Genomic DNA, 144,179 nt, shown 5'->3' with positions numbered 1-144,179 from the left:
GTATCTGCTGCCTGGCTGTCTATTAAACATGAAACGAACAAAATGTCTCAGTAGTTAGCCCTTTTTCCACATGCGACTACTTTGGGTTGAGAAGTGAAGGGAATTATGTTCAAAGTTCCATTAGATTGATAACTTCAGCAGACAGCAGAATTGCGTTTTAAAAAATGTAGCACGTATTCGAACTCGCGACATCTTAGCTACGCTACTAGCTGACACGTAGCTACAATAGCTCCAGAGCTCAACAACAATTCGTCCAGAACTTTTGGATTCCACAGCACTGTGAGATAATGCATATGGCCAGGTCTTGACTACTGAGAGACAAACAGTTACAGCTTTTCTTTTGCACTGAACGACGTTTTCTACAAACAGATAGCGCAATAGAATAGCTCATGTGGGAAGGAACACTGCCTATTTAAACTTCTGCATACTACACTGTTGGCAGTTCTGTGTAGGTGGCAGTTACGTGATTTTATTTCGGTGATTACAAAATAGAGTCGAATGTATGAACTGGGTAATCGAGGCAGCTAGTTCATCGTGATTCGGTCAACCGAGTAAATGAATTTACTGAAAATTTTGCAAATTACTACAGGGAGCCTGTGTGTCTGAATTCTCATCCAGTGTGGCGCAACGGCGTTACGATAGAAAAATGAGTCACAGGGAAGAGGATTTGGTGGTCTGTTGGACAGATGGTGGGTTCTTATACCTATGGCTTGGGTTCGATTCCCACTTCTGTTAATGATTTTAGACAGGGAGAGACAGATTCCATTCTCTTCTGGCTACACCAAGTGAGGAAGATATAATGGCATTGTGGTCTGAAAATTCACATTAAAGATGATATTCCTTCTCTAACAAGTAGACGTTAGGTTGATCCACAATAAAGTCTGGAGTGGTGACATGTAGAATCTCTATCACCAGTAACCTTTCTCATACTAGTTATTTATTTCTAGTGGCGAAACAAACGCTATGTATGGTCACAGGACACTTATTCATCTTTTGTCTGAGCTTCTGTATGTCGATAAAATTGGTTCTGAACTGGGAATGCAACTCAGACCGCCCTTAACGCGGAATTTGATCCATCCGTGACAATACAGCTCGGCTACAATTTGTTGTTTGTTCAAAACTGCAGATTCAAAAAATCGCTGTGAGTGCTATGGGACTTAACTGCTGTGGTCATTAGTCCGCTAGAACTTAGAACTACTTAAACCTAACTAACTTAAGGACATCACACACATCCATGCCCGAGGCAGGATTCGAACCTGCAACTGTAGCGGTCACGCGGTTCCAGACTGTAGCGCCTAGAGCCACACGGCCACTCCGGCCGGCAAAACTGCAAATTCCTCAACATATCCACATATTACGCGTGAATGGGATCGAATCCTTGCCCGGCACTAAAGATTTCATTATGTATTATCGTGCTCTAGCATGAGAACACCTATCTTTTGGTGGATAATAATTTTGATTTTCAATGTATTTTCATTCGTTGTCAACACTAACGATATCTGACGTTTTTGACTCCCAGTGAGACACACAACTATTTGCGAGATGACTGTAAGTTCAAGACGTTATTCCTAGCAGCTGGTGGAGGAAAATTCGGTAGCTGACGTCTCTTTGTGTGTAGTCAACAACGATATGAGTGGGGCTCTGTTCCCAGTAAGTACTGAACTCTTCGTCATATTATTTCTGGTTCAAACATGCTCACATGTCGCTGCTGGTGCAACAAACCCATATTTAACGTTCGTTTTCTCTAGAATATAACAGCGATAGGTGCCGGGTTGGAGTCCACGGAAGGAAAAAATTAATGTTTCGTCTCGTCATTTCAGTTAAAACATCTAGCTACTGCCGCGAAAGTCCGATATGTCACAGTTGACTGTGCTTCGATATCAAGCCGATTAGGTTCTGGGTTCGAATCCCTGTCCAACACAAAGCTTTACCTCACGGCATTTCAAGTAAGTTACTTGTGTAGAAGCAATATTTAACATCTCTCGTAGTTCGTTAACACCGACAATAGATGCTGGGTAGGAATTCGCGTCTTTTAAGAATGTTTGTGTGATGTAATTTAAAGTTGATATTTGCTAACTGATACTGTCTAAAATCGAGGTATATCACTCTCTGTATGTCTAATCAGGAATGACTGTTAGTTTCCGTCAGTCACGAAATCTTTGCTTTGTCTGCATGACCTGGGTTTGAATCCATATGCAGAACATGACGGTTCGTGGTGTTATTTGAAGTTCATACATATTCTCAACTAGCTGCTCGTGAATAACTTAAATTCTTATTGTCATTTTGTGTTAAATAATAAGTACAGTATGTTACTTTGAAAAGGAAATCATGAATACGACGAACTTACTACGTGCATTACCTATCTGACGTAATGATGAGAGTGGTAACATTTCAGGTATGTCATTTATTGTAATAAAGGTGAACTTACAAGCCTTAAGGACAGTCTTATCTGTGATAAGGTGTTCCCTGATATCTGTAGCATCGTGGTATTACTTTACATCTTGAGTTCCGGCGATACAGAGCAGTGTTTTCTAGTGGTGACTTGTTGGAAGCATTTTCAATAGTCAAACGACTGTACCAAGGAGCGATTACAGGACCTGCTAGACAGCTGCGTTATGCCGGTTGCATGCGAATCAGGCGAAATGCAATTCAGGTCGTTCGGATACTTTTGAGCATGACTGTTCAAACAAAGTTTAAAGACAGAAAGTATGATCGCAAATTTGATTTGTGGAATTCTGAAATAACACACCCGAAAAACATGTACACTGTACTTTAGTCCCTGAGACGTCAACTTCAGAAGAAAAATGTACCATCTTTTAATGTCTTTGTTTGGAAAACTTTTTACAACTTCTGAAATACCGATTGTGTTTATATCATCAACTATAAGCCATATAAAATGGTACTTATTTCTACAAGGGAATGTAACATCTATGTGTCCTTGGCATTTGACAAAAACTTTCCCCACATAGTGTTTTACTGTATTCTGGGAGGTGGAAAGCAGAGGAATGCCTTGGCTATGTATCGAAGATCCGTGACGGAAAGCGGAAATCCCCAGTCTGCCCAATCAAGAATTACCATCACTAGAGCCTCTATTTTATAGCGCTAAAAGCTGACTGACCACCTTGTGTTTTACCATACAGAGCAAAAATTCTGTTAATCAGGGTACCATCCGACAGGGAATATATTACCAAGTTCTAAAACATCCACACTATAGTTCTTCAATTCAAAATGTTCACGTTTGTACACAGGCGGAGATTTGGCACTCATTAGGCTTCAGACCTCGCCTGTATGATGAAACAAACAGAACTGCATCCTATATGACAAATCCGTGAGGTAACATATGGAAATTGGCAACAATAACCTCCTTACCTGAGCAGTAGCCTGCTATAGGCAATTGTTGCTGCATCCACCGTGAAATATTGTTGTTGCATTGACTAGGTCGCATTGTTGCCGCAGGCACGTGTGTTTGTTGATAAAACAACCACTCGACAAAACACAATGAACTCAACCCCAGTTCTCTGAGGTGGTCGACTTCATCCTAGTTCCACCAAGAATTTGCAAAGTGTTAAATAGGTAAGGGTAATTAACATTTGCTAATGCTCTAGGTGTCGTTATGAATGGTCAACGGAAGACATGTGTGAGACCAAAATGCATGATTCGTTCTACATCAGTGACAGGAATAAAAGTTTTAACTCATTTAAAAAGTTAGTAAAATCAGTCCATTTGAAAACGATTGGTATTCAGATAGAGGTTCACAATACTATAAAATCAACTACTGTCACGAATTAGAGTAAAAATAATATAATATAACATAATTACCACAACCAAAGTGAAGTTATTTCAATTAAAAGTGTTTTGATCACGACGGTCAACTTCACCATATTTGACGGTAACCCATAAATTTCCGTGCATCATATTACTTATTAATCAAGAAACTCAAAGCACAGTTTATATTCTGCAACATGCACTCTTTTGGATCACTTAAGCACGAAGATGCAACCGACCGCTACCAAAAACCAGTAGGTAACGTTCCTCTTTGGAAGCAGAAGCCACTTTCTCCGCTTCTACAGGAATCAGCAACCTCTGCTCCGGGAAAGTGCGAGGGACATTCGAGAAGTAAGATCCGACAAGTAGCGAAATGGAAACCACAGTGAAAATAAAAAGAAAGTTTTATTTACAACAGTTATCTTCATCTTACAGCTACTTCTATACATAGTCACCACTCACATGTTAGCGTTGTATCAGTTTTCTAATACCCTCGTCGTAGAAGGCTGCCGCCTCTGCTTTCTGCTAATTCTCTAAGTTGGTCTACAGCTCGTTGCCTGTGCCGAAATGTTGTCTTCACAGCCAGCGTTTCATACGAGCAGAGATGAAACTTATGAGAGCCAATTACGGGCTGTATTGTGAGTGGTCAGACATTTCCCATTGTAAACTCTGCGTGAGCATCTTCGCTGCTCTCGCAGAGTGCAGCTGAGATTGTCATGAAGAAGGGAAATGCATGGCAGTTATGTTGTGTGAGATGCATGAAATCAGACGAAATGTCTTACGGGCAGTCGTAATTGGCTGGAGGCAAAGCTGAAAAAAGCGACGTGATGGGATCGATAGGCAGACTAGGTACACTGCCCGACATACAAAGCTTCATCGGATTTTCACTGTGGTTTCCATTTCGCGACTGATCGGACGTTACTTTCAGGATAGCTCTCGTATAGTAACTGCTCCACAAGTTTGTCTGTGACGACACTGCAGCCATGCCCCGCGCTGACCATTTTGCGATGCTCTGTAGACAGTTCCTTCTCGTACCAGCACGTTGTTCTTAGTCAAGCAGCAACACTCTTCCACCTCAATACCTTCAGACCATTTCCCGCCGTTGTGAGCAACTTAGTCACCGCGCCAGGACGGCCCATAGCGGTGCACCAAAGGCTTGCCCAACGCTTCCAGTGTAGTGACAGAGCTGTCCAGTAGAAGACGCTGTTGTTCCTTGCGTCCATCCTGCTCCACCGCAGTCTCAGTGGTGCTAGCGGCATACACCGGCTCATGTGGCCCGCCCTCTCGCTACACCAGAACGAACGTCGCGGAAATGGCGCCCTGGCAGGAGCCGAGACGAACTTGGCGCTCGACGTGGCCCACCCGTATTATACACTGCTTGACGAAAATGTGAATCACCAAGAACGGAGGGAGGAAGCGATACGAAACTTCACCTGTTGAGAGGGTATTTGATGTTATATCAGTGATTCCAATATCGTGTCATATTTACGAAGAACTTAGAAGTAAGAGCCTACTTATCACTAAGACGTTGCACTATCTACGGCGTGGATGCATCCACTGAATCTGTATGAAAGGATATCATAAAACCATTGTATCCTCCTCTGGAGCATGCAGGCCCACAGCTGTAGAAACTGTTCTTTGATATCATGGGTTCTAGCACTGAGACGATGAGTTGATCCAAATTCTATCAGGAGCGGACCTGCGGGCTTTGCTGACCCCAAGAGTACCTCTGCATTACTCAGATAGTCCAGAGAGGCATGAGAGGCATGTGCCATATGTAGGCGAGCATTGCCCTGCAGAGAAACGGCACCACAAGTCTGTCGCATGAGAGGTAACACATGAGAACGCAGTATGTACGTGACTTATTTTTGTGGCGTCAGAGTTCCCTCCAGGAATGAGCCGAAGCCGTACCAGTTGGCTCCCCACATTATAACTCAAGGAGTAACATTGCTGTGCCTCTACAAAACATTGGAATAATGAGACCTCTACCCAGGTCTCCCTTATGCTCTCTGAAGATGGTCATCTGGGATAGTGTAGAAACGTGATTCAGCGCTGAACAGAATGCGGTGCCATTGGTCAGCAGTCCGTGCTTCCTAATAACAGCATCACTCCTAACGCAGCCGTTTGTGTTGTGATGTTGGTCGCAGCCTACACATGGGACAATAGGTCCCTAAGCTGGCTCTTGATACTCTCCGACCAATGGTGTGGGATGACACAGTACGTTGCTTGGCGTCCTTTATCCCCGCACTAACACATAATCAAATATGGCCTCGGGAGTCAACGGCTTGCTGACAAATACCACGGTATTCACCCTGAGACATCAAGGTTGGGCAATAACGTCTATCATCCACTGAAGTCAGAATCTTCTGGGTTATTAGGCCGCGTCATGTTTCTTCTAAAATGTTCAACGTTTCGACCCCTCTGCTGGGATCTTCCTCAGGATCTTTTGGTGTTCGCTACTGCTAGAACGTTCGACGTTTCAACCCCTCTGCTGGGATCTTCCTCAGGATCTTCTGGTGTTCACTACTGCTAGAACACAGTGTTCACTGCGTTCTAGCAGTAGTGAACACCAAAAGATCCTGAGGTAGATCCCAGCAGAGGGGTTGAAACGTCGAACATTTTAGATGAAACATGACGCGGCCTAATAACCCAGAAGATTTTAACTTCAGTGACAACGGCCACGGAAGCCTGCAGACTTAGATCTATCATTCATCCCATCATCTGTTTTCTTTTAAAAGATTTACTGTCCAACTGACGAAACGTTCATTTTATTTTAAATAAGTAAAAAGCTGCCCCCAAAAAAGAGAGAAAATATAAAAGATATGGACTGTCTCCACGTGGCTGAAATGTGTTATCGTGCATGTGGCCGCAAGGATGGTGGTGGCCAACATTGACTTTTCAGGCTCGGCAGGCGGACGCAGAGGCTGAGAGGCCACACACGACCCAACCATGGGATAATAGGCGGTGGGTCTTATGCTGAGAAGCAAGTGAACCAACATTAACCTTAACTCGTTATCGGATCGCAGACGCAGATGAGAAGGGGTTACAATGTGCTTGGAGGACAATACGGTGATCCTACCTTGTGGCTGAATCTTACTGACGAGTAAATCTGCCCTCAGGTTCCCGCGTGGTATAACATTGCACCACTCTCACATCGGAACATCTCAACAAATCTGGATATTTCATGATTCGACCAGCCTACCAAATGGAGATTAACTATGAGTCCTCTTTCAAACTCTGTGAAACGATGGTAACGTTGTCACACACGATTACACGTCGTCTCCGTGGCCTTCATAGTGATCTGACACTGTATAGGTCCCTTATACATCCTGTTACGCCTAGTAATAACACTAAACACCAACAACAATAATGTATGATGATTGAAATTCTTGTGGGCGCAGTAGTGCGTCTTTGTATAAAATTAGTTAATCCTCTACCTAAAGTCTCAAATACTTCTACTTCTTTGCTTTTGGGTCCAATGTGAATTTTGTTTTGCGGGTATTAGGTAGTGTCCAAGGCAAGTCCCTGTACCTACGTGTTGTCTCGTAACACTGGAGATATCATAAGGGACTGTAAAGACTTAAACAGAAACATGCCTAAGGACACAGAGTGGCGTCGACATGTGTTATGGGGTAAGCTGTTGGTTCAAATGGCTCTGCGCACTATGGGACTTAACTTCTGAGGTCATCAGTCCCCTAGAACTAAGAACTACTTAAACCTAACTAACCTAAGGACATCACACACATCCGTGCCACGAGGCAGGATTCGAACCTGCGACCGTAGCGGTCACGCGGTTCCAGACAGTAGCGCCTACAACCGCTCGACCACCTCGTCCGGCGGGTAAGTTGTGGGGAGGAGAGGCAGTTCTGCGTTATACAGGGTGTCCCATGTATCTTGCTCACCCTAAATAACTTTTTTCTGATGCGTTAAAGGAAAAATTGTTGCAATCAGTGTTTTTTTAACGTAATTGAGTAGTTCTTGCTTAGGGTATACGATTTATGTATCCCCACAGATGTAGGAAATACGGGCTAGAGGTTAAATATTTTACACAGAACCATGTACATTTTACACAAGATTACATTTACCCTCTCGAAGAGCTATTCAATAATGTGTCACAGCCGGCCGCGTTGGTCTCGCGGTTCTAGGCGCTCAGTCCGGAACCGCGCGACTGCTACGGTCGCAGGTTCGAATCCTGCCTCGGGCATGCATGTGTGTGAAGTCCTTAGGTTAGTTCGGTTTAAGTATTTCTAAGTTCTAGGGGACTGATGACCACAGATGTTAAGTCCCATAGTGCTCAGAGCCATTTTTGAATGTGTCACACTGTACTGTTTTATTCACGAAGCTGGTAGCTGTGAAAATGATAAATAATATATAACTTCTGTAATTTAAGTATCAATTCAGTGCATTAAAAAAAATGTTCAAATGTGTGTGAAATGTCATGGGACTTAACTGCTAAGGTCATCAGTCCCTAAGCTTACACACTACTTAACCTAAATTATCCTAAGTACAAACACACACACCCATGCCCGAGGGAGGACTCGAACCTCCGCCGGGACCAGTGCATTTCATTAAGCACATCATTTATGCTCTTTTTACAAATCACCAGTAAACATTGGTACATTAATTGGAGCTTGTTATTCTACAATACCGTATTAAAATACTTAAGACACTGCAGAAGTAACATAGGCCTTTGTAATAACCTTCACTGTGATACTGCCACTATATAGAAAACAGAGCGTTATAACACCTGCTCAAAAGGTGATCATTGGCGTTCATACACTGTGTCTCTCTGTGGATGTAGGACGCCCTACATCGTGCTTCAAATTCCTCTGTAGTGACTGTAAGAGCATCAATAATGCGATGCTGCATGTCCTCTGGAGCTGTTGGAACATTTTGGAAGACAGCAACTTTGACTCCTCCGCACAGAAAAAAATATCCATGGGTGTAATGTTCGAGGATCGGGCAGGCCAACTAACTGGCCAACAACGTCCATCCCACCTACCAGGATATTTACGCTCGACAATTCATCGTCCTCGTAAGCCGTTACGTGCAGGGCATACATCACGCTGATATCACGTGACCACCCTTTGATTCAGTGGTACGGCGTCCAAGAGAACAGGAAGAGTGTGGCTTCATTGTCATATTGTCTGCCATTCTAGTTGCTATTTACAACGAAAGGTCCGATAACCGTGTCTCCAAGTATTCCGCACCAAACATTAACGTTCCGTGGACGTTGATGCTCTGTCTGTCGGAGCCAATGTGGATTGTTGCAGGACCAATAATGCATATTTATTATACTGATAACTCCCTTGTTGGGGAATGACGTATCGTAGGTGAAACGAGGTGGAGTCAGAAGTTTTCAGAATGGGATTTTCACTCTGCAGTGGAGGGTGCGCTGATACTAAACTTCCTGGTAGATTAAAACTTTGTGCAGGAACGAGACTCGAACTCGGAACCTTTGCCTTTCGGATGCAAGTGCTCTAACATCTGAGCTACCCGAGCACGACTCACGACCCGTCCTCACAGCTTCAATTCTGCCAGTACATCGTCTTCTACATTCCAAACACAGAAGCTCTTCTGCGAACCTGGCAGAACTAGCACTCCTGGAAGAAAGAATATTGCGGAGACATGGCATAGCCACAGTCTGGGGGATGTTTCCAGACTGAGATTTTCATTCTTCTTGTGAGGTCTGGAAGGTAGGAGACGAGTTACTGGCGGAATTGAAGCTGTGAGGACGGCTCGTGTGTCGTGCTTGGGTAGCTCAGATGGTAGTTTGCATTGCGGACCGCGCTCAGCTGTCCACACAGCTGCGCGCGCTGTGTGTTTGTTTACTTCCCCATCACTGCGCTTCTCGGTCGTATAAGCTATAATGGCCCACTCTTACAGGAAGAACACTCTTCACCTTCTCAAATGAATACGCACGACCCAAAGCATTGGCCGTGGAACGCTTCCTACTCGAAGATATGAAGATCCCCCGAGGAGATCTCATCGGCATACACATATCAATCATTAGTAGCGATGTTTATGTTAAGATGAGTTCCGACTCTGCCTGCAACGAGATTATTCAACGGACGCGACTTGGACTAAAATGTCGATACTCCGACGGCAACGTCGGGCCTGTGGATGTCGACCATGCAGGACTTGGCCTTCGGACGATCCATGTATTCGAACTGCCTTTCGAGGTGAATGAAGTAATAGCGGCGCTAAGCCCTTACGGAAAGTCCAGAGTCACGTAGCCGAGACATAGGCACAGTTTACGACGTATCCGGTGCTCAATGGTGTGAGGCAAGTCCGAATAGATCTCAAACGGCACGTCCCGTCGTACATTTCTATCGGCGGCCGACATGCGGTGGTCATCTACGACTGACAACCTCCAACATGTTCCGGTTGTGGCAAGGAAGGCCATGCCCGTAATGAATGCCTGCAACGGAGCAACATACAACTACGACACGACGACACGAACACCGAAGATCACAAGGACACCAGCGAGGGTTTTATGGAGACTGAAGACAGCATCATAGCACCCGTGGCTTCTATACCGGAACAACGCGAATCTCTTTCCTTCCTCAGACACCGAAACACATTGCCCGAAGCAAAAGTCTCCCAAACGACAAAAAATCGCCACAAGACATCAGAATCGACCACTGACCCCCCTCCGCAGGACAATGAGATGGAACATAACTCTGACAGAGTACACGATAACTCTTTCTCCTCTGCCACGGAGATTTGTCATCCACAAGACGGTGAGCCGTCCAACAGAGATCGTGAGCAAGCCCTTCGCCCAGAAGCATTGGAAAATTGCTCGGCCGTATTTACTGACGCAATTGAGCCAACTCGGCCAGCGCTGCCACCTCTGACGGACATATTTCATGGGCGGATACACGAAATTCCCACCTCCACCCGATGTGGGAATGAGATCTGCTCCTCCGTTGGACCAACACTAATATGGTGGATGTCTCTACGACGACTCCTTCGACTTCTATGGACTTCCAGATTCCACCACGACAATCTTCATCAGTTACGAACCTATCGACAGCACGGATCCCCGATCAGGCATACCAAATAGCCACCACCAACACTAATAATATCGGCTCCCACGTTAAACTTTAACTGCTCCGTGACAAGCTAAGAGCAGCGGACAGCGACGTCGCCCTGTTACAGGAACTGAGGACAGCAACTTGGTCCGGGTGTTATGGATTCGAGACTACGCCGCTCCGGCACCTGTGGAAGACACAGGCGCAGCCATCCTCCTCCAAGAAGGGATTGCAGTTTCCGATGTAGCATGTCTCCCAACGGTGCGAGGGGTGGCCATAACAGTTGAAGGAATCAAAATCATAAATATCTACGCCCCATCCGGCACTGATAATCGGAGGGATCACTCCCAGTTTTACGCAGAAGATTCCACGCCTTTATTCCTCGTCAGATACGATCATCTCATCGTAGGTGGAGATTTCAGCTGTGTTCTCGAGCGTACAGACTAGTACCCTCACTTCACGACATTTCCGGAACTTCGCTTCCTCGTCCGTCGCCTTCGTCTCCTCGACACTTGGAGAGTCGTACAAGGCGACCTCCCGGCGCATATACACATCACGAGCCACTGCAGCAGCCGACTCGATAGAATATATATCCCTGACGCTCTAAACTCTGTTCTCCTCGACGCGGAACGTTGTCCGTCTGCCTTTTCAGACCTTGACATGTACATCTCTACCATGAGACCTTTGTAAACCTTATAAAGGAACAAGAGTGGCAAGATGTTTATAGCGCTGAGACAGTAAACGATAAATATAATGCTTTTCTAAAGACCTTTCTCATGCTCTTTGAAAGTTGCTTTCCGTTACAACGTTTAAAACAGGGTACTAGCACAAACAGGCAGCCTGGGTGGCTGACTAGAGGGATAAGAATATCTTGTAGAACAAAGTGGCAATTATATCAAAACGTTAGAAACAGTCAAAATCTAAATGCAGCAGCCCATTACAAACAGTATTGTAAGGTGCTTAAAAATGTTATTAGGAAGGCAAAAAGTATGTGGTATGCAGATAGAATAGCTAAGTCTCAGGATAAAATTAAAACCATATGGTCAGTCGTAAAGGAAGTTGCTGGTCTGCAGAGACAGGTCGAGGATATAGAATCAGTGCGTAGTGGGAATGTCCGTGTTACTGATAAGTCGCATATATGTACAGTATTTAATAATCACTTTCTGAATATAGCAGGTGAACTAAATAGAAACCTAATTCCAACAGGGAATCATATAGCGCTCTTAGAAAAAAGTGTTCCGAGACTGTTACCTGAAATGCTCCTCCATGATACTGACAAGAGGGAGATTGAGTTAATAATTAAATCACTAAAGACCAAGAACTCTCATGGATATGACGGGGTATCTAGCAGAATACTGAAGTATTGTTCTATGTATGTTAGCCCAGTACTTAGCCATATCTGTAACTTTTCCTTTAGGAGTGGTCGGTTTCCTGATCGATTAAAATACTCGGTAGTGAAGCCACTTTATAAAAAGGGAGACATTGATAATGTTGACAATTTTAGACCTATTTCTATGCCATCGGTGTTTGCTAAAGTTATCGAGAAGGTTGTATATACAAGGTTACTGGAGCATTTAAATTCACATAATTTGCTGTCAAATGTTCAGTTTGGTTTTAGAAATGGTTTAACAACTGAAAATGCTATATTCTCTTTTCTCTGTGAGGTTTTCGACGGATTAAATAAAAGGTTGCGAACGCTAGGTGTTTTCTTTGATTTAACGAAGGCTTTTGACTGTGTTGACCACAAAATATTACTGCAGAAGTTGGACCATTATGGAGTAAGGGGAGTAGCTTACAATTGGTTCGCCTCTTACTTTAAGAACAGAAAGCAGAGGGTAATTCTCCGCAATATTGAGAGTGGTAGTGATGTTCAGTCCCAATGGGGCACTGTTAAGTGGGGCGTTCCCCAAGGGTCGGTGCTGGGGCCACTGCTGTTTCTTATTTATATAAATGATATGCCTTCTAGTATTACAGGTGATTCAAAAATATTTCTGTTTGCTGATGACACCAGCTTGATAGTGAAGGATCTTGTGTGTAATATTGAAACAGTAACAAATAATTTAGTTCATGAAATAAGTTCGTGGCTTGTGGAAAATAATTTGATGCTAAATCACAGTAAGACTCAGTTTTTACAGTTTCTAACTCACAATTCAACAAGAACTGACATTTTAATCAGACAGAATGGGCATGTTATAAGCGAGACGGAACAGTTCAAGTTCCTAGGCGTACGGATAGATAGTAAGCTGTTGTGGAAAGCCCATGTTCAGGATCTTGTTCAGAAACTAAATGCTGCTTTATTTACCATTAGAACAGTATCTGAAATAAGTGACACTTCAACACGAAAAGTAGTCTACTTCGCATATTTTCATACGCTTATGTCGTATGGTATTATTTTTTGGGGTAATTCTTCTGATTCAAAAAGGGTATTTTTGGCTCAAAAACGGGCTGTTCGAGCTATATGTGGTGTAAGTTCGAGAACCTCTTGTCGACCCCTATTCAAAAATCTGGGAATTCTGACATTGCCCTCACAGTATATATTTTCTTTAATGTCGTTTGTTGTTAGCAATATTAGCCTTTTCCCAAGAGTTAGCAGCTTTCACTCAGTTAATACTAGGCAGAAATCAAATCTGCATGTAGAATGCAGTTCCTTGACTCTTGTGCAGAAAGGAGTGCAGTATTCTGCTGCATCCATTTTCAATAAGCTACCACAAGAACTCAAAAATCTTAGCAGTAGCCCAAACTCTTTTAAGTCTAAACTGAAGAGTTTCCTCATGGCTCACTCCTTCTATTCTGTCGAGGAGCTCCTGGAAGAGCTAAAAAATTAAGCAAATTCCAGTGTTACATTGTTGATTGTCTTCATTTAAACTTATGACTTGTCACCTGAATATGTTTTTTTTCCAAAATTTCATTTTATCTGTTTCTAATATCGTGTTATAATTTCATGTATTGACTCGTTCCATGACCATGGAGATTTCTCCTTAATTTGGTCCCACGGAACAATAAATAAATAAATAAATAAATAAATAAATGAACCTACGTAAGCAATCCATATGGCGCTAGCAGGACCTTGGAAACTCAACGTCACACTACTGCGGGGCCCTGAATGTCGACAACAGATCACCGACACGTGGCACACTTGTATTCCATGCATCATTCGTTTCGAGACCACTCTGCAATGGTGGTTACTGTGGGGCAAACCGGGCATCCGACGCACCTTGACGCACTATGGCAGAGCAAAAGCCAGTTGCAATCACCGCACAACAGATTTCTACTACAGCACTCTACGCGAGCTCATGGATCATCCTCCATCCCCTGATCGTCTAAAAGATGTCCAACGCTAGGCAAATATTTTAACCTTGACCAGGTGCCGTCTAGAGGAAGCCTTTGTACGAGCACGCAGCCAAGATAGGATTAACGGTGAAGATCCTTCTGTGCATCATATTGTTCAAAATGTTCGTCGACGCCGAAAGGCTTTATTGACAACTTTAGACCTACCTGATGGGCGACGGCTGACTTCGCAAGCTACCACTGTGGAGGCCTTCACAACACACTACAGACTTTTCAGATGTTCAGATGTGTGTGACGTATTATGGGACTTAACTGCTAAGGTCATCAGTCCCTATGCTTACACACATTTGTCATCAGTCTACTGACCGGTTTGATGCGGCCCGCCACGAATTCCCTTCCTGTGCTAACCTCTTCAACTCAGAGTAGCACTTGCAACCTACGTCCTCAATTATTTGCTTGACGCATTCCAATCTCTGTCTTCCTCTACAGTTTTTGCCCTCTACAGCTCCATCTTAGCAGATGTCCTATCATCCTGTCCCTTCTCCTTATCAGTGTTGTCCACATATTCCTTTCCTCTCCGATTCTGCGAAGAACCTCAAATGGTTCAAATGGCTCTGAGCACTATGGGACTCAACTGCTGAGGTCATTAGTCCCCTAGAACTTAGAACTACTTAAACCTAACTAACCTAAGGACATCACAAACATCCATGCCCGAGGCAGGATTCGAACCTGCGACCGTAGCGGTCTTGCGGTTCCAGACCGCAGCGCCTTTAACCGCACGGCCACTTCGGCCGGCTGTAGAACCTCCTCATTCCTTTTCAACATTCGTCTATAGCACCACATCTCAAATGCTTCGATTCTCTTCTGTTCCGGTTTTCCCACAGTCCATGTTTCACTACCATACAATGCTGTACTCGAGACGTACATCCTCAGAAATTTCTTCCTCAGTTTAAGGCTGGTATTTGATATTAGTAGACTTCTCTTGGCCAGAAATGCCTTCTTTGCCATAGCGAGTCTGCTTTTGATGTCCTCTTTGCTCCGTCCGTCATTGGTTATTTTACTGCCTAGGTAGCAGAATTCCTTAACTTCATTGACTTCGTGACCATCAATCCTGATGTTAAGTTTCTCGCTGTTCTCATTTCTACTACTTCTCATTACCTTCATCTTTCTCCTATTTACTCTCAAACCATACTGTGTACTCATTAGACTGTTCATTCTGTTCAGCAGATCATTTAATTCTTCTTCACTTTCACTCAGGATAGCAATGTCATCAGCGAATCGTATCATTGATATCCTTTCACCTTGTATTTTAATTCCACTCCTGAACCTTTCTTTTATTTCCATCATTGCTTCCTCGATGTACAGATTGAAGAGTAGGGGCGAAAGGCTACAGCCTTGTCTTACACCCTTCTTAATACGAGCACTTCGTTCTTGATCGTCCACTCTTATTATTCCGTCTTGGTTGTTGTACATATTGTATATGACCCGTCTCTCCCTATAGCTTACCCCTACTTTTTTCAGAATCTCGAACAGCTTGCACCATTTTATATTGTCGAACGCTTTTTCCAGGTCGACAAATCCTATGAAAGTGTCTTGATTTTTCTTTAGCCTTGCTTCCATTATTAGCCGTAACGTCAGAATTGCCTCTCTCGTCCCTTTACTTTTCCTAAAGCCATACTGATCGTCACCTAGCGCATTCTCAATTTTCTTTCCCATTTTTCTGTATTTTATTCTTGTAAGCAGCTTCGATGCATGACCTGTTAAGCTGATTGTGCGAAAATTCTCGCACTTGTCAGCTCTTGCCGTCTTCGGAATTGTGTGAATGATGCTTTTCCGAAAGTCAGATGGTATATCGCCAGACTTATATATTCTACACACCAGCGTGAATAGTCGTTTTGTTGCCACTTCCCCCAATGATTTTAGAAATTCTGATGGAACGTTATCTATCCCTTCTGCCTTATTTGACCGCAAGTCCTCCAAAGCTCTTTTAAATTCCGATTCTAGTACTGGATCCCCTATCTCTTCTAAATCGACTCCTGTTTCTTCTTCTATCACATCAGACAAATCTTTACCCTCATAGTGGCTTTCAATGTACACTCCTGGAAATTGAAATAAGAACACCGTGAATTCATTGTCCCAGGAAGGGGAAACTTTATTGACACATTCCTGGGGTCAGATACATCACATGATCACACTGACAGAACCACAGGCACATAAACACAGGCAACAGAGCATGCACAAATTCGGCACTAGTACAGTGTATATCCACCTTTCGCAGCAATGCAGGCTGCTATTCTCCCATGGAGACGATCGTAGAGATGCTGGATGTAGTCCTGTGGAACGGCTTGCCATGCCATTTCCACCTGGCGCCTCAGTTCGACCAGCGTTCGTGCTGGACGTGCAGACCGCGTGAGACGACGCTTCATCCAGTCCCAAACATGCTCAATGGGGGACAGATCCGGAGATCTTGCTGGCCAGGGTAGTTGACTTACACCTTCTAGAGCACGTTGGGTGGCACGGGATACATGCGGACGTGCATTGTCCTGTTGGAACAGCAAGTTCCCTTGCCGGTCTAGGAATGGTAGAACGATGGGTTCGATGACGGTTTGGATGTACCGTGCACTATTCAGTGTCCCCTCGACGATCACCAGTGGTGTACGGCCAGTGTAGGAGATCGCTCCCCACACCATGATGCCGGGTGTTGGCCCTGTGTGCCTCGGTCGTATGCAGTCCTGATTGTGGCGCTCACCTGCACGGCGCCAAACACGCATACGACCATCATTGGCACCAAGGCAGAAGCGACTCTCATCGCTGAAGACGACACGTCTCCATTCGTCCCTCCATTCACGCCTGTCGCGACACCACTGGAGGCGGGCTGCACGATGTTGGGGCGTGAGCGGAAGACGGCGTAACGGTGTGCGGGACCGTAGCCCAGCTTCATGGAGACGGTTGCGAATGGCCCTCGCCGATACCCCAGGAGCAACAGTGTCCCTAATTTGCTTGGAAGTGGCGGTGCGGTCCCCTACGGCACTGCGTAGGATCCTACGGTCTTGGCGTGCATCCGTGCGTCGCTGCGGTCCGGTCCCAGGTCGACGGGCACGTGCACCTTCCGCCGACCACTGGCGACAACATCGATGTACTGTGGAGACCTCACGCCCCACGTGTTGAGCAATTCGGCGGTACGTCCACCCGGCCTCCCGCATGCCCACTATATGCCCTCGCTCAAAGTCCGTCAACTGCACATACGGTTCACGTCCACGCTGTCGCGGCATGCTACCAGTGTTAAAGACTGCGATGGAGCTCCGTATGCCACGGCAAACTGGCTGACACTGACGGCGGCGGTGCACAAATGCTGCGCAGCTAGCGCCATTCGACGGCCAACACCGCGGTTCCTGGTGTGTCCGCTGTGCCGTGCGTGTGATCATTGCTTGTACAGCCCTCTCGCAGTGTCCGGAGCAAGTATGGTGGGTCTGACACACCGGTGTCAATGTGTTCTTTTTTCCATTTCCAGGAGTGTATTTTTTCCACCTATCTGCTCTCTCCTCTGCATTTAACAGTGGAATTCCCGTTGCACTCTTAATGTTACCACCGTTGGTTTTAATGTCACCAAAGGTTGCTTTGACTTTCCTGTATGCTGAGTCTGTCCTTCCGACAATCATATCTTTTTCGATGTCTTCACATTTTTCCTGCAGCCATTTCGTCTTAGCGTCCCTGCACTTCCTATTTATTTCATTACTCAGCAACTTGTATTTCTGTATTCCTGATTTTCCCGGAACATGTTTGTTCTTCCTCCTTTCATCGATCAACTGAAGTATTTCTTCTGTTACCCATGGTTTCTTCGCAGCTACCTTCCTTGTACCTAAGTTTTCCTTCCCAACTTCTGTGATGGCCCTTTTTAGAGATGTCCATTCCTCTTCAACTGTACTGCCTACTGCGCTATTCCTCACTTCTGTGTCTATAGCGTTAGAGAACTTCAAACTTCAAACGTGCCGGCCGCGGTGGTATAGCGGTTCTAGGCGCTGAGTCCGGAACCACGCGACTGCTACGGTCGCAGGTTCGAACCCTGCATCGGGCATGGATGTGTGTGATGTCTTTAGGTTAGTTCGGTTTAAGTAGTTCTAAGTTCTAGGGGATTGATGACCACAGATGTTAAGTCCCATAGTGCTCAGAGCCCTTTGAACCATTTATGAACTTCAAACGTATCTCGTCATTCCTTTGTACTTCCGTATCCCAATTCTTTGCATATTGAGTCTTCCTGACTAATGTCTTGAACTTTAGCCTACTCTTCATCACTACTATATTGTGATCTGAGTCTATATCTGCTCCTGGGTACGCCTTACAATCTAGTATCTGATTTCGGAATCTCTGTCTGATCATGATGTAATCTAATTGAAATCTTCCCGTATCTCCCGGCCTTTTCCAAGTATACCTCCTCCTCTTGTGATTCTTGAACAGGGTATTCGCTGTTACTAGCTGAAACTTGTTACAGAACTCAATTAGTCTTTCTCCTCTTTCATTCCTTGTCCCAAGCCCATATTCTCCTGTAACCTTTTCTTCTACTCCTTCCCCTACAACTGCATTCCAGTCGCCCATGGCTATTAGAATTTCGTCCCCCTTTACATACTGCATTACCCTTTCAATATCCTCATACACTTTCTCTATCTGTTCATCTACAGCTTGCGACGTCGGCACGCATACCTGAACTATCGTTGTCTGTGTTGGTCTGCTGTCGATTCTGATTAGAACTACCCGTTCACTGAACTGTTCACGGTAACACACCCTCTGCCCTACCTTCCTATTCATAACGAATCCTACACCTGTTATACCATTTTCTGCTGCTGTTGATATTACCCGATACTCATCTGACCAGAAATCCTTGTCTTCCTTCCACTTCGCTTCACTGACCACTACTATATCTAGATTGAGCCTTTGCACTTCCCTTTTCAGATTTTCTAGTTTCCCTACCACGTTCAAGCTTCTGACATTCCACGCCCCGACTCGTAGAACGTTATCCTTTCGTTGATTATTCAATCTTTTTCTTATGGTAACCTCCCCCTTGGCAGTCCCCTCCCGGAGATCCGAATGGGGGGCTATTCCGGAATCTTTTGCCAACCAGTACCGTACTGCCAGATTCCACGTTTGTCCACGTAAATGTTTTGTAGTTTATATGCTATAACCTCAAAGCCTTTGTCTTAATTATCTATTTGTGGCGTCCAGTGTCTTCACACCTCTTTCAGGTTACAACCTTCGTTCATGACTCTTACACCAAGTATTACCAACGATTGAAGTAAGCTCTATACAAACCACTTCCTCTCATCCATTCTCCTAGTTCGTATTCTTCTACTATTGTCCCTTCTTCTCTTATACTTACTATTGAGTTCCACTCCACTATCTCAATTTAATTTTTGGTCTTCCTTACCGCTCTGTATAATTTCATTTATATCATCATACATTGTTTCAAACTCTCAGCAACTGAGGCGCTTGCAGACAATTAAACTTTTACCGCTGTGGCTGGTATTGGGTTTGTGTTTATCTAGGCTACGATAATGCGCTCGCTCAAAAAAAAAAAAAAAAAAAAAAATGGTTCAAATGGCTCTGAGCACTATGGGACTTAACATCTGAGGTCATGAGTCCCCTAGAACTTAGAACTACTTAAACCTAACTAACCTAAGGACATCACAAACATCCATGCCCGAGGCAGGATTCGAACCTGCGACCGTAGCGGTCGCGCGGTTCCAGACTGAAGCGCCTTCAACCGCGTTGCCACACTGGCCGGCAATGCGCTCGCTATGCTTTTTATAGTAGCTTACCAGTATCCGTATTTTCTTATTCTTCTTTCGTTTTTATTAGCTCTGCTCCTGCGTTACTATTATTGGATTGCGTATGGCTAACCCTTTATTCACCTAAACCAGGATACTACACTTCCTGCCAACGCGCTTCACTAAATACCATTAGATCCAAATTCAATTATTCGATTTCTCGGTTTTAAATTATTTACACAATTAAATATTCTATTATTCCACATTCCGACCTGCAGAGCGTCAATTTCGTTTTGTATGATGAGAAAATCGTCCTGAGTCTGGAGATTGGGCTGGAGGCTGTTTTACATATTTTGCTGTGATGCTAACATCATAACAAAGCTTTTCAGTAGAGCAGCATTTCCTTGGGAAATATAAGGACTGTAGTTTCCCCTTTGTTTCAGCCGATCCCAGTACCAACATAGCAAGGCCTTGATTGCTGATGTTACAAGGCCAGATCTGTTGCTCAACTAAGTTTATGCCTCTGTAAGTACTGAATAGGCTTCTGCAGGAACCACACATATGTTTGGCCTCACCGTAGGTATTCCTTCGCTACGATTGTACCTATGGTCACGTATCTGTATCACTGAGGCACTTACCGTGACATTCTCATCCATGCCGTACGAATATATAGAGTCAATGATTCTATCTCTTGAGTTACAATCACTATCGGCGCGATTTAATGTGTAGAAAGGTGTGAGGGCTTCAGACGAATAGTTATTCTGAGACGTTCCAGTTTTGAGAATAACATCATTTCCTCTAGGCATGTCATATTTGGTTTGCTTAGAATAAGCTCTGCAATTCTGCAGTGGACGAATATTAGCGCTTGTAAATCAGTGAATCCATTCCTTCACAGATTTTATGAACAGAGCTGAAGAGAACTATCTGTTGACCACATAGGGTTATCATCTGCACAATACATTTTCAACAAGTAAGGGCTAGAAACAGGTCAAGTTTAGCAACATGTCCAGACGAATGGAAAAACTGGTAGAAGCCGACCTCGGGAAAGATCAGTTTGGATTCCGTAGAAATGTTGGAACACGTGAGGCAATAATGACCCTACGACGTATCTTAGAAAATAAATTAAGGAAAGGCAAACCTACGTTTCTAGCATTTGTAGACTTAGAGAAAGCTTTTGACACTGTTGACTGGAATACCCTCTTTCAAATTCTGAAGGTGGCAGGGGTAAAATACAGGGAGCGAAAGGCTATTTACAATTTGTACAGAAACCAGCTGGCAGTTATAAGAGTCGAGGGGCATGAAAGGGAAGCAGTGGTTGGGAAGGGAGTGAGACAGGGTTTTAGCCTATCCCCGATGTTATTCAATCTTTATATTGAGCAAGCAGTAAAGGAAACAAAAGAAAAATTCGGAGTAGGAATTAAAATCCATGGAGAAGAAATAAAAACTTTGAGATATGACGATGGCACTGTAATTCTGTCAGAGACAGCAAAGGACCTGGAAGAGCAGTTGAACCGAATGGATAGTTATATTTAGATTAAAGTTCAGTCTTGATAACGTTATGTCTGTTTTAATGAGTAACCGGTTTCGGTTTTTTCTATAAAACCATCTTCAGACCTGTGAATAAATTTTAAGAAATACTAGATACCAATCTTTAAATGAATGAAAAAGTCTAATGATGTCAAAATTTTTAACAAAATAAAATAAAATTAGTTATACCCATTGGCTCCTTTGGGCTGGTAGGTGGAGCTCTCCTTGCTGCTGTGCAGTCAACTGATGGTTATGAGTGCTGAGCACGAGCTTAAATATGCAGAGGCTCCGCCTACTTCCTGTCACACTACTTCATAACTGCCAATCAGCGTTCATAATATGACGCCATCGTCAAAGTATAAAAGTAGGAAATACACTAATAACATAAAATTGATTCATTTAAATATCTGATTAACAGATAGTAGTTGTATCTACAACTTATTTATATTTTGAATAAAAACAGTGAATTACGATTACAATTGCTTTCTCTGCTAGCAGTTTATTATTGATATTTTTAAGTGTTTTATCTTCAGTTTTTCTATGTAATTTATTTTTCTCTTTTAAAATTAAGTCCTTCGTTTTTAGGGCTATCTTACATGCTTCAGGTTTATTTATTTTTGATATTTTGCTTGTTGCTATAACATCAGCAATTATGTGTTTAACGTTGGTATTATTTAGTGGGGGAGTTAAGTTATATTTTAAGCCTTTATCAAGTAGTGACATTTCGGACTTTGTGAACTGAATATCTGTAAGATTCATTGTCCTTGGATAAAATTGATGTATATGGTTGACCTTTTCTGAAAGCTTATTTTGTTGTTTAGCTACGAGTAAATCAATTTTTCTCTGATGTCTTTGGGTAATCGCTTTCCGTAAAAAGTCTATTTTCTCATCAATGCTGCTTAGTAAAATAGAAAAAAATCAAAGGTGAGAGTTCATGTATGTAAAATATGCTGCATCAGCAGTCTCATCAGTTAATCAGATATACATAATGTGGAACATACTATTGGCTGCTAACTTAATGTTGTATGTAAAATATGCTGCATCAGCAGTCTCATCAGTTAATCAGATATACATAATGTGGAACATACTATTGGCTGCTAACTTAATGCTATAAAGAACATTGCCATAAAAAAAACTACAGTTAAAACAAGACGATTCTGCAGCATCCAACAAAGATGCAATTGTGATGTAGGCGACTTGGTATAATCGATATATACCACAACGCCAAGGATTTTACATCTTTGATGTAACTGGCACTGTAATAGTATTAAGGTCGTCCATAGAGGGCACAGCTATCACACATCGTAATTCACTGTTTTTATTCAAAATATAAATAAGTTGTAGATACAACTACTATCTGTTAATCAGATATTTAAATGAATCAATTTTATGTTATTAGTGTATTTCCTACTTTTATACTTTGACGATGGCGTCATATTATGAACGCTGATTGGCAGTTATGAAGTAGTGTGACAGGAAGTAGGCGGAGCCTCTGCATATTTAAGCTCGTGCTCAGCACTCATAACCATCAGTTGACTGCACAGCAGCAAGGAGAGCTCCACCTACCAGCCCAAAGGAGCCAATGGGTATAACTAATTTTATTTTATTTTGTTAAAAATTTTGACATCATTAGACTTTTTCATTCATTTAAAGATTGGTATCTAGTATTTCTTAAAATTTATTCACAGGTCTGAAGATGGTTTTATAGAAAAAACCGAAACCGGTTACTCATTAAAACAGACATAACGTGATCAAGACTGAACTTTAATCTAAATATAACAATTAATTGATCACTGTATTCCAGAAATGTTTACCAAAATTGTGCGAATGGATAGTGTCTTGAAAGGAGGATATAAGATGAACATCAACAAAAGCAAAACAAGCATAATGGAATCCAGTGGGAATTATATTAGGAAATGAGGCGCTTAAAGTAGTAAATGATTTTGCTATTTGGGGAGCAAAATAACTGATGATGGTGAAGTAGAGAGGATATAAAATGTAGACTGTCAATGCAAGGAAAGCGTTTCTGAAGAAGAGAAATTTGTTAACATCGAGTATAGATTTAAGTGTTAGGAAGTCGTTTCTGAAAGTATTTTTATGGAGTGTAGCCATGTATGGAAGTGAAGCATGGACAGTAAATAGTATGGACAAGAAGAGAATAGAAGCTTTCGAAATGTGGTGCTACAGAAGAATGCATAAGATTAGATGGATAAATCACATAACTAATGAAGAGCTATTGAATAGAATTGGAGAGGAGTTTGTGGCACAACTTGACTAGAAGAAGGGATCGTTTGGTAGGACATGTTCTGAGGCATCAAGGGATCACCAATTTAGTATTGGAGGGCAGCGTGGAGGGTAAAAATCATAGAGGGAGACCATGAGATGAATACACTAAACAGATTCAGAAGGATGTAGGTTGCAGCAGGTACAGGAAGATGAAGAAACTTGCACAGGATAGAGTATCATGGAGAGCTGCATCAAACAAGTCTCTGGACTGAAGACCACAACAACAACATAGCAGAATATCAGTTCAACCAAAAAATCTTTTGCAGTCTACATAGTCTCAATCGTGTTTCAATAATGGGCGTACTTTTAGCAATATCTTTCTACTGTGAGAGTGCAAGTGGCCGAGTCGGCCGTGCTCGTGATTTTGTGTGTGTGTGTGTGTGCGTTTTGGTTGGTGGGATGTGGGGGGGTATTGCTGTGATAGCAAAATTATCACTTACAAATATATTTTTAAATGCCGAATTTGTCATCGTAGCTTTCTCCCTGTTGCCTCCAGTTTATGCGCCCATCCAGCCCACAAGAGACAGTATGAAATGTTTGGTTCATTTTACATAGGACAAGAACTTTCCACGACATTGAGATTGTTCGATGGTGTAGATCATTCCGGAAACAGCATCACATCCCAGCATTAGAGAATATTCGCATAAATATTCTTTTGCAGTCAGGAGTATTAAAATAATTATTTTGCTTATGAGTTTTGTTACTAGTTATTCCATATAATGTAAGCTGTATAATGATGTGTCCAGTACCACTTTTCAATGTGTTTTTTTTTCCTTATAATTCATACACAGTTTTCCCTGTCGCTGCTGGGAAACTTCTAGTTGCCCCCTATTCCGAACGTAAAGTCGATGTATTTCATTTTTATTGAACTGAGGCTAACTTTTACCATAGCTGACAACCGTTACCAGTAGAATTTCACAGTCTTATTCAGTTTCGACCTAGCCAGACCTAATGTTTTTATTATTTGCTGCAAAACTCCATTGGTGTCCGATGGTGTTTTCAACAGTGAGTGAGGACAATCCCTACGCCACCTACATCGGTTGTCACCATCAACGATTGTCTGTCAGCGTACGGACGGGCATTGTCCAATAACATCTAATAGGATTTTCTTTGCCGCCTCGTCGTTTGGCTGACCTACACAAACTAGTTTTCTTGCGAGATGTGTGGTCACTGTTCTTGGAAACTGTACCCCTTATTGTCTGCGAAAGGATATGGTTTTAACATGACGGTGCACCAGCCCTTTTCGATGTTACTGTCCGCAAGCACCTGAACAACACGTACCCTTGTAAGTAGGCTGTTTAGGTTTTTTTATTGGTAACGCCACCTCTGTATGAAAATCACTGGCTGTGCTGTGTGCAGTCTGTGGCTGTTTTGCATTGTTGTAATACTCGCCATTGTAGTGTTAGGCAGCTGGATGTGAACAGCGCGTAGCGTTGCGCAGTTGGAGGTGAGCCGCCAGCAGTGGTGGATGTGGGGAGAGAGATGGCGGAGTTTTGAAATTTGTCATGAACTGCTACATTTATATATGATGATATCAAGGTAAATACATTGTTTGTTCTCTATTAATATCTTTCATTTGCTAACTATCCCTATCAGTAGTTAGTGCCTTCCATAGTTTGAATCTTTTATTTAGCTGGCAGTAGTGGCGCTTGCTGTATTGCAGTAGTGGGAGAAACGAAGATTATTGTGAGGTAAGTGATTTAGTGATTTGTGAAAGGTATAGTTTAATGTTATTCAGGGCCATTCTCTTGTAGAGATTATTGAAAGTCAGATTGCGTTGCGCTAAAAATACTGTGTGTCAGTATAAGCACAGTCGTATGTATAAATTGATAAAAGGGGACGTTTCACCCTCATCGTTGGGTCGGAAGGGGAAGGGTCCCGTGGCCAGCGAAATCGCCGGATCTTGCATCTCTAGACTTTCTCCCCTCTGGTTAAATCAAGACGTTGATATATGAAAACTCATAGGGCCCATGCTACAAGGGTAGATGCTGCCTTTCTCATGGTACAACAGACACCTGGGCTTTTTAAGAGAGAGCGGCAGAACTTGAAACTGCTGTGAATGCATTGAAACTGACGGTCGTTACTCCCAACAGTTACTTGATGTTCCGTTATAGTTAAGCGATGCGTCTGTATCAACGTTCAGACGAGTCATTACCGTTGCTGACCTACCATGAAAGAGTGCAAATTTAGCAATGCGTGAAGATTCATAGCAAAATTCAGTGAAAAATCATTCAGTGCCACACTTAAGTCAATTCAATTATTGACAGAAGCGGAAAAAGTAGGCAGTAACAAGTATGAAATTCTACTAGAGTTTCATACTGAAATCCACAGGGCGCCAGTACAGAATAAAGGTAGCAATAAAACGTATTGGGGACGCGAGAATCTACCTCCATCAAGATTAGAACCGAAAACAAACCAGACCTCCCTTGCAGGAGCAACACCTTTCACTACGCTAGCAGACAACACAGGAAGACAGCCCTCCGTAATTACCCCAGACATGAATAAGCCGGCAATGACAACTGCAAAATGATCTGCAGTTTCTGTTGCATAGAGCTTTCTGGACTCAAAGACATGAATTTTCTACCATTATGTCACCGCTCATGTGACAATCATTCTGCATGTTTATCGAAATAACAAAATACTGTTATTAGCGAGTAAATTTAGAAGGATAATTCTACACCACCACAAGAAATAAACGGCGACAATAGCTGCCAAACGTATTCTCCAATGTTTCGAATTCTCCATTAGACTCGCCACAGCCATAAAAGGTTCAAAAATAGCCGAAATGTTTCTCAAGCTAGCTAGCAATGGGAATGCTCGTACTTCTAAAACGCGGTCGCGTTAATACTGGGATCTGAATTACCATTTGTATAGGCAAATGGATTTTATTTGCATTCCTGTAAAAATGATTTGGATCGAAAGCGTAGCTATGATTAAAATGCTGATGTATCGACTGCAACTAGAACACTTGGAACAATGAGTAGGAGGAATTATTTATGCAGCCCTCATCTTCAGCAACTGTCGTAGGTATTTTCGTTGTTAGGATTTCGTCACCTAAAAATGGAACCCTACTAGTTGCACTTTCTTGACCATCTATCTGTCTACCCAACCCTTAAAACCCTTTTACCTCGAGTACGGATAGAAATAATAAGAGGAAATGTATCGCATTTCCTGCAGTATACGGTCACTTGGTGGTGTAAAAGGTGAGGTTTTATTTCAACGTAATCTAAAGATACGGACATATATATAAATAAAATTTACGCGAAAGGTCAAAAAATGGGTGGTAAAGAATTATCCTACTAAATTTGCTCGTTAACAACAGTATTTTGTTATTTCGCTAAACATGCCGAGTGATTGTCACATATGCGGTGACATAAGGGTAGAAAATTCATGTTTTTGACTCCAGAAAGCTCTATGAAACGGAAACTGGAGATCATTTTGTCATTTACATTGTGAAATTGCCGGCTTATTCATGTCTGGGGTAATAACAGAGGGCTGTTTGCCTGGGTTGTCTGCTAGCGTAGTGAAAGGTGTTTTGCTACTGCACTGGAGGTCTGGTTTGTTTTCGGTTGTAATCTCGATGGAGGCATATAGACTATCAGTAAAGCAATTTTAAGAAATTCTCGCGTCCCCAATACGTTTTATTGCTACCTTTATTCTGTACTGGCGCCCTGTGGATGTCAATATGAAAATCTTGTAGAGTTTCATACTTGTTACTGCCTACTTTTTCCGCTTCTGTCTATAACTGAATTGACTTAAGTGTGGCACTGAATGATTTTTCACTGAATTTAGTTATGAATCTTCACGCATTGCTAAATTTGCACACTTTCATGGTAGGTCAGCAACGGTAATGACTCGTCTGAACGTTGATACAGACCGTTTCGCGGCCGAATGCGCAAAATATTTTGCTAAAACAGTTATGTTATCTCGATAAGCTGAAATTGATTTTTATTACTACAGTTCATACTAATTAGCATTTCTTCTTTCAGTTATGTCTTATATTTACGTGTTGTGTTTAACACACTAATCAGTCATTAATGTAGTGTTACACATGACTGAAAACAGTCTGACAAAGTTCCGATAGTTTTTCAATTTCACACCTATGCATAGTATGTTGAAAGCACTTCGTCGCCTTTCCTGTTATGCTGTGTACCAGACTTTAAAGATGGGCGGATCAGCATAACGAAAAGGCGGGATCTCGCTCGTCTTCTCCACGACTGTACACTGTATATGTTCATAACGCAATGAATATGCATTTACGACCATTGGTTACCTATCTTAATATAATGAAATGGTTCAAATGGCTCTGAGCACTACGGGACTTAACATCTGAGGTCATCAGTCCCTTGAACCACAGCAGTCTTGCGGTTCCGGACTGAAGCGCCTAGAACCGCACTGCCACCGAGGCCGGCTTAATGTAATGGTTGTCGACTCACTATCAGCGGTTTTGATTTGACCCAAAATGTTTGAGACACCCAGTGCAACTATATTTGAGTATATCTGATAAAATACTTTGAAACCAACTGAAGTGAAATCTTTACGATCTCACATACACTAATGGCCATTAAAATTGCTACACCAAGAAGAAATGCAGATGATAAACGGGTATTCATTGGACAAATATATTATACTAGAACTGCCATGTGATTAGATTTTCACGCAATTTGGGTGCATAGATCCTGAGAAATCAGTACCCGCAACAACCACCTCTTGCCGTAATAACGGCCTTGATATGCCTGGGCATTGAGTCAAACAGAGCTTGGATGGCATGTACAGGTACAGCTGCCCATGCAGCTTCACCACGATACCACAGTTCATAAAGAGTAGTGACTGGCGTATTATGACGAGCCAGTTGCTCGGCCACCACTGACCAGACTTTTCAATTGGTGAAAGATCTGGAGAATGTGCTGGCCAGGGAATCAGTCGAACATTTTCTGTATCCAGAAAGGCCCGTACAGGACCTGCAACATGCGGTCGTGCATTATCCTGCTGAAATGTAGGTTTTCGCACGGATCGAATGAAGGGTAGAACCACGGGTCGAAACACATCTGAAATGCAACGTCCACTGGTCAAAGTGCCATCAATGCGAACTAGAAGTGACCGAGACGTCTAACCAATGGCACCCCATACCATCACGCCGGGTGATACGCAAGTATGGCGATGACGAATACACACTTCCAATGCGCGTTCACCGCGATGTCGCCAAACACGGATGCGACCATCACGATGCTGTAAACATAACCTGCATTCATCCGAAAAAGTGACTTTTTACCATTCGTGCACCCAGGTTCATCGTTGAGTACACCATTGCAGGCGTTCCGGTCTGTGATGCAGCGTCAAGGGTAACCGCAGCCAGGGTCTCCGAGCTGATAGTCCAAGCTGCTGCAAACGTCGTCGAACTGTTCATGTAGATGGTTGTTGTCTTGCAAACGTCCCCATCTGTTGACTCAGGGATCGAGACGTGGCTGCACGCTCCGTTACAGCCAAGCGGATAAGATGCCTGTCATCTCGACTGCTAGTGATACGAGGCCGTTGGGAACCAGCACGGGGTTCCGTATTACCCTCCTGAAAACAGCGATTCTATATTCTGCTAACCATCATTGGATCTGGACCAACGCGAGCAGCAATGTCACGATACGATAAACTGCAATCGCGATAGGCTGCAATCCGACCTTTATCGAAGTCGGAAACGTGATGGAACACATTTCTCCTCGTTACAAGAGGCATCGCAACAACGTTTCACCAGGCAACGCCGGTCAACTGCTGTTTGTGTATGAGGAATCGGTTGGAAACTTTTCTCATGTCAGCACGTTGTAGGTGCTGCCACCGGCGCCAACCTTGTGTGAGTGCTCTGAAAAGCTAATCATTTGCATATCACAGCATGTTCTACATTAAATTTCTCGTCTGTAGCACGTTATCTTCGTGGTGTAGCAATTTTTATGGCCAGTAGTGCATCATTACGGCTCTACTTATATGAAAGGTTTATGTGCCAATGGTTTAAGTAACGACAATGTGGACCATAAATTGCATGTTACCTTTGTGATTGATTACTTAACGCTGCAACACTACCTCTGAACACTAATATGGAGAAATGGATAGCCCAGTTATCAAAATAATAAAATCTACTATTTATAATCATGTTTAATTGATAAGGAATTGTTGTTAACAATCCAGTCAATAGTGAAATCAGGTTTCACGTGATAACGTATGTACAATCAGGCATAAAGGCACCTTATCTGTGCTGCAAATACATCTGTTATATGCTTACGACAAAAATTGCAACATCAAGGATTAGTTTTGCCACATAAACGAAAGTTGGTAGGCGCGTTAATAAATGATAACGATTAAAATTTCGCGCCAGTCGCATAAGAGTGGCGCAAGTAGCGCCATCACGAGAATAAAAACCAGTTTTACTTTAAATACACGCTGTAGCGGTCGTGAGAGTTAGTTAACTTTGTGAATGGACGTGGTGAGTTCTTGTTACCGAAGAATGCCTTTAAGGTGACAAAGATGCCACTGTCAACACCTCACTGGGTTTGAACGAGGTCGTGCAATAGGGCTACTAGAAGCTGGATGTTCGTTCTACGGTACTGCAGAAAGACTTGGCAGGAATGTAGCCACTGTACATGGTAGCTGGCAGGCGTGGTCACTGGAATCTACGGTCGCGAGAAGGCTGGGCTTCCTTCAAGGACAGCTCTGTGAGCCAGATGCCCTGTAGCGTAAATTCTTCTGGCACCAAATCACGGCCATTTGCAACTTCAGTGGTACCAAGCGAGACCTCATTGGAGTGCAGGGTGGAGGTATGTTGTGTTTTCTGACGAAAGCTGGTTCTGCGTCAGGGCAGATGATGACCGCGTTTCCGTTAGAAGGTGGCCGGCCAGTTGGGACCTGCAATTAATCTGTCTGTGTGCTAGACACAGTGGACCTAGTCCATGGAGCTATGGTCTGGTCGTATGGCAGTAGGAGCACTCTCGAGGTTATCCCACGCACCCTGACTGAAAATCTGTACGTCAGTCTGGTGATTTGACCTGTTGTGCTGTCATTTATGAGCAGCATTCCAGAGCGTGTTCTCCAACAAGATAAAGCTCGCCCACATACCACTGTTGTAACCCAAAATGGCTGGCCGCTGTGACCGAGCTGTTCTAGGCGAATCAGTCCGGAACCGCGCTGCTGCTATGGTCGCAGGTTCAAATCCTGCCTCGGGCATGGATGTGTGTGATATCCTTAGGCTAGTTAGGTTTAAGTAGTTCCAAGTCTAAGGGACTGATGACCTCAGATGTTAAGTCCCATCGTGCTTAGAGCTATCTGAACCATTTTTTAGCCCAACATGCTCTACAGCGAGTCAACTTGTTGCCTTAGCCTGTTCGATCATCAGACAACACCAGCGTCAACCACAAACTGCAATAACCGTATCTGTATTGACCGATCAAGTACAACAGGAACGTGACTCTATCCCACAAACAGATATCCGGCACCTGTGCAACAAACTTCATGCACGTTTGCACACTTTTATTCTCGAAATTTCATTCTTCTACATTAATTATGTTTTAGTTTTGTGATTTTTTTTTCTGTCAGTGTATTTTCAACACTTAACCCACGTCCCTCAGTCGTTCTTCGTGCGACAGACGCAAAAGCGTTTAGCTCTATCAAAGTTTTCTTTCCGGGTGGTTTGTATGGGTTTCATTTTAAGTTCTTCTCCCAAAATAATATGGTAATAATCACTGCTCAGATTTTCATCTGTTTCATTGCATCGATACGTGTCTCCTCCTTCTGCATCACTTTCATCATCACAGTAACGTATCCCGAAATGTCGTCTTCCTATAATTTTTACGTAGTTCTTTCAGCAAATCTGTCTGGCAAAATAATGAATATGTTTCTTACATCATTTTTAATTATTAGGCCCGTTATTATTATTATTATTACTAGCAATGGAATTCTCGCACAGTTTTATGTCAACATAAAAAACTTCGTAAAACTAGGAGGTAGAAAGAAACGGTTGCATAAATACTATACGTGGTGTACCAGCAATGCTATCAGTGAGAAACGCTACCATTCCAAGTTTTCGCCTGCTACTCATCAGATTTCTATCATCCAGAAGATTATCTACAATATCATATAACAATGAACTACAATGTCCTAGGAATTTATAAAAGATCAGTGAATGGGCAATACAGTACCATACGGTAGTATAATCTCCTTTAATTAATTTCTCTCACCCATCCTCTCCCTCTCTCTCTGTCTCTCTCTCTCTCTATGTATGTGTGTGTGTGTGAGCAGCCTATAGTCAAGGACTGCTTGTGAGGATTATATTGTACAGTAAAACTGTATTAATAGTCAGTAAAATCTTAAACATGGCTGCGATTCAGCAACCATATAAATTTGAAAAAGTTGAAAAACGTCAGCCAACATGTTGCCAAAGAAAACGTTTATTTAGCCCTTGATTTAGGTTTCCACATTTATAAAAATGCCATCATTGCTTCCGAAGACGATATTTTTACAAATATCGAAACCTTTGGTTTGCAACTGGTTGACTGATTTTTTTCAAGTTCTTCAATGGTCAGTAATATCTGAGCAGGGAATCTGATTTGATGTGTCACAATTAACTTAAAGGCGATTCTGAGTGTGGAATATTATTCACACTCATTGTCACAATTAATTTCAGTGTCAGTTAAATTTATACCCAATTTCTCTGTAAAGCTTTGTACAGTCTGTTAAATCAACAACTCAGTACCAAGATCAGGAGTGCCTGAAATTGTGCACACGTAGACTACGGGCTGGCAGTGCCATAAATTGTGTATATGAGTTCTGTTACTGCTGACAGTACCTCATCTCGCACTGTGTAAGTCGTTCCGGTATTGAATAACATAGCCTGACTATGGTAAAGGCGGTAACAGAACTTTCGTCGATCAGGTTCTGACACAAAATTTTTGTATCATAGTTTATGTTTTCCAACGTTTCGAGTAAATAAGTTATTGAACCTGTCAGTCCAAACTTGTAAATAATGTTCTTTCTGTCATAAGCATACGTAATGAATCGGAAATACGCTAGTTTTCTGTACGAAAGAAAGATGAAAGAGAGAAAGTGTAGGATGACTACAAGCCGGTTTTGTAAACTCCGTGAAGGAAAGTAATAGCATCTCCATCAGAACAGAATAGGAGGAAATTTTCTCATACGCGGAGAAAAGAAAGAAAAGACTCTCGAACAGTCCACGGGTGTACTGACGGTCCATAGTGTCCAACCGCCACAATATTTCGGCGACCAGACATGTCGCCATCGTCAGGTGCGCTGACGAACTGAGCTCCTGAGGGTGGGTTGCCGTCTTAATCCCCTCGCCTCTCAAGGCGTTCTCTCCGCGGTCCGCGCCGGCGCGTCAGCGGTCGGTGAGACGCTGGCGTCGGCGTCTGTGGTGACGTCGGTGTAATTACCTCGTCCGCCCTAGTTGTCCGTTCGTTTCCTTTGCTGAGCGTCTTTTAATTAGACTCAATGCTGGTTCCCATGCCCTGCTGATGTTGTAGCCGCAATCTCGGTTGATGAATCCGTCCGTGGTACGAGTTTCGATGACCTCTCTAACGACGCTGTCCCAGTATTTAGATGTCTGTACCAAGACACTGGTATGTTGGTAGCCCATTTCGTGATTTTCAGACATACAGTGCTCTGCGACCGCCGACGTTTTGGGGTACCCAAGTCGAGCGTGCCTCTGATGTTCTCGGCAACGATCTTCGATGGTGCGCACTGTCTGTCCAATATAAGTCTTCCCACATTGACTCGGAATCTGGTATATACTGGCCTTCCGCAAACCTAGATCGTCTTTGACACTTCCCAATAATGCTTGCATTTTATTTGGTGGACAAAAAGCAGTTCCTACTCAGTGTTTCCTCAATATTCGTCCTATTTTCACTGATAGTGCGCCAGTGTACGGTATACAGGCAGTGGCTATCTCTTTCTCCGTGACTTCTTACGTCTCCACACGCTGCACTGTACAGGTGGGGTGGAGAGCGCATCTGATCTGCATTCCGAGTACCTGTTTTTCCGGAATACAATTCTGAGGTGTTCCAACTCTTGGGGCAGACTCTCTGCGTCAGAGGTGGCGCGCGCCCTGTGCACCAGTGTTTTTAGCACCACATTCCTCTGTGCGGGCCGGTGGCAGCTATCCGCTCGCAAATACAGGTCGGTGTGCGTTTTCTTCCTGTATACCCCGTGGCCCAGGGTGCCATCCACTCTTCTTTTGACCATGACGTCCAGGAATGGCAATATTCCTTCTGCTTCGGTCTCCATAGTAAAGTTCGAATGTAGGAGTTTAGGTGTGTAGGAGCTTATATTTTCCACGGGGCCAGATCACGAACGTGTTATCCATAGCCTTGCGGTTCTAGCGCTTCAGTTTGGAACCGCGTGACCGCTACGGTCGCAGGTTCGAATCCTGCCTCAGGCATGGATGTGTATGATGTCCTTAGGTTGATTAGGTTTAATTAGTTCTAAGTTCTAGGCGACTGATGACCTCAGCAGTTAAGTCGCATAGTGCTCAGAGCCATTTGTTATCCACATAAGGTAGAAAACAAATAAGGTTCCGTTTGGATGATGCCAAAGCTTCCTCCTCGAACTACTCCATATAGAAATACGCGGCCACAGGCGAGAGTGGGCTCCCCATTGCGACTCCTTCTGTTTGTTCATAATATTCTCCATTAAAGAGAAAATACTCCGAGGTCAGAACGTGCTTGAAAAGGTCGGTCGTCTTCTCGTCAAATTTCTGTGCAATAAGCTCAACTGACTCTCGAAGAGGCACCGTGGTGAATAAAGAAACTACGTCAAAAGAAAAGACGGCTTGCAACAATTGAACTTCAAGGAAGATACAGGGTGACCATTATTGAACTATTTCAAATAAAATCGTCATAACTTCTGGACGGTTTGCGTTAGAACGTTCATACTGCACGGTTAGTCTCAGGGCACAATGAGAATTAGTATGTGCTGTATAGTATGGTTTAGCGACGTAGCCCACATTCATTTGGATGGGTTTGTCAATAAGTAAAATTAGCGCATTTGGGGGCTGAGAATACACATTTCACGATCGAGAAGTCTCTTTACCCTCAACGGGCTGCTATTTGGTGTGCAATGTCCAGTCACGGAATAATCGGTGCAATATTCCTTGATCGCATGGTAACTACCGAACGGTACGTGAGGATTTGGATTCATCCCCATTATCCACAGTAGCCCTGATTTCGACGGGATGTGGTTCATGCAAGACGGAGGTCGACCCCATCGTAGCAGGAGATTGCTTGTTGTCCTGGAAGAGCACTTTGGGGACCGCATTCTGGCTCTCGGGTACCTAGAGACCCGGGGTCAGGGATTTTCTCTGCCTCGTGATGACTGGGTTTTGTGTGATGTCCTTAGGTTAGTTAGGTTTAAGTAGTTCTAAGTTCTAGGGGACTGATGACCATAGATGTTAAGTCACATAGTGCTCAGAGCCATTTGAACCATTCTTTTTACCTAGGGACCGCTGGCATGGGCCTCGATTGGTCGCCATATTCTCCGGATATGAACATGGGCGATTTCTTTTTGTGGAGCTGTATTAAAGACAAGGTGTACAGCAATAACCTCAAAAACATTGCCGAGCGGGAAAGAGCCATTCAAGAGATCATCAACAGCGTCTATGTTCCGACTCTCCAGCGGGTCATATAGAGTTTCGCTATTTGTCTGCGCCACATCATCGCCAATGAAGGGAGGAATATCGAACATGTCACAACCTAAATCAGAATATCTGTGGTGACGTTTAGGTGTTGAATAAATTGTGTGCAGGCGGTAGTTTGTAAATAATTTACCTTTTTTTCATGTAGTTCAATAATTGTCACCATCGTTATCGTTCAGGAATGGAAAGTTAACATATTCTACATGGATACGAAAAGTATGTAAGTAGGTTCTTTAGGTTTTTATGTTGATAACGTCACGTAGCGCTCTGTATAAAATCACTGGTTGTGCTGTGTGCAGTCTGTGGCTGGTTGTGATTGTTGGAATATTCGCTATTGCAGTGTTGGGCAGTTGGATGTGAACAGCGCGTAGCGTTGCGCAGTTGGAGGTGAGCTACCAGCAGTGGTGGATGTGAGGAGACAGATGGCAGAATTTTGAGAGCGGACGATCTGGACGTGTGTCCATCAGAAAGAGTAAATTTGCAATATTTGATATCATGAACTGATATATATATGATGACTTTTGAACATTATTAAGGTAAATACATTGTTTGTTCTCTATCAAAATCTTTCATTTGCTAATTATGCGTAACAGTAGTTAGTGCCTTCAGTAGTTAGAATCTTTTATTCAGCTGGCAGTACTAGCGAACGCTGTATTGCAGTAGTCTGTGTAACGAAGATTTTTGTGAGGTAAGTGATTCATGAAAGGTATAGGTTATTGTTAGTCAGGACCATTCTTTTGTAGGGATTATTGAAAGTCAGACTGCGCTGCGCTAAGAAAAATATTTTGTGTCAGTTTAGTGATGATCAGAATAAGTAAAGAGAGAAATGTCTGAGTACGTTCTGTTTTGCTCAGATGCTTGAAAATCAAATAACGTAATAGGTTATCAGCACAGTAATTCAATAATTTTTCTAAGCGGAATGTTTCAAGTATTATTCAGTGAAAAAGGGCAATATTACACAAAAAAACCGTAAGTTAATTAAACTGACAACAGCCTTGCGACTGTAGCTAACGCTTAGTGCTGAGGGGTTGCTGTTCTTAAACAGCAGTCCATTTGAGCCCACCAGATCTACTTCGTCTGATATTGCTCGTACCTTAGCTAATTAGGCAATGCACTGATCTGTTTAAAAATAATAGCTCTATTTAATCGTGGACTCGTGCCACACACGTCTTATTTCAAGCCCTGCAGCTAATTCGTGCAAATAATAGCCTCTAGCTCAGATCCTGCAGTCAAATAGTCTATACATTGACTAGAGCTCAGACTTAATAAAAGACGGGGAATTACAAAATAAAACTTACATTGACCCTTGGCGGCATATTTTACATCGCTTCAGTCTTGTCTGGCGCTACTGGCTCGAGTTTGCTATCAATTTACCATTTTTTCAGTAAGCATCTTTGGTCGAAGTCGGCCTACGAGGAAGCGCTGGCTGTGTGGTGTGCCCCTGGGTGGGAACACAGTTCCTCTGAGGCAGCGGAGTTGCGCGTTACAGCTGCGTTGTTTGAGACATCGGGTTCCTATGTAAGACCTGAGTTGAGCTGTTTCAGCCATGTTGATCTGCGAAAGCTACTTCTGTCGAACACAGGGAATCACCGCTTGAACGAGTGGTGTCTGGGACTTGTCGCTCGGTTGGTGGGGTCTGCCTTCGTCGCGTCCGCCAGCTAGTTCGGGCCGCCGGTTGTGGAAAGGGACAACTTTGTGGTCGTCCTGTCGTTGGTCAGCGATAACGCAACTCATCGGGTTGTATGGACTGCCGCTTCACGTTACTCGCAGCCTGGCTCGTCTGCTTCACCCTAGACCGATCTGACGGTTACGCCATCCGACTGTTTATTTAAGAATTACCTTCTCAAAAAAGGCACCTCTTGCATAAATGCAGCATGACACATTAAGCAAGATGAGTATTAAGTGTGGCTTCGTTTGACTACAGTAGTCTGAAAATGTAACCTTGTGGTCATATTTCTCCAAACTGAAGCCTCAACATTTAAACTGCAAATTTCACCTGAACTTCTACGTCGCCGGCCGTTTTCTTGTTATTATTATTATTAACATCATGTTATATTTCCCCAGACTGTGGCCTTAAAATTTTAACTGCAGTATTTATTCATCTGATTTTAAGTTAAATTTTAACGTATCAATAAATTGTGATTTGCATGAAATAACAACCAGCGGATTTGTGGGCCCGGTCCTTCCAGTTTTTCTTAACTCCCGATTAACCGGTTAATAAATGGATAATTTAGTAAGATTTATTCTATTCCAACGTCTGTAACTAATTTAGACGACTGAGTAACGTATATTCAAGAAATAACAACTCAAGTAAACGTGAAGTGGTCCTACGATAATGGGATGTAATACAGACAGCAATACTCTTTTGAAGCGCAGTTATGTTACGTTGAGAGCGTTATGAGAATGGTAACAAAATGCCCGAACTAAACTGTTGTCAAAGATAGGCGAAAATGAGTACTTTCCGTGACCACAACACACGAAGTATTCACCAGCACGAAACAGTTCAGAGTTCAACATGATGATTTACAAATTAACACGTGCGATACAGGGAGTAGTAACTACCCGCCAGGTTAGCCGAGAGCGCTAATGCGCAGCCTCGCCGGCTGGGGTGGCCGAGCGGTTCTAGGCGCTACAGTCTGGAACCGCACGACCGCTACCGTCGCAGGTTCGAATCCTGCCTCGGGCATAGATGTGTGTGATGTCCTTAGGTTAGTTCGGTTTTAGTAGTTCTAAGTTCTAGGGGACTGATGACCACAGCAGTTGAGTCCCATAGTGCTCAGAGCCCTTTGAACCATTTGAACCTGCCTCGCGCATGGATGTGTGTGCTGTCCTTAGGTTAGTTAGGTTTAAGTAGTTCTAAGTTCTAGGGGACTGATGACCTCAGAAGTTGAGTCACATAGTGCTCAGAGCCATTTTAACCTTTTTTTTTTTTTTTTTTTGCGCTGCTTCCTGGACTCAGGTAGGCGTGCCGGCCCCGGATCGAATCCGCACGCCGGATTAACGACGAGGGCCGGTATGCCGGCCAGCCTGGATGTGGTTTTAGGCGGTTTTCCACATCCCTCTAGGTGAATACTCGCTGGTCCCCACGTCCCACCTCAGTTCTACGACTCACAGACATTTGAAACACATCCGCACTTTTCCATGATTAACACTTGACGCAGACAGATGGGGTACTCTGATTCCGTCCCGGGGGGGGGGGGGGGGGGGGTACGGGGTGGCGGCAGGAAGGGCATCCGGCCATCCCTTCAAATTAACATACCAAATCCGATTCAACCACGCCAACCCCGCGCAAAATGCGGGACAAAGGCGTAAGCGATAGATACATAGATATAGGGAATAGTAACTATGCCCTTTCTATTCTCAGTTCCGTAATATAACTAGAAAAAGCTAGAGTCCCTCTGTGGAGCACATTCAGACCTCTCGAAATTTAAAGTTTCTGTAGAAGTTGAAGTATGGTGGTGGCCATTCACCACTCAGAATCAAACATCCCCCAGATCGAATACAACTTTCTACCGCAGCCAGGTCTGTCTCCTTCCAGAATTCCTGTCAAAGTGCGCACAACCGCTCCCTTCAGCTCTTCACTCGCAAACTCCCTGTCTCCATCTGACTCCCATAGTTTTCCGCTACTATCTGCTTTTCAATTGGCTGAAGGCCATCCCCACCAGAAATACATCGTTCTTACATTCTACAGACATCATTTGACTGAACCTGACTGTTTTCCGGACTAAACTATTACGTTACAACAAAATAAAGAAATAATATAAATATCTGGTCACACTGAGACCATTCACAGTAGATATAAATGTATGTTTCTCCATGAATACATAAGCCATTGTTCTTGCGCAAGTGTACTGATGATAATTGACAACCAATTGTCATTAAATATTGTTTAAAGAATTTTTTATGCCTGCTTGTCAAAAGGGTCCCTTGGCACTCTTTTGCACAAGCAAATGACCATTTCTTTATTTACTGTGATTTTGTATTATCAATTGTAATTAATATGCAAATAAAGTTAATGGCAAATTAGCAAAACTTTTCATTAAATAAATGAAGTAGTATGACAACATGTCAGGTATTCATGTTGTGTTGACTTCCTGTGTAGTTATAAAGGATATGATGTTTAGATCAACATTTGCATAATGAAAAGATACGAAAACCAAGAAATATATATACAGATATGTAGCTTTCAGAGATGACAGCCATTGTGCAGTGCTTTCATCTGAGACATCGTATTCTGAAATCGTATGAAGCATCTAACAGTTGTTAATGCAGTGGTTCATTATGAAAATGTTTATCAACTTCTGTAGTTTTGAAGATACTAAAATATTGTTGTGTCACTTGGTTGTACCTCATTTTTTCTGACACTGTAGACGTACTCGGATTTGCTTTAATACTTGGCTGTGAGTTATTATACATTCTCAAAGAACTGTAAGAAGCCATCTTTCAGCTTGTCTGACGATTCACGATTTTAGGTGCATCTCCTGCACATAAGGCAGCCGTCCAAATTTCCAGCTTCAAGATTTACCCATTTTCTGCGACGCTGCTCGTCTTTGTACCTGCACTCGCCCGTACCGGTCGCCGAACCGAACCTGCTGTGGTGCACCCTGAGCTGCGGGTTCACTACTGTTCACTTGTACAACAATTTCATCACACTACTTCCAGGTGGACAAATCGCTGGCCTACATACACATAGTTTTACACTGTGGGAATGACAAACAGTGGTAGCGTTATAACATTAACAGACAAAATAAAATGCAACAGAATAGTTTATTCTAACGAAGAAGAAAATCAATGAAATATTGTATTTGTGGGGATTCGCAGACTCCTGTGCATTCTCCGGCAACCTCGTGAGCTGTGGATGTGCCCGGTTCCTTGGAGGGACACGTTGTTATAGTCTTGCGAAGTGATGGTCTAGCATCTTCACAAAATCGCCCCAGCATCAAGACACCCAGTTAAGTACTCAAATTACTAAGAGCGCTTAGTTAACTGTGATTGTGATCGCTCTTGGTACAGTAAGGCGTTGCCGGACGCGTGATATTATGTGTGTTCAATTTCATTTGATGACTGTTACTAAGCGTGTGCTCTGATTCCGCGTAATATTGATGTATTTTCAGAATGTTAGTTCATTAGCTATTATTAGCAAGTGTTTAATTTGCTTACGATATCGGTTAATCCATGTCAAAATGTCCTCTGCGGGTGATCTGAGTTTTTATTTCTAAAGGTTACCGTGTTGAGCTTTGCAGGCCCACATAAGGTGGCCAATACTTGTGCCATTAAGTTCTAGTGAGTGTCGGTTCTCCTGAGCCTGTTCATTTCCCAATCTTAGCGTTTATTTCAGGTACTGTTTCACTTAAAGAAAGGACTATCGAGCGAAATTAGTTGTTGTTTAGCCTTGATTTTATAGTGTTAATTACTGGTCAATCTTGAACGTTAAATTTAAGAACATTTTTTTGGCCTCCTGTTGTCGGTTGTGGTCTGTGTTTCAGCAGTGGGCAACCGAAGCGCGAAGCTTCCCTTTAGATTACAAGTTTGGCTTACGGGCGGTGGACTTTGCCTGAGCTCGTGTGTTCCTCTTCTGTAGCGTTTGCTGGGTTCACATTTCGGTGGCCTACCCGATGTGGGGTTGCAAACGGAGCCACGTCCTGGTTCGAAGTTGAGTATTACTTCTCTCAGTCGGTTCCACCGTTCGTGGTTAAACTTCGGCCTTGCAAGGTTATACATTTATGATTATAAAGTGTTGTAACTTTCTATGCCCTAAAATCCCATCTTACAATCCAATGGACATTTAAATAGTTTCATGGTTCGCTCTGCAAGGTTCTCTAGTCTAGTAATTTACAAGATTGCCCAAGTTACGTTTTAATAAATATCTTCTAAGTATTCGTATTAAAATTGAGACTGTGTGTCTACTGTTATTTTACATGTAATGTTAAAGTATTGGAATTGAAATGCTCTGAAATAAAGTGTCTTAACTAGAGTAGTATTGAAGTTATGGCCAGATTCAACCTCAGTGGCTTCTGTCAGTTTTTATATGAGATCGTTTTTGGTAGTTAATAAACACATTGGAATTGAAATGTTCACTTTATTGGGTCAGCCCTTCCACTCCTTTTAGATTTAAAGGTTAAACAAAGCAGGTGTTAAGTAAAAACGTTCCGCATGGTACATAGTGGCTGTAACGTGATGATTATTTAATAGTGTGATTAGTTAATTTCGACTAAGCATCGTTATCAAGAACCTGTTAAGCCAGCATGGCAAAGCACAACAGTGTCTACACCGCGATGAATAAATAACATCTGTAACATCTGTATATAACGTCATTTTCAAATCACTCTTAATTACAAGTAAAGAGTAGACACATTCCGTCATTTTACGAAAGGATCCACACTACAGTGGCCTTTTAAGATCGTATTCTGAACTTTGCTCTGTGTAGAACAACACGGTAACGGAAAGCAGCTGGTAATTTGTTGTCACAGATACATATTCATCCAAAGACCTTAAGACTCTCGATCGCACATATCACAGGCCCGTTACATATATCGTTGGTGTGCCAGACTTTGTTGATGTCATGCATAACTGACAGTCAGCGACCAAAGAGTACATTGAAGGCATACAAATGGACATAAAATATCGTACTCAATAAATGGTATATCATAGGACAAGCTACATTATTTTAAACATCATAATAACAAAAATATACATGAGGTACATACAAAATTCCACAAATAATTGAAACTGAATACTCCTTCAATTGCTCAATTGCTGGGTATAACGACAGCCTTATACCTTAAGTCATCGGTATGTGAAAGCTATTTCTAGTCAGACAGAAGCCAGAACTCACTATTTGCACAAAAAGATAGCCCACAGAACTTTTTATTTTAAGTAACAGCCAATAGGGTGGCAACCGAATGTAATCTGCAAATGAGCCAGTACTGAGAACATCAAGTACTTCTTAACATACAGTGCATGATAGTATCAGAATTTAAACTACATTAAAAAACCAAGGGATCGGTTCAATATAAAGAGACATAACGTGGGAAATAACTGTAAGACAGAGGAGAAAGGAAGCCTGAAAACAGGAGGGGTTTTGAGGCCAGATAAACACAACAGCGAAATATAAAATGTGTAAAAATCAATATCATTCTCCTAAAGGAAGAGCAGTTTGTTACAATATGTATTGGATATCTAGGGATTCCAAAACAAAGTTCGCACAACCACATAAATACCTCTAATACTGGGCAGTCACGTGACAAGGCATCACATCAAGTAAACAGATGAGTTAACATACGCCACTCATTAAGAATAAAAAAGTTTTCTACAGTTGTAAATTGTAGGGAGGGGCAGCAAACATAGAACACTTGAAGGATGCATACTGTTGTGACAATATGAATTTCGTTATAAAATCTTACAATCCGTACAAAAACATTTTGGTCAGTTCAATAAAAATACACTCCTGGAAATTGAAATAAGAACACCGTGAACTCATTGTCCCAGGAACGGGAAACTTTATTGACACATTCCTGGGGTCAGATACATCACATGATCACACTGACAGAACCACAGGCACATAGACACAGGCAACAGAGCATGCACAATGTCGGCACTAGTACAGTGTATATCCACCTTTCGCAGCAATGCAGGCTGCTATTCTCCCATGGAGACGATCGTGGAGATGCTGGATGTAGTCCTGTGGAACGGCTTGCCATGCCATTTCCACCTGGCGCCTCAGTTGGACCAGCGTTCGTGCTGGACGTGCAGACCGCGTGAGACGACGCTTCATCCAGTCCCAAACATGCTCAATGGGGGACAGATCCGGAGGTCTTGCTGGCCAGGGTAGTTGACTTACACCTTCTAGAGCACGTTGGGTGGCACGGGATACATGCGGACGTGCATTGTCCTGTTGGAACAGCAAGTTCCCTTGCCGGTCTAGGAATGGTAGAACGATGGGTTCGATGACGGATGTACCGTGCACTATTCAGTGTCCCCTCGACGATCACCAGTGGTGTACGGCCAGTGTAGGAGATCGCTCCCCACACCATGATGCCGGGTGTTGGCCCTGTGTGCCTCGGTCGTATGCAGTCCTGATTGTGGCACTCACCTGCACGGCGCCAAACACGCATACGACCATCATTGGCACCAAGGCAGAAGCGACTCTCATCGCTGAAGACGACATGTCTCCATTCGTCCCTCCATTCACGCCTGTCGCGACACCACTGGAGGCGGGCTGCACGATGTTGGGGCGTGAGCGGAAGACGGCCTAACGGTGTGCGGGACCGTAGCCCAGCTTCATGGAGACGGTTGCGAATGGTCCTCGCCGATACCCCAGGAGCAACAGTGTCCCTAATTTGCTGGGAAGTGGCGGTGCGGTCCCCTACGGCACTGCGTAGGATCCTACGGTCTTGGCGTGCATCCGTGCGTCGCTGCGGTCCGGTCCCAGGTCGACGGGCACGTGCACCTTCCGCCGACCACTGGCGACAACATCGATGTACTGTGGAGACCTCACGCCCCACGTGTTGAGCAATTCGGCGGTACGTCCACCCGGCCTCCCGCATGCCCACTATACGCCCTCGCTCAAAGTCCGTCAACTGCACATACGGTTCTCGTCCACGCTGTCGCGGCATGCTACCAGTGTTAAAGACTGCGATGGAACTCCGTATGCCACGGCAAAGTGGCTGACACTGACGGCGGCGGTGCACAAATGCTGCGCAGCTAGCGCCATTCGACGGCCAACACCGCGGTTCCTGGTGTGTCCGCTGTGCCGTGCGTGTGATCATTGCTTGTACAGCCCTCTCGCAGTGTCCGGAGCAAGTATGGTGGGTCTGACACACCAGTGTCAATGTGTTCTTTTTTCCATTTCCAGGAGTGTATGTCGTATTGCAAAATGATCTGGGAAATTAACGACAAAAATGAGAATTTGCCAGAACTAGAAAGGTTATGACGCCACGTAAAATTAGCAAAACGCTGAGATATAATCAATAGTCCCAAAGCAGAGCAACTTGTGAGGGTATACATTCAACATTACTACATTATACATAATTGGATACGTAAAGATCCAGAACATTGATCTAACCATCATGCACATACCTCTAATATAGAGCAAATACGTGGAAACGAATCACATACTATGAGGAGAGATATATGGTAACCAATAGGAGATCTAAGGTAAGAGTAGGTGTAAAGTATTGTACATACATCGAGTAACGGTTGAGCTAAGACAAACTATTTATTCAGGATAAACACAGTGTCAATAGATACCAATGTAGGGAGCGGTAACAAACTAAGAACACTTGCCGTACGAAGTGAAGAAGTCATTACTGTGTACATAATGTAATAGAGACAGTAATAGTACACTGCTGCCTCGATATAACAGCGTTGTAACTTATACAACAACTATAAAATCTCCTTGGGAGCCATTCAATGTAACTCCAAATTGTCATAGACGAGAACCGTTACAAATGAAACCGATTACGCACAACAAAGACACACAGCAAAGGGTAGGAGGTTGCATTAAAATGAAAAAAAAAAAAACAAAACAACGTCGAAATACAATGCACAGAGCCTAATCCAACATCCTTTTAAAATCCCGTTTGTTCGTTTAGAACACGTACTGTATGCTTATTAAAAGCGGTATAAATTTCCATTTCTTCATGGATATTTATTAATCTACTTTTACTAGTAACATGTAAAACTTCTGTGGCATTAGGGCCCTTATCAGCATGTTAGTTAGCATGTAAGTGATTGCTGAACGACGATTTGTTACCGGTACTAATATTCCTATGTTTCCTTAGTCTAGTTCCAAAATATTTCTCTGTTTGTCCCGCGTAATATTTTGCAGTCATCACACCTGACTTTATAGATGCGAGACTGCTTCATTACTTCAGCCTTGTGGGTATTACAAAGCAGAGATCTGCCAATTTGCTTTTGTGTGCGAAAACGTACCTGTATCTTCTTATTACCGAAGCCTTAGCTATCTTATTAGAAACGCTCCCATAATATAGAAAAGGAGCATACTTCACGTTTTCTTTAGGCGGCTCATTTGTTAGTGTAATACCATATACATTCTTTTCTACAGATGTATTCAGTTTTTTAATGCGCATAGTTGAGACTATTCTACCATCATAACTGTTTCTTCAGGTTATTTCCTTCAACGTTTCTACACCTTTACTAACTTCCTTAATATCAAGAGAAGTGTTTGTCATCATTGCTTGAAAAAAGGTACGTTTATGTGAATCGGGATGATATGAGCCGTTATGGTTTATAGTTTCGGTTGTCGTTGACTTACGGTGGATGCCAAACCTATGTGTGCCTCTAAACCTCATTATTTTCAAATACAAAATAAAACCTGATAGTTCAATTTTTTTTCTAATTACATTGTGAAATTCATATTGGGGTGAAAGCTATTCAGTTGAGGGAGTATCTGAGTAATGTCGTCTGCTGTACCATTAAGTAGCACCAGGGCGAGGTCAACGTAACTTTCTTAAGGAATTATCTTATTCGCTGTTTATACCTTCCAAAAAAAATTTTTGAATATGGTTGAGAAAGATGTCTTCTAGGGTGCCTGGAAGTTGGCTCCCAATTGTTAAGTGTTCGGGGTGCTTGTAACCTGAATCACCAAATGTAAGATAGTTATAAGACAGAATTAGCTGAAGTACGTCAATAATCTCATGTATCTCTCGACAATTGATTTTTTTATACTTCCGTAGACTGTTACTAGTTATTTCAATGGTTTCTGGTATTGGCACATCGATATAAAGTTAGCTATATCAAAAGAAATGAACTCTCCCTCTGCCGGTATCTGCACGTCTTTAATATGTTAACAACCTCATCAGAATATTTCACATTATGTTTAATCTCAAACGTGTAGTACTCTCTGATAATGGAATCTAATTCTTTGCTTAACTTACAAGCTGGGCTGTCAATAGAATTTACGATGGGACGAAGAGGAATGTTATTCTTATGTATCTTTGGTTGAGCTCTAAGTCTTGGAACCTTGGGGTTTATAACGATGCATTCTCTGCTGTCCTTAACAGACACTATGAAGTTGCATGGTTTAACTGCCCTTTTAATCAGAGCACTGAATTTATTATTTTGATTACAAGTGAGCTTCACGATGTTATTACTGGTAAAGAACTCCTCTACTTTCGTGCTATAATCTTCTTGGCTCATAGTTGCTAATATAGAAGTGCACTATATACAGGGTGTCCAGAAAAGGGCTCCCTGATTTCAAAATTAAGTATCTCGAAAACAAAGATCGATAGAGGAATGCAGTAAATGGTATGTTTATTGTGAAAGCTGTAAGAGGTTTATACAGCAGTTTGAAATAATAGTTACAAAAGCTGCTAACAGATGGCGCTGTACGCTGTATAGCTCATATCAGCATACATAAGTGAAATAATCGTATGAAAACAATCTTTGCTAACAATCACATCACAATGTTTTCAAAATGTTCACCATTGGCACTACAGAGGTGGCGCAACGAAGGATGAAATTCGTCATCACATTTCGTAATGTCTCAACCGAAATGAATTGATATGCCACAGAGATCGCCGATTCAAGCTCGTCCAGCGTGGCGGGATGCTTCGGCTAGACCATGTCTTTCACTGTGCCCCACAAAAAAAAGTCACAGGGAGTCAAATCCGGCGAATATGGAGGCCAATCCATGCCTGCACCAGTAAATTTGGGATATTCCAAAGCAATGATTCGATTCCCGAAGTATTCCTCAAGAAAGCTAAACAATTGTTCGGTCCGATGTGGTCGAGCTCCATCTTGCATAAGCCATTCAGTACCTGGTAGATCCTCTAACGCTTGCTGTGTGGCGACAAATTGTTCCAAAATTGCAACGTAACGTGCACCAGTGACCGTTTCTCGAACGAAAAAAGGGCCGATAATGCCTCTACTGCATACTGCAGCCCACACAGTAACTTTATGAGAATACAGGGATTTCGCTTCACACCAATATGGCTTTTCGGAACCCCAAAATCGTTAGTTCTGCTTATTCACGTATCCATTCAGGTGGAAGTGTGCTTCATCTGTAAACCAGATGCAGCCAACATCAAATCCTTCACTATCAATCATTGTGAGCATCCGATTAGCAAAGGCAACCGTTTGTTGCACAGCTCGTACGGGTATGGCCTGGGGCGTTTGAATTTTGAATGCAGACATGTGCAGGCTCTTTCTCAGTATTTTCTGCGTGCTGAAACGCTTCAAACCAGTCTCAGATGCAGTTCTACGGACGGATGACATTGGATTTCGCTGAATAATTCCACACACTGTGGCGATATTTTCAGGCGGAACTGCGGTTTGCTTGCGGCCAACATGCCCCACTAGATCATCAGTTACACTGCCTGTTGGTTGAAATTTTGCGAAGAGCGTACGAATGGTTTTCGCTGCAAGAATGTTTTAACCTGTTCAGTGTACCAGGGAGAGATCAGCACCGTCGTTTATGAATTTATGTGATGTACATCGCTCAATTCCAATCGACACAGTTACCACGTATCTCTCCTCAAAGTATGTGATTTGTTTCTATGTATTTGATCAATATTAGAGGCAGGTGTATGATAGTGAGAACAATGTTTTGACATCTGAACGTATCCAATGACGTATGATGCAGTAATGCTGGATATGTATCGTCACAAGGTGCTCCACTTTAGGACTATGGTTTATATCTAAGTGTTATGCTCATTTTTCGCGGCCTCATAACCTTTCTAGTACTGTCAATAGCTTATTTTTGCCGTTATTTTCCCAAGACATTTTACAATACGATGTATTTTTAAGAAACAGACTAAAATGGTTTTATGGGTGTTGTACAATTTTGTAACGGAGTTGGTAATATGACAAAAGTTTACCTGTTACATTGTAGGCAGCGGTGTGGGAACATTATTTTGGAAGCTCTAGATGTTCCATAATTTATGATGTAGTGAATGTTGAATTCATATTGCAACAAACTGTTCTTTCTTTAGGAGTATGTAATGATTTACACACATTTCTTATTTCAGCGTTACATGTACTTTACGCAGCCATATAATCCTTCCTGTTTTGAGGCTTCCTCTCCCCTCTTTTTGGAGCTATTTCCCACGTTATTTCCCTTTATACTGAATCGATTCTATGGTTTTCAATGTATTTTATATTATGATAGTACCATACACTGTCAGTTATGAAGTGCTTGATGTTCCCAATACTGTTTGATACGTTTTATAATACAGGTGAAGTTTGGTTGCACACCCTGTATATTGCATTGATGTTCCCAATACTGATACTTTCTATAACACAGGTGAAATTTGGTTGCACACCCTGTATATTGCATTGTATATTGGTTGTTACTTAAAATAAAAAATTCTGTTGGTTACCTTTCTATACAAACAGTCAGTTCTGGCTTGTGTGTGTATAGAAATAGCTTTCAGACACTCATATCTCACGATATAAGGCAGTCATTCTACCTGGCACGCCAGCAACTGATGGAGTATTCTGTTTCAATTGTTTGTGGAATTTTGTATGTATCTCATGTATATTTTTGTTAACATGGTGTTTAGATTGATGTAGTTTGTCCGATATATGTCTTGTATTGTATACAATATTTTATGTCCAATTGTAAGCCTTTAACATATTCTTTGGTCGCTGACTGTCAGTTATACATGACATCAATTAAGTCTGGCCACCAGCAATATCTTTAACGTGTCTATTATATGTGATACCGAGTATCTTTTGATCCATATGTACTGTGACAACCATTACCAGCTGCTGCCAGTTACCATGTTGTTGTACGCAGACCAGAGTTCAGGATACTGTCTTAAAAAGTGTCAGTGTAGTGTGGATCCTTTCGTAAAAATGACTGAATATGTACTTTTTACTTGTAATCAAGAATGATTTGAAAACGACGTGAAATACAGATGTTACAAATGTAAGTAAGAAATACGTACAGTAACGGTTTATCTTAATGTGAGATGTGTTAAGTGTTATTTATTCATCGCTGTGTCTACGGACACTGTAGTGCTTTTCCATGTTGGCTCACTATAGCCTGCTACGGACCATCTTTACGTTTATTAAAAAGCAATGAAATTGCATGTGGTGAGAGTGTTCTGTGATTTCAGTTAGGTGTTTAAAAAAACAACCGAACCTACAATAAGGATGTACACCTACATCTAATTCTACAAGATTACTTTCTAATTCACAAAAAAGTGCCTGGCAGAGGGTTTGTTGGACTACCTTCAAGTTATTTCTCTAGCATTCCAGTACCGAACAGCGCGGGAGAAACAAACACTTTATCTTTCATTGTGAGCTCTGGTTTCTCTTATGGTATGATGATGATCATTCCTCCTACGTAGACTTGCACCAACAGAATATTTTTCACTCTCTGAGGAGAAACGTGGTAGCTGATTCATCATGAGAAGTCCTGGCGCTACGAAAACCGCCTTTGGGTTAATGATTGCCATCCCAGCGCAAGTATTATATCCGTTGGATTCTCTCCCCTGTTTCGTTGTAGTATAAGACTATCTGCCCTTCTTTAAGCTTTTTGGATGTCTTCTGTCGATCCTGTCTGACATGGATCCCACACCACACAGAAATACTCCAGAAGAGGATGTAAGAGAGTAATGTAGAAACAGCTTTCCGCATTACTATAGTCTCTTACGTGTAGCCATTGATAACTTTATTTAGCATATACTTTGCAATATTTAGAATTATGAATGAAACATATTAATTACTATGACTTTATTCGTCTATGTGTGAGAATTTATAAAATTTACTGGTTACATAACACGTAGTTTGAAATTACACCATACCAACAGTTAACCACAGCCTCATTGACATAAACCTGGTAATGTTAATGTTAAAAAATATGTCGGCTCAACCACTTGTTTATAGTGTAAAACACTAAGATTGACGCATTTCGAAAGTCAAGCTTCCATCTTCAGAATAAAAAAGGAAAAGAACCTGTTAAAACTCGCAAAAATGAAACGTGCACCAGGCACAATAAAACTGATAATAAAATTAAAACATCGTGGCTACATCCCTTGTTGCAGCCGTGTCTTCCAAGGTGCATCTCCACATAGCCGTCAAAATGTAAAAAACTCTAAAATGGTGTGCGTCTTCGTTGATACCACACACCACGTAGCCAAACACGACACTGAAACGCGAATCAGCTCAAGCGCAAGTAAACAAGGAAGTCACAGAGATATCTATACAAACAGATAACGTATACATGTTCCAAGGACCTCATGAAATGATGGTATCCTGACAATTGCTAAAAATGTAGTTACGACGATAGAGGAGAGAGTCATATGGTTAGATGTTGAACACCATAGGATTAATAATAGTCCTAAGAATGTTCTAGTTCAATTTAATGAAAAATTGAAGATGTTAGTTGATGGATCAAATGTTGAGAATAAATTTGTTATCATTTTCAATTTAAGTTTTTTATCTCAATTGTTCTTTTTTCTGCTCTTTTAATAAGGTTAGGTTTAAATGAGAAAAAGTTTATTTGATTAAATAGGATTAAAGTAGCTGAAAATATTAGAGTTTTTTATATTTTGACGGCTATGTGGAGATGTACCTTCGACGACACGGCTGGAACAAGGGAAGTAGCCACGATGTTTTAATTTTATTATCAGTTTTATTGTGCCTGGTGCATGTTCCATTTTAGCGAGTTTAAACAGGTTCTTTAATTTTTTGTTATTCTGATGATGGAAGCCTGACTTCCGAAACGCGTCAATCTTAGTGTTTTACACTATAAACAAGTGGTTGAGCCGATATATTTTTTAACATTCATATTCACAACCAGTATGGATAAAATCAAAATCCTTGCAATGTTATCGCATATAACAACACGTTTAAGATATTCAGCTTGTTTTCTCATATGAAACTTTTATAGTTTCGCTCACATATTTCTTTTTTGTTATCTTGTTGATTTTTACTACTGGTACTTAAATAAAAATTGTTAAATGATTCATCAAAGGTCAAGGCAGATAAAGTAAGAAAGAACGTTAAACTGCTGCATAATTTCTCATGTACTTTTACTTAAGAACTGTGAACAAATATTAACGTTCAACGTCATTACTTCATGTAGGAAAACAAATTAAATACAAACTTGTAAATATACACTATCTTACAGTATTAAAGATTTTGTCGGTAATTTAGTTTGCGAGAATGAATAAATATTATGAAGTAGACTGTGCAAAACATTGTATGGTTACAGAATCATATGATTTCACTGATAATTGGTAGCCTGAAAATTCACAGAAAGTGAAAATTTTATTACAGCTTAGTCTGTTTTACATATTTTTTAAGTAGTAGCTTCACTACCCACTCTGTTCGGTTTCGTGCTGTTATCCGATAGGCCAAACTGGATGAGTATGACCAGATAAGTGGCGGCGGTTGTCACTGCTGTCTTCACCATCGAGAGATCCAGTGGTAAGAGTCCAGCTGCACAGTAGCCCATGGGCCAGCTAGCCAACTGCTGGATGAACTGCTGAAGTTCCTCTCTGCAGTTGCCGCCCGTTGGGGCTGCTATCAGAAGCAGTTTCTTCAACAGCTGTGTTGTATAGCTAGATTCTCTTTTGACCCGTTCACTGCTGTATATAATGTTAGCAAACCACCAGACATTAATCATAAACGTAAAAAAACATGCCCGTATAACGTTTATTTTAGCTTCTGCTGATATGAACATCTTCAGGTCCGTTATATTCATTATTAATAGGTACATGTACACTACGCCACAGACGAAAGAGCTAACCAGGTGAAGGAGGTTCTGAACGCTGTAGACGGTACTGATAATTCGGCCAACTTCGCTAAGGAGGAAATGGGCCATCTGTAATTGTTTTAGACGACTACGGCTTTTTACCATTGACATTGATGCATGAAGTGGTACGTTATTATGACAAAATCTACTTATCGATGTAACAGGCGACAAAATGTTGGTGTTGCTAAATGGAAAATTTTCATCTGTATTCAATCTGGTCCTCTGTGGGTTATGTGTATCAAAAGAAGACTGAAGTGATGTTGCGACTTTTAAATCTAGCTCTGTTTCTGAAAATAAGCTGAATACTTGTAACAACTTCCGGTTAAGTATCTCAAACCTCTCTCGCAGCATAAGGTTCAGCGTGAAAAACTGTAGAACAGAGCAGCTCTTGATAATGTCTAAGATGAAAATTGGCACCAATTGACAAATCTCTTTGCCATTTGGATTACCCCATAATACATTACTGTAAAGTACACAGACTAAAATAAAAGTTCCAGTAAAGCTGAACCTGAGAAGGTACACAGACTGTAAATGCCATGTCAAATGCCCTCCATAGAGGAAAGCATCCACTGCCAGTGCTTTGGTACACAATGAATCTATATGCTGCTGCTTCATCGTGGAACTGAAAAGCAATGGCGTATAGCCAGCAAGTAAAGAAAGCACTAAGCACCAAGCATAAGAATATTTTCCTATGTGGTCTTTCATAACATCATCCTGAAAGTTCAAAGTCGCTATAATGCCGCTGACACTCAGTAACAGCAAGGCCAAGGCAGCGCTATAGAGTCTCCCTATAACCGAAACCATTAATTTCCCACCTCTGTTATTGAATGACACTGGAGCAACACCTACAGCCTTACACAGAAGTAAAAATACCTTGAGTAAGGCACACATTTCCTATCTTGTTGCAGTTCGCAGCTTTACTTCTGAAGATGTCTCTCGCAGTTGGGGAGGAAACGTTATGAGAGAGTTTTATGCATCATCCACGGCCTGTTATCCACGGAGTTTTAGGTAATATCTCGCAGCTATGTGCACTGAAAGTATATGCGTGACTATCTTGGCGTCGAACAAGCGGATACCAAACATGACCCAGCACAAATAATGTCGACACATCGATTTTATATGCAATTATCGTTAGTGCTAGAAAAGTAAACACACGGTACGACTGTGTCACTCACTTGCAAGGAAGTAATTTAAGAAATGAGTCATGTGACGAAGGGAATCTGTCTGACAGCAACATTCAAATATCTGCCGTGCCATTCACTAACAAGCTCTTTACTGAAGAAAATTACGTCACACTTAACTAATCACAAAATAGCAACCCACTGACGGTTTCCCTGATTAAGAATCGTAATGTGGCGGTACGACTATTCGATAACGTGTTGCTAGTAATACACAGCCGCGGGCCCATATGCAAAACAATGCCACTGAACAAATAAAAATAAACTGATAACCACTAAAGTATTAACTTTCATAATGAAAACGTTGTTAAAGTAAATTTGACACTTCAAAAGATTTGCCTCTAAGCACTATGGGACTTAACTTCTTAGGTCATCAGTCCCCTAGAACTTAGAACTACTTAAACCTAACTAACCTAAGGACATCACACACATCCATGCGTCAGGCAGGATTCGAACCTGTGACCGTAGCGGTCCTGCAGTTCCAGACTGTAGCGCCTAGAACCGCAGGCCACCACTGCCGGCTTCAAAAGATTTATGACACATGAGTTGCACTGACAGTATATGAGGAATACAAAAACCTAATGACACTGCACTGAGAATATTGCTACAACGTTAACACATGACAGAATGCACAAGATACGATATAAAAACACAATGTTTGATAGCACAAACAACTTTTGCGGTGGCTTTCTGACTTGCATTAATGTTAGCCTTTTTTTCGAAAAGCATGCATTAAGTAGTAAGAGAACAACCAACAATTAAAATAACTATTGCCTGGTAATACTGTTCGTTGAACATGATGTGAATGAAAGATAAAATTATTGAAGTGTGAAACAGTAATTACGTAAGTGAATGAATAGTCACATTTGAACTAGGACCCTCCAAATACAGGCACATACAATCTCTGTTCTGAACACTTACTTGGCAATACACTTTGTCAATTTGGGATTCAGGTTCTTTAGCACATTACATTTCAACGGGCATTTGCACTACTGTTTTCTTCAATTAGCAAGACCATTTACTCTTATTTAAAACTGGGATCTTGATAATTTGTTAGGAAAAAATACAACAGCCGTTGGGCAAGGTTTCAAGTTCACTCGTCTCAGGTAAATCAAAACACACACATGTGAAATAAACTTTCGAACAGTGTGCTGTTAACAAAAGATATTTGAGACATTTAAGACGTGTCCACGGGTACAGCGAAATAATGTACCATTACGTTTCTTCAGTAGACATAGTTCGTTATCGATGACAACTAGCAGTCACGATTTACACACAAATGATATGTACTGAGAGATTCACTTTTTCCGATCACTGAAATATACTTTTGCAAATCGTGTCGTAAGATAATCTGCTGTGTTAACTGAGCATTGATCAAATCAGTTGCAGCAATCACTTCAGCAGAATGTCATTTTCGGGAATCTTTTCGCCGACACCCACTCTCAAGCACTAACACAGCCACAGTCATGTCGACAAAATCTTGCCTCTCAGTCGGTCGCTCGCTATAGTGGAATCTCTTAGGTTTTACGCTGTTATCACTATAAGTGTATGTTAAAATACAATAAGTACTAATTGAATTATTAAGAATTCTGAACATTATATCATCTTAACGTTATTTTCGTTACACGTTCGTTAACACTGCATTGCTCAGTACGCGTGGTTTTAAAATGAACGGCCACGATTGAAACTAGACACTTTTATAAATTACATTCAACTGTGAGACAAAGTTAAATAAAGAAGTTACCCTCAATAAAGTTTGTGATAATACACACACACGTGAACACAGCCTTTAACCAACGAATTTATGTACTAATATTTCATAAAACCTAGACTGAATGCAACCTAAAGTGGATATAGCTGTTTGGTGGCTATTGTATACACGCATGAGACACATCATTCGTTTAAAAGTATAACCTGTACGTGTAGAGCAAGTATATAAACATGGTACGTATATAGCAAGGTTCGGATTTACTGGATATAATGTGGTACATATTTATGTCTGGTAATCACATGAACGTCTGGTGGTTTCTACATGCCTGGAGCATAAAACTTTGTCATTAGAACTTTTATTTCATTACAACAATTTAAATCACAGGTTGCAAATATGTCACATTTGGATTCTATAAGATGGAATATATGCACTAAATATGAGTAGACTTCTTTTTGCATATGAATGCGTTATGTGGTGCACAAGCTTTTGAGAATGTGTGGCCTAACACGTAATTATGTAAACTCCGTAAGAGTCTGATAAGATGCGGTTACTATAATTTTATTTGTTTAACCGCCACCGAAGAAGTAATTAGTGCTGCATCGTGCCTGATCTTCAACTATAGCGATCGACTTCTGCAGCCTGAGAAAATAACAGATAACGTTAATTAGTGGCGTATAAAGGTTTATTATTTTCTAATTTTCATTTTAATTCATAGATGCTCATACACGCACAGGAATCGACAAATAAAAGTGCCCCAGAGAACAGAATTCCAGAGTACAAAGAAACACAGCTGAGGAATGGAAATACGAAACTAGTCTGGCTATAGCAAATGCTGAAAGTGACTACGATTTATCTCTTGTCACTTTTGGGCACGGGTCAGGAAGTTATTGAAGCTGGACTCCTGGAATTGCTGCAGTCTTATCCGAAATGCTCTGCTGCAATATTTGAAGACTCTCAGGGTTGATGCGATACATATTAGACTTGAGGGCCCCCCACACAAAGTACGAGGGCAGTTCAATAAGTAATGCAACACAATTTTTTTCTGAAACAGGGGTTGTTTTATTCAGCATTGAAATACACCAGGTTATTTCCCAATCTTTTAGCTACACAACACTATTTTTCAACGTAATCTCCATTCAATGTTACGGCCTTACGCCACCTTGAAATGAGGGCCTGTATGCCTGCACGGTACCATTCCACTGGTCGATGTCGGAGCCAACGTAGTACTGCATCAATAACTTCTCCATCATCCGCGTAGTGCCTCCCACGGATTGCGTCCTTCATTGGGCCAAACATATGGAAATCCGACGGTGCGAGATCGGGGCTGTAGGGTGCATGAGGAAGAACAGTCCACTGAAGTTTTGTGAGCTCCTCTCGGGTGCGAAGACTTGTGTGAGGTCTTGCGTTGTCATGAAGAAGGAGAAGTTCGTTCAGATTTTTGTGCCTACGAACACGCTGAAGTCGTTTCTTCAATTTCTGAAGAGTAGCACAATACACTTCAGAGTTGATCGTTTGACCATGGGGAAGGACATCGAACAGAATAACCCCTTCAGCGTCCCAGAAGACTGTAACCATGACTTTACCGGCTGAGGGTATGGCTTTAAACTTTTTCTTGGTAGGGGAGTGGGTGTGGCGCCACTCCATTGATTGCCGTTTTGTTTCAGGTTCGAAGTGATGAACCCATGTTTCATCGCCTGTAACAATCTTTGACAAGAAATTGTCACCCTCAGCCACATGACGAGCAAGCAATTCCGCACAGATGGTTCTCCTTTGCTCTTTACGGTGTTCGGTTAGACAACGAGGGACCCAGCGGGAACAAACCTTTGAATATCCCAACTGGTGAACAATTGTGACAGCACTACCAACAGGGATGTCAAGTTGAGCACTGAGTTGTTTGATGGTGATCCGTCGATCATCTCGAACGAGTGTGTTCGCACGCTCCGCCATTGCAGGAGTCACAGCTGTGCACGGCCGGCCCGCACGCGGGAGATCAGACAGTCTTGCTTGACCTTGCGGCGATGATGACACACGATTTTGCCCAACGACTCACCGTGCTTTTGTCCACTGCCAGATCACCGTAGACATTCTGCAAGCGCCTATGAATATCTGAGATGCCCTGGTTTTCCGCCAAAAGAAACTCGATCACTGCCCATTGTTTGCAACGCACATCCGTTACAGACGCCATTTTAACAGCTCCGTACAGCGCTGCCACCTGTCGAAAGTCAATGAAACTATACGAGACGAAGCGGGAATGTTTGAAAATATTCCACAAGAAATTTCCGTTTTTTTCAACCAAAATTGGCCGAGAAAAAAATGTGTTGCATTACTTATTGAACTGCCCTCGTAATAGCACAGTGATCAGGTTACCTGGGTAGATAGCTACGGCCGCGACCAGACTGACCTCTGCTAACAACTTGTTAGACGTGAAGATTGTGTAAATGTGCTCCAAAGTTTGTCCACCTGTATGGACAGTTGATCCATCCTGTTGGATGTAACTGTAGGTCCTTTCCTCCTCTGTTAATGCTGCCACAAATTGTTTCGAAATGTTGGCACTGTAACGCGCCGAAGTCAGCGTCTCATGAAGGAAGATAAACCCCAACCTTATGATCATGCAGTGGTGTTTCGTGGAAGTTATGGGGATTCTCCGCTGCCCAGAACCTGTGATTCTGTGAGTTGACATAACCACTGAGTTGCACCAGGCTTCATCAGACGTAAAGAAAAAATCGGTGTCCAAGCCATTCATTGTTATCTCAGTGAATAGCCACTCACAAAACTGGGGGCGCTGTGGAGTCTCTGCTGGCTTTAATGCAACAACAACAACACACACTCATACGGATGCATCTGCAGGTCCAGGTGGAGTAGTCTTCCACATGATCGACATGATATGCCGGTCTCTTGTGACAGGCGTCGGGTTTATTTGGTACGACTCTGAATCATTTTCTGGTGAACCACAGTCACATTTTGTGGTGGCAGGCGCTATGCAGTGTTTCTTGATTTATTCGAAACAGATGCTGTCTGACGCTATTTTCGGACTAAGCGTTGCATAGGACTCTTTGCTGGCACTTTGACACCGTTAAACTTCTCAGCAAACAAGTGACCACGCCCGTTTTCCGTTTTGTTGTCAGGTAACTTTCCAAAGCGAACACCGCCTGCTCCTCTGTGAGTGCCACACCCCTTTGCGTTGCTTCACTCACACTGACACCGCGCACGCTACACTCTGAACAGTGTAGACCACATGGCGGGCATACGTGTCATGTGCTCGACAAGGGGATAGGTCACCAGATAGGTGTCGCAGGAGTAGGTAATATACTATGAGTATCTGCGTCCACTAGGCTCAACATTTCAGTATTTACATTTTGACACAATAGTGCGATATAATTATACCTCTCAAATCAATGCTCACTCGTGTTCAATACAGAAATTTGTGTTAATTGCATAAATGTTTGTAAACATGTATCGAGTAGCACTGATATCGATTATGATGACAGTGCTATGGTAGCTTTTTTTTCTTTTTCGCTTCAGAACAAGCTAGGGAGTCACTTGGAGGTTTTTAACCATGAGCTTGGAATGAAGATGTTAAACCATCAGACTAAGAGAACAAGTAAATTTTGTGACTATAAAGGTGTTTGATGCTGTGTAATCATCCGTGTAGCTCACGAGACGTAATCCGCGGTTCGCGAAGTCAAAAACCACGAGAACAATCGCGAGAATATGATTAGATGCCTCGAGCATCGCATCCGCGCTGGTAAATAAAATCTGGATTACCTATATTGCTCCGAACGCCGCATCTGGATTGCAGTGTGGGATGATGCATTGTGGTGTAGTGTTACTGTATGTATCAACATATTTGTTACTTTGTGAAATGTGTAACAGTGCAGCCCAATGTAGTGAAAGTGTTAAAAAATACATCAATGGATTATACTAGGCTGAAACTTAAATTTCAGTAATTGACTCTCCTTTATTCCCCTTGTTAGTTATCATTTATTACAGCAATACTCAAGCTGCTGCTCCTAGACTGCAAGGGAACAAGCGAATGACGATTGGATTTACGAGGTGAGTAGGTAGGAATACCAAATACAGACGAAACATTAACCCCACCCTCCCGCATTCGCTTATATGTTGCTGCTTATGAAGAGAGGGTATATATCGACACTGTAACTAGGTTCAGTTCAATTGGAAGTTGATAAACAACGTTGTGTATCGACATTAATATTTAAAGATGGAAAATATTATTGAGTTAATAGTTGGTATTTGCTGTGACTAATTGTAAGTCCTCCATAATACGACTTAATCCCAAGAACTCCAAACATACCTTAGGGCAGGATAGCTATAGTGTTAAATTTATGAGAAATACTGTTATGTTGTATGTGTCTGGCCTATGTATCTTTGGGAAAGAAATTTTACTATGCATACAGGTACTCTGAAGATGGGAATAGAGGCCTAGAAATAAATCTTGAAATAAAAGAGTTATAAAACAACTTTGGAGCTTGAGGCTATTTTAGTGATTGTTATTAAGACAATGATGGGTTGTACGAAGTAGAGGAAATGTGTCTCGTGTGATGGAAGAAGAAATAAGTTTCGATTTGGACTAAATAGGGGAACCTGTATCTGAGTCAGATTTTGACAGAGCTTTGAAAGACTTACAGTCAAAAAATGTCAATAGACTATTGATAGAATTTGGAATCCCCAAAATCATGGGAATAAGTGGCAATAAATCAATTATTCAGGGCACTGTGTAGAATTTTTGATACCAGAGACATACAATAGACTTTCAGAGGACTATCATCCGTACGGTTTCTGATAGGTAGGGCAGATAAGTGCGAGAATTATAGTACAATAAGTTTGACGGCTATTGCACCACAGGCTGCTGAAAAGAATGCTGTATAAGAAGATGGAAATGTAAAGTGAAGAGTCAAATGATGATTAATTTGTGTTTATGGAAGATGAAGTTACTAGAGACGCAGTTATGAAAATGTGACTGACAATGGAAGCAAGACCTACACCTGCGTAGGATTTGTTGACATAAACAAAGCATTCGGAAACGTAAAAAGGAGCAATAAATTTGAAATTACCTGGGAGACAGGTATGTGCTATAGGAGAAAGCGGCTAATGTGCAGGATTTATAAGAACCAAGAGCAAACTATAACCCTGGAAGACCAAGAGATATGTTCTTGAACTGAAACGAATGTAAGGCATGGCTGTAGTTTTCATCCTCTACTGGAGAACCTGCATATTGAAGAACAATGAATAACTTAAAACAAAGATTCAGAAGTGGGTGAAATGTCGTTAGTAGTGAGATTCGCATTCCTCGCTAAAAGGAGTTATGGAGTATGAAAGATGGGCCTTAAACTGAGGAAGAAATTTATGGGAATTTACATCTTTAGCACATAACTGTATGAGAGTGAATTATGGACTGTGGAATAAACGAAAAAGGAGAAAATTAAAGCGCCTGAGCTGTGGTGTTACAGTACGACTTTGAAAATGAAGTGGACTGACAAGAAACGAGGAGCTTCGCTAAATCGTTGACGGAAGGAACATAAAGACTGCACTTGCGAGAAGAAGAGACAAGATGTGAGGTAACATCATTTGTAGATCTAAAGGGAGCTGCAGCTGTTCAATAGTGTAGGGAAGATAGGGATTGTAATACACGCAGCAAATAACTGAGTATGTTGGATGTAGGTGGTACTTCAAGACGAAGAGATTCATGCAATAGATGAAGTCATCGTGGGTCACACCACACCAGAAAATACATGCATGATGTCCCCCCTCCCTCGTCACCTTCAAAAAAGAAACATACCATCGTGGATATGTGTTATGATCTCCAGGTACGAAGACTGGTTTAGTACAACTCCTCAGGCTAAAGCATCCTGAGCAAGTGCCATCAACTTTTCTTAACTACTGCAACCTCCATCCACTTTACCTCTTAACCCTCTTACACTAGTCAACCCTACGATTTTTACCTCTCATACATTCCTCTATCAGCAAACAGAGTATTTCATGATACTTCAGGACGCTGGTTAGTCGGTTAGCTACATGTCCCATAGATCATTTTAACTATGTTTTTTTAATAAATTTGTGTTGAGCGAGTTAGTTTACGGGTTATCAGTACATATTAGTTTTGATGTAAATAAAGTTATTGTGTTTCAGTCTTGCTACTGCAGGTGCATTTAAAAACAGTTATCCAGGTTAACAGTTTCTAAGCTATAATTCGTCCACTGAATAAAATGGCTTACCCAGATGAGATAATTTTAGACAACATTTTAAGTTTGCTTTCCTTCCTCTCAGAACTTTTGTGTATTGGCCAAACGATCAAAATTTTTGTTGCTGCATATTAAACTCCTTTCTGAACCACTGATAGTTTTAATAAAGTATAATAAAAGTCTCTTTTCCTCTAGTGTTGTCGGTAAGTGCATCGCTACTCTTCTCAAATAGCTATGGATTAATTGTGGCATATTTTACTACCGAATATACACTCTAAGACAGAGAAAAGGAAAGAAAAAACGACGCTCGAGGAAGCGATTACCCGAATGAAACGGAAATCGGTAGATGTAATGTGAATGTACAGACAGACAAAGGCTTACAATTTCAGAACAATTGGATTATTTGTTATAGAGAAAGAGCTTCACAAACTGAGCGAGTCAGTAACGCGTTGGTCCACCTCTGGCCCTTATGCAAGCAGTTATTCGCCTTGTCGTTGGTTGATAGATTTGTTGGATGTACTCAGTTAAATACTGCCAGATTCTGTCCAACTGGAGCGTTAAAGCGTCACAATCCTGAGCAGGATGGTTGGCCCTGTCCATTACTCCAAACGTGCTCAGTTGCACAGAGATTCGATAAACTCTACGTCCAAGGCAGGGTTTGGCAAGCACGAAGGCAAGCCGCAGAAACTCGCTGTGTGCAGGCATACATTATGTTGTTGAAATGTAATTCCGGGATGGCTTACGATGAAGGACAACAAAACGGGCCGTAGAATATCGCCAACATACCACTGTGCTGCAAAGGTTGCGCGTATGAAACCAAAGGGCTCCTGCTATGACATTAAGTGGCGCCCCACACCATCAGTCCTGGTTGTCAGGCCGTATAGCGGGCGACATTCAGGTTGACATACCGCCACTGTCTGAGGCATCTCCAAACAAGGCTTCGGTGGCCATCGGGGCTCGGTCCTTGGCGGGACTCATCGCTGAAGACAGTCTACTCCAGGTAACGTCACTCCAAGCCGAATGTGGACAGAGCAATCGGGATTGTTGGTGTAGAGGGCAATGGTAGTCGGTGCAAACGGCGCCCTGAGCTAAACCCCTTTCTGTGGCCACCTGTTAATGGTCGTTGTGCTCATTGAAACAGCAATTGCACGTCGATTCGATGATAATGGTGAATATGGAGCTTTGAGTACCTCTCTGACTATTGCTACCTCTCTAGGTCGACCGCTTCCTTTTTGGAACTGTGTTCGTCCATAGTTCACAAATTCTTTCCAACATCGTTGCATAGAGGAATCGTTCCGACTCAAACGTCGACCGTTTCGTCGATTATTCCAACCTGATTCTTCGAGCCCATCAAGTACTCGCGCAACCGCTGGCATCTGCGTATATTGTTCATGTGCCTGACTAAGAGGCATAGTTACTGTCCAACTGAGCATACAGGGTGATATCTGCAAAGATTTTATGTAATGCTATCAACAGGTACCAACTGCACATGCCAGCTGCGCCGTGAAACTGCTCTGCAGCGTCACACATTCATTCATCGGGCGTCGACACCTGTATGAGAATAAGTTTGTGAGCAGTCTGCGTGTCTCCTTCATGATGCATAGTTTTTTTTTTTTTTGTCTTATGGCACAGGGTGTCCCAAAAACCACCGAGAAGACTCAGGGTACGCATTTAAATCCTATGTTTCCTAGGTATTTTTTTCTTGTTGTAGTGTAAGGAACCTCTCCCTACGACTTTTCGGCGTTTTACAGTTAAAATTCCCTTTAAAGGAGTAACCACCAGATGGCTATGAACGAGCACCACATATTATTCTCACTACTCGCTTTTATGCAATTACTTCCAAGTATACAGAAAATTGTTCTGTAAGTCATTATCGAGGAGAAATATGCGCATTTGTTGGGTGATTGAATCGTTTGATTCAAAGACTAGAATTTATACTAAGAGCAAAGGTAGTTTGAACACCTCAGTATATGTTTCTTCCAGTTAAAGTTTTCATCAGTATGTTTCACTCGGAAATGTTGAGCAGTTTTCCCTATTTACTATCTTCTGTTCCTCTGGTACGTAAATTGTTTATCTGATTATTTGTAGTACAGACCTGAATATTGTCTTTTTTTCTCAAAATTTAGGAAGAATAATGTTTCAGAGAAACACTTAGTAATTAATTATAAAACATTATAAAAAATTTCTTCAGTTGCTTTCTGTGTAAAGCGACTTAGTAAAGCCCTAGTTCCGTCTGTAAGAGAACCAATTTTGGTTAATGACAGTTATGTGGAATATCATTCACACATATTTAGGAAATATAAATAGGAAAAGACGCAAAACCGCAGGCTTTGCACTGTGTTCGTGAGTGCTGACGTCATACCTAGCCACCAGCAATGTTCAACCACCTCAAGATGTCAGACATTTGATCCCAGTATATATGGGGGAATTTGCACAACTTCATTCGGCAGCAAACCCGTGAAAACTATATTCAGTACAATGTTTATAAATCTGTTTGTTCACTCAGAGCAGTTGTTTGTCAAGCCATCAGTTCCACAAAACGGAAATTTTTCGAAAATAGTAATGTGACCTACATGAACAAACGCCTTGGGGCAATATCTTACTATTTAAATCATTAGGGAATGTATAAAGAGCATTCTCACTCAGACAGCCCTTCTGGTAACCAGACTTTGATGTGCTAAGTAAATGGTTTCTGCTTGGGTGTGTGACTACTCTTGAGAAAATTAGTTTTTCGGATATTTTAGAAAAAGACGTCAGTCAGAAAACTGGACTATAAGTTTGTAAGGCTTTCATTCCCCCTTTGTTATAAATAAGTTTAACAGTGCCATATTTTAATGTATCTGAGAAAAAGAGTCCTGCTCCTGTATTGTGTTATATGTAACACTGTAGCTGTTACTAATTAAATTACAACAAATCTTCATAATTCTCTTTGAAATTCCATGGGTACTATGTGAACTTTTGCTTTTTTTAACTTTTATAATTTTGTTTACTTTAGTGAAGGATGTTGGTGTAGTTGTCGCTGGCTGATGTTTTGTGGAATCATATCTTTAACACTGTATATTTTGTTGCTTCATTAGTCTTTCTTTGCTGTTAAAGTTAGAAAGTAACTGTTAAAAGTACGCCGAACACATGATTTATCAAACCAGATATACAAATTTCCAGAACTTTTAATGACGTTCCTTAAAATATTGCAGTATCTTCTGTAGAATGCAAGTGACACTGGCTTTTGGTTTCTTCTGGCTTTTATATACTACTCTTTATCTCTTACACAATACCTTAATCCCTTTAGTTATACATGACATACTTGCTTTTAACGGAATTTCTAGAACACATTTTAAGAAAGTACAAATATCGATACATATTTACTATGTAATGTATTGAATTTCACATTATCATCCCATTGTTATATACCTAATCCCATACAAAATGTGTGAACTTATTCTTTAAACACTGTATTCTTTCAGTCTGAGCACTGTGTATAAAGACGTTATTGGTTACGGTTTTGTTTTCTTGATGCACACGAATAAGAAAATTAATAACTGAAATCAGAGATGAATTTCATTTAGGTGGCAATATCCTGTGTATTGAGTGCCAATCACAACAACGTGTATAAAGACGTTATTGGTTACGGTTTTGTTTTCTTGATGCACACGAATAAGAAAATTAATAACTGAAATCAGAGGTGAATTTCATTTAGGTGGCAATATCCTGTGTATTCAGTGCCAATCACAACAACGTGTATAAAGACGTTATTGGTTACGGTTGTGTTTTCTTGATGCACACGAATAAGGAAATTAATAACTGAAATCAGAGATGAATTTCATTTAGGTGGCAATATCCTGTGTATTGAGTGCCGATCACAACTGCTGAGTTGCGTACCTCATGAGAGGATATAGTGGAAGTACGTCACAGTCTCTTTAAAAGGTCAGTGGACAGATGCTGGTCCAAAGGAGAGTGTCATGTCACATGGAGTCACAATTTTGCACATAATGATTATACATCGTTATGAAATTACTGGAATAAAACTTTGTAAGTTCTCTACATAAACTTTGTGAAGGTTAGTTATTTCCTCCACCTCTTATAAGGGCCCAATATTTTTTCAAATAATTAATTTTTGTGCTTTTATGTGAACTATTTTTTTGTAAGTTCTGAGTCTACTACCTCCGGACTTAGTACCTTGCGTTGTATGAACATGAATAATTGTCACATCACACAGAGGAGCAGTAATGTATTGATTCGCTTATTAGCATTCTGTAAAAGTCAGTGACCTTCATGGTACAGTTCCCTTAGCTACTCTCAGTTATAGAATTATCTATACTACTATATAAAGACAAGTTGTAATTTAGCATTGCTCCCAAAAATCTTAAAAAGTTCTTGACTGATTTACTTCAAATTTTTACACTATTCTAATAAATGTTCGAACAGTCACAGCCTACGCAATACATACTGTGTCAATATTTATTAGGGTATGTGTTAAAATTTGAAATGAATCAGTCAAGAACTTCTTAAGATTTTTGTTAAAAATGTCAGATTACGCCTTGTCCTTACACAGTAGTACAGCTTGCGGAACCACATACAAGAGTGCGCAGTTAAGGAATAACCGTAAATATCTGGGTTATTATCAATAAGAAAACAAAATCATTTTAGATTTCTATTTATTGACACAAAATGTACATGTTCAGAAATCTACAGCAGCAGAGGGGTAATACTTTTACCGAACTTTTGAAAAATACGAGAAAAGTGAAATGCGCACTCTTTCGTTCACCTGCCCTTAAGAGTCCGCACAACTCGCCCAAAGAGTATGCAGTTAGCAAATGTAACAAATGAACGCAACATCACCCTCAAATGAAGAGCACTGTTCGCGCCACCATCTCTCACACATAATGCACTGGATCCAGGCCTCTGGAAACACCAAGATCTATGTCCTCTTATCAGGCTCCGTACAAAGAACAGAGGGAACCTGTGTTTGCTTTCTACATTTTTAATTCGTTGTCTAGTATCGTTGAGCAACTCTTCAGTTTAGATGAGCTTCTTGTTCGATTTTCGTACTTACTTTTAAGTCATTCAGAAACAAAACCTATCCTCCGGACAGCACAACGCACTCGAGAGGTAGAAATTTGCCGTTGTCGCTCTATAGATAGATCGAGCGACGTGGCGCAGCACACAGGACTCACATTCGGGAGAACGATGCTCCTAACCCGATTGCGGCCAACCTGATTTAGATCCTCCGTGATTTCCCTAAATGGCTTCAGGTAAATACCGAGATGGTTCCTTTAAGGGGGGATGTAACGGAAAATGTAAACGTTTATTTAAAAAACCGCTACAGTCATGTTTATTAATGTACAAATATAAAATTTTGCATGTGTAAAGCAAAAGAGAAAAATATACTAAAATATGCAGGGTTAATATTTGGCTACAAATTTGAATTTTTAATTTCTTATTGTATTTTTTTTATAGAAGGCCATAACTTAGATTGTAATCTGAAAATTTTATTGTAGTGTCCTGAGAAGATTATAAGAACACTGAAGTATAGTTATTAATTTATGGTACAAATTCTATCATTAACAGAGTTTTTAATTTTGTACATCAAAAATAAACTGAGAATGTAATTGCAGGACCTCGTATTTTTGGTTCCAGGGAGACATCAAGACGTTGCGAACAGTTCCTGAAAATTTAATAGCATTAGAGCTTATATTTTTAGAGAAAATGTTTCTAATAACGTAAAAAATGTAAAACAGAGAAAATGAGGTTCAAAGATTTTCTTCTCATACTTCTACATGTAATAAATTTAACTCATTTTCAAAATCGTCTATACTGATATTCCTCATCCACCAGGTTTCTCTTCTCTTCGAATCTGCCTGGCCTGTACTTACAGATAAGACACTAATCTGTTAGGTTCTTGACCCTGCTCTCGTAGGTGGTGTAAACTGATTTTGTTGTAAACACACCAATTATACCATCTATCGTCCACACTTCAATTCTGCCATTATTTCCGTTATTGTAATATAAAACTGCATCATAGAAAACTATTTTGAGTACTTCAGATCCATAGAATGTGCTTTTTGAGTATCTAATAAAAACACGTGAGGCAATACTGACCCTACGACTTATCTAAGAAGATAGATTAAGGAAACGTAGAGAAAGCTTTTGACAATGTTGTCTGTAATACTCTTTTTCAAATTCTGAAGTTCGCAGGGTGAAATATAGGGAGTGAGAGGCTGCTTACAATTTGTACAGTAACCAGACGGCAGCTATAAGAGTCGAGGGTCACGAAAGGGAAGCACGGGTTGGGAAGGGAGTGAAACAGGGTTGTAGCCTATCGCCGATGTTATTCAATCTGTGTACTGAGCAACCGGTAAAGCAAACAAAAGAAAAAGTCCGAGTAGGAATTAAACTCAATGGTGAAGAAATAAAAGGTTTGAGGTCGCCGATGACATTTTAATTCTGTAATAGACAGCAAAGGACCTGGAAGAGTAGTTGAATGGAATGGACAGTGTCTTGGTAGGAGGGTACAAAATGAACATCAACAAAAGTAAAACGGGGATAACGGAATGTAGTAGAATTAAATCCGGTGATGCTGAGGGAATTAGATTAGGAAATGAGACAAATTAGTAGATTGATTTTGCTATTTGGGGAGAAAAATAACTGATAATGGTGGAAGTAGAGAGGATGTAAAATGTAGACTCGCAATGGCCAGGAAAGTGTTTCTGAAGAAGAGAAATTTCTTAACATCGAGTATAGATTTAAGCGTCACGAAGTCCTTTCTGAAAGTATTTGTATGGAGTGTTGCCATGTATGGAAGTGAAACACGGATGATAAATATTTTAGACTAGAAGAGAATAGAAGCTTTCGGAATGTGGTGCTACAGAAGAATGCTGAAGACTAGCTGGGTAGATCACGTAACTAAGGAGGAGGTAATGAATAGAAGGAGGAGAAGAGGAATTTGTGGCACAATTTGACAAGGAGAAGGAATCGGTTGGTAAGACATATTCTGAGGCATCAAAGGATCACCAATTTAGTATTGGAGGGCAACATGGCTGGTAAAGATCTTAGAGGGAGACCGAGAGATGAATACACTAAGCAGATTCATAAGAATGTAGGCTGCAATAGGTATTTGGAGATAAAGAAGCCTTGACAGAATAGAGTAACACGGAGAGCTGCATCAAACCAGTCTCTGGACTGAAGACCACGACCAACAATCCAAATTAAATTATTGATTCTTTCTTTTTCATTTTGTGTCTTTCTGTGAGGACACTTACTCAATCAATCGGGGTTTGCAAGAAATCTGAATGTGGGCTTCAGTGCATTCATAACAGGTTCTGGTAATGAGTGTTTACGTGAATACGTCTCATTCCTGTTGTTGAACTTACACCAATCGCCCTTCAGACACAGATTGAGCATTGGTGTTTTGCTCAGTGGCTGGTTCGTGGGAACAAACTGCCCACACAGCACGCCTCATTGCCTGTAAATTATGTGTGTTTTTCCTGATAGGTCTCTCATAAGATAACTGAAGTAAATCTCTTTCAGCGTAAGCCTGCCTTTTCCTCCTAGTGGTTTTCCATCCTTAAGTTCTTCACCTTTCTTCTCTTTTAGAAGCGACTAAGCCTACTACCAAACCTCTTTTGTATGTCGCCAACATATTCCTACTTTTCTGTTGTAGTATTGTGAGGATTTTTATTTGTTATAGCTTTGAAAAGAGTCCCCATAATCAAGGTGTTTAGTGTAGCTAATACCATACTGGTCATCAGATCTGGAGAACACCCTTACAACTGCAGCAGACTCCATGCCCCCACTTGAGCCACTATAATTTTTAAATAATGCTACTGCATTCTTTTCTTGCCACAGTTTCTCACTATCTTCATTGTTGGAAATTTTCCTTGCCTCACACTGGTGGCGTTATTTAGAGATAATTTATTACAACTGGAATTTAACTGAGTCAATACCAATAGCGAATGAAACTCCGTACAGAGATGTGTGACCCCTTTTCATCCAGGTCTCATCTACAGACACACGCAGGTCTGTAACATTTGTAGGAGATTCACTGTCATGAATAGCTACCCCAGAATCTATTTCTTTTTTGTTTATTTCTACCAACTCCTCCACTGCTTTATTCATAGAAACTTTTGCATCATCACATACAGCATCAGACATTTCTTTATTTACTTTTTCAAAAAAAAATGTTCAAAGGGGTGTGAAATCTTATGGGACTTGACTCGTAAGGTCATCAGTCCCTAAGCTTACACACTACTTAACCTAAATTAACCTACGGACAAACACACACACCCATGCCCGAGGGAGGACTCGAACCTCCGCTGGAACCAGCCGCACAGTCCACGACTACAGCGCCCTAAGACCACTCGGCTAATCCCACGCGGCTTACTTTTTCAAACCTTACACAAGGTGGAGGCATGTTAGGAAAATCACAATAAATTACCTCCTTCTCTGCCCTGTCCAAGGCATCACAGAGCATATGCTAACCTAAAATTGCTTTCATAGGTACCAGTGTCAGTTTTTTTGGAGGAGGAAAATGTAAATTCATAGCCACATCAATTACAAATTAACTTAAAATCACAAGCTATTCCCACTCTTCTTTCTTCAGCGACAATCATACATTCCATATTTTTAACAGCTAACACATAAATATGAAAGCTTTGTAGCCTGGCAGAGAAGCCCTAAATCAGTAAGTCTGAATCCAGTGGAATCCATATCGACATCATTCACGCACCTATACAATTCTTCTGTCCCAGGTTTCGATGCTGAAGCTGAGAGCTTATTTTCATTTTGAGCTTCTTTCTGTGTTCATTTGGTAAACCGACTTCCATGAAACCTCTGTTTCCTAAACATAGTTTTTTCCACCACCCATTACTCATAGATATTGACTTGCACTTACTATTATGAGTTAGTATTGTCAAAACGTAAATAAACCACATGCAACCCAAGAAAGTTTTCAGGCAAGGATATAGATGACAGCCAGAGATATAGATGCCAGCCAAAGATATCGAAAGGAAACAGTTTCCCAAAAGTCGGAAAAGATGGGAGTGGCCGCCAGTACAGAGTTAATCAGCTTAACAGTTTAAAGGAAATTCTAAATCTGCTACTACGATAAAATTCACTGGCGACATGGATTAAACTGTGTAGATCAAGAAAATAATACTTAGGAAAAATCGATTTTTTGGACCAAAATCCATTACATCCCCCCTTAAAAGGGCATGGCTGACTTCCTTCCGCATCCTTTCCTAATCCCATGGGACCGATGACCTCGGTGTTTGGTCCACAAATCAACCAACCGCCGAACTCTAAAGATAACGCACGCACTCTTTGGGGACTTTATATGCGCTCTCTTTCATACAGAAACAATGGTTGCGAGCGAAGTCAATAGATGGTAGCACACGCCACATTCACAAAACATGTGGATGCAGATTGGTAGGCTGCAAGCCAGCCTTTCAAAATATAGTCAAGAACTAAAGGCTAATGCTCGTGTATTCTGTGTGCAACTTATGCAACAGAGTACCCGAACTACATGAAGAAATCAGAAAAGTGATTCTTATCAGTTTCACTTCGTAAACGATTCCTTCACACAGCTTCTATGAGGTGTTTCTGATACCACTCCGAATACAACTTCGTCGGTGGTGAGCTGATCAGTTCAGCCAACTCCACTTTCCTTGGGGCTGCGCACTCTCTGGTACATTTTGTTGTGTCTATTTCATACAGCATAGACACAATGAGGTAGCTAGGTGCACGCTAAACTAACGCAGACGGGCTTGAAGTTCTGGAACATGAGACTTATTAATGAATAAGAGGAAAAGTACGTAGATGCTTTTAATACTTATCTTTATTCTCTTGTTGGAATACATCTCTCTTGAATATTAGTACGCTATTAGCACTGATACAAATGGCGCCTTGCTAGGTAGTAGCTATGGACTAAGCTGAAGGCTATTCTATCTGTCTCTCGGCAAATGAGAGGACGACTTGGTAGGTCTAGTCGCAAGCTATGTCGTCCGTACAACTGGGGCGAGGTCTAGTCCGTGTCTTGTGACCTGCCATGTGGTGGCGCTAGGTTTGCGATTACACAGTGGCGACACGCGGGTCCGACATGTACTACAGGACCGCGGCCGATTTAAGTTACCACCTAGCAAGTGTGGTGTCTAGCGGTGACACCACATTCCTCCCCCACAAATCGGCGAATGGACGTGAGATAAGGCTTCCGCCCGCCGTGGGGAGGACCGCATGTCGACGTATGCGATGAGGTGGGGAGCCTAACAACAGGCGAGGCTGTGCCACCCGCACCCGGCCATTCGGTCCGAGGGGAGCTAGGAAACGCCTGCAAACCTAGTCCAGGGTGCACATCAACATGAGGTGTATGCGCACGTAATGAGACAAGAGGGGCCGAAGGGTCGACCTCCATGTGGTCGGAGCACCCGACGGGCGAAGACGACATCTGGTCCGGAGCGGGCAAGAGGTCCATGGCGGAGGACGGCTGGGCACGGGAAGCGAGCGGCGGCGCGTGACCCAGGGAGGCGCCAGGCGGCTGCAGCGAAGCGTCCGCTGCGGGCGGCGCCGGCGGCGGCGGCTGCGGCGGCGGCGCGACGCCATGAGGCAAAATGGAAGGCAGCGTCGGTAACACCTGGGGATGAGGCGAGCCAGTAGATGGGTCCCCAGGGCGCTGACCTGACGGCTCCGTCGCTGAAAGCAGACGGGGAGCGGCAGAACCCAGGCGACGACAGAGGCGCAGCTGATTGAGATGCCGTCGCACCTCACCAGAGGCCCCCAAAACCAAATACATCGCGCGGCCGAGGCAGCGAAGAATGCGCCCTGCGAGCCAACGCTGTGAACTGCGATAGTTGCGATAATAGACAACGTCGCCAGGAGCAAAAGCAGGAGTCTGCCGCTGCACAGGAACCTGATGTGGCGGATGCAGCAAAGACATCAAGGTGCGATGAGAACGACCATGGAGCAATTCAGCCGGCGAGCGACCATCGCGGGGCTGAGAGCGATACGAAGACAAAAAGAGCAACAAAGCGTCCTCCCGAGAATGCCACTCTTTCAATTTCAACATCTGTGACTTGAAGGTCCGGACCAATCGTTCCGCGGCACCGTTTGACTGAGGCGAAAACGGCGCGGATGTTAGATGTTGAATACCATTGGCCTTGCAGAATGACTGAAAGTCTGCGGACATGAATTGTGGGCCATTGTCGGAAACAATAGTCTGCGGAAGACCCTCAATGCAAAAGATAGCAGACAAGGCTTGGATTGTGGCAGAAGACGTCGTGGAAGACATCCGGACAACAAAAGGAAAAGTACTGAAAGCATCGACCACAACCAACCATCGAGCATTCCAGAATGGACCAGCAAAATCGATATGCAAGCGTTGCCAAGGGGAAGTGGCTTTCGGCCATGCAAAGAAATTCCGCGGCGGTGCGGATTGGTGTTCGGCACACGCCACGCAAGAGGAGCACATATTCGTAATCGCAGCATCGATTCCGAACCAAGTACAGTGCTGACGAGCAAGTTGTTTCGTACGCACTATACCCCAATGTCCTTGGTGAAGAAGCCGTAAGACAGAGGACTGTAACGAACGTGGGACCACGACTCTGGATTGATCATTATCGGAACGCAACAACAAAACACCACGTCGTACAAAAAGTCTCTCCTTGTGAGCAAAAAAACGGCGAACCAAAGGATCTTCGATCCGTGACTTTGACAAGGGCCATTGCGTAGCAACAAAACGCAAAACAGTAGCAAGGACAGGGTCAGCAGCTGTGGCTGTAGCGACACGACGAAAATCAATCGGAAACGATTCGACCACGTCATCGGTTTCCGAATCAATGAACATGCAAGCAAGTTCGGAAGAATCGAATGCTTTATCCTCAGCAACAGGCAAACGGGACAACGCAACAGCGTTGCCGTGCTTAGCAGTGGACCGATACAAGATATCGTAGCGGTACTGCGAGAGAAAAAGCGACCAGCGAATGAATTTCTGCGCTGTACGTGGAGGTACAGGCTTGGTCGGATGAAAAAGCGATGTCAAAGGTTTGTGGTCCGTGATGATGGTAAAGTGACGACCATACAAGAAGTCATGGAACTTGGTAACACCAAACACGAGAGCTAAAGCTTCTTTCTCTATTTGTGAATAATTTCTTTGCGCAGATGAGAGCAATTTTGACGCAAAGGCAATAGGGCGATCATGCGAGCCATCTTTGTGCGCAAGCACAGCACCGATCCCGAAATCCGACGCATCTACCATCAACAAAAGGGGTTTCTGGGGATCGAATGGCGTAAGGCAAGTATTTGAAAGTAACGCCGATTTCAACTGGCGAAAGGCGCGTTCGCATTCCGTCGTCCAGACGAACGGAACACCTTTACGGCGTAAGCGATGAAGCGGAGCTGAAATGGAAGAAGCATTGCGCACAAACCTGTTTGGAATTAATGCTAAAAGAAAGCAGGTGTGGATGCACACCCGAATGGCAGTCTTTTGAAGCGATACAAGCCAAGATGCGTGTTTACCATCAAGACGCGCTGGGATTCTTCGTCCACAGGTATCTGCAAGTACGCATCTGCTAGGTCCAATTTGGAAAAATATTTTCCCGGGCACAGTTTGTCAAAAAGATCTTCCGGGCGGGGCAAAGGAAAAGTTGCAGTCACAAGTTGTGGATTCACAGTTGCGTTGAAGTCCACACAAAGTCTCAATTTTCCGGAAGGTTTTGGCAAAATTACTAAGGGTGAGGCCCAGAGAGAAGCCTGCACACGTTCAATTACACCTTGAGATTCTAAATCGGCTAATGTTCTTGCGACCTCATCACGCAATGCGTGGGAAACATTGCGCGCTCTGAAAAATTTCGGTTGCGCGTTGTCTTTCAGTTCCAAATGTGCAGCATAGTTCTTAGCGCAACCCAGGCCCGGTGCAAAAATGTCTGCAAATTCTTCACAAAGACGAGAAACACTGGCGGAAGGCACAGTCTGATTCACTGATAGGACCTGATTTACTATAGACATATTAAACAATTGAAACAAATCTAAACCAAACAAGTTCACTGCAGAAGTAGAACGAAGACCGTAAAATGACACAAGTTTTGTTTGTCCCTTGTATGTTACAAGAAGGCTGCACTGTCCTAACACAGGGATCGGCTGTCCTGAGTAACTAGTTAACTTAACATTTGCGGCACGCAATGGCGGTTTGCCCAGTTGTTTGTACGTGTCGTGATTGAGCAATGAAACTGCAGCTCCGGTATCGAGCTGGAATAGGATCACTTTGCCTTCAAAGTCTAAGTCCACAAAAAGTTTATTGTCCTGCTGACGACAAGAGCGACTGTCACGTGCAATTTGAACTGATACAGGTACAGAAGCACGTGCGACTTTACGGGATTTCCGGCGATGTCGACGCACACTTTTTGTGGGACGAACACAGTCACTGTTAGCTAAAGTGTCACTGGACGGGTGGGAATGAACTACATGAATGTCCATGGGTGAAGGTCCACGAGCCTGATTGTCCTGGGTTCGATTCCGGCGCGAAGCAAAAGGCCTGGAATTATTGTGATTGTCTGATCTAAGCTTTTTCTGGCAAACACTTTGAACATGTCCCTTCTTGTGACAGTAAAAGCAAGTAGCTTGGCGTGACGGGCAATTTTCACGCGAATGTCTAGTGGCACACCGCGGGCATGATTTCACTGCATTTGCTTGCTTACGCGGCGCACGTGTTTGCAAGCCAGGCTGCCGCTGTGCCGACAGGCGCGAGGGCCGCTTAGCGTCCCGTGCAGCGGGCCCGGCGAGCCGGTTAATGTGACACACTGCTGGCGAAGTTTCAAATGATGCCTGAGCAAAGTCAAGTGTGTCTTGCCTATCCAATATGTCGATCACTTGTTGAAGGGAGGGATTAACTAGTTTCAAAATCTGTTCCCTTATGCGAACATCAGAAACGTTCTGTGCTATTGCATCACGCACCATAGTATCTGAATAAGGAAGTCCACAGTCACATTCAAAGGCACACTCCCTAGTAAGTCCTTGCAAAGTTGCAACCCACTCCCTATTAGTCTGACCGGCCGTACGTTTTGTACGAAAGAACGTATACCGTTTTGCAACTACATTTACTGTTTCTTTGAAATAGGCATCTAAAGCAGACAAAATTTCCTCGTAGGTCAGAGTTGCTACGTCGCATCGGGGAAATAATTTCACTATCACACGGTAGGTAGACACACCGACACAAGAAAGCAAAAACGGCTGCCGCTCATGACCTTGAATTCTGTAGGCTGCTAGATGGAAGGCAAATTGTCGGGACCATTCAGTCCACGACTCTTGAGCTGCGTCAAAACTACGAAACTGAGGTGCAACAGCGTTTGGAGGCAGCGGTAGCGAAGAAGCGGCGGCTGCCGCATCGGTTTGCAGCGCACGTTGACCCTGGACGAGCTGTCCAAGGGCTTCCAATAACGCCTGCGTCTGCTGATTCTGCAAGCGAAAAAATTCGGACAGTACATCTGGAGATTGTGGCGAAGCCATGACACAAGCGAATTAATACAAACTCTTTTGCTCGTCGCCAAATAATGTTGTGTCTATTTCATACAGCATAGACACAATGAGGTAGCTAGGTGCACGCTAAACTAACGCAGACGGGCTTGAAGTTCTGGAACATGAGACTTATTAATGAATAAGAGGAAAAGTACGTAGATGCGTTTAATACTTATCTTTATTCTCTTGTTGGAATACATCTCTCTTGAATATTAGTACGCTATTAGCACTGATACAAATGGCGCCTTGCTAGGTAGTAGCTATGGACTAAGCTGAAGGCTATTCTATCTGTCTCTCGGCAAATGAGAGGAAGACTTGGTAGGTCTAGTCGCAAGCTATGTCGTCCGTACAACTGGGGCGAGGTCTAGTCCGTGTCTTGTGACCTGCCATGTGGTGGCGCTAGGTTTGCGATTACACAGTGGCGACACGCGGGTCCGACATGTACTACAGGACCGCGGCCGATTTAAGTTACCACCTAGCAAGTGTGGTGTCTAGCGGTGACACCACACATTTACCCTAATTTTGTAATTGAGGTTAACTAATGCAGTTGTAACATGAAGACTATGGACTTTTATTAACTAGTAATAAACGGAGCAGTTCATTACAGATGTCCGGCTATTGCTCCTATATGTGAGTCTGTTAATAACTATATAACGGGGAAAGACTATTAGTAAATATGTTGCAATGTTATTAACTAATTTTCTTCAAATTTCTACCCGGTTCCTAAATGATCAGTCGGACATAGGCAACAAATTTTTATAGCTATATTTCAAACGTGGATTTATTTTCAAAAATTTATTCTTGAGAATTTACTTCATTTACTAGCGATTCATCAAGGACATTAACACGTTTAATCACTCTATGTGAGCGTGGAAGTAGTTGCCAGGGAGTAACTGATGAAATCAAAATGAAATTGCTTTTAACAAATGGGAATTTTATTCCTAAAAGCCTTTTTTTTTTAGAAACAGATTTAAAATTACAAGCAGAAAACCACCCTCCAAATATCAAGTTACAATTTATTCAGTCACAGAAAGAAACAAATTTTTGAGTGTATGAGGTTTCGGGCTGAGAACCTTGCCGCTCCCTTTGACACGGCCGTAGTCACGACCGCTGACAACAACCTCTGAAAGACTACACAGGTGCAAATCTGCAACACACCAGATTACCTTAAAGTAAAAGTTTTAACAATTCACACAAAAAATGGTTCAAATGGCTCTGAGCACTATGGGACTCAACATCTTAGGTCATAAGTCCCCTAGAACTTAGAACAACTTAAACCTAACTAACCTAAGGACATCTCACACACCCATGCCCCAGGCAGGATTCGAACCTGCGACCGTAGCAGCCCCGCGGTTCCGGACTGCAGCGCCAGAACCGCACGGCCACCGCGGCCGGCAACAATTCACACAAGCACACAAACTATGCACCCCGTAGGAGGGATGGAAATGGTACAAAACAGTAAAATTAAAATATTGACTTGCCACCGAAGGTGCAACCTGACTTTAACTTTTAGGAAAAGTCTTACGGTGGAAGGGTGTTTAAGGAACCATTTGCACTCGGGCACAGACGATATTTGATTTAGTGAACTGAGAGTATATGTATCGATTTCTTAAGACAAGAGAAAGCAAAATAAAGCAATTAACACTGCTCTCTTGTCACAGCCAGTAGGAATCAACACTCTGATGTCATTCGCTGTCTTAGAAGGACATAATATTTTGTGTGGCTCCACGGTTAGCCATATTGATATTTATTAGCAGAAAAGAGGCGCAGAATTAATAAGGCGCTCTCATTTGTGAATGATCTGCCATTATTTACCTAGAATTTTATGTAAGTGTCAGTTATATCGTAATGTACATGTTAAAATGAATATATGTTTTATTTAATCGTATGCGTTTCTTTGTTTTAGTAACTTTAGTCACTCCATTTTCATGATTGAAGCTGAGGTTAGATATTAAACTTTGTCTACAAAAAATATATAATGAGCCCTGGCTACGTTACACACATCTTCAGACGTGCGAAGCTCGATGAATTCACGGCGTAAACTTTAATCTCTGAATTACTTATCCAAAACAAAATAACAAACAATTATTATTTTTATTATTATTATTATCATTATTAATATTACATATTATTATTATTTTATTTTTATTTGTTAAACTGGCGACCATGACAGGGCGCATATAGTCCATTGTTCTCTTTCATTCAATAAATAAAATTAATTAATGGTTTTGTGCATATTCAGAGATATGTGAACATATTCTCTTTAGAATGTCACTTGTTAGAAATTGTTTATAATCTGCAAAGGTCTTTGCACTTTAAAATAAATATCACGTGTCACACGTTTTGTTTATGTTGAGACGAAAGTTCTTGAAGAAATAAGTTGGAGATCAAGAAACTCGCAATGAAGCGTGCTTTGGAAGACGTAGTTAAAATGTGGTTTCGTCTTGGTAAGAATACATGGTGTCAGTGGTTCCGTACTGACCAGTCCGTGTTACGTCTACTCAATAATCTCCAATTTCGTCTTCCGAAAGGTGTATGTCGTCTCCTGTATATTGTGTCGTCCTTGCGTCGAAAGGTGTGCCGTGGTTTTGCGACTCACGTCACCTATAGTGTCCCATCATCAGCGCAGTGAACCGTTTCTTACAAAATTTCCACACAACTTTTTCATACATTGTTCGTTGCAAAACAAAATGTTCGTTCACAACAGAGAGCACAAAACATAACAAATATCACTTCACATTGAGTACAGTTTTCTGTTACATATTTACATCGATATAAAAATTTTTCTGTGGAACGTGTACCTATACATTTACATTACATTGTTTGCTTAGACATATACATATTTTACATTTTTCAATTGCATTAAACTAGATATTTGCAAATACATATGGTTCAGACATAGAAAAAAATTATCTTATAGGTTCAGTGTATTGTGATACATTCAGAAAATCCATTTTCTTTTATAGGTCTCTTCCCCTTTTTAATAAAGTTTTCCTTTGAAGTATATTTTCCTTTATATCAGTACTACGCAATAAGTGTTCTTCCTCATTAAATGTTTCCTGCAACATAAACTTTCATAGTAGGTTAGAAAACATCTTGGAGATGTCCTGAAAAGTCATAATTACAATAAGACACGACACGTCACATCCACAATCAATTCCAAATTAGCAGATGGTTAATGTATCATTTACAAACAAAATAAAGTATATAGCCTTGCTCAATTTATCTCATTTGTCATTTCCTGTAGAGTGTTTTTTGTGCATGTTGTGTTCATGTGGATTGTGGTGTGAGTGTGAATAGCAAATAAAGTGTCTATCATGCCAATTAATATATCAGGTTCAGGGCAGAAATTGTCTCCAGTCATTTAGTCTGTCAGCTTGTCTGCAGGGAATTAATAAATACAATGAGTCGCTGTGCTTTGCTTTCCTGTGTCTTATCTTCGTGCTGCTGCTGCTGCTGGTGCTGTAAAATGTAGATACTTCAGATTATAGCGTATATCTTCTTCTTCTTCCAGCTTAAAGTATGAGATGTGACTTACCTTGTTGTCTTATCAGCATACTCTGCTAAGGGCTAAGAGTTTTCAAATCATTGTGAGGGTACAAACCTAACATTATCTTATTCTTGGGGTTTTGTAGAAGATATGCTCTGGGGTGTGGTATATCAATGATTGTGTAAGGACCTTCATATAACGGACGCCACTTAACATTACGTTTTAGAGGTGATGACGATTGGCAGTGGGTCTTAAATAAAACTTGCATCCCAAGTGTAAATTTTTGCCTTCTTTTAAGATTAGCACCATAGTTCTTATTTCTAATGTAAGCTTGTTCAGTAATTACAATGAGTACTTCCCTTACCTTTACCTCGTGTGAAGGTTTGGTGAAAGAAAATTTTGGTAGTGGGTTGCTCCATTCATCAGTTTCCTTTGTGTCAAACATGATTTCTCTGGGAGTATAGGGTGTGTTGTATATATTTAAATTGTTGTGTATTTCCTCAATAAGTGCTAGGTATTGTATCCAGTTTGTGTGCTGTGTTGAGGTATAAGTTCTCATGAATCTATTTAATTCTCTAAAAATTCTCTCACAAGGGATGGCTGATGCATGAAACTTTGAATTAAAGATACTCTTAATGTTATTGTCCTTTAGAAATTTTCTCCAGGTGAAACCTACATAATACAAGGCGTTATCTGATAGAATGGCTTTAGGTTTTCCACAGTATGGCATGTAATCATTTGTGAATCTTCTGATGATGGTGTTTGCTGTGGGTGACTTAATGGCAAAAAGTTTGATGTGCTTAGAAAATATGTCATAAAATGCTAGAATGTATTTGCAACCTCCGATGCTAGCTGGATGAGGTCCGCTAACATCTGTACAAAGTATCTCTCTAGGTCCTTGGGTAACATAGAGTGCAAATCTGTTTTGGTGGATTGATTTTGTGGCTTGGATTTTTGACATATGAGACATTTGCTGATAACATCATGTATTTTTCTTCTCATGTTTGTAAAATAGCGATATGTATGTAACTTGTTTAGACATTTCTTTGTTCTGTAGGGTCCCCAAACTGTGTGAGTGTGTGCAATGAGTTTGTGCACAGAATCTTGTGGTATGCAAAGGCACCAGTTAGTAGCATTTGTGTGTCTTTTGTAGAAAAGTATGTTGTTGTGTAACATGTATCTGTCTTGTAAAGTGTCATTGTGTTGTTGTACTATGATTTGTTTTATTTTGTACCAGTGTGGATCTGAATCTTGTAGTGTTGCCATGTTCTTGCATAAGTCTTTGTAGTATTGTGTAGACTGTTTGTCTTGCATGAGTAGTATTCTGTAATCGTGTGTGTTCTCAAAGTCTGTATTGTTATGGTGTAATCCTTCCGGTAGTCTTGAAAGTGTGTCAGCTATTATGTTGTCTTTTCCCTTGATGTGCTTGATTTCAAAAGAGTAATTCTGTAATGCAAGTGCCCATGGTGTAAGTTTAGGATGAATGAGTTTACATGACAAAATGAAGGTAAGTGCTTGATGGTAAGTGTATATAACGGTGTGTCTTCCATACAGATAATAATTAAACTTTTTAAATGCCCATACAATAGATAATGTTTCCAATTCTGTGGCGGAGTAAGACCTTTTACATTCCGTTAAAGTCCGACTGGCAAAACCAATGGTCATAATATGTTCTGAAGTTTCTGTTTTAACAAGTTGGAATAAACTACATCCCAAACCAATGTTTGATGCATCACAAGCAATACAAAAGTTCAAATTGAATTCTGGATGTTCCAGCATGTTAGAACTTACTAAGGCTTCTTTGATTTTAGTATAGTCATTTTCACAGTCTTGGTTCCAAATCCATACCTGGTTCTTCTTTAATAAGTTTAGTAAGTAACTGCTATTGAGTAACTGTTTAGGTATGAATCGTCTGAAAAATGAGCATAGGCCGAGAAATGATTTTAACTGTTTCTTTGTACTGGGACTGGGGAAATGTCTGATAGCATCTAATTTTGAAGGGTCAGGTTTAATGCCTTGTGTGTTGATGATGTGTCCTAGGTATCTGATCTCAGAACAAGCAAATCTAGATTTACAAATATTGGCAGTGATACCAGCTTGTGTGAATCTGCATAGTAAAGTGTTCAGGGTATCAGTGTGTTCCTTCCAGGTTTTTGAGGCAATCAGTATGTCATCTACATAGTGTGTAACAGTTTCTAGTAAATCATCACCGAGTACAGAGTTTAGTGCAGTAATGAATACTCCTGATCTTACATTTAGCCAAAATGGTAATACACAAAATAGATAAGTTCTGCCACCAAACATAAAGGCTGTATGTTTTCTAGATTCTTTGCTTATTGCCACCTGCAAAACGAATTTTTAAGGTCTATTGTAGAGAAATATTTTGCATCCAAAAATTTCTGAAGTTGTTCGTCAAGATTTTCTGGTTGTGTCCTCACAGTTAAGGTAATTTGGTTGATAGCTTTTGCATCTAATACCAACCTGACACTTCCATTGTGTCTTTTCACTACATGCAAAGGGCTACGATACGGAGATGTTGATGGTTCTATAATATTCCATGTAATCATTTTCTTTAGTTCTTCCCAAACCGCAGGTCGCAGAGCTAGAGGTACATTGTATGACTTGTGGTAATAGATTTGGTGAGGCTTGACTTCAATCATATACATATATACCTGGCTTACCAGTGAAAACATCTGTATTCTCAAGTAAAACATGTTTGAGCTGGGATCTCCCCTCTTCATTAATACCATCACATTCTTATAACTTAGAATTAATTTGTGTAAGTACATCATTCATTACCTCACTGTGTGATAGAGCTTGTAGTGTGGAATCTACGCCAGTCTCAAGTATAATCTGTATCTTGTAGCCAGAACAGTGCTTGTTATGGTCTACTAGTTGAGTGTCCAAGTTCAAAACTATGTCTCTGCCTTCATACTTAAAATAACAAATGCCTTTGGAGAAGTCTATTGTGCAGTCCTTCTCGCAAAGAAAATCAATACCCAATATACAATTGGCAGCAAGGTTTTGGACAACTAGGAAAGGCCATTGTACGATTCCATTTCCCATATTAACAGTCACAAATACCTGCTTATTAACTCTACTTGACTTGTTACCTAATGCAGTTAATATTGAACAGTTTTGAACTGGAAACTCTGGTATCTTAGAAGTTTTCTTCATCATAGTATAAAAATTGTGAGAAATCACACTGACAGCAGCTCCTGTATCAATAATTATGTTAGTAGGTATAGCTCCTACAATACCTGAGGTGGAAGACAGTACAAATCTTTTCTTTATATTGTGACATTGTGTGTTGTCATTTGTCAGATCATCAGCTAAGTTTCCACTTTCATTATATCTTAAGAATAGTGTAGGCAACTCTGGTTGTGTAAATGTTAATTTTTCTTGTTTCACAGTTTCACTAGCAAGTGTGAATTCAAACATAGTTTCTAAATTGAAGTTGCCCCCCAAATGTTCCTCAGTCACGACCTGGGGCTCAGTAATGACTGGTTCTAGTTTACCTGGTTTGTCTGGTCATTGGCAAGTGTAGCTGTAGTTTCATTAGCTACCTCAATAATATTTACATTAGGATATTGTCCTTGCCAATCGCCTGTCTGTTTTCGGTTGGCTGAAGTCACTTGTTGGTTTGTGTTGCTTGTTTGTGCAAAATTCCCTTGTGGCATCTGAATATGATTTTGTGGTGGCGGTTGCTGTGTTTGCCACTGTCTCACATAATACTGGTTGTTGTTCCGGTTAAAGTGTGGTTTAGGTGTTCCATTTCTTGTGTAGTCTGTGTTGTTGTTTCTATGCCAGCATTTCTGTTTGGCTTTGTGTCCATTGTTGTTTCCGTTATTCCTTCTTGAATTAAAATTGTCGTTTCTTCGTTTTTTGTACAGGTTATCCCCCCCCCCATGAACCATGGACCTTGCCGTTGGTGGGGAGGCTTGCGTGCCTCAGCGATACAGATGGCCGTACCGTAGGTGCAACCACAACGGAGGGGTATCTGTTGGGAGGCCAGACAAACATGTGGTTCCTGAAGAGGGGCAGCAGCCTTTTCAGTAGTTGCAGGGGCAACAGTCTGGATGATTGACTGATCTGGCCTTGTAACATTAATCAAAACGGCCTTGCTGTGCTGGTACTGCGAACGGCTGAAAGCAAGGGGAAACTATAGCCGTAATTTTTCCCGAGGACATGCAGCTTTACTGTATGATTAAATGATGATGGCGTCCTCTTGGGTAAAATATTCCGGAGGTAAAATAGTCCCCCATTCGGATCTCCGGGCGGGGACTACTCAAGAGGACGTCGTTATCAGGAGAAAGAAAACTGGAGTTCTACGGATCGGAGCGTGGAATGTCAGATCCCTTAATCGGGCAGGTAGGTTAGAAAATTTAAAAAGGGAAATAGATAGGTTAAAGTTAGATATAGTGGGAATTAGTGAAGTTCGGTGGCAGGAGGGACAAGACTTTTGGTCAGGTGATTACAGGTTTATAAATACAAAATCAAATAGGAGTAATGCAGGAGTAGGTTTAATAATGAATAAAAAAATAGGAGTGCGGGTTAGCTACTACAAACAGCATAGTGAACGCATTATTGTGGCCAAGATAGACACAAAACCCATGCCTACTACAGTAGTACAAGTTTATATGCCAACTAGCTCTGCAGATGATGAAGAAATTGATGAAATGTATGACGAGATAAAAGAAATTATTCAGGTAGTGAAGGGAGACGAAAATTTAATAGTCATGGGTGACTGGAATTCGTCTGTAGGAAAAGGGAGAGAAGGAAACATAGTAGGTGAATATGGATTGGGGGGAAGAAATGAAAGAGGAAGCCGTCTTGTAGAATTTTGCACAGAGCATAACTTAATCATAGCTAACACTTGGTTCAAGAATCATAAAAGAAGGTTGTATACCTGGAAGAATCCTGGAGATACTAAAAGGTATCAGATAGATTATATAATGGTAAGACAGAGATTTAGGAACCAGGTTTTAAATTGTAAGACATTTCCAGGGGCAGATGTGGATTCTGACCACAATATATTGGTTATGAACTGCAGATTGAAACTGAAGAAACTGCAAAAAGGTGGGAATTTAAGGAGATGGGACCTGGATAAACTGAAAGAACCAAGGGTTGTAGAGAGTTTCAGGGAGAGCATAAGGGAACAACTGACAGGAATGGGGGAAAGAAATACAGTAGAAGAAGAATGGGTAGCTCTGAGGGATGAAGAAGTGAAGGCAGCAGAGGATCAAGAAGGTAAAAAGACGAGGGCTAATAGAAATCCTTGGGTAACAGAAGCAATATTGAATTTAATTGATGAAAGGAGAAAATAATAAAATGCAGTAAATGAAGCAGGCAAAAAGGAATACAAACGTCTCAAAAATGAGATCGACAGGAAGTGCAAAATGGCTAAGCAGGGTGGCTAGAGGACAAATGTATGGATGTAGAGGCTTGTCTCACTAGGGGTAAGATAGATACTGCCTACAGGAAAATTAAAGTGACCTTTGGAGAGAAGAGAACCACTTGTATGAAAATCAAGAGCTCAGATGGCAACCCAGTTCTAAGCAAAGAAGGGAAGGCAGAAAGGTGGAAGGAGTATATAGAGGGTTTATACAAGGGCGATGTACTTGAGGACAATATTATGGAAATGGAAGAGTATGTAGATGAAGACTAAATGGGCGATATGATACTGCGTGAAGAGTTTGTCAGAGCACTGAAAGACCTGAGTCGAAACAAGGCCCCGGGAGTAGACAACATTCCATTAGAACTACTGATGGCCTTGGGAGAGCCAGTCATGACAAAACTCTACCATCTGGTGAGCAAGATGTATGAGATAGGCGAAATACCCACAGACTTCAAGAAGAATATAATAATTCCAATCCCAAAGAAAGTAGGTGTTGACAGATGTGAAAATTACCGAACTATCAGTTTAATAAGTCACAGCTGCAAAATACTAACGCGAATTCTTTACAGACGAATGGAAAAACTGGTAGGAGCGGACCTCGGGGAAGATCAAAAATGTTGGAACACGTGAGGCAATACTAACCTTACGACTTATCTTAGAAGAAAGATTGAGAAAAGACAAACCTACGTTTCTAGCATTTGTAGACTTAGAGAAAGCTTTTGACAACGTTAACTGGAATACTCTCTTTCAAGTTCTGAAGGTGGCTGGGGTAAAATACAGTGAGCGAAAGGCTATTTACAATTTTTACAGAAACCAGATGGCAGTTATAAGAGTCGATGGGCATGAAAGGAGTGAGACAGGGTTGTAGCCTCTCCCCGATGTTATTCAATCTGTATATTGAACAAGCAGCAAAGGAAACAAAAGAAAAATTCGGAGTAGATATTAAAATTCATGGAGAAGAAGTAAAAACTTTGACGTTCGCCGATGACATTGTAATTCTGTCAGAGACAGCAAAGGACTTGGAAGAGCAGTTGAACGGAATGGACAGTGTCTTGAAAGGAGGATATAAGATGAACATCAAGAAAAGCAAAACGAGGATAATGGAATGTAGTCGAATTAAGTCGGGTGATGTTGAGGGTATTAGATTAGGAAATGAGACACTTAAAGTAGTAAAGGAATTTTGTTATTTGGGGGGCAAAACAACTGATGATGGTCGAAGTAGAAAGGATATAAAATGTAGACTGGCAATGGCAAGGAAATCGTTTCTGAAGAAGAGAAATTTGTTAACATCGAGTATAGATTTAAGTGTCAGGAAATCGTTTCTGAAAGTATTTGTATGGAGTGTAGCCATGTATGGAAGTGAAACATGGACAATAACCAGTTTGGACAAGAAGAGAATAGAAGCTTTTGAAATGTGGTGCTTCACAGAAGAATGCTGAAGATAAGGTGGGTAGATCACGTAACTAATGAGGAGGTATTGAATAGGATTGGGGAGAAGAGAAGTTTGTGGCACAACTTGACTAGAAGAAGGGATCGGTTGGTAGGACATGTTTTGAGGCATCAAGGGATCACAAATTTAGCATTGGAGGGCAGCGTGGAGGGTAAAAATCGTAGAGGGAGACCAAGAGATCAATACACTAAGCAGATTCAGAAGGATGTAGGTTGCAGTAGGTACTGGGAGATGAAGAAGCTTGCACAGGATAGAGTAGCATGGAGAGCTGCATCAAACCAGTCTCAGGACTGAAGACCACAACAACAACAACATCTCCCTGTATATAGTTACAGTTGTTGTTTGTATGCAGCTGTGAGTTTTGGTGATTGCTTTGCATGTTTACTGTGTGTTGTGAATTTTGCTGCGTGTTTGGTAATGTAGCAATGTAGACATGTTGATTCCTACTGCGTGAGTTATGAGTTGGTTCTTGTTCTTCATACAGTAAATCAACAGCATCTAACTTCTCCAAAAAATATTCATGATCGTCGTCCGGTAAGTACAGTAATTTCTCTTTAATATTAAAAGGAAGTCTTGCTTTCAGTGCCGGATCACATCTTTTGGTTTCTCTGGTTCATTAAGGAAGTGTGTCATGTTTAGGTACTTCTCGAAATATCTGCGCAGGTTGCCGTTTTTAGGATTGAAGTGTTCGGGTTCAGTGACTTGTTTGCGGATACGTTCCTGCACAGTGGGTGACCAAAACTTATTCAAGAAGGCGCGTTCAAACTGCTCGTATGTTACACATCTGTCACTTTCATGGTAAGCCCAGACAGCAGCGTCCCCTTGAATGTAATCCACAACGTACGCAATGCGTTTGTGGTCGCTCCACGAACGTGTGAATGCGTTCCTAAAAGCTTTTAAGAAGATGACAGGGTGCACAGCGTTTTTGCCTGGTATAAAAGGTTGGAATTTATGGTGCTTGAATAGACTTTCTTCTTCTTTGTTACGTGTTCGTCTGTTTCTTTCCGTGTAATCATTGAATTCTTCCCTGTGTGTACATGGTTCTTCATCAAAATGATAGTTGTATTGTATTTCAGGTAATGGGTCTCTGTTGCTATGCGTGTCTGTGTATTGAGTATCTGAGTGTTGAAATTCGTGTGTGTACATGTGTTCATTTCCGAATCGAGGTTTTCTTCTGTGTGTGTTAAAATGTGTTGTGGGTGTACTATTCTGTTGTGCTTGGCATTGAGTTGTCTTTGTTTGCATATCGTCATCGATTACTTGCCTATTGTTCATGTATTCCACTACAGAATCGTGCACAATATTTGGCAATTTGTTTTGTATACATTCTTCAAAAATTTGGTCTTTGTGTGCTGTCCATTGTTTGAATTGTGAATTAATGCGAGAGAAATGGGGTTCTGCCTCTCTCTGTATTGTTGTGTGAATCTGTCTGTGAATGTGAGCTACGTTTGTTTCTATTGTATTCACCTTTAAATCAATTTCGTCACATGCGTGCGTGTTTGATTCTAATTTGCAATTAATAGTGTCACAGGTTTTTGTCAATTCATTTATGTGATTGGCATTGTCGCTTTGTCGTAACTCTAAATTTTCAAATTTTTCCGTAAGATCGTCGACCTGTTTGGAAAGACGTGTACTAATTTCATCCACCTTTTGAGTCAGTGTGGCGAAGTCTGATTTTATGTAATTTCTGAAGGCTGCAATGTCTGTCATTAATTGTGTGAATTTTTCGTCATTATCTTGCTTAATATTGGATATGCCTTCCAAAATTGAATTCAGTATAGCGGCAAAATTTTGATTGCAAAATGAGCTTGCCGCCGCTGCGTCATTAGACGTGACGTGGTCTCTCATGTTTGGTTCTGAATTGCTCCTTTCGGCGTTTGTGTGTGTGTGTATCGGGTTATTTTGATGTGTTTGCGTGTCTGCAATAGTTTTTGTGTCTGAATGTGTCTGTGTATCCATGTTTGCATTGCTTGATTGTTGTTCCATTGTGTACTGGTGTCGAGTTTTTACCATATCGTCAATAAATTGCGTACAAGAAAAATTGTTTAAACGCGTAGTGTGAAAATGTACTGCCTATGTGTGTGTTTAAATGACTGAGAATGATTGAGAGATGACTTTAAAGATCGTAAGTAGCATACGTGTTAATGGTGACCAGCCATGTTGCTTGAATCTTGTACAATGTCAACCATATTGTGCAATGTAACTTGCGTATTGTTGGATCGGAAAGTAATCGTCTGAATAATGAGATTTCGCGGAATTTGAAAAATTACTGAATGGAAACTGAATATTGAATTTAATGCTGAGAAAATTAATTAGAAATGAAAAATGTGCTTGGAATCAATTGTGGATGCGCGAGTGCTGCGTCTTACCGTACATGTCGTCTCGATGCGAAGATTGCGTTTCCAGTCCAAATTGTCTCCAGATTTTATTCGTTTTCTTCAATATTCTCGCCACATAGGTTGTTGTCGGCCAGGATGTACATGAAAAAGAACAATTAGTTGTAGTAGAGATACAAAAATGTGTCCTGGCACATAGTCGCCAGTTTAACAAATAAAAAATAAAATAATAATAATAATAATAATAATAATAATAATAATATTGATGATAATAATAATAATTATTTGTTATTTAATTGGATAAGTAATTGAGAGATTAAAGTTTACGCCGTGAATTCATCGAGCTTCGCACGTCCGAAGATGTACGGAACGTAGCCAGGGCTCATTATATATATTTTTTGTAGACAAAGTCTGCTATCTGACCTCAGCATCAATCATGAAAATGGAGTGACTAAAACTACTAAAACAAAGCAAAGCATACGATTAAATAAACATATATTCATTTCAACATATACATTACGATATAAATTACACTCACGTAAAATTCTAGATAAATAACGGCAGATCATTCACAAATGAGAACGACTTATTAATTCTGCGCCTCTTTTGTGCTAATAAATATCAAAATGGCTAACTGTGGAGCCGCACAAAATATTAAGTCCTTCTAGGACAACGAATGTGCATGAGAGTGTGTTGATTCCTACTGGCTGTGACAAGAGAGCGGTGTTAATTGCTTTATTTTGCATTCTTTTGTCTTAAAAAATCGATACATATAATCTAAGTTAACTAAATTAAATATTGTCTGTGCTCGAGTGCAAATGGTTCCTTAAAGGTGGCAACTTTATATACTAAAATGACCATTTAAGTAAAAGCCCGTGAATGCACTCTTACATAAAATTATACAAGGTTGGCCAAACATGCTCTACAGTATACATATACCGCCTCTTAAGATGATAGGCAAGATGAAAACATATTTCAGGAATTAGGCCGTTACACTTCAAGCAATAAATTCGTTAACACACCAAATCCGACAAACAAGACAGAGACAGCTATTAACGTACGGCAGATTGATAAGGAGATTACCGAACAACCCGAACCGCAGGCTGCTATAACCCGCCCCTACTCCACAAGGGAAAAACGGACCACACAATTCATAAATAACCACCTTCCCGCAGTGCCCAAACGGAGAAGAATGGTGGGACGAACCCAAAACAAAGCGGCTGGTGACCTTATCAAGAAAACAAGTAGAATTTAACAAGTAAATGAAACAACATATCACCAATCATCGAACTTCTAAGAAACTACGATTTCTGGCGAAGACCTGGCGCAGCACCCCCAAAATGATCTCCCGAACCGTCCGCTGCCAGCCGCTTCAACGAAACCAGGAAGGGGCGCCGATCTCCCGTCTCACGGCGTCGCAGCTCGCACCGGCCAGACCGATGTCGTGGATTGACTCCTGTTGCTCTCGTGTCGGCCGCGAAGCCACTATCCCTCGCTAAACGGCGCGGCCCACTGGACTCACGTGGCGACCTCACATGCGCCGACGCTCAACCTGGGCAAGTCATCTTGTGTCTCAGTGCGCGACCGGCCAACCGATCGATCCAACCGCCAATGGCCGTTGCCTGAGCAACTCGAGCAGACAGGCGGCCCAGCGCGTAGACTCAGATGCGGGAACTAAGCCCGCGACTGGGCGACCACTCGTTGAGTTCTCTCACTGCGCCACAAATTCGGACGAGACAGACCAGCAAACTGGGGACGAGAGACTGATCCCAGACTGACTCCAGACTCACCCAGACTGCTCAACTGCCGAGCTCAAAGCGCGCCTTAAATGCACGTGAACAGGAAACCTTTCCTCTTTCCCACAAGAGGGAGACACCAAAGTTGCGATTGCTACAGGGACGCCACCGCCAGAAACGGAGGGCGACTGCTTCACACTACGCGCTGCGGTGCGCCCTTTAAAGCAGCAAATTTTACCACTGCTCAATATCGTATATTAATATATATGTGACTCACAAAGAGGAAAATGTGTTAGCAAAAATCTTGAACAGTTATCTATTGATTTACTTCAAATTTTCTCACAATATGGTGGTAAAATTTGGATAGCCATAGACTACAGAGTTCTCAAAACACTGTTGTGTTTCTAACATGTGGCGTATTCGGAAAGTAATGTCCGATTAGGCACGAAATTGGAACCGCAGCGATAATCCTATGGAATTTTGCACAGATATGTTGGACAGTATCTTTAGTGGGCCTGTCGATCGCTTCATGTTGCTCATTTCAGTTCAGAGCGGAAAGTGATCACGCAGAAATGCCTAAGACAACAGTGTCTCCCACCAAGTATATGGATCTGGTGAGAGATTTCGCCTGAAGCTATGCAGCTCACATAACATAAATGTCACGCGTTTCTTTCTTCAAGACAATTTTCATCCGCATTGTGCAAGGGCAATTAAGACGCTCCTGCAGAGTTTTCGACTGGATGTGTTCGATCACCCACAATACAGCCCTTAATTGGCTCCCTCCGATATTCATCTCTGCTGACAATGGCTCTGAGCACTATGCGACTTAACTTCTGAGGTCATCAGTCGCCTAGAACTTAGAACTAATTAAACCTAACTAACCTAAGGACATCACACACAACCATGCCCGAGGCAGGATTCGAACCTGCGACTGTAGCTGTCGCTCGGCTCCAGACTGTAGCGCCTAGAACCGCACGGCCACCTCGGTCGGCTCTGCTGACATGTATCGCTGTCTATGAAGACTACTTTTTGACACAAATAACGAAAGGCAGACCAACGTAGAGAATTGGCGGAAAGAATAGGCGGCTGCTTTCTGTGACAAGGGTACTGAAAAGTTTGTACAACGCCAAGACATGTGTCTAAGTCGGAGCGACGACTATTTACATAGGTTGCTGAAATCTGTGGCTAACTGTTGCGAATAAGAAATTTTTGATTTTCACTGTGGTCTTCATTTTACGACCGATCGGAGCTACTTTCCGAACATGTCTCGTAAATTTGGTGCGTTTTTTATATTTACCATGAGTTTATCTTTTAAGTTACAATTTTGAAACCAGTTCTATTTGCTATATTTTTCAGAAGATATATTTGAATAGCTTTCCTTTCACATTTTCTGAAGATATTGTCAAATCATTAGCAGCAGCCAGGCAGTTTACCTTAATTCCATTTAGTTTCTTTCTCAGAATTATTGGTTTAGTTTTCTGATTTCTTAGCTCCAATAACCATATCCTTACACCTTATTTAGAACACAGTTAAACGTTAAAGCTGATGAACTGTCCTCAGGTATAACATCAGTTTTTTTCCAGATGGCTGACGTACTTCTCCTATAAATTTAGCTGAAGATATCGTATTTTTTAGAGTTTCATGAAGTATGTTTGCTAACTTTGCTTTAACGCCAAATTCTGTGAAGGTTTTATCTACTGTTTCGATCCGTTCAAATGCTTTCTTGAAATCAATATATGATACGATTACAGGCTTGCTGGTTAACATTCTATGGCGAATTATTGATTTTTAGTAAAATATCTGTTGAGCACAGTATCTTCCCGTTCGAAAACCGCCATGATATTCTCCCAGTTGGTTGTCTAAAGTTTCTACAACCCTGCTCAGGAGAAAAAAATGATAATATTTTGTATGCTAATTATCTCTAACTACTCATATTTTGTATGCCTCCCTTTTTATGTAGAAATTTTAAAATTTCCAAATGTTCTCAAAACGCAGTTGCAGATCATTTATAATAATTGATTCTGACTATTTCTATAGTTCTGCCACAATTGAGTCAGCAGCACTTGCTTTGTTTTCATGTATTTTGATAGCTTCAAGATTTTGTAGCTTTGTTTGTGGGAAATCTCCCTAGTTATTTTGTGGCTTGGCTGGAAATTCCAGTTTAACTGTCGGAACTGAACAGTTTAAGAGTATATCAAAATGTTTGCTAATATTTAATAATTTTCTTAGTTACCTCACATTATTTTGCCATTTTAATTTTTGAAACAAATACTTCATGCTTGATATCCTTTAGGTACATGTTCGAAAGTTTGGTAAAAATTTCTGGTACTATATTTTATGAAATTTTCTTTTATTTCAATGAGATGTGGATTCTGGAACGTTGATTTTCAGAATTTTTTATGTTTCTTTTATTTGTCGCCGGAAAAGTTCTAACATAAGTGTTCTTCCATTTTTAAAGATTCTCATTTTCTCCACCTTTGCGCTCTTTGTTCTTTCATTTGTTCACATTTCTCATTCCACTATGTTCAATAATTTGTACCCTGGAGTTAATGCCAATCACCTTCTTCTGCTGCCTCATTTTCTTCTCTAAGTTATTATTGTCAGGTGTAATATTAGCTGTAATGGAGTTGTATCAGATTACTTTCTTGTTTGTTTTTTTGTTTTAGATAGGAGAAATCGTATTTTAGTCTTAGAGTGATAACGTTCTGAATCATATTCCCCATTTATTATTACTTCAACATTCATAATTTTCGGGAGATGCCTTTTAAGTATGGCTATATGGTCAAACTGAAGTTCTCCTAGGTTTGTATTTGGAGACATCAAAGGTCTGGATTTTCTTGGTTGTTTGCGAAAATGTATTGACATCAGTTTTAACTGGAGCATTGTGCACATACTGATCAGTCTTTCACCGTTTCTGTTTCTTCTGGTTCTGGATTCATAGGAAATTACGGATTCCAAAAGATCGGAAAATTATTTTCAGATTTCTTTTGTTGTCATCATATAGCGTTGCTTGGCAAATCATAAGGACATGCAGGGGACACGCAAATAATGTGAACAGTGGTACTAATGAAATTGTTGTGTTTGGCGGTCAACAACGCAGGTAAGGCACGTGCCGCGCTGGACTTTGCGAGTTCAGTACGAGCTAGCCATCAGTGCAGGTTGTTTACGAGTAGTGCACACTTCGTATCTGCATTCGGAGGCCGAGGTCGACGTGCAATGAAAGACCAAACAGAGTTCCAAAGACGGCAAATTGTGGGGACCCGATGAGTTGGAGCATCAGTAACCAAGGCAGCAAATTTATTGAATGTTTCAAGAGCAACTGTTACAACAGTCGGGACAGCCTACACAAAACATGGAAAGTCATCATAGTGTAAGCGTAATAGTGGGCGCAAATCAAAACTAAATGACAGAGATCGTCTCACGCTAACACGAATTGTGTGAAAAGAAAACAAAACTACGGCAGCTGACGTGACTGCAGAGCTCAATAACCATCTTCGAGGCTCCATATCTATCGTCACTGTCCACCGGGAACCCCATAAATCGAATATTTCTGGACGAGTTGCTATACCGAAAGCTTTAGTGACGACAATCAACCCCAAAAAGCGTAAAACATGGTGTCGGGAGCATAAATCCTGGACGGGTGATCAGCGGAAACACCTCATCTGGTCCGACGAGCCAACGTTTCCGTTATTTCCAACATTGGGCCAGGTTTATGTCTGGAGAACGCCTAGAGTCCCGATTGCTTGATTCCAATGGTAAGTATGGAGGTGGAAGTCTGATAGTGTGAGCAGCTGTAATGTGGTATTATGCTGCTCCCATTATTACTCTCATAGGCGGTGTTACAGTCAATTATTATGTGAACATTGCAGGTGATCAGGAGCACTACATGATTCAAATGTTGTTCCCAAATAATGATGCCATATTTCAGGACGATAATGCACCCACTCATACAGCCAGGACAGTAAAGTCGTGGTATGAGGAGCATGCAGCTGAACAGCAGCGTCTTCCGGATTCACAGTCCCCGGACTTGAACATTTTTGGACCCTTGTGGGTGGTTCAAATGGCTCTGATCGCTATGGGACTTAACTTCTGAGGTCATCAGTCCCCTATAACTTAGACCTACTTAAACCTAACTAACCTAAGGACAGCACACACACCCATGCCCGAGGCAGGATTTGAACCTGCGACCGTAGCGGTCGCGCAGCTCCAGACTGTAGCGCCTAGAACCTCTCGGCCACTTCGGCCGGCTTGTGGGTGGTATTGGAGCGCAGACTCCAGAGCATATTATCGCCTCCCTTGTCACTACACGAGTTATAATAGGCTCTGGCAGTGGCATAACACTCCACTGGAGACTATACAATCATTATATACCAGTATTCCAAGAAGAATCACAGCTGTATTACAGACAAATGGGGATCCAACCCCTTATTAAGTAACTATTCCCAAATAAGTACAGGTGTTCACATTATGTTGTCTGCGCCCTGTAACTTTGACTCATGTGCTTTGTTGTTAGCATGGAGATTCTTTCCGATTTCGACTTTTCGTTGGTTAGGTAAACTGCTGTTTCATATATTGGCATGTTGCTTGTTTTCCTTACTACTGGTTTCACTTCATAAATTCTGTAGTGCTATGTATCAAACACATTCCCGTTCATGATTATAGTTTCCTGTACTATTAAAATTGTACGTTGTTCTTCTCTAGAAATACTTCCAATTCCTTCATTTTCCCTAAATTTAGAAGAGAATTTACATTTATTGTTTCAGAGTAGTACTTCTTCTTGAACTGAAACTTAGAGGGTTTTTGACTATATTCCATCTCTTTTTCGGCGCAAATATTGGGACTCCCCATAATCCTGGGTATTGGTGCATTTCAAGATGAAATGGTGGATTCATCATCTCCTGAGGATTTTTCCGTTTTGCCACTTGACGTTCTAAGCTATAGAGTGTAGGAAATCCTCAAACAACCCAGTTGTTGCACCAGAATATTACTGATTAAAGAGCCACTAACACGCGGAATAGACGCTTCAGAGACTTCCACTAACACGTGGAACCGTCGTGCCCTCTTTTCATTTTAGGTTTGTCATTCTTCAGTGACCGATGACCACGCTGTCTGGTCTCCTTCCCCAAACCAACCAACCAACCAACCATTCTTCAGTATAATCGCAGGAAAACTCCCTCTAATAAATGAAAGCGACACTGGTCCTCGACAGTGTTCAGCTAACCGTCAACGCTAGAAGTTCCCGAAAAAGATCCCAGGACAGGGATCTAAACGTCAGTCTTCTAGAAGAAGCATGGTGCGATCTAAAAACCTTGAAATTTTTACGTTAAATGACGATGGTCATTTTATCTTCTTTGTCTAGGGCTTTGTGTCAAGTACGCAGCCGTGGCACTTACGAACGACTTATGTAGGGTGGTATTTTGCTTCGGTAGTCTTGTTGATTCTGGAAATAGGTTCAAGTTGCTGCCCACGCGTAGCCTAATCTATGGAACACTACCAGAAAGATCACTGCCATCTCTGTGAGGGCCTGCAGAGAAATATGTTATTTAATGCAGGATAGTTGTGTGGTGTCTGCTGGTAACTGGTCGTCACTGCTCACCGCTCTACAACGGACGAGAGTTGGTGATTGTAGTTACTCCTCCCGGCACTCCATCCCCCCACAATGTCGCTGACTCAAATCAAATAACTATCACCATCTTTAACACTACTATACCACCTAACGTCCTGAATTATCAGTTTATGTATTCCGGTATCTGTCTTCCGCTCCAGTTCTTGCTCACTGCAACATCCTCAAGTACTGTGCGAATTCTACACTAAAACATATCGTATCATTCTAACCGATGTCGTGTCACCCACGTCGATTCTGCCGAGAACCTTCTTCTCTTGTCCTACCACTTCATTTTCAAGGCCCTTTAATGACAACGTATCTTAAATTCTTCTCATCTCTGGTTTTCTCAGAGTCCAAGGTTTCGTACAGCACTGTGCGCAAGATATACATTCACGGATTTTCTTTCTCGTATAACCCCTAAGTGTAAATCTAATACACATCTCTGGAGCAGATGCTTGATCTAGTCTTTAAGTCCAAAGTAATTCATGGGACAACCTTTATTTTCCTTCAGATCTAGATGAAGCTTTTAACTTCTACTACGTGGATCCTAGACTGGGAAAGTCTTTCACTAATCTCATTTCTGCATTTCCTCAGTGCTTGGCGTTTTTTTTTAATTTGCTCTCAGCACACGTTCAGTGCCTTGAAAGCTGTTAATCCTTCTGAAAAGATCTTTACGCCTTCCTCACTTTCACAGAAGATAACGGCCTAAAACTTTTTCTTGTTTCTCTAAAATGGTTCAAATGGCTCTGAGCACTATTGGAGTTAATTGCAGTGGTCATCAGTCCCCTAGAACTTAGAACTACTTAAACCTAACTAACCTAAGGACATCACACACATCCATGCCCGAGGCAGGATTCGAACCTGCGACCGTAGTGGTCGCGCGGCTCCAGACTGTAGCGCCTAGAACCGCTCGGGTACTCAGGCCGGCTCTTATTTCTCTCACCGCAGGTTGGAGAGTGAAGAATAAATACTGTGTTCCTGCCATGTGTCCTTTTGTAAGTGGATCGCGTCTCGTCAGGTGCTATATTCTCATTATTTGCACTAGATTCTTGTTCATGTTGTGTAGTATCCGTCCTTCTATGAAGCGTGTAGGTTTTTCCATAAAGTTTTCTAACTTTTCATTGTGGCATGCTCTTTGTTTCCCGATAAACCGTAAGAAATTTGAGGATCTGTTAGATCATCAGTTTGGCTATAGTGACGGTAAGGGTACCATAGAGACAGGTCAGTCGTGGCGCTTGACAATGGAAGCTAGACTAAAAAATTCAAGACACATTCATAGGATCTGTCATCCTAGAAAAGCATTCGAGAGCGTAAAATGATCCAAGATTTTCCAAATTATCAGGGAAATAAGTGTAGGCTACAGGGAAAGGCAGGCAATATACTGTATATTCATTCACAAAGATGGAAAATAAGAATGGAAGACAATGGACGAAGTGTTCGGATTAGAAAGCAGAGGGCCTATAAGAAACGAATGTAGTGATTAGGCACTATCGTTCGACCTGTACATCGAAGAAGTCATGTCGAAATGAAAAGAGAGGTTCGCGAGAGCCATTAATATTCAACGTGAAAGGATATCACTGATGAGATGCGCTAATGACACTGCTTTTCTCAATGCAAATGAAGATGTGTTGCGCGACGTGTTCCGTTGAGTGAGTTATCTCATGAGCATATACTGCGGACTGAGATAAATTGAAGAAAGACAAAATTTTTGAGAAGAAGCGAGTTGAGTGATAATCTTAAAATCAGAATTGGTGACTACTAAACAGACACAAGTTAGAAATCATGTTACCTTAGTAGCAACGTTGTAACCTCCCCACGGAAAATTTAAAAAAGAATAATATTTATTAGAAATGGAGCCATGTGTAACCTCCCGCAAAAATATTAATGACAAAGACAATTAAGCAAAATTAGCAATCTGACCCAAGTATAAGTTCTCCACACAAAATGTAAGATAATCCCATGACAATGAAACTACAGTGATAATCAAAACTCAACTTAACCGAAATGTCGGTCTTTGGCCCTGTGCAAAAATCAGAATTAATTTCTTACCTTAATATAACTGCATGTCAAAATTCTGCTCTTATTCTGCGCCACAGCTTGCAGCAGATGTATCCCAATAACAAAATTTTTTGAAGTTAATTGAATTTTTTTGTTTAAAGGAAATGGAAGGAAATCGAATGATTCTTTGTTAAAAAATTGCTTTTAAATCAAAATTATTATTGGGGCGATTCTTTAAAGTTCATTACATTTAATTTACATTACTAGCTGAGCGCGATGCTGCTTAATAATATACCTTGTCCTGAATCTCGACCATTGCGGTGCCGACGCCCGCCGACTGCTCTGCGGTACCACTACTGACAGACTCCCGCTCGCTACCTCACTCGGCTACTACTTCCAACAGACTGCTGTACTGCACTGCGCTTCGAGCGCAACTGCTCTGGTCAGAGATTCTACAATGCCTCATCATCGCTGCCAACGAGTACATACGCCTTTCATAACCCTCCACTGGGGGGCAAAAAATTTGGCAGCGATGGTGAGTCATTTGGACTTGACATCGTAACAAATTTTTCTGTTAATTAATTAACATTTACAAAATATTTGGATGTAATACATGAATTAAATGTTGTGCGCATGCACCGATTACAAAACATTACAGACAAGACAAAATATAAGTACAATGAGTAGAGAGCGTATCAGCAAATCAGAAAAATGTATTTACAAATTATCTGACAAATAACAAAGTGCACACGCACTGTAAGATTCTATAGCATTTTTTTTTTTGAACAAAATCATGTTGACAAGGGACATGAGTGCACATGCACTGCAGTGGAGAACATATCAGCAAAAGACGAAATGTATATACAATGAGTAACAAATGACATAAATCATAAAAAGTATACAGAATGAACACAAATCATATCGAAAATTGAGAAGAGTGCACAGGCACTGGAGTTCAGTTGAAAACATATTCACATAAGTGCACATGCACTGAAAACTTTTGAACATTTTTATAACAAATAAACGCAAGGGTAGAAAAATCATCAAATCACAAAAAGTATATACAATATAGATGACAAGAGTGCACACATACTGCACTTCAGAACAAATCAAAAAATGTCTTTAGTATTTTCACAATAAATAAACATAATAGCAAAAAATCATGTCGACAGGTGACATAAGTGTACTCGCACTGGAGTTCAACAAATCGAGAAAAAATGTATAGGCCATGAACATAAATGGTGTTAGTTAAAAATGATTTTCACTATTAGGATAGGAAAGGAAAGGATTGCATCATGGTTGTAGCACTTTAGTTTGCACACAGCTGCACTGAAAGTCCATATCTTTCCACAGAATCACAACACTAAGTGATACAATCTGCAGTTCCGTTCCCAGAAGTATTTATCAGCGTATCAAGACACTGAAACGTCGTAGTAATATTCCATGCTATCATTTGGCAGTATGCCAGGTACACCAAACAGTGGGACCATAATAACGTCTTCATCGCTTATGGTGGTGGACAACATGTCGTGTCAACACCAAGCTCTTAAGAGGCACACCAACGTAGAATTAGTGCAAAAACCAAATATAGTGCTCCATGATAATGAGGATGGACAAGACAAATGGATGTTACAATATTTTCAGGTAGTTAGGTCAGAAGGTGAAGGACATTAACTATCACACAAGTCTTGAGTAGTGATTGCATAAGTAGTTTGCGGCATCCATACTCTAGTTCTTGAACATTTCTGTACCAAGTATTTTAGTATTACAGAATAATGTTCATAAAATTAAATTATTGCCATCATGGGTAGTCGTATTACAATAAACAGCGGCAATCTTTGTTCAGTTACACAATTACAATCATAGCATTAATAATCATGGGCATAATAAGTAGTCTCATTACAATAGACAGTGGCAATTTTTAGCCAGTTACACAATTACAATCATAGCATTAATAATCATGGGCATTATAAGTAGTCTCATTACAATAGACAATGGCAATTGCTAGCCAGTTATAAAATTACAATCATAGCATTAATAATCATGGGCATAATAAGTAGTCTCATTACAATAAACAGTGGCAGTTATTAACCGGTTACAAAGTATTATTATTCAGATAATTAAGAAGTCATTATTAAAGTGACATACTATTCAGAGCTGATCAGTATTATTCAGAATTGTCATAAACTAGTGACATTATATGAGACTGGTAATACATTTTGTTTTTGTGCTAGCAATGCATTGCTTTGGGTAATTATAAGGGAAAGCAAGAAGAAATAAGAGAAAAAATTGCTTCTAGGTTGTTCCTATAAATGAAAAATGTGTAACGTCATTCGTCATGAGTCAGCTGTAGCAAGGTTATGCGACAAGGCAGTATATGTGATCACATGTGTAAATGATATACACAAATGGGTAAAAAAAATTGCAAGTATTAGAACAGGTATAATAAGTAACAAGTTTAGTAAGTATCATGAAAAGCTTCTCCTGGAAAAAATACAAAATGGATTATTGGGCTGAAAGAAGAAACGCAGACTATGCTGAAAAGTAGTGAACTTCGAATTAACAGGTAGTGAAATGTGTATAAAAATGTGTTCCATAGCTGTCCTTTCCAAAACCTTCAGTCATCCTACTATGCAATATAACACCTGCTTTCAAAGCAAACTGCAACAAATACTTAAATAACTACATAGCATAAATACATAACTTCAACATTATCCTCATCTGTAAAGAAAAAAAACTTCATTATCCATATTATCATAACTTCATTATTATCATCACCTGTAAAGAAAAACTTCATTATTCATAGTAGTATATTCTTCATCATTACTCTTCGTCAGCATTCATTATCATCTGTAAAAAATCACTTCATTATTCATTATACAACTATTCCTTATCTCTAGCATATTTCATCACTTAAAACTAAAATGTGTAGTTCTGTCTGACAGCTTGCATCAATCGCCATGTATTCTGAAAGAAAAAATTAGTTAAGACTACTATTCTGCGATGTGTATAGTATATTCTTGTTAATACTTGTTAATCCTAATCCATTTACTCTTCTTCATAAAGTTATTGCATCTTCTTTCGTTTATTCCGTAGGTGAAATTCCCATTTCTGTTGAATTTATTTCCTTTACGCATCATTTCTTTCTGAAATTGATGAACAAAGATTAATGTCTTGCATTTAAATCATATACCCTTTAAATAATGACTGGTTAATGGTGACACAATTAAGCATACAGCATAACATGACAGAAAACGTAATATGTCAAAAGCATAGACAGTGTTTAAAGGCAAAAAGTGTACAGAGAATATCATAATGCAGCAGCAAAAAAAAGAAAAATAGTCACGATGTTGAGATATCATAGGGCAGAAAAAAAGTCAAAGTCAACTGGTGTGTGTTATACCTTAGCTATTTCATAATGTATACAAACAAAACGGGAAAACAATTATACACAAAAAAAATGAAAAATGTCCACAGTCTGATGTGTAACGACAAGAAAAGCGACCTGTTAACCTTACCTTGCCGGGCACTTGCCAAGAAAAAATACGATAATCATCAATAATTGTTCACATAAATATCTGGAAAATGTATTACAGTGTGATAAATCATAAAGTATCTTCATTCAATAAACGGTTTAACATTGGAGATATGGTGATTGCCTTTCGATTTTCTGGTTCTCAAAGTTTCGACGTGTACAACATTGGGGTGAGGAATGCTGCGAATCCGATATGGACCTGCGTATAGAAGTTCAAATTTACTGCACTTACCTTTTAATTTGCTGGATAAATAGTGTGTACGTACTAATATCTTCTGTCCAACGTGAAAGTCTCGGCGTCTACAAACCTGTTTTTGTTGTCTTCTCCGGCGCTCTGCGGCACGTTTGATATTGTTCAGCGCAATGTCAATTATTTCGTGGTGTCGTAATCGACGAGATGTAGGAAATGTTACTAATTCTTTAATTTTGTTTGGTGGTTCAACGTTTTTCAGTATTACAGACGGAGATAGCATAGTGGATTCATTTGGAATGGAATTAATTACATCTTGGAATGAGTGTATGTGTGTGTCCCAATTAACATGTCTTTTGTGGCAGTATATTCTACACAGTTTACCAATTTCTTTCATTATTCGTTCACAAGGGTTCGAAGAAGCGTGGTACTTGGATATATAAATCGGAGAAATGTTTCTAGCTCGTAACAAGCGTGTCCATATAGCAGAACGAAATTGTGGTCCATTGTCAGAAATTACTTTCATCACATGCCCTACATGAAATAGAAAATGTTTTACAAATGCTTTCGAAACAGATTTAGCAGTAGCTTTGCGTAAAGGAGTGAAGGTAACAAATTTTGAAGTGAGTTCAACAGCGACAAAGATGTAGCAAAAACCTCTGTTAGTTCTCGGAATTGGACCAAAAATATCTACTGCGGCCATATGTCTTAATTTAACAGGTACAAAGGGATATAATGGAGGAATGTGTGAAGTTGTGTCTGACTTAGCTTTCTGGCAAATTTTACATGACGCTAAAACTCGTCGTATACGTTTTTCCATGTTCGAAAAATAACAGTTCTGTCTCAGTATAAGAAAACCTTTTCTGGCTCCATAATGTGCGTAGCTTAAATGAGTGTACCAGATTAATTTGTTAATCAGTTCGTCAGGAATGCATAATAACCAATTGTTGCTGTCAGGATGAGAGCGGCGAAACAGAATGTCATTGCGTACAGTGTAGTGGTTCCTAACCGTAACATTATTCTTATCTTGCCAAAGGTGTTTAATTTCTTTCCACACATTGTCTTTACTTTGCTCTTTTGCTATATCTTGTAATGACGATGAAATAAAATTTTCAAATGCTACTTGCTGAATGTACATAACGCTGAAATTTGCTTTGCAGAAGTTGGTTGCTACGTCTTGCTGATTGTTGCTGAGAGAACGAGAAAGTGCGTCTGCTATAACATTTTGTGTGCCGGGAATGTGAACAATCGTAAAATTAAATTCCTGCAAATAAAGTTTCCATCTACTTAACCTGTCGTGAGTGAATTTAGCCGAAAGTAAGAATTGAATAGCTCTGTGATCTGTGTAAACGGTCGTGTGTCTGCCATAAAGAAAGTGCCGAAATCTCGTAAAAGCCCATACAACACATAATGTTTCTAGTTCAGTAACGGAATAATTTCGTTCAGCAGGTGACAAAATGCGGCTTGCAAATGCGATGTTTTTAATTACTGTTGAGCCATCTTCTTCAATTTCCTGAAAAATGTGTACGCCTAAAGCTGTGTTAGAACTGTCGGTGGCAATAGAAAAATTTCGAGTAAGATCTGGGTGCGATAAAAGTGGAGCATTCAACAAAGCATGTTTCAGGTTCACGAATTCAGAATGTGCTTGCTTATCCCATGACCAAATAGTATTTTTACCTGTTAATTGGCATAATCTAGGTGTGTCTAAAGCAGAGTGATGAATAAATTTGCGAAAAAAGTTAATTAAGCCCAAAAAACTGCGTAATTGTTTCTTCGTCGTAGGAACAGTAATGTCACGTAGAGCTTGAAGTTTTTCCGGATCAGGCGCGATGCCTTCTGCTGAAATTACGTGTCCAAGAAATTTTATAGAAGTTTTGCCAAAATCGATTTACTGAAATTAATTGTAAGTCCTTGTGCATGAAAGGTTTGCAACAGTTGTTCCAAAATCAGATTGTGTTCAGTCCAGTTAGCTTCTGCGATAAGAATGTCATCTACGTACGTCGTGATTCTGTCTTTAAGTTCTGTCGGAAGTATTGTGTTCAAACCGCGAATAAAAGCTGCAGAAGAAATAGTTAAGCCGAATGGTAATTTGCAAAATTGATAACAGTCACCAAAACAGAGAAAAGCTGTATATTTTCTGCAATTTGGATGAAGTTGAATTTGCCAAAATCCCGATTTCAAATCTAACGTAGAATAAATAGCAGTACCATGAAATTTCTGTAGTAGTTCTTCTAATGTCTGTGGTCGATCTGTTTCATTAATAATAATGTCATTAATGTGACGTGAATCAAGTACAAGGCGAAGTGAGCCATCTTTTTTCTTAACAATATGTAGCGGGTTTATGTACGGACTAACTGCTGGTTCAATAATTCCTTGATCGAGCATATCCTGCAATTCTTTTTTAACTTGTTCTCTATGAATATACGGAATAGGATAATGCTTTGCTTTAAATGTGTCGTGCTGTTTGACTTGAAATTCATACATAAAGCCGGACATAGTACCAGGAATGTTGTCGAAAACTGGAGCTTGTTGTAAAAGAATTTTGTGTAATTGCGTTCGCTCGTCGTCTGTATTTGCACTGCTCTCTTTAACCTTATCAGTAATCATCTGCATTACGTCGTAGTCATCTTCGTCTGGAGTATTATAGTTATGTACGTACGTGTCTGTGAACAATGGGGAATTACAGTCTATGTTACGTGTTGCAGAAATGACCTCTGTGCGGTTAATTGTTTGTTCTTCCGCAGATAATGAATGCTGAAACTCTAAAGCCAATTGCACATTTTCATCTTTTAACATTAAATAGGAATTCTGAAAATCAACCACTGCGTCGTGTTGTACGAGAAAATTCGTACCTAAAATTACGTCTGTTGTCAATAAAGGAACAATCCAAAAATTTGAGTGAAAAGTATGACCTCCAATACAAAATGATAAATGTGTCTGTAATTTAACGTCTACTCTTTTACTCGATACTGCTCCTTTTACTTTCGTTTTGCCTAATGGTAATGTGGGATAAGTATTCTCTTTGTTGCACTCATTAAAAGTTTCCTCATTTATTACTGACATAGGTGATCCGGAATCGATTACTGCCGAAAATTTCGGTGAACCAATTTTAATTTCGATAACAGGATGTGAAATGATTTTCTGAATAACTGGTTTTTCCTGTAAAAGAGTGTCTCGAATGTCGTCGAAAGTAATAACATTTTCGTGAACAACATTTTGCGTGTCAAAAGTAGTGCTTGTGTTATTGGAAGATGCATCCTGTACAGTATCTAGTCAGATTCTATCTGACGTGTTATTATTATCAAGAGGATATTGTGGCATTTGTACAATTTGAACAGTTCTATTACTTCTTCCAGACGCATTACGCTCTGGATGATACCTACTGTCGGGTTCATTCATGAGAATAGGTTCTTGTGGACAATTTTGCTGTTGGTATGACCGACTGTTATTAAACGTACGCTGATAATTGTGCTCATGATTTTTACGTCTGTCGTGATACTCATTCCTATACGGTGCATTGCGATAGGAATTGAAATACTGTCTTCTCTGTACGTAGTTATTTCCTTGCTGCTGTGCGTTACTATTTGTTGTATCAGGGACTACACGTGCACGCGGCGAAACATTAAAGCCTGGTTGACCTTGTGCATTCCATTGTTGGTTAGGTATGCTAACCGGCTGACTTTCATGTTGTTGTGGCGGAAAACGTCTATTGTTACCAAAATGTGGTTCCTGTTGCTCATAATTTTGACGATACCGATAATTAGAATTTTGTCTGTTACCAAAGTTCTGGTGGTTGTCAGTCCTAAAGCGTCTATCACTTCTACCATTGAAATTACGTGTCTGATCATAATTGGTGTACGTTTGTTGGCCTTGGTTGTTACACGAAAAATTTTTGTTTACAAAGGAATAATCAGATTGCAGCACTTCTAAAAGCTGCAACAGATCCCTGAATGCCGAAATATTTTCCTTTTGTTGACCTGTTAAAAGTGACACTCTTAATGACCGCGGTAATTTAGAGATACATAATTGTATAAGTGCAGATTCACTGTATGGTTCTGGACCATGTGCTCAAAAAATTGCGTCACACTGGGAAAATTTGTGTTTTCATAATTTGGCAAACTAATTAGCTGATCTTTAATTCCGCGCTGTGTCGTCTTCGACCAGTACGCTGACAGAAAAGCATTCTGAAATTCCTCTACTGAATAACATTGTCTCGCGATCGGCCTCATACGAGTTGCCGGTTCGCCTTCCAAAAAGCTGCAAATAAATTCCAGTTTGTGCGTTACAGGCCAAGTCGGTGGAAAAGCAAAGCTAAATTGTTGGATCCAATCTAGCGGGTGAATCTGCGTTCTGTCGTTTTTAAACACTTTAAACTTTCTCACTGACAGAAAATGTTTGTAATCGAAATTATCGTCTCTGTGTGATGGAACAGGTTCAGGATTGTAAGAGAATCTATTGAACTGTGGTTGTTCGGAATCTAAGTCCCGCACTCTCTGTAGATTACCCAAATTATACGCGTTGCGCGAGTCTGACAAATGTTCGCAAAGTGGCGTCTGCTGTGATGTGTTATTAACCGAAATATTTTTTATCTCTGCTACCTCTTGCTGTAAACTTGACAACTTTCTGCGCAACGTGTTATTAGACGAATCGATCTCATTAATTGTTTGCTGCAAATTTTGAAATTCAGGTGTTTGGTTAAATGAAACTGGTGAAGTATCATCTGATTTGCTGTCATTACTACTTTCGATAGCATCAATACGACTGGCCAATTCATCATATTTTTCAGTCAGTATTTTTGCCTGATCATCGGTTTTAGAATCAGATGCATTAATCTGTTTTTGCAAATTACGTGTAGTTTCGTTCAGTTTTCTAACGTCAGCTTTGACAACATCGGAATCCTGTGTTAGTTCTAATTCTTCGAGTCTGTCGGTCACTGTTTGAAAATCTGTTATGTATGTGTCTGTTTTCGATTTCAGATCAGAAATTTCGTCACGTAATTCTGTGTTTGACTGTTCGATGGTATTAATTTTGTCGGACACTGTAGCAATATTGTTGTCCACGTATGTTTTTGCTTTCGCAAACATCTTACGTTTGTCTTCCTGTCTCTGAGCAGTGATTGTTTCCATTACTTGACGTTTTACTTTATTTTGATAATCAATAAATTTGCGGAAACGCGTATCACTGTTCTGTATGTGAAGACTAAGACGTTCGTTAATCTGTGTGTTCTGTTGATCGAATTTCGCATCTATCTTAGCATCCATTGTCCGCGAAAGTACTGTAGTCATTGCTTTAAACTCGTCGCGCAATTGTGTAGCCTTTTCAGAGCATTGTTTAGCGACTCCGCTAATTTCGTCTCTGAGTGTTTCTGTTGCAGCTGTTTGTAATTCCCTTAATTCCTGAGCAACAGACTTAATTTCTTCGCTACTTTTTTTTTGAACAAGCCTCGATTTCCTCGCGTAACTGTTCCTTAGTGTCATGGCACTGCGCAGCAACGGCTCTAATTTGTTCACTTAGCTGTCTGGAATTGTTATCTAATTTTTCACTCTGTTTGTCTAATTTTTCATTAAACTGTTTGCTATCTTCACTCTATTGTCTGACCTGTTCACTAAGTTGTCTGAAATCTTCACTAAGTTTATCTTGTTTTTCATTATTAATGTCTAATTTTTCATTTAACTGTTGTTTGAGATTTTCATTCTGTTGTTTGGAATTTGCAGTAAGGTCGTTCTTAAACTGTAGCATTATTGCCATAAATTGATCCAAACCCAAAGTAGCTGTTGCATTCTCAGTGCTCTGTGATGGAGAACATGCAATTGTCACGTTTTGTGTGACCATTTGGTCATTCTGTAATTTACAAAAAGGGTCATCAGTCGGATGTACACTGTCAGACACTATTTCGGAATTAAATAAATACGTTGTACTTTGTGTATCCTGCTCATTTTCATTAGAGAAATTTGTCTGTACGTTATTTGAATTTTCCAAACCGGGTGTGTTAGGCTGGGCAGCGCTCATTACAATAGGGCGCCCCGCGTCATCGATTGTCGTCAAATCAACAGAAGACACAATCGAGTTCGTTTGTTCATCAGTAAGATAAAAATCGTCATTAGTGGTTAGAACGAATTGATTGTCAGTGAACGCAGCGTTGTCATCATTACACTGCGTGTTACAAGTACTATCGGTCACATTGTTTAGGTCGGTAATTTCGTTCAAAATACCTCGCGATACACTATTCACAGTCTTTCGCGGCATTTTTACAATAGTCACAATTAATCACAAAAAAGGGAAATAAGCACAATGCAAAATCAACACACAAATACAACAGAGCAACGAATTGCCGATGATCTGAGGAAAGAAAGTCACAAATTAGTAAAAGCGTTGCGCCAAATTGTAATTATATTTAAGCAAATAAGAGCAGATATCTGACTGTTTTTCAAAAGATTCTCAACGAAATACGATCCTGGCAGGGTCGCCACGTGTAACCTCCCAACGGAAAATTTAAAAAAGAATAATATTTATTAGAAATGGAGCCATGTGTAACCTTCCCGCAAAAATATTAATGACAAAGACAATTAAGCAAAATTAGCAATCTGACCCAAGTATAAGTTCTCCACACAAAATGTAAGATAATCCCATGACAATGAAACTACAGTGATAATCAAAACTCAACTTAACCGAAATGTCGGTCTTTGGCCCTGTGCAAAAATCAGAATTAATTTCTTACCTTAATATAACTGCATGTCAAAATTCTGCTCTTATTCTGCGCCACAGCTTGCAGCAGATGTATCCCAATAACTAAATTTTTTGAAGTTAATTGAATTTTTTTGTTTAAAGGAAATGGAAGGAAATCGAATGATTCTATGTTAAAAAATTGCTTTTAAATCAAAATTATTATTGGGGCGATTCTTTAAAGTTCATTACATTTAATTTACATTGCTAGCTGAGCGCGATGCTGCTTAATAATATACCTTGTCCTGAATCTCGACCATTGCGGTGCCGACGCCCGCCGACTGCTCTGCGGTACCACTACTGACAGACTCCCGCTCGCTACCTCACTCGGCTACTACTTCCAACAGACTGCTGTACTGCACTGCGCTTCGAGCGCAACTGCTCTGGTCAGAGATTCTACAATGCCTCATCATCGCTGCCAACGAGTACATACGCCTTTCAACGTAACACATAACTAACGAAACACTCGGAAAGCAAAAAGTAGACTAGCACAGGAAAAGATGGAATTCCTCGCCGAAATAAGTGTCGTAGTATGAAGTATAAGCCTTAACTGGAGGAAGAAATTTCTGCAAATGTACGCATTGAGCAACAGAAGACGATCATCGTCTGTGGGGAAAACTCTAAATAAAGACGAAAATTAGATAGCCTGAAAAGAAAGGAAGTGAGGAAACTTCCTGGCAGATTAAAACTGTGTGCCGGACCGAGACTCGAACTCGGGACCTTGGCCTTTCGCGGGCAGGTACTCTACCAACTGAGCTACCCAAGCACGACTCACGCCCGGTCCTCACAGATTTACTTCTGCCCGCACCTCGTCTCCTACGTTGCAAAACTTACAGAAGCTCTCCTGCGGACCTCGCAGAACTAGCACTCCTGAAAGAAAGGATATTGGGGCGACATAGCTTAGCCACAGCCTTGGGGATGTTTCCAGAACGAGATTTTTACTCTGCAGCGGAGTGTGCGCTGATACGAAACTTCCTGGCAGATTAAAACTGTGTGCCGGACCGAGACTTGAACTCGGGACCTTCGCCTTCCACGGGCAGGTGCTCTACTATCTGAACTACCCAAGCACAACTCACGCCCCGTCCTCACAGCTTTACTTCTGCCAATACCTCGTCTCCTAACTTCCAAACCTTACAGAAACCCTCCTGCGAACCTTGCAGAACTGTGCAGGCTGTGGATAAGCAATGTCTCCGCAATATCCTTTCTTTAAGGAGTGCTAGTTCTGCAAGGTTCGCAGGAGAGCTTCTGTAAGGTTTGGAAAGTAGGAGACTAGGTACTGGCAGAAGTAAAGCTGTGGGGACGGGTCGTGAGTCGTGCTAGGGTAGCTCAGATGGTAGAGCACCTGCCCGTGAAAGGCAAAGGTCCCGAATTCCAGTCTCGGTCTGGCACACAGTTTTAATCTACCAGGACGTTTCGTATCAGCGCACAACCCTGCTGCAGAGTGAAAATCTCATTCTGGATGGAAGTGAGGAGTTTGTCCACATAATCGTCGAGAAGAGGAACAGGTGAAAATAATAGGTTCTACATGATTGGACATGTCATAAGACTTCAACGAGTATGTTCCAACGAACTTGAGGGAGACGTGGAGCGTTATCACAGTACAGGAACATAGAGGGTAGAATGCATTGAACAAAAAATGAGGGCGTTGTGTCGATTGTTATGCTGCTTTCTGAATATGGAATTACGATGTTAGGGATGATTTTTGCAGAGCAAAGGCATGGACAAGGAGTGTGTGTTGTCTCTTGCGAATGTGTGTCCTCGGCGGCGGAAAAGCCAGTGTCTTGTGGGCACTGACTCAGAGCAGGTGCTTCCTTCCAATGTTGTGGACTGGACGCCGTAGCAAAAGCTTGGCCAGAAAAGACGAGATTGGACAGCTCGACTTCGTGATGACTGCTCATGAGATGTGAAAATTGCTGCAAACGAGCAAGCCACGTCAGAGTCTTACCCCGCTCTGCTTGGAAGCGGGGCCGTTCCTACCAGAGAAGCTTGTAAAGAATCCTTGGAGCGGTTGCGAGTCCCGTTTAAATGCATGAATAACCAAAGTGAACTGCAGAATTGAGGTATATGCATTAGTTGTGGGAAGGTTGCTTAGCTGTCAGAGTTGACAACGGAAAAGGGAAGTTACTGTGGAGCGATAAGTGCCCGAGTTCTTTAATAACAGTTCTAAGTCAATGTGTCAGTAAATGAGTCAGTAATCACACATTTGTAGTAGCAGTTGTGTTTTGGATCACTGACGAAAAATTAATTGTTTAACCTGCACGCCAAAAAACTGTTGATTTAAAATGAAGATCTTAAAGTTAATTTCATGTGGCAGCTTATGCCTGACGTTAATTAACGATTAATTCAGAAGATTATTATTTCCTTTCTTATAAAGCTGGAAGAACAGCTTATTTAGGCATTTCAGTTTTGAAAAGTGCAAATACTATATTATTGTAGGTGTTACGGATTGTTTTAATCGCAAACAGAGAAAAAAAATGTGAGGTCTGCTGTCTGCAAAGTTCGCAACTGGAACGGATAAGGTAACAAACAGTCGTTTAGGTAGTGATATTGCTTGAAACTAAAAGAATGTTTCCCTTTCTAGTTTCGATTTGAAAGGTATTTTTTATGTTTTAAATGTATGTTTGTTCAGCTAAACGTTCATGCTCGCAATAAATTGCTCAAACGTTTCTTATACATTCTATTTTGCTCCAATTAAGTACGCCATTGAGGTTAGCGTCCAGTCCCGTTAGAACGTAATACGTTAAGTACTACTATGAGACGGAAATTTTACTTGAGGAATTCGTGGCGGGTCGCTTTAAACCAGTCAGAGGACTGATGACCCAAAAGAAAAAAAGCTCACGTGGAAGTGTCTCGATTTTCCTCCGGTCCTGCCGCCATTATCAAGCGTACGTTTTCTCAGCGACAGACAGCTGGCAGAGAGGTTTCCGCTGGCTGCCCTGGAAATACACGGTGTGAGAGGAGGGCGACACGCCGCAGTGACGGGGGCCCCAGCAAGGAATCGAAGCGCCGCTAATGAACCGCGCTTGTCCGCCGTAATCGCCGCCACCCGACCCAGCCTCTTCCCTCGCCTCCCACGCACTGTGCGTGAGCGTGACAACGCGCAGATTCCTCTGCAGGCAGGCCACCTCTGAGGGCACCTACGCTTGACAGCTCCCAGCTTTCAGGACGACTTTTTTCCTTCCTTCTGTTCAGTTTTTCTCTGCGGCTGTTAACAAGCGATACTCGCTACAGCAGAACTGTCACCTCGTCAGTACCCCAATGACAAAAGACCTCGTTTGCGCGTGCCTTCACGTGCTACTCCCATCTCTATCTTCACCTGTCTCTCTCTGTCTGTTATTTGAGCCGAAGCTGCAGACATATCCAACACACAAAGAGCTTGTCCGTATAAAACCTGTGTCCTCGTTTCCTGGCACATTTTCAGATGACATACGTGGTGGTATTTACCACAGAAATGATTACCGAAGATAGAGTAAATTTAATGCCATGTAATACAAAATTCAAGCTTTTTTTCCTCTTCTTTTGCCGTTTCCCAGTCCTTCTAAGGTACTGGCATATATGCATGATAGTTAGTGGGGAAACCATCTCAAAATCACATCCATCACCATCCGTTATTCAGCCCTGAGGCCGATTAGGTACGGGACAGGCTCATCTCCCCATATCCCAGAAATGGCACTTTAATGCACTCGGCTATCCGGGCGGTTACAAAATTCAGCTAAATGACAAAAAAAAAAAAAAATGGTTCAAATGGCGCTGAGCACTATGGGACTCAACTGCTGTGGTCATCAGTCCCCTAGAACTTAGAACTACTTAAACCTAACTAACCTAAGGACATCACACACATCCATGCCCGAGGCAGGATTCGAACCTGCGACCGTAGCAGTCGCAAGCCAAATGACAACAGATTTTATTAGACTGATGCATTAAGTTCGTAGATGTTTTGTTTTGCATTTTAGTATTCCAGGAGCTATGGGGTTATCTATCGTTTGTCACTTTGTATGTGCAGTTCAGTGTTGCTATTGTCATTCTGTCATTTGGAGAGGCCGGCCGGAGTGGCCGAGCGGTTCTAGGCTCTTCAGTCTGGAACCACGCAACCGCTACTGTCGCAGGTTCGAATCCTGCCTCGGGCATGAACGTGTGTGATGTCCTTAGGTTAGTTAGGTTTAAGTGGTTCTAAGTTCTAGGGGACTAATGACCTCAGCAGTTAAGTCTCATAGTGCTCAGAGCCATTTTTTTGTCATTTGGAGATAGTGAGTGGAACGGGGGACACTATAAAAGGATGTGCCAAGTGGGGGAATGAGAACATTTGCGACATATTCTTCTGTATGAGTTCTGTAGAGAAGTGACAGCAGCTAAAAACATTTGAGCCATGTATGGGGATAATTCCATTCGACAGAGCACGGCAAGAAAATAGTTTTCTCTTTATACGGGCGATCGTCTTGACATTAGCGAGGAACTTCAGGGTTTGATGAAGATCGTGCAAACACGTTAATCCACAAAGATCCACGTCAGTGCACTCGATAACTAGAGAATGTGTTGAATTTTTATCATTGCACTATCCTGCGACATTTCCAACCAGTGGGGGAGATTTAAAAGTCGGGTGTAAGGATACAGCATGCTTAAAGTCAAGGTCGCAATAACCAGCAGGTGGTTATATTTGCATCTCAATTTGCTCGTCATCAATTGGCTTATTGACAACACCGACTATTGCTATGCTGTATCATTACTTGTGCTGAGAAATGATGTCTTTATGCTAACACAAGGAACAGAAAGGAATGGTTGAAAACAAAGCAGCAACTCCCTGTACGAAGACCTGCGCGAAACCACAAAAGATAATGTTACGCATCTGCTGGTGCAGCGACATTGTGGTGTTCTATGAACTGCTTCCCCTAGGTGTAACCATGCTTTTGATATTTATTGTCAACAGTTGAGATGTTTTGCAGACGTAATCCAAGAACAACGACCAGGAAGACTGTATGAAATGATGCTACTCCGCGATAACGCCCACCCGCTTTCTACTAGAAACACTGTACAAGAGTTGGATTAGAAAGTCATTCCACACCCACCTTATATTCCTAAAGTTACGCCCTCAGATTTTCTACTTTCCCAATCTCAAGAAACTTTCCGGGTGAAAATGGGCTCCGGACATGTTTCAACGAGTTCTTCGCATCAAAACCATGTGATTTCTACGGTCGCAAAGTCGAAACGTTATCCCACCGTTGGCTGAAGGAGAATATATCATTGATGACTAAAGCCTCTGTTATGTGTATATGTCATGTTTATTAAAATTATGGGGAACACTCGAAGAACTTATGCAATAACCCAATATATAATTTGCACGTAATCACCCGTCATTTGCTGACTGCTAATTTTTATTGTTGTTGTGATTGCCACTCTGAAGACTTGTTTAATGCAACTCTTGTCCCAAATCTATACTCCACATCTTTACATAGCTACTTCTGCTCATAAGCGTTTGAAACAGCTTACTAGAATCAACCTTTGGTCTTCGTCCAAAATACACTACTGGCCATTAAAACTGCTACACCACGAAGATGACGTGCTACAGACGCGATATTTAACCGACAGGAAGAAGATGCTGTGATTTGAAATGATTAGCTTTTCAGAGCATTCACACAAGGTTGGCGCCGGTGGCGACACCTACAATGTGCCGACATGAGGAAAGTTTCTAACCGATTCCTCATACACAAACAGCAGTTGCCCGGCTTTGCCTGGTGAAACGTTATGGTGCCTCGTGTAAGGAGGAGAAATGCGTACCATCACGTTCCGACTTTGATAAAGGTCGGATTGTAGCCTATCGCGATTGAGGTTTATCGTAATGCGACATGGCTGCTCGCGTTGGTCGAGATCCAATAACTGTTAGCAGAATTTGGAATCGGTGGGTTCATGAGGGTAATACGGAACACCGTGCTGGATCCCAACGGCCTCGTATCACTAGAAGTCGAGATGACAGGCATGTTATCCGCATGGCTGTAACCGATCGTGCAGCACGTCTCGATCCTTGAGTCAACAGATGGGGACGTTTGCAAGACAGCAACCATCTGCATGAACAGTTCGACGACGTTTGCAGCAACATGGACTAGACCATGGCTGCGGTTACCCTTGACACTGGCTCACAGACAGGAGCGCCTGCGATGGTATACTCAACTACGAACCTGGGTGCACGAATGGCAAAACGTCATTTTTTCGGATGAATCCAGGTTCTGTTTACAGCATCATGATGGTTGCGTCCGTATTTAGCGGCATCGCGGTGAACGCACATTGGAAGCGTGTTTTCGTCATTCCCATACTGGCGTATCACCCGGCGTGGTGGTATGGCGTGTCGTTGTTTACACGTCTCGGTCACTTCTTGTTCGCATTGACGTCACATTGAACAGTGGACGTTACATTTCAGATGTGTTACGACCCGTGGCTCTAGCCTTCATTCGATCGTTGCGAAACCGCATGTTGCAGGTCCTGTACGGGCCTTTCTGGATACAAGAAATGTTCGACTGCTGCCCTGGCCAGCACATTCTCCAGATCTCTCACCAATTGAAAACGTCTGGTCAATGGTGGCCGAGCAACTGGCTCGTCACAATACGCCAATCACTACTCTTGATTAACTGTGGTATAGTGTTGAAGCTGCATGGGCAGCTGTACCTGTACACGCCATCCAAGCTCTGTTTGACTCAATGCCCAGGCGTATCAAGGCCGTTATTACGGCCAGAGGTGGTTGTTCAGGGTACTGATTTCTCAGGATCTATGCACCCAAATTGCGTGAAAATGTAATCACATGTCAGTTCTAATATAATATACTTGTCCAATGAATACCCGTTTATCACTTGCATTTCTTCTTTGTGTAGCAATTTTAATGACCAGTAGTGTATCTGTCAAGTCTTCCCTTCAACACGAAAGTGACTATTCCTTGGTGCCTCACAATAAGCCATATATAATCAGTACCTATACTGAGTCGAGTTCTACTACAAATCTCTTTCTCCCCAAACTTTACATGAAGATATCCTCCTGAATACACTCCACCCGGCAATTCGTTGGGGGACTATTTTAATAGCGAAATATTTTTTCCGGGAGTGTGGCATTATTATAAAGCCACTCATTAAAGATGCTCGGGAAATACAATGGGTGTAGTTTCCTCTTGCTGTACCAATACACAAGGCCATGTTCTGTAAAATTATAAGCCCGTACCTCCCGAAGAAGCTGCTGTCTCTAATTATCATACGTTAGTCTTCCATCGCCTCAGAGACCTCTATGATGTAGATGCTCCTTTGGTACAGATATCTATTACGTTAAGGTTCAAATGGCTCTGAGCACTATGGGACTCAACTGCTGAGGTCATTAGTCCCCTAGAACTTAGAACGAGTTAAACCTAACTAACCTAAGGACATCACAAACATCCATGCCCGAGGCAGGATTCGAACCTGCGACCGTAGCGGTCTTGCGGTTCCAGACTGCAGCGCCTTTAACCGCACGGCCACTTCGGCCGGCCTTACGTTAAGGTTCGCAAGCCATCCTAAAACGGCGAGGTCAGTGGTTTGTTGGGGTATTCGTTTTGGGGTATTCCTTTGTGCCATTTAATTTCCACCACTACCATGCAAATAAGAGTGAAATGTAATCGAGATATCAATCCGTCAACCACATCAAAGTATTTTACGACTAATAACAGTCATTCTTGATGATCCCCATGTCACTACATTCCTATTCACCCTGATCTCCACGAAGAAGTCCTAAGTAAATCCTGCTTAAATCTTTCTCAGCTGTGTCCTATATTAGGCTGAAAATGCTACATATATTCCACTCTCTTACTTCACTTTTCAAACATTAACACGCTGAACCCTTAAGTGTATACTACCATGAGAACTTAATATCATTTAGCCTGGTAGTCCCGAATGCTACGGATTAAATTTTACTAATTCTTTTGTTTTCAGTATCTTTTGTATCAAACCACCGCCAATCCTAGCGGTAAAAGGCTATGAGATTGTCACGTTTGTCAACAAATGGTTCAAATGGCTCTGAGCACTATGGGACTCAACTTCTGAGGTCATTAGTCCCCTAGAACTTAGAACAAGTGAAACCTAACTAACCTAAGGACAGCACAAACATCCATGCCCGAGGCAGGATTCGAACCTGCGACCGTAGCGGTCTTGCGGTTCCAGACTGCAGCGCCTTTAACCGCACGGCCACTTCGGCCGGCGTTTGTCAACACAAACGGCTGTGGACCGAAAGTAATATCGATCGTTTTTGATCACATTTATGGTTTATAAATTACACAGTATCAACACTGGACTTTCCCAGAAGAATTCAACACATGTACAGGAACAGTAACATACACTTTCCGATTTAGTTATTTAGCTTATGGCATGACACACTACATTGGAAACAGCATAAAAGAGAATGTGCATTGTTAAAATATAGGATTCAAACATAATGAAATAATGTAAATTGAACATTGGCACATAACAATAAATGTATAACTACATTACAAAACAGTAAGATCGCATATAGTTCAGATTCCAGTATACTCAGCAATCATAAATCCTCACTTGGATTCTGCAGCCAGTCCACAGCTTGTGGTGTTGCCCCCAGTAAGTTGTCATCAGGGCCGGTGAACACCCACAGTGGACACTCTCCGACGATGTGGTGGATGGTTTGTTCTTTGACACCACAGTCGCACCCAGAGTCAGGTCTCAAATTCCATTTGTACATTGAGGATCCGCATCGGCCATGGCCTGTCTTTATTCTGTTCAGTGTTAACCAGGTATTCCTTGGGAAGTGAGAGCCCGCTGGATGGTTGGGAGTCTCAAATAAAGTATGCCATCTTGAATTGGCTCTGTTTCTCCAATCCGTTCGCCAGATTTCAACGCCATTGTAGTTTTAGCTCAGAAGTTGCTGTGCAGTCTTAACAGGGGGATTTCTGGATCTGAGTCTTCGAAATACAGTAAGGTCCTGGTGGATGGCCAGGGGCCGGCCGTTGTGGCAGAGTGGTTCTAGGCGATTCAGTCCGGAACCGCGCTGCAGCTACGATCGCAAGTTCGAATCCAGCCTCGGACATGGATGTGTGTGATGTTCTTAGGTTAGTTAGGTTTAAGTAGTTCTAAGTTCTAGGGGACAGATGACCTCAGATGTTAACTCCCATAGTGCTCAGAGCCATTTGAACCATTTTTGATTGGCAGTGCTGTATTACTGGAGATCTTTTTAAAATCTCTTATGAGTGTGTTGCAGCGTCGTATATAAGGCGTTTCGATGCTACTGAGGACTGGTAGCCAGTAGAGTGGAGTGGTTTTAATAGCTCCAGCAATTATTCCCATCTTCTGATTTCGCACCACATCTACTTTTCTCAAGTGCGGGCTGCTTAGCCACGCCGATGCGCAGTATTCAGCTGTTGCGTAGGCCAAGCTTAGAGCGGTCGTCTCTGCAGCAGCTCCCCAGGACGTTCCCGCTAATTTGTGAAGGATATTGTTTCGAGATTTCAGTTTTGCGGCCAGGTTTAATAGGTGCTTTTTATAAGAGAGAGTGCAATCCAATGTTACTCCCAGATATTTTGGATGGGAATTATAAGGAAACACAGTACCATGCAGAGGTATCTGTAGATGTTTTCCAGCCAGCATATTATTTAGGTGTAAGCGCGAGGTCTCCGTTTGAAGTGCGCTTGGGATTAGTGGCCATTTCCTGAAGTATTGAGCTATAGTTACAGATCTTCGACGAGAGTCTGTTCAAGTGCGGTCATATTAGTGTGTTGACATGCAAGAATGATGTCATCCTCGTAAATAAATTTTCTGGATGCGATAGTTGGTAGATCGACTACATAGAGATGGAACAGCAGAGGCGCAGGCACTGCTCCTTGGGGGAGCCCATTACTCAGGAATGTTGGTTTGCTGAAACAGCCCCTCATTGAGATTTGAAAGACTCTATTTGACAACATGTTCTCTAAAAGAGACGTCATCGTTTTACATCTAGTAGCTTTTATTAACTTATATGTTAGACCCTCTCTCCAGACAGTATCATACGCTATTGTCAAATAGACGAAAACCGCACCAGTTTTCAGGAGTTGTTCATAGCCCCGCTCAATGAACGTTGGTAATGCAAGGACTTGATCCTCTCAGTTTTGATTGGGTCTGAAGCCGGCTTGGTCGATAGGCAGAGATACCAGTATGATTGGATTTAATCTGTTATAAAGGTGAGGCTCAAGCAGTTTATAGGCTACACTTAAGAGAGCGATGGGTCTACATCTTTCTGGTTTATCGTCTGGCTTTCCTGGTTTGAGGATGGCAATGATCTTTGCCGTCTTGAATTTTATTGGCAAAACTCTTCACTGGAGTATGTGGAAGTAAAATGTCGTCAGCCACTCTTTTGTTTTTGGACCACAGTGTGTTAGGAACTCTGGGTGCATGTAGTCGAGACCAGGGGCCTTGCCGTTTCTTATGCCTTGTAGGGCCTCTAGCGTTTCTGTGGCTGTGAACGGTTTTGAAAAGTCTTGTTCACAACTGTTTTTCATTAATGTGTTAAGTTCTTCCTTTATTTTACGTGAGTGGTCTTTATCGACAGATGCTCTAGATGTTTTGACTGTATTGTTGACAATTTTGTCTGGCTCCAATCTTTTCTGCTAGGGCGTCTGAAATCCAGTTTTCCACTGGTGTTCCTCCACCTGACCCTCCTAGCTTCGTCTAGGCTATGCAGGAGGTTATCTGCGACTTCAGATCTTCCGCTCTTCTCATAATCCTCATACGGCCGCTGACTAGCTTCACTCCGTCCTGGTATATACTGCTTCCTAATACCCCTAGGAATGTGTTTTAGGGGTCTTTATTACAGTGTCAGTAAATTTTTGGTAATGCTGAGTATGATGGGGTACGAATCGTATATTAGAGTCCAGGCGTCTACAAAAGCCAGACATGCTTTGGAGAAATTACACCGGGGCAGTGGAGACGTAACGATCACGGAGACCTGTATGCTCACCTCAAGAAAGATTGCTCTGAGCTGGCTATACTTTACGATGTGACGGTTAACAGAAACTGGCTTTGTCCTCGAGTCGGTGGAAACAACATCTAACCCACCTAACAGTGTCATGTAGCGATCAGCAGTTTATGTGTTCTTGGATGTTTCTTGCGTTAATTTAAATTTCTTTTTTTGCTCTACGAATTCCTCTCCTGTGCCAACCTCTTCATCTCACCAGAGTACTACTTGTCCCTGCGTCCTGAATTATTTGCTGGATGTATTCCGATCTCTGTCGTCCTCTACAGATTTTTAATCTCTACAGCTCCCTCAGTACCATTGAAGTCATCCCGTGATGTCTTTAACAGATATCCTATCATCCTGTCGCTTCTCCTTGTCGGTGTTTACCACATATTCCGTTCCTCTCTGACTCTGCGCAGTACCTCCGCATTCCTCACCTAATTTTCTACATTCGACTGTAGCAACAAATATCAAATGTTTCGATTCTCTTCTATTCCGATGTTCCCACAGTCCATGTTTCGCTACAATACAATGCATGTACATTGTCAGATATTTCTTCCTCAAATTATGGTTTAAGTTTGAAACTAGTAGACATCTCTTGGCCAGAAATGCTCTTTTTGCCAGTGCTAGTCTGCTTTTTTGATATCCGCTTTGCTCCATCCGTCATTGATTATTTTGCTGTCTAGGTAGCAGAATTCCTTAACTTCATCTATTTCGTGACCATCAATCTTGATGTTAAGGTTCTCGCTATCCTCATTTTTGCACTATATTACTTTCGTCTTTCTTCGATTTACTTCCAATCCATATTCTGTACTCATTAGACTCTCCATTACATTCAGTGGACGACGTAATTCTTCTTCACTTTCAGTCAGGATAGCAATGTCATCAGCGAATCGTATCATTGACATCCTTTCACCTTGAATTTTAAATTCACTCCTGAACCTTATTTTTTTTTCATTTCTATCATTGCATCTTCGATGTACAGATCGAATATTAGGGGAGAAAGACTACATCCCTGTCTTATAGGCTCTTTAATCGGAGCATTTCGTTCTTAGTCGTTCACTCTTATTGTTCCGTCTTGGCTCTTGTACACATTGTATATTATCCGCCTCTCCCTGTCGCTTACCCATATTTTTCTCAGAATTTCGAACATCTTGCACCATTTTACATTGTCGAACACTTTTTCTAGGTTGACAAATCCTACGAACTTCTCTCGATTCCTTTTAGTCTTGCTTCTAGTATCAACAGCAACGTCAGAATTGCCTGTCTAGTGCCTTTACCTTTTCTAAAGGCAACCTGATCTACATCTAACACATCCTCCATTTTCTTTTACATTCTTCGTTAGATTATTCTTGTGGGCAACTTGGATCAATGAACTGTTGTGTTAATTCTTGGACTTTTCAGCTCCTGCAGTCTTCGGATTTGTGTGGATGATATTTTCCCGAAAGTCAGGTGGTACATTGCCAGACTCACACATTCTACACCCCAACGTGAATAGTCGTTTTGTTGCCACTTCCCCCAATGATTTTGGAAATTCTTATGGAATGTAATCTATCTCTTCTGCCTTATTTGATCTTGAGTCCTCCAAAGCTCTTTTACATTCTGATTCTAATACTGTATCCTGTCTGTTCTAAATCGACCCGTATTTCGTCTTCTATCACATTAGACAAATCTCCTCATAGAGGCCTTCAGTGTCCTCTTTCCATCTATTTGCACTCTCGTCTGCATTTAGCAATGGAATTCGCGTTACGTTCTTGCTTTTAATTTCACCGAAGGTTCTTTTGACTTTCCTATATGCTGAGTCAGTCCTTACGACAAACGTATATTTTTCGATTTCTTCCCAGTTTTCCTGCAGCCATTTCGCCTTCGCTTCCCTGCACTTCCAATTTATCTCACTCCTGAATTTCCCTGAAGATTTTTGTAGTTCCTTCTTTCGTCGATCAACTGAATATTTTTTCTGTTACCCATGGTTTCTTCTCAGTTGCCTTCTTCGCATCTATGTTTTTCTTTCCAACTTCTGTGATTTTCCTTTTCAGAGGTCCATTTCTCTTCAACTGTTGCTGCTTATTGAGCTATTACTAGTTGCTGTATCTATGGCCTTACAGAACTTCAAGCGTATCTCTTCATTTCTTAGTAATTATTTATCCCACATCTTTGCATATTGATTGTTCCTGACTAATCTCTTATTCTTCAGCCTACTCTTCGTCACTACTACACTGTGATCTGAGTCTATGTCTGCTCCTTGGTACGGGTTACAATCCCATACAACTTTGAAGTAGGAGTGTAGCGCGTTCTGTAAAGCAGAAGAGGCAGCGATCTGCAGTAGATCTGGCGACTTCAGTGATGGTGTACGCAAAATTGTTTCGGAACACACCGTTTCCGCACATTGCTAAACATGAGACTCAGTAACAGACGACCTCAATGTGTTCCCATTTTGCTTCAATGACGTCGTCGCTTGCGGTTGACGTGGGAACAGGATCATCGAAATAGGATCATGGACAAACGGAAACGTTTCCCCTGGTCGGATTAATCATTTTTCTTGTCACGCCTTGTTGTTTGACGTGCGCATACGCCGTTATCCAGGCGAATAGCTGCTGGAAACATGCAAGGCGCCAAGGACGCAAGATAGTGGGGGATAGTACTACGCTAGAGCGGTTTGAATAACATGATAGTATATTCATGTTGGTGCCCTGACCACTAAATACATCTGCCAGAACAGATCTGGGTCGGTGTCAGACGCCAGATTGGTACGCGTCCGTAATTTACGGGAATTTCGTGACCGAGGCCATGTACCTCTGGAAATCTACCAAGGACTTGTGGAATACATGACACCTATTAAGTGTGTTCAAAAGGGGACCAACACACTGTTAACACTTTGAAGACCAACACAACTCGGGCCGCGACTGTGCTACAAAGACCGCATCCGATTAGAGGTCTGGCTGCGTTTTTCTCGACGCGCGAGCCACCTGTCGCTTTAAAACTGGACTCATTTAATGTAACAACAATGTACGGAAGTCTCACAACCCGCCTCTTGACTGGTTCTGCCTTTTTTGTCCATTTCTAGAATTATTTCGAAAGAAACTGTGAACGTAATAGATACTGTCGTTAATGTCTAAGCCAATATGACCATTAACGTAATTTTTTTCGTATACTCGATAGGTTCCGCAGTTCTCTGTAATTCTGCTACAAATACATCACGTTTGGTGGGTGAGCAAGTAATTTCGGAAGCTCAAGAGAAAGAAATTTGCTCAGTAACTCGCATCGCATTTTCGTCTTGGGAAAATAATTATACTTCCTGTCATTGTGATCTATCGAAGAACTGAAGTAAATATGAAAAATAAGTCTTGAAGCTGTGCTCTTTTCAGTATATATTACTCTTTAAGATCCATCAATTACATGTGTGCCAGAAGCGCTTTAAGTAACGGCAGAAATGGTCGGTTTCCTAGACTCAATATTCATTAAGGACATGGGCTCCGAAGTGTTAAGCAGGTGTTCTTAATGTTTTGGAGCTTCTAAATAACAGTCATAGGTGCACAATGTTCTTTATTAAGTAAAGAACGAGGCGTTCTGTCCGGATAGTGTCTCATCAGATTATATTAAAAAAATCTTAAAGTTTTTTTTGCCAAAATGCATATGTTAAAGAAGGTATGAAGCCTAATAAAGCGTAAGAAAAGGGCAACCTCGTGGAGGCACCAACAAGCGTACCAAATAATAGAGAACATTCTGCAACCTACTTTTTAATAGCAGCAATAATAAAGTTGCTGTACCATCACGCCAAGAAGGAATGGGATAGTTTTTAATGTTTTAGGTATCAGCGGATGTAGCAAGTGAACTTGAAATTGCTCCTGGTGATCCAGAGCTATTCTGGAACCTACGTACAGATACACATCAGTGGACGTCTCCAAGAGGAAGAGCAAGAGGTAGCACTCAACTTCTCACACACTGCTAATCCGCAGGTTCATTTACGAGTATTTCTATCGTAACGAAGACGATCGCAGTGAGAAGTATTATGTCACTAGGAAGTGCTGCAAAACTGGTTTTTGTACAGTTGTTGTACTGCCCACAGTTGAGATTTTACTCTGATCTAAACGCAAGAAAATCACATGATTTGCAGAATAATGCTGAAACAAAACTCACATTATATCTTAGTCTACTTCTAGTACCAGCTGTCGTTAATTACCGATCTGACGCATGCTGAATTACGCTTTACATGGTAGGTCATTGGGTGAGCTCCCGAAGACAGACGTCGTGCTTTAGGTTTGCTTGTTTCAATGCATCAATACCTTTCTGCAGAACTGCAATTCGGAATGGTAAAACATGGTTCCTAAGAATATTAGCACACTCTCTTTTATCTTGTTCATAATGCATGGTACGCGTGACAATGTCGTTTTAATACAAAAACTTTAATTTTTCATGGTATTCACAATTAATCGTTGTTGAAACTTACTGTAAATTGCTTATTATGTTTTATAAGGGTTTTATTCTTTTTTCAAGAGCATAATTAGCTTCTTATGCACTTCGCAACCAGAGTGCAAGATTCAGCACTCTGAAATTAATACGATTTCAGTTTCTAATGTTTTTGCAGCACAGTACGCTGAACCATGTCTGAAACTGCAGCATCTAATATAAGTTTCACTGCAGTACAAGAATTAAAACAAGAGATCTACAAAGGAGTCTTTACGACTCCCAAAGATATGAAATACTGTATAACAGTGACCTGTGCTGCGATAAGACCTGATGAAACTGAATGTGTATTGTTGTTGGATATCTTTTTACAAAGGATAACGAGATGAAAATTGTGAGTGTTTAAAGTAAAAATCATAATAATGAACACACACAAACTGAACATGAGTTTCATGTTCGCTTTTATTTGATACTGTAGGGCAGGCGTTGCAGGACCTCTTCTCCTGACAGCGGGAGAATGATTTGAAATACTCTTACTTCTTAGCTGTACACATACTCATATTGATACCTTTGCTTGTGGAATATCTTCGGGTTCCCTTACGCAGCTGAGGCTTGTTTGGCATCTGTGTCGGAGGTGCCCTTGGAGCATTGAGCCGGATTTAAGTGCACGTGCAGCTCGCACTAGAGGTCTATCTGGAGTGGGATGACTATCTCAGAACGAGTCACCCTGGATCACGGTCTGAGCTTTCTACCGCTGGAAATCTGCTCGCTTCATTTGGCTGGTGGATATTTACTTTGAGGAGCGTTCTTATCTCTGCTGCAGAGTCACTTCATCCCTCTGCCTGTGAGGTAATGAGCCTTATTCTGGAGCTCAACTAGGACTGTTTATTGCTGCCTCGGTTGGTGGACGTGGCCACATATAGCGCCCTTAATTCTCCTGTACCCGACCCAGGAATAACAATGGGCCACATTTCTTATATTCAGTAAAGTGACTGCGTCAGTTGGTGAAAATATCCGTGCTTTTGCTACTGAATATCACGTGACGTTCTCGCCGTAAGATGATTTGGTGTTGACTGCAGGCTGCTGTTTCGGCCGAAGCCCTCATTGCAATCAGCATCCTGGTAATTAGGGCATGCTGTAAGAGGGCTTCCATTTTACCTTTTTCTGTTTGGAAGCACCTGGTCCAGAAAGACTTGCTTTCACCTGCACTACTAGTACATGTGTTTTGTAGGCCTGTATATTAAAAAAAAATTACTGTCAGTTTGATTTAGAATGATTTGCTTTTACTTGAACTAATTTCTATATATCCGCTTCAGGTACCTTTAATATTTTTAACTGTTAATTAAGCCTAAAAGGACCATGCGTATGTGGTAATTTATTTTGTTATATAAATTATATTTTAATAAACTCAAGTACTTGCGCATCAGAGAAACTCTGTTATCTGCCCCCATTTTCCCTGTCATGGTTCGAGGCCCACTTACTCTTTGGTCTGTATATATTACGTAAAGTTAATGTATTTTACGTATGTTCTAGAATCTATATTGAAATGAGCAACCATTTGCGGTGTGGGCCAGGCTCAAGCTGGTTACGTTGGGTGTGTTAATCCATATGTTTCAACCCCATCGTTTGCTTCTGGTTTGTCCTTCTTTGTCTTTAGAATAACTGCTTCTGCTTGTCGATTTGGTAATGCTCACATTCTTGTTTTAAACCCTTAGTAAAGTAGGATTTTCTGCTGTCTTCACTTTTTTTCTTTTTTTTTAAGTGTATGCCCATTGTGGTCTTTGTGATATTGATTTCCAAATAAGGCAAATTACTGTTAGACCCAGCAAGTCTAACGTTTATAGAGTTCAAAGGATGCGTTTGATTTTCGTTACAAAAATTCCGTTCTATGTAGTATCGCAGACACTGTAATTAATTTTCTTTAACTGGAGCGTTCATGTGCGCTTAATGGTTCGTTAATGTTTATGTCAAATTTGATCTCTGAGGGTAAGAAGTATAGCACGTTTTATTGACGTAAAATTTGGCCTTAGTGGTAAATAAATATGTTGAAAGGTTTATTTTCTTTTTTTCTGAGTACCTTAGGACGTCCAGATTTGATCTCCATACCAATTTAACTTTGTTGTTATTTGAACAAGTTCCATATATGTAACGTAGCTGTAGTTCTCTTCGATGTTTCTTTCCAGTGTCAGACAAAAAGATATGTGATTTCCATTAAAAAAGTCAGCTGTGACAATTCGGCACTGCGAATATTTAATATTAGTTACTTACTTCGTTACATTTCTAACTTTGCAAACACATTTCATTATATTTGGTCGTTTTGCCGGTTGCTGTGGCCGAGCGGTTCTAGGCGCTCCAGTCAGGAACCGCGCTGCTGCTACGGTTGCAGGTTCGAATCCTGCCTCGGACACGGATATGTATGATGTGCTTAGGTTAGTTAGGTTGAAGGAGTTCTAAGTCTAGGGGACTGATGACCTCATATGCTAAGTCCCATAGTGCTTAGAGCCATTTGATATTTTGTCGTTTTGAATGTAGGTTGAGGGGTCTGTCTAAATTCCACATCCTGAATATTACACCAACAGTCACGGTACGTACATTCTCCACTTCCAGTGTCTGTTCCAGAAAATGGGCCAGATGCTTCAAATATGTTCGTCTAGTGAATATTAAAGAAAGTAATTTGATTTACATGTTAACGACTCGGATTTAGCACCATGGAATTGACGCTGTTAACCCTATTATGTGTGTGTGTGTGTGTGTGTGTGTGTATGTGTGTGAAACGAAGCTAAAGAGTAGAATACTGTGTTCTTTTTGTTGTTCTTTTTTAGTTTTTATTTTACCTCATTTTTAACACCATACCCTAGAGGACAGGATGGGATGCGCCAGAATATTTCACTTACCGGATAAATTATTGCAAACGGGTTGAGGATCTGAATATATAATAAGGGATGTCTAGTTTTGTAATTCCGCTGATGATAAAGGAAATCTGTGTATCAGGGGATTTGGAAGTATTCATTGATTTGATTTTGGGACAATGTTATTTCGAAGTGAAGTTGCAGTGAAGAGTGGAGCTCCACATCTTTTTATCTTTTTCTTCTAGTCTCATACTTCCATCCCACCCCTCCCCCACTCTTTCTTCCTCTCTCTCTCTCTCTCTTTCTCACTCTCTCGCTCCCCTCCCTCCCTCACACCCTCTCCCTCCTCCGACCCCCTCTCCCCTCCCTCCCCACCCTCCCTCCCTCGCACTCCCTTCCTATCTCCCCCTTTCCTCCCTCCCTCCGTCCGCCCTCTATCTATCTCTCTGTTTGTGTGTGTGTGTGCGTGTGTGTCTGGTACTCGCTCTGCCTCTCGCTCTTTCTTACACATACAAAGACACACAGACACATATACATACTTATAGTATCTCTCTTTTACACTCTTTTTTTTTTTAACCAATTGTACACATTCTCTTTCTACACCTATTCTCTCACAATCTTCTCTATGTGCAGCTGTCTCTGTTGTCTTACGTTACGATTTCATCCGATAGATGGATCAGAGGCTTTAATACAGAGAAATTAGGTATTTAGCGGAAGAAATTCTACTAGGGAGACTGCCTACACTATGCTTGTCCGTCCTCTTTTAGAGTACTGCTGCACAGTGTGGGATCCTTATAGCTAGGATTGACAGAGTACATCGAAAAAGTTCAAAGAAAGGCAGCATGTTTTGTATTATCGGTAAAATATGGGACAGAGTGTCACTGAAATGATATAGGATGTGGAGTGGACATCATTAAAACAAAGGCGTTTTTCGTTGCGACTGAATCTTCTCACGAAATTCCAATCAGCAATTTTCTGCTACGAATGCGAAAATATTTTGTTGACACCGACCTACATAGGGAGGAACGATCACCACGATAAAATAAGGGAAATCAGTGCTCGTACGGAAAGATATAGGTGTTCGTTCTTTCCGTGTGGCATACGAGATTGAAATAATAGAGAATTGTGAAGGTGGTTCAATGAACCCTCTGCCAGGGACTTAAATGTGAGTTGCAGGTTATCCGTGTAGATGTAGATGTAGAAATTTTCTAAAATAATGGGATCCTATTTCCTTTATGGGTATTCTAAGTAACCATAACTTGCACAGTACTTATAGGTCACTGTGTAATAAGAAAAAGAACTCGTCTGTGAAATGAGTGTCTAAGATAGTCAACAGTTGTAGAACTTCAGCAAGACGAGCGAACAACATTTACGTAACGCGTAAATAAATCGCACTCCTCGCCGCTGGTGTATGCCGGGGAGACACTTCCCAGCCGTGTTCTTCCGGCAGCACCTGCGTCGCCCGCCTGCAGAAGGCCGGTGGGTAATTTATGCGCGTCGCCCTGGAAGGAGCAGGTCGCTGCCGCCGTCGCGTCTCGCTTCGCGAGGGCTCACGTGGCGCGGCGTTGCGCCCATGAAAAGGGCGTTCCCCGTCCCGCTGCCCTGACGGCTCGCCATCCATCTTCTCAGCCGGCTTCTGAAAAGCATAAAACATCGCGCGCACTGTGCAACGACGGCTAATCGAGGTGCTCCTGTCTCCGGCACAAGCTGCGACATACGTCTCTGGTATCTTCTGTGGCAGACGGCTGTATAAAGCCCCGCAGCGTGAGTAAGAATATCGGACACTCACTGCAGGCCACAGATGTCACCTTACATAAACACAACATTCGTAATGGATTACAAGTTCTATCTATGAATCTTTGCCATTTTATCTTCACCAACCTGGTAAATTTTAACAGCCATTTTTGTTGCAGTCTAAATTGTTCCCAAAAGCATAGTATTGTTTATCCGAACCGCTAGTCGACCTTCTTCAATTTTTACGAGGGGCGTTCAGCACTTAATGCAAAACTTTTTCTGAAGCCACTCTGCTTTTGTTCATGATTGCAATTCACCATACAGTTCCCCACTCTTTTACTACAAAATGCTATTTTTCAACATAATCTCCGTTCAATGCGACGGCGTTACGCCACCTTCCTAAGAGGGCCCGTATGCCCGTATGGTACCACTCTGCCAGTCGACTTTGGAGACCAAGACTTGCTGCATGAACAACCTTCCCGTCATCCATGTACTGCTTCCTGCGGATTGCACCCTTATTAGGCTAAACAGATGGAAGCCGGATGGTGAGAGGTCAGGGCTGTAGGGGAGGATGACGAAGAACAGTCCGACGAAGATTTACATTCTAACCTCGGGTGCTCTGGCTTGTCTGACGCCTTGCGCTGGCATGGAGAAAATGAAATTCGTTTGCATTTTTGTGGCGACAAACACGCTGAAGCATTTCTTTCAATGTCTCGATGGAAGGAAACTATTCTGAATTGATGACTGTTTCCATGAAGGAGGACATCAAACGGAATGTCACCTACAGAGTCCCAGAAGACCGTTTCTGTGACTTTACCGGTTTAGGTGCCGCTTTGAACTTTTTCTTTGGAGGAGAGGTGATGTGGTGCCACTTCATCAACTGCCTCCTTGTTCCTGATTTCAAGTGATGAACCTATTTTTCATCGCCTGTGACGATGTTCGCCAAAAACTGCCTCGTAACGCCCAAGCAATTCCGCATAGGAGGTCCTTCCTTGCTCTTTGCTGTCTTGTGTTAGGCACCGAAGGACCCAGCGAATACACACCATTGAGTACCCCAACTGGTGGACGAGTGTGTCTGCACTACCGACAGAGACGTCCAGTTGTGCTGGAAAGTGTTTGATTGATTCGTGGAGCACATCAAATGAGAGCCTCCGCTCTTTCCAACATTGCAGGAGTTACATCCGTGTGAGGCCGGCCTGCGGGAGATCGATCAGGATTACGCGACCTTGTTGCGTTGAAGACAGGCGTCTCATCCAACGACTCACCGTGCTTTTGTTCACTGCCAGCTCTCCGTAGACATTTTGCAAGTGCTTATGAATATCTGCGATGCTCGGATTTTCCGCCAGAAGGAACTCATTGATATGTGTCTCCACTACGACGCCATTTTTACGTCTACGAATAAAGCAAACGCCTGTCGGCACTTCATGAAACTATACGGGCTGACGCAGGAATATTCCACAACGTTCCACAAGAAATTACGTATTTTTTCAACTGGAACTGACTGAGAAAAAAAGGTTTGTATTACTTATTGAACGACCCTTGTACCTTTCTAAGTAAGACGTCGCAGTCAGTACCATATCCAAGAAATGAGTATAGGGGGCAGATGCAGATGCAATTCAGGAGAAAGTCGTTGTGGTCAACTATTTGGATCGTGTGCATCCCTCTGGATACGAACACGGATTGTTCTTTAGGTGTAAGATTGCTGAGTCCCGCTACGCGGTGCACTGAGTAGACTTGAGAATGGTGCTGAGTTCGTTCACAAACATTACTCTTATGTCTAGATTTTCAAATATTTTATTTGCACAGAGGAAAAAGTTTTGAACGTGAACGCTATAGGACGAACAGGCGTTTCTATGGTGCTCACGTGAAACTGAGACGCTTCTGCAGCTATTGGAAATTCTGTTTCCTCTTGTAAACGTCGATAAACATGGAGTGGGTTTAAGACACCCTTCTAAGGTAGTGAGGCTCTCTGGCAGGTCAGACCGTACAAATTTTGCGCATATTTTTCGGAAAAGACTTGCTGGACGAGAAATATGGCCCACTATCAGTATGAATGTTTCTTAAAAATTTATTTTCCCAGCAACAGCTGGATCTTCCATAAGGTCTAGGAGAGTTCGCGGTTTATCTGTTGCCTCGAAGTACACTGTTCAGTCACACTGACCATGTGTCAAAGCCATCTTTTGCAGGACGGACCACTGCAAGAAGTGCAGAAAGAGAGCCCATAAGGAACTGGAAGGTAACCACGTGAATGTGGAGCCATGCCGGCAGCAGGTCCGATAGGGTTTAAATATCCGGACAGTTTGGTAGCCATGGCAATACAGTAAACCCATTCTGGTGTTCCTCGGACCACGCTTGTACACTGCGTGCTGTGTGACACGTTGCTTTTTCCTGCTGGTAGATGCCATCGGGCCGAGGAGGAACAAACTGGTTCAAATGGCTCTGAGCACTATGAGACTCAACTGCTGTGGTCATCAGTCCCCTAGAACTTAGAACTACTTAAACCTAACTAACCTAAGGACATCACACACACCCATGCCCGAGGCAGGATTCGAACCTGCGACCGTAGCAGCAGCGCGGCTCCGGACTGGAGCGCCTAGAACCGCATGGCCGCCGCGGCCGGCCCGGAACAAACTGCAAATATGGATGGACGAGGATACTTGTGTTCATCTAAGGCGCTTGCGGAATGACGAGGTCATACAGGGAATGCCACGAAAATATTTCCCAGACCACGACGCTCCATCCCACGGCCTGGACCCTTCCGGCGAGTGTTGCGGGGTGTTGGCTCTCAAACGTTTCAAGCTGTACACGCCAAGGGCCGTCTGTCACCTGGAAAGGCCATTTGTCTGCGTCCAATGGCCGTCTAGTTGCGGTATCGGCATGCAGATTCCAGCCCGTACACATCGCCGCAGCCGTCGTTCATCCTCGTCATCTGAGGTGTATGTGCACCACAGCTACCTCGACGCTTGTTTTGGAATAGCGCTGTATTTGCCGTGCATGCTGTACTTTAATCACGGCGGAATGTGAACAGTTTACAAACTTAGTCGTTTCGAAACGCTTCCTCTCTTGTCCCAAAATCCGATGAATATTCCCTTGTGGACGTCAAACAAATCGCTCCATTTTCGCAGTACATTTACCATTGTTTTCCGTGTCCCCCCCTCCCCCCCGACGCATTTCAAATACCCACCACTGCTATTAATGCCGTTATTGCACGTTGACGTCGAACATAGACAGTGATCTTGTAATATAACTGGACCTAGTATGTGTACCAAGTACGAGCGTAATCCCAAAAGTAAGGTCTCCTATTTTTTGTAAGTACAGAACTCTGTTTGTGTGGCAGTTGGCCACACTGTTGGGAAGAGTGCTTCACGCCCTATGTGTAAACATGCGCACGCTGCGCTGAGGCGCTGTCTTGGCTTGGCAGCCGTTGAGAATGGAGCTCCCGTTGGATGATACCGACAAGTGCGAATTGCACGCAGTTGTTCGGTTTTTGAACGCAAAGGGCACTGCGCCGATTGAAATCCATCGCCAACTGACGGAAGTGTATGGTGAGTCGTGCATGGATATCAAAAATGTTCGTAAGTGGAGTAGAGAGTTTGCAGCTGGTCACACCGAAATTCACGACGAACAAAGGAGCGGCAGACCGTCAGCTTCTGAGGAGACAGTGTTGAAGGTTGAGCTAAGCATGCGTGAAGATCGGCGGATCACCCTGGATGATCTCTGCACGTTGGTTCCTGAGGTTTCCCGAAGCACCGCTCACAGAATTTTAACGGAAACATTGAACTACCGGAAGGTGTGCGCAAAATGGGTGCCACGCATGCTGACTGAGGACCACATGCGGCAACGAGTTGATGCTTCCCGCGCATTTCTTCACCGCCTTGCAGCCGAACAGGACAGCTTTCTGGACTCAATTGTCACTGATGACGAAACCTTGGCATATCACTTTACGCCTGAGACCAAGCAACAATCACGCCAGTGGCGACATCCTTCTTCGCCAAAGCCACGGAAATTCAGTCAAACACAGTCTGCCGGTAAAGTCGTGACAACCGTTTTCTGGGATCGGTAAGGAGTATTGTTGGTCGACTTTATGCCCACTGGGACTACAATTAACGCTGACAGGTACTGTGAGACTCTGAAAAAACTCAAACGGGCAGTTCAGAACCGGAGAAGAGGAATGTTGAGCAAGGTCGTACACATTCTACATGACAACGCTCGCCCACACATCGCTAAACAAACTGTTGCTCTCCTGCAACAGTTTCAATGGAACACAATCACGCACCCATCTTATAGTCCTGACTTGGCGACCAGTGACTATCACCTGTTCCCTAGGTTAAAAGAAGATTTGGCCGGAAAGGGATTCAGCTCCTACGACGAGGTTAAAGAAGAGGTTCATAACCTTCTGAACAGCATGACGGCGAGCTGATATGACATGGTTATACAAAAACTGCCTCAGCTTCTACAAAAATGCATCGACAGAAATGGTCATTATATCGAAAAATAGCTATATGTTCAAGCTGTAAACTGATGTAAACCATTGTAGAAATAAACTGGTCTATGTACTTATAAAAAAATTGGAGACAATACTGTTGGGATTACCCTTGTATATAACACTATATTCAAAGAGCACTTGTCTAATCTGCATTTAAGACCTTGACTCTGGAGGCTATGAAACAAACCACGTAGATTAGAAAAGTGTTTCTTTTTTGTGGGTCTCGTTACGATTATGTCATCTACATAGTTAAACGCATTGCGGATTGCTGTGCGGTATCTCTTCTAAATAGCGTTGGGATATCGAGGACAAACTTGCGATGCCGAATGGTAATAGACTGTAACAGTATACTCCAAAGGACATGTTTAACACGAAGACAGCGTACCTGCCACCCTCCAAGGTCATTGTAGAGACGGAGTGACCACCTGATAAATTTTCCACCAGTTTGTCTGCGCACGGTATAGGATTTTGATCTCCCTGGGGTCTTAATTCTCATGGTCACAGACGGTTTATGTGCAATGATACATGGCATGGTCCATTCACTTGACATGATTGGAGTGCTTACTCCTCCCCCCGTAAACGGCCCAGCTTCTTTCGTGACAAATGGGACCGACTGAACTCTGTGGGAGCCAGCCGAAGTGGCCGCGCGGTTCTGGCGCTGCAGTCTGGCACCGCGAGACCGCTACGGTCGCAGGTTCGAATCCTGCCTCGGGCATGGATGTTTGTGATGTCCTTAGGTTAGTTAGGTTTAACTAGTTCTAAGTTCTAGGGGACTAATGACCTCAGCAGTTGAGTCCCATAGTGCCCAGAGCCATTTGAACCATTTTGAACTCTGTGGATAGGATACGCTAGTGCGCGTACGAATGTCAGCTGTTCAGACTGCTTCAAGCAACTGACTACAGTCGTGGTACAATTTCTTCAGCTCCCCATATGGAACCGTATCAGACACCAAATTAATATCGTCTTAAAACACTTAACTGCTCAAGTAGTCAAGGATGAAAATGTAAGTGGCTACCAAGGAAACCGCTGCTAAAAATGTTAGAACTTCAATTGAAGTGTAGCTATATTGAAGACGTCCCGATCTGGAGCTAGCCGCACTATCATGCCTATAACCAGCGAAATCGTATAAGAATCCTTGCAATAGCTGCCTTTTCCCACTGGGTATGTAAAGTGCGGTGGCCCGGCTGCATAAGACTGAATAAAGTGTTTCTGACATTGACTGATCGGTAGACGGGCTGTTGCCAAAATGGACGCAAACAATATTACCATTACGTAGCTTTCTAGCTATCGTGTTTGAGCATGTCTGACTGAAAAGTATTCTGAAATATTTAATTAAGCACATTTACTATTAATATAAATAAAAAAAGAATTTAAAACGAAATTAAACCTGACAACGTGAAAAGTGACTGCTCCAAATACACATTTTCATCCGTGCTCGTTCACATAAATACTTACTTTGTTTTCTAACTAAACGATGTATTAAAATTGTCGTTTCGAGTGATAATACACGCTGAAATAAAAGCCCATCATTAATTCAAGTCGTTTTGTAATAACAGTTGGAAATGTTGTAGGTGAATGTTTATCGGTAATATTAATAAAAAACAAACTAGTAGTATTCATTAAACTATATTGCTCCAAAAAAGGTTCCATTGATTTCGGATAAGACTGCTACTCACCATACAGTCCTAAATGTGACAGTACATGGGGCAGGTAGCAGGTGAGCAGTCGTAATTTTTCAAGACGGAGAAGGCGAAACGGTCCCTTTGCGTCTGTTTTAATACAGATGAAAATAGCTCGCCGTCACGCCATACACAGCCATTGTTCTCGACGGAGCAGTGACGCAGTTGTTTAGCCACAATTTATTTCCTTAAATTCTTGCATCAGCGACGCTTAATTTACTGAGACTACTTATAACTCTGCAAATTATTGTCACACCACTTCCTTTACCAGCTTAATAAAGTTTTCCCTCATTTTTTAACCACGCTCTCCAAAACAGACTGCTCTACTTCACTGCCTACTATAGAATGCCACACTGTTGCACAGTTCTGCCCTCGGTCACAAAGGTACGGAAGGCGGTTTCCAAACGAACAGCCGATTTTCGGTTGTACCAGCGTTTCCGTATCCGGTTTAACCTTACTGTTACAACCGCTCAATATAGCAGATTTTTGAAATAACCGGTGTTCGGATTTTTTTACGACTATTATTTCCAGAAATAAATGTGGGCTTCGAACAGAGGTTGAAAAATTCTGGTGAAGTTGAAGGAATAGAAGATATCGACCGACATGGGTTTGAGGCTATGGCTGGACTTGGTTTCAGTCTCCCCAACAAAGATGAAGGACACGGTCGTGACGACTGCGAGAACGAAACTTGTTGATCACTTTTCTGCATCGTCAGTTTTGGATGGTATCAATTTTTCACCCTGAAGCAATCGCAAAATTAAGGATTCAGTTATTATCCCAATTTTATAGTAAGTCAAAAATTATAGGTATGTCGATCAAATATACCTTCTATTCCAAGGATGTTTTCTCCTTAAATGATGTATCAAGTTTATTGTGCCTCTTCCAGTTTTTAATCTTTTAAGGCAAATGGAGAATTGTACTCCATTGCTACTGCAAAATACTTTAAACTAGGGATGGTTCCACTCTGGAAATACAACCGATGTCCGAGGAAAACAACGAGAAACTACCGTATAGCCCAGGTGAGTGTGACTCTTGCACACTGCACGTAAGCACGTAGCGTCTAATAGGCCACGTCACAAGGTACTAGGTTCGTTATTGTCCCAGCAATGCTGTATCAAATCGTATGTCATGCATTTGTTGCTAGTTTCTAAATGTTGTCGTTACTATTAAAATAACACTGATCCTGTTTCCAGCTTTCTTCAACAATCTAGTATTCCAAAGCAAAGGAAATTTTATCTATAAACATTACTCATCTTTGAAATTTTTATTTAAAAATCATTTCAGCAGGGCTGCTTGGACAAAAAAAAAAATGAAGAAACTTTTAGAGTCGAGACGAACAAACACCGAAAAATATCGGTTATTCAGACCTAAAATACCACTACGAGGCTCAAACGGTCGGTTTTTCGCACACTACGCTGAAAGAGACAAGGTCAGCCATAAAGCGAACGGAAGGCAAAGACATTGTGGGTCCCTGGCTTATTCGAATAACTCTTGCAAAAATTAATCCAATATAATAAAATTCCCTTGGAAGTATAACAGTCATTTACAATTAATAATCTATGTACGTAATTAAAACACTAAAATATTTGAGTTAGTTTACAACTTCTTGAAAAAAATTAGGAAAATTTAACGAATTCTGGTGCCTTTCCGTAATACGTCCTTAGATCTAGTCGCCAAAATAGGGATTCCCTTATTCCTTGATGAGAAGCAGTTGCAGATATGGATGGAACCAAACGAGAGAAAGATTCCCATCAAATTGTCTTAGCTAACGTCCAGAAAAATTTTCCCGAGAGACTTTCCTGAATCTTGCTGAACTGCTGTACTGCCACTAGAACTGTGTTGATCAGACGTCCAGCAAAGCTAGGGCTAGCTCCTGGATAGCATTGGCTGCACTCCATACAAGAATTGTGAGCCGTGTGTTGATCGGAGATTCCAGCTGAGTCACCATTACGCTGATGTGCCGCTACTTGACATTATTGAACAGATCGGAAACACCGCCTGCTGTGGAAGTGGATGTTATCCTATCCTCTCATCTCAAATGCCACAGTCACAAGTTGAATGGTGAGCTTATACAAGGGAATGAGTTCCTTGAAACTGGTATCTGTAGTTAAGCAAAACATTGCACTACTGTACACAAATCCTCTTCTATAAATAATGCTGAATGTGTGCTCTCAAGCTTTTCTGTTGAATCAACTTCACATGGCACCAGATTTCTGCGGCTGTTGCTTTCTTGCTGCTAGGAATATGTTTGTGTGTAACAGTGCGTCCAGATCACTCCATCTGAAACCAAGAACAACGATCAACTGTAACCAATCTCACAGAGAAAGACATCGATAAAATGACGAACTTAATGAGATGCCCTGCTAAACCCACAGGACAGGACAGGTAGTTTAAATTGTGGAAACGGGCCAAAACAAGCGGTTACCAGTTACGTTCGAACATACAACAATATTTATTTGACCAAACATTAAAAGAGCCAAGAAATTAAAAAAAAAAACACCTCACTAATTTTTGGAACCTAATAACCGGCTGTTGAACGAAATGCGTAGTGTCTTGAAAGGAGGATATAAGATGAACATCAACAAAAGCAAAACGAAGATAATAAAATGTAGTCGAATTAAATCGGGTGATGCTGAGGGAATTAGATTAAGAAATGAGGTACTTAAAAGTAGTAAAGGAGTTTTGCTATTTGGGGAGCACAATAACTGATGATGGTTGAAGTAGGGAGGATATAAAATGTAGACTGGCAATGGCAAGGAAAGCGTTTCTGAAGAAGAGAAATTTGTTAACATCGAGTATAGATTTAAGTGTCAGGAAGTCGTTTCTGAAAGTATTTGTTTGGAGTGTAGCCATGTATGGAAGTGAAACATGGACGATAAATAGTTTGAACAAGAAGAGAATAGAAGCTTTCGAAATGTGGTGCTACAGAAGAATGCTGAAGATTAGATGGGTAGATCACGTAACTAATGAGGAGGTATTGAATAGGATTGGGGAGAAGCGGAGTTGGGGCACAACGTGACTAGAAGAAGGGATCGGTTGGTAGGGCACATTCTGAGGCATCAAGGGATCACCAATTTAGTATTGGAGGGCAGCGTGGGGGGGGGGGGGGGGGGTAAAAATCGTAGAGGGAGACCAAGAGATGAATTCACTAAGCAAATTACGAAGGATGTAGGTTGCAGTAGGTACTGGGAGATGAAGAAGCTTGCAAAGGGTAGAGTAGCATGGAGAGCTGTATCAGACTAGTCTCAGGAGTGAAGACCACAACAACAACAACAATAACCGGCTGAATATACTACACAATCTCATGCCTTAAGGGCAAGACCACTTTAATTTAAAATCGATTGAAAGCCCATAACTTGAAACGCAAACCAAAATCAGAAATTTAAAAGGCAGAAGGCCTTATCTTAAATCAGTTCTTTCAGTTAGGTTGAAGGACCAAACAATCTTACACCTTAAGAGCAAAACAACATTAATTAAAAAAAAATCGGCTGAAGGCCCATCTCTTAAGACTCAAACCAAAATTAAATTTTTAAAAGGTAAAGGCCTTATCTTAAAACAGTTCTTAAATTAGGCTGAAGGCGCAAACGATCCGACACCTTAAGAGCAGAACAACCTTAATTCAAAATCGGCTGAAGGTCCATCACTTAAGACACAACAAAATCAAATTTTTACTTAAAACAGTTCTTTAAATTAGGCTGAAGGCCCAAACAATCTTACGCCTTAAGGGCAAAACAACCTCAATTTAAAAATCGGTTGGAAGCCATACTAATACAAATAACAAGAACAACTAAGAAAAGGCAGTACAACCAAGGGCGCTCAGACGTTTTCGAGGGTCGGCCTGGAATTCAAACACAAACGCTCGCTTAGGTGAGACAGGCAGTCGGCCCACCCATTCTCGATCAGACGACAGCGCAAGCGACAGACAGTCAGCGGACCCACTGACAAGATAACTTCCACTCCACCCGACCAGCACACAGCGGGGAGCTCAATGGAACAACGTAGGAAGTATTGGCGCCCACAACCAATTATACACTGAGCTGTCAAACTACACACCGTGCTGGACAGCAACTACAATACGATGAGGAAAATACACTACCTGAATTTACGTCAATGACCAGGGCAGTTACCTGGAACGTTAACGGCCACAAGGCAGAAGATTCTGCTGGTGCACCTCAATTCAAAATAACCAAGTGCAATTAAACTCCACCGGAGGGTGGCTAAAACTTAACAACTTGAAAACACACGTTGTTGCTCGCGGGAATGTCCCAACAGCCGACTACGAAATCCAAACGACACAATGTGAACAGTTGTGACTTGCTGGTAGATTAAGTCAAAACTCAACTTTCGTGTCCAGGATCGGTGAGCCACGGACCTCATAGCTACGGGAACACCACCACACACTCCGACCGCGCGTGGACGCCGCCAGCGGCTCTGGCCAATCCACGTGCCGCGGAGACTTCCTCGCTGCTCGACGCCAACCGACCAACTGGTCGCACACAGCTCAGCCGGAAAGTATGAGCGCCAGGCCAAAGATAGTGCAAGGTGCGAATATCGATACACATTCCTCGCTGCTCGACGCCAACCGACCAACTGGTCGCACACAGCTCAGCCGGAAAGTATGAGCGCCAGGCCAAAGATAGTACAAGGTGCGAATATCGATACACACCGCTGCTGCCACTCGTGGAGAGAGAGGATAACAGCATATTTGCGATAACCGCGGGAGACTAAACACATTCATCAACCAAGGTTTAACCCAATGCATAACATGAGCCAGCCACGGCTCACTTAATAATGGAAAAGAGACTAAATTTTGCAGCAGCATCGACTATTGTTCTGGTTGCAGGTTTCGTCAGCGGTATACGGTAGTGGTATATTCTTCAGCCACCACTTGGAGGAGATAAGTTGCGAAACCTGCCGTGTGCTCACCAGGGCCAACCCAACGAAGGAGAGCAGAGAGAACACCATTCGATAACTACGTAATGTTGCTGAAACACTAATTTTTACTTGCGGATAGAATGTCACTGCACTGCTTCCAGTGGTAGAGTACAATCGGAAAATGTACTAGAGTGAATCAAATATAATTCGGAACTTTTGTTTTAGGCGCACTTTTGTAAACGCAGAGCTAGAATGTTTCTTTAGTCGGAATCGCAACATCAGAGCGACAAGACATTCCTCTAAGACCTTTAGTATGAGAATATAGGCACACAAACGTACCAGCTGGCCAAACACCTAACGACAATTTACGAAGTTCCAACACGCTGGAATAATTGCAGGTCAGCAACTTATGTTAATCAGTACCACGAAAAACAAGCCAAAGTTGCTAATTTCACTTTATTTTTATTTACTCGACGACTAGTTTCGGGTCAGGACCAATTTTTAAAACGTCGTAACCGATATTCAAAATGGTATTCCTGAAAATACAAAACCACGTCAAAAATATATACGTACTGTGAAGTGCAAATGAACAGTTATTGCGCATACAGATAAATGTTCATTTGCAGTTCACAGAACGTATATTTTTTGACATGGTTTTTGTATTTTCGGAAATACCATTTTGAATATCTGTTACAATGATCTGAAAATGGGTCCCGGACCGAAGCTATTCATTCAGTAAATAAAAAATTGAAATTGTAACTTTTTTTGCTTTTTCGTTGTACTGACCTAACGGCAGTGTTGAACCTCATTTCGGTATCTTATCAGTCCACCTACTTTTCAACATTCGTCTCATATGCTTTCACTCCCTTCTGTTCCGGTTTCCCCACAGTCCATGTTTCAGTAGACTACCATGCAATGCTGTGCTCCAAAGTACATTCCCATAAATTTTTTCCTTACATTAAGACCTATGTTTGATACTAGTAAAATTCTCTTGGCCAGCAAAGTCCTCTTCGCAGCACTAGTCTGCTTTTAATTTCCTCCTTGCTCCGTCCATCATTGGTTATTTCGCTGCCGAGATAGTAGAACTCCTTAACTTCATCTGTTTCGTGACCATCAATCCTCCTGTTAAGTTTCTCGCTGTTCTCATTTCAATTACTTCTTAATACTTTCGTCCTTCTTCGATTTACTCTCGGTCCATATTCCGTACTCACTTGATTTCAGCAGATCAAATAATTCTTCTATTTGCACTCAGAATACCAATGTTACCAGTGAATCGTATCATTGAAATCCTTTCACTTTGAACTTTAATTCCACTCCCGAACCTTTCTTTTATTTCCATCATTGCTTTTTCGTATCAGCAGAAAGTGGTGATGGTACAGCGCTTATTACAGTGGCGGATAGCACGAAGTTCAATCTTTATTAAGGTTTCGTTAACGGAGCCTGTGCTCTGTCTCTTCTACGGCATTTTCGACAGAACAATGAACTGCAACCTTCCTTCTGCAACGGCTGCAAGAAGTATGCCTTCATAACCAGGACTTTATGGTGAGTGCTGACGTGAACATCCTCTTACTAGAGTGCTGCTTTCTCTTACCCTCAAGTTGATCAGGTAGCAGCTCAGCCACAGAGCGACTAACCTCTTAGAATTATCCTACTTTCTTCATCCCGTCTCTTCAATGGCGACTAATATGAACAAGCAGATGATGAGGCCATGGGGGTGCACTCTATTGCACTCTACCATGTTGAGTAAACGATTGTATCCTGCTGCACACCCGACAGCGGAATAAACAATTGTGATGAATATTCTGAAGTTCGTCCGACATTTAATGTGTGTGAGATTCGAATTCCATTGAACTATGCTTATTAAAAGACATCAAAACAGAAAAGTGAATATAGTTAATTTCTATCAGTCACATTTTGTACATCTATGCAGTCTGATACTGGCAGAGGGAAACACTGAGAAAATCATAATACGTCCACCGTTCACCGTCTGAGTCACTGCCATCCGTTGAAGACACAGTGAATAGCTCGCAAACAGGTGGTTCAATGGGAAAGAAGAACACTCTTTAATAGCAGATATGGGGATCACTCTACAGATGTAATATTTGTTGAGGTGAGGTAGCTATAAATGAACTTTCTAAAAGAACTTTCATATGCCTCTGTATCCTTTAGTTTGAAATTTTTATGCACAGGTGTGCCACCATCGGACCTCGTTGCCTTAATGTAGCGTCGCTGTCTCTGGATATGAGGATCGTGGATTGAAGGTATGTTTCGTGTATGGTTGTCTGTTCTAAATCACTATTCAAATGTTTGTATACATCCGATGTTGACTGGGGGACGAGTAACAGAGATGTTTGTACCGGTGTCCTTGATTGGTATTAATGAAAAATACGCTATTAATACATTGGAATGTAATTTTTGAAATAAGCTTGATTTAAACGTTGACATTTAGAATATTCCAGAATGGATACCATCCAAAAGTAAAAATAAAATGTAAGTTAAGGAAATACAATAACGCTCTCTCACCCCGTACAGTATGCCACTAATGAATATACAAAGCCCGAAAAATTTCAAAGCAAAGTAAATACTGCCTGAAAAGATGAAATTGGATTTTCTACGTGTACGATTCCGGATGTATTTATTGCTTTGCGGTCTCGGCGTACGACAGCAACTATTTCATACTGTATTTTACAGCAACTCAATGAAAAGAGTTTAGCTCACCGTTTTCGCTTTTGAAGCTGTTATAATAAAGTTACGTAATGAAAACCTTTCCTTTCTGATCATTTTGTCTATTTGCGCGGAAAATTGTCGTCCAGTCATTGTGACTAAATCTCCGTTCCTCCTCCGTTGTTGATCCTGATAAAATTATTGCGCTTAGGAAACATTAATTTGATTTTTGTAGAAAGAGATGTTCATATGGAACGTACTGTATATTCAGCAGAGAATATTTACCTCTAAGCAAACAAACATTCTTAAATCTAAATATTCACTAAAATGAAAACACTTTCTTTCCAAGAAGTTTTCTATACAGATTTATAGATTCGCATTACAAAACAAATAATTTCTTTAATACAATAACATAATCAACTGCACAGCATACACTATCATCAAAGGAGATACGTGAAAAGTAGGAACTGCAATACTTATTTCCGCATGGTCAGGTCTTCGTAAGCTTGAGTAATCAAGATCTAACTCGGGAGAGTTTAATACTGGTAGTGAGCCTGGAAATAAGTTAAAACTACGCTCATATTATTAGCTACAATCAATAATTGTTTCTTTGCAAAGGATTCCTTTTGAATAACTCATCTGAGTAACAAATACAGACATGATAGAAATATTTATGTCCCCTGGAAATTGGTAAGAACGGAAATAAACTTTTGCGACTCACTCTGGTGATATAATATTAACTAAAACAACTTTTCGGAGTATAATCAGAATTACACTTTTATCTTATCACAATAATCAGTTAACGTAGACGAAAGAATGCTATAATCTTTTATCGCTGTGCTTTAGGACTTGCAGAACTGCAGAAACTGTGCAGACTTTACCTTATCAGACATCTCATACTGCCTCGAGTCACGTTTTGCTCATCACGCATACGCTTAAGAACAAAGTATAGAAGAACATAAAATTACAGTTGAGTGAGAAAATTAGAACACAAACTTTTAATTAGTTTATTATTCATGTGCAAAATATTCCAGTATCTCTGCGACACACGAAAAAGCAGAAAATTTGCCAGCACGTGATATACAGAATAACGAGATTATCTACAGTTCTTGATAGAGACCTGATTTCTGCAATTTTCCATTTATAAGACTAACATTGGTAAATCATTTTTCTATTGATTCGTCCACTAACATTCTCTTTTTAGCATACTTACTACACTTACATATTCGATAAATTGTGTGTATTATTCTAACCTTTCTTTCTCCAAACAAGTTTCCATTTTACTGTTCCGCATCACGTTGACTATCCATGGGGGTCCATGAACCGTGTAGCGCTGGCTATCCACTACGTCGCTTAATCATAACTTCTGAGACATTTATTTATCATTATACCCGGACACTACATTTTAATGGTCATTCTAGCACCACATTTTAAATGACCAGTTTCTTCTTTCGGTTATGTTTCACTTTTATGCACTTCTATGCTGTAGATGAACACATTCACAATCTTTTTCCTCAACTACATGTCTATATTGTGTAATACACATTGAAGCACTTTTCTCTTCCTTTGGGAGCATCATGCGGTATATTATTTCCTTGACAGAAAAACGCTTTCCCTCTTATACCACAGTGTTATTTTCGAACTGTTCTTCATGAAGTTACTGACCTGCTTGTAACTACACTAGGCTTTTGTATAAGCCATTATTTTGTCAGGTGTGCGTCCTATTAAATTTGACATTTCTCTTTACGTTCGATAAGAAGCAATATCTCGTGAATGAACCTTAGTACTGCATCTGTTCACTTTACATGTTTCTCCTTCTTGTGATCTGTTTTCAACTTAGATCACTGTTTCGATATTTGAGTTCAAAGAGTATGCTGCTTGATAGCTTTGTTGCTTGACGCCTCACAATTGTTACACAACCTTCGTTGTTGTAGATACTTTAGATGACACGTCTGTTTCTGTAGTTATACCCTGTTTAATAATTTGAGCTTCAACCAACATACGCTGCCTGCCAAGGACTGTAAAGCACCCAGTCGTATACGTACACACCATCAGCGGGAAGGCAAATGATTAGTATTGCAATTCTCTGTACCAGGAAGAAAGGGCACCAGAGGGCATCATTAGTGTTGTTGATGTTTAGTGTTGCTACAGACCTGGTAGAGTATATAAGGCATGAACGGTGTCAGATATTAACTGATCTCTGTAAAGGACAAGGAGATGCCACGTATTCGAGTAATGGCTCTGAGCACTATGGGACTTAACATCTATGGTCATCAGTCCCCTAGAACTTAGAACTACTTAAACCTAACTAACCTAAGGACATCACACAACACCCAGCCATCACGAGGCAGAGAAAATCCCTGACCCCGCCGGGAATCGAACCCGGGAACCCGGTACTCGAGTAAGATGGTGTTA

The sequence above is a fragment of the Schistocerca nitens genome, chromosome 7 (assembly GCF_023898315.1).
Source record: "Schistocerca nitens isolate TAMUIC-IGC-003100 chromosome 7, iqSchNite1.1, whole genome shotgun sequence".
Taxonomy (NCBI): domain Eukaryota; kingdom Metazoa; phylum Arthropoda; class Insecta; order Orthoptera; family Acrididae; genus Schistocerca; species Schistocerca nitens.
Note: the sequence above shows the minus strand (reverse complement) of the source record.